This window comes from Xenopus laevis, chromosome 5S, assembly GCF_017654675.1.
Source record: "Xenopus laevis strain J_2021 chromosome 5S, Xenopus_laevis_v10.1, whole genome shotgun sequence".
In the NCBI taxonomy this organism is placed as follows: Eukaryota; Metazoa; Chordata; class Amphibia; order Anura; family Pipidae; genus Xenopus; species Xenopus laevis.
The window spans coordinates 125322692-125466870 of NC_054380.1; the positions used below are offsets into that span (position 1 = coordinate 125322692).

At 41.2% G+C, this 144179-nt stretch overlaps 2 protein-coding genes across 4 annotated transcripts; both read right to left on the reverse strand.

Moving 5' to 3' along the window:
* Positions 1 to 407: 407 nt before the first annotated feature.
* On the reverse strand, positions 408 to 47886 carry adam17.S (ADAM metallopeptidase domain 17 S homeolog). The gene is made up of 20 exons (XM_018265931.2): positions 47731 to 47886; positions 44531 to 44809; positions 38500 to 38629; positions 31712 to 31845; positions 29895 to 29983; positions 27065 to 27230; positions 24008 to 24150; positions 22594 to 22680; positions 14641 to 14754; positions 13693 to 13837; positions 12426 to 12514; positions 11736 to 11888; positions 11454 to 11653; positions 10213 to 10316; positions 7832 to 7966; positions 7144 to 7274; positions 5003 to 5081; positions 3831 to 3919; positions 2239 to 2295; positions 408 to 1289 (listed from the first exon to the last, which is right to left on the reverse strand). Exons 2-20 carry the CDS (start codon positions 44706 to 44708, stop codon positions 945 to 947), a joined length of 2568 nt encoding a protein of 855 aa, XP_018121420.1. The 5' UTR covers positions 44709 to 44809; positions 47731 to 47886; the 3' UTR covers positions 408 to 944.
* A 13560-nt stretch (positions 47887 to 61446) lies between these two features.
* On the reverse strand, positions 61447 to 79830 carry ywhaq.S (tyrosine 3-monooxygenase/tryptophan 5-monooxygenase activation protein theta S homeolog). Of its 3 annotated transcripts, none has more exons than XM_018264240.2 (6): positions 79674 to 79830; positions 76028 to 76428; positions 65896 to 66019; positions 64918 to 65081; positions 64204 to 64299; positions 61447 to 62311 (listed from the first exon to the last, which is right to left on the reverse strand). In XM_018264240.2, exons 2-6 carry the CDS (start codon positions 76319 to 76321, stop codon positions 62249 to 62251), a joined length of 741 nt encoding a protein of 246 aa, XP_018119729.1. In that variant the 5' UTR covers positions 76322 to 76428; positions 79674 to 79830; the 3' UTR covers positions 61447 to 62248.
* Between the last annotated feature and the right edge of the window lie 64349 nt (positions 79831 to 144179).

The window sequence follows — 144179 nt, forward strand, 5'->3', positions numbered from 1 at the left end:
ACGAACAAGCGACTTCGAAAAACGAATCGACTTTGGAAAACTAAGTAAAATCGCAGGTGGGGTGGCACTCGGAGCGACTTCGGTATACAAATCAACTTCAGAAAACGAAACAAAATCGCTGGTGGGATGGCACTTGGAGCGCTTCGTTTTCCGAAGACACCCGAAGGTCCCGGAAACTAACAAGCAACTTCGAAAAAACGAATCAACTTCGGAAAACGAAGTAAAATCGCCGGTGAGATGGCACTTGGAGCGACTTTGGAAAACAAATCAACTTCGGAAAACGAAGCGAAATCTCCGGTGGGATGGCACTCGGAGCGCTTCGTTTTCCGAAGTCACCCGAAGATGATTTAGATTCTAGCCGGCAGGAAGGCAGTTCGGGGAGATTAGTCGCCCGAAGAAGAGGTGATTTGTCTCTGCCCTTAGGAAAAAGCTGTAGTCTTCGGGCAACTAATCTCCCCGAACTGCCTTCCCACCGGCTAGAATCTAAATCACCGACGGGATGGCACTCGGAGCGCTTTGTTTTCAGAAGTTGCCCATAGGTTCGGAAAACGAACGGGCGACTTAGAAAAACTAATTGATTTCGGAAAACGAAGCGAAATCGCCGGTGGGATGGCACTCTGAGCGACTTCGGAAAACAAAGTGAAATCGCCGATGGGATGGCACTTGGAGCGCTTCGTTTTCTGAAGTCGCCCCAAAGTCGATTTATATTCAAGCCGGCTGGAAGGCAGTTCGGGGAGATTAGTCGCCCGAAGAAGAGGCTATTTGTCTCTGCCCTTAGAAAAATGCTGCTTCCTGGAGTGTTTAATCATAAAGAGGTTTTTGCTGCAGGTCTCAAAATAAACGGTTCTCCAGACCCGCTCCATTCTCTGTAGCCTATTTTTGCCTTCTTTAAGTTCAAGTGAAATGATTGTCGCTGTGAGTTTAGAGAACTGTCACTCAGTCTGTCAGCACTCTGTTTCCTTGCTGTCTACCCGGCCCTGCCGTTGAAGTCTAAAGGATGAGGCCTTCTCGCTCCTCACCACTGGCCGGTCTGTGAGATCTTCGAAAGACTTTGCTGGCGAGCCGCTGTTAGGGAAAGGGCCCTCTTCAAATTGGTCATCGAGGTGAGAGTCGACGCTGGGGTCTTCTTGAATTGTGTCCATTCTCTGGTGATCGGCTTTAGTGGTGGCAGAGGTTGGAACTACGGGAACGGTCTGCAGGGCCTGGAAACGGCAAGTTGCCTGGGCACAAGGGGACGGCTTAACAAAGCGCACCGGAGCAGAGTCCAGGCTACTCAGCATTTCCATATTCTGTTGAGAAGAAAACACACAGCGTATGTATTAAAGGAGAACTAAAACCTAAAAATGAATGTGGCTAAAAATACCATATTTTATATACTGAACTTATTGCACCAGCCTAAAGTTTCAGCTTGTCAATAGCAGCAATGATCCAGGACTTCAAACTTGTCACAGGGGGTCGCCATCTTGGAAAGTGTCTGTGACACTCACATGCTCAGTGGGCTCTGAGCAGCTGTTGAGAAGCTAAGCTTAGGGGTCGTCACTAATTATCCAGCAGAAAATGAGCTTCCCCTGTAATATAAGCTGCTGCTACAGGTTTGCTGATTATTAAACTCTGATGCTAATTGCACTGGTTTCTGTGCTGCCATGTAGTAATTATCTGTATTAATTACTAATCAGCCTTATATTGTGACATTTCTATTCTATGTGTACTGTATATTGTGAGTGGGTCCCTAAGCTCAGTAAGTGACAGCAGCACAGAGCATGTGCAGTGAATCAGCAGAAAAGAAGATGGGGAGCTACTGGGGCATCTTTGGAGACACAGATCTTTACTGCTAAAGGGTTGTGGTTACCTTGGGCTGGTACAGAAGCACAAATTATAATATAAAACATTTCTGCCCTATTCTTTAGTTAAGCTTTAATTCTCCTTAAAAAACCAATATGTACTTGACTATGAAAGAGAGAAAGAGAGAAATCAGCCATAACTAATGACGTGCCGGCCGAATACCCTCAGGTTTACCTTCCACACACATTGCGGAGCGAGTTCAAGTTGAGCTTTTCTTCCGCTCTCCCTGTTCCCTTACTCTACAGGCTCTAGTTTTTATTAGCATTACACACCTGTATCTTACCCACGGGGCCACTATATTTAGCCTTTATGCTCAGAGGAAGGAATGAATATATTTTGGGGGAATTTGGGAAAGATGCAAGAGGCAGGTGATCTCAATCTTCTTTCTGTACTTACACTGGGAGTGAATAAAGACTTTGTAGTCTCTTCGTAACGTTTGTCCAGTTTCTTGTCCTAAAAAAATGCAAAATATTTCAGTCAGCAATTAATGTACATGTCCCAAAGGCATTATACGTAACTGATCGACAGTAGCGCTACTGATTTATTAAAGGTGTTATAATCCACAATGCAGTCTCCACCAGGGCTGCCGTTAGAAATCACAGGGCCCCGCCCACCACAGCCCCAGATCCCGCCCACTTCACATCACAGTTAAAAGACCACACAGACATCAGTGCTAAAAAAGGTAACCCCCCCCCCACACACACACAAGTTATAAAAAGCTATTGGGGACCAGGGCCCCTGTATAAGTTAAAAAAAAAACATTGGTGACAGGGCCCCCCTTACAAGTTAAAAAAAAATTGGGGTCCCAAAGAATATTTTTCAAAAAAACATTGGTGGCAGGGGCCTAAAGAATATTAAAATAATACATTGGTGGCCAGGGGATTAAAAAAAACACACATTGGTGTTCAGTGGAATTGAACTTGTGGCTTCAGGACTTCAACTTCGCCTCCTTTGGGGACTTCAGGTCTTTTTGGTGCTTCAGGACTTCAAATTCGGCTGTTTCCATGACTTCAGGTCTTTTTTGTCGCTTCAGGACTTCAAATTCGGCTGTTTTCGTTGCTTCAGGTGTTTTCAGCGCTTCAGGACTTCAATTTCGGCTGTTTTCGTGGCTTCAGGTCTTTTCAGCGCTTCAGGACTTCAATTTCGGCTGTTTCCGTGACTTCAGGTCTTTTTTGTCGCTTCAGGACTTCAATTTCGGCTGTTTTCGTTGCTTCAGGTGTTTTCAGCGCTTCAGGACTTCAATTTCGGCTGTTTCCATGACTTCAGGTCTTTTCGACGCTTCAGGACTTCAATTTTGGCTGTTTTTGTGGCTTCAGGTCTTTTCAGCGCTTCAGGACTTCAATTTCGGCTGTTTCCGTGACTTCAGGTCTTTTTTGTCGCTTCAGGACTTCAAATTCGGCTGTTTCCGTGGCTTCAGGTCTTATCGCTGCTTCGGGACTTCAGCTGTTCCGCTTTTTCGGCACTTCCTCATTTCGGCTGTTCGGGACTTCAGAAGGAGGCGGCGTGGCTTCATTGCTGTCATGGGGGGCCTGGCTCTTTCGAAAAGTTCAGCCCCCCTTCAGGCCCCGGTACATTTATACCCCCTGTGCCCCCCTGATGGTGGCCCTGGTCTCCACCCCCAACAAGGCTGTCTGCTCTCACTGCTGTCTAATCCAAAATGGCAGCCAACACAAGAGAAAACAGTTCCTTACAACACAGCTGAAAAGGGAAAGGGGATGGAGCTGAGGGAACCAAAGGGTTGGAGGAGCTGCAAAGAAACGGAAGGGAATGGTGGGGAACCTAAAAGAACCTGACAGAAGACAGACACTTGATTATATTGAATAATGTGCCCCCTGCTGTAATGTATAGATCTGAGAAATGACAGAGGAGCTGTGTGTTGGCAATGTTCACACAAGCTGAGCTTTAGTATGCAGAGCTGAGTAAGATGCCCAAGCAAATATTACAAAGTTATGTTCTTACACCGATGCCAATAATAGTCTCCTACTTACCACACAGTGGACAAGAATACTCAGTGGGATCCAGAAGACTAAAGAAAACACAACAACAGATCCTACAATGTTATCTGCCAGGAACTTTCCTAAAAAAAAAACAAACACAAACCCATAGTGAACTTTTCACAAAATTGACTGCAGCCGACATTAAAGGGATACTGTCATGGAATTTTTTTTTTCTCAAAACGCATCAGTTAATAGTGGTATAGAGAGTAGAGGTATTCTGCACTGAAATCCGTGTCTCAAAAGAGCAAACAGATTTTTTTATATTTAATTTTGAAATCTGACATGGGGCTAGACATATTGTCAGTTTCCCAGCTGCCCCCAGTCATGTGACTTGTGCTCTGATAAACGTCAGTCACTCTTTACTGCTGTACTGCAAGTTGGAGTGATATCACTCCCTCCCTTTCCCCCCAGCAGCCGAACAACAGAACAATGGGAAGGTAACCAGATAGCAGCTCCCTAACACAAGATAACAGCTGCCTGGTAGATAGAAAAACAACACTCAATAGTAAAATCCAGGTCCCACTGAGACACATTCAGTTACATTGAGTAGGAGAAACAACAGCCTGCCAGAAAGCAGTTCCATCCTAAAGTGCTGGCTCTTTCTGAAAGCACATGACCAGGCAAAATGACCTGAGATGCACCTACACACCAATATTACAACTAAAAAATACACTTGCTGGTTCAGATATGAAATTTTATATTGTAGAGTGAATTATTTGCAGTTAGGGTTGCCACCAGCTAGCCGGTAAAACACCTGCCAAGGCCAGAGCTGGTATTACAAATTTACTGGCAATGTAGCTGCTGGTAAATTTGTAATACCCCTAACAAAAGCCCTTGGCCGCCCCCAATCCTCTCAAAACTTACCTTTTCTCCGCCTTCTGGCAATTGTGCACCGTGACTCCACCCCCTTTTACATCACAGCCTGTCCCCTTTGTTCCCGCCCCCACCACTGGAAATTTTATGAAAAGGTGGCAACCCTATTTGCAGTGTAAACAGTGTAATTTAGAAATAAAAACTACGTCATAAAAATCATGACAGAATCCCTTTAATTATATGCCACAAGTTTAGGGGAAGGAGCCTACAATGAAAGTCTTGATATATCGAGTATCTATAACCAGCATGAAAAATTCCTATGAAAACAGAGGCTCCAAGTAAATACCTACCGAACATGTTGATGCTGAGTTTGTCAATGAAATCCCATATGCGCTCAATCACATCTTGCACTTGTTTCTCACACTTTCCCTGGGTTTTGTGACACAAGAAAAGAAAATTAGGCAAAGGCTCATGGATAACCGACTGCACGTATTAATCTGGGGCTGTACTGTAATATAAACTGGAGGCATTGGGGAGATCTACTGCTCTTATTGGAACAGTTCAGTGTAAAAATAAAAACTGGGTAAATAGGCTGTGCAAAATAAAAAATGTTTCTAATATAGTTAGTTAGCCAAAAATGTAATGTATAAAGGCTGGAGTGACTGGATGTGTAACATAATAGCCAGAACACTATTTCCTGCTTTTCAGCTCTCTAACTCTGAGTTAGTCAGCGACTTGAAGGGGGGCCACATGGGACATAACTGTTCAGTGAGTTTACAATTGATCCTCAGCATTCAGCTCAGATTCAAAAGCAACAGTTATAACTCATATGGCCCCCCTCAAGCCTCTGATTGGTTACTGCCTGGTAACCAATCAGTGGAAACCAAGAGAGCTGAAAAGCAGGAAGTAGTGTTCTGTTCTGTTATGTTACACATCCAGTCACTCCAGCCTTTATACATTACATTTTTGGCTAACTAACTATATTAGAAAGTATTGCCACTGGAAAGACAAGAAACTGCATAACTGCAGTCAGTTGTAGCCCTGAGCCAACCCTAGAGAGGAGTTTAAAGGGAAAAAACGTTTTTTTTTTTTTTTTCAAAACGCATCAGTTAATAGTGCTGCTCCAGCAGAATTCTGCACTGAAATCCATTTCTCAAAAGAGCAAACAGATTTTTTTATATTTCATTTTTAAATCTGACATGGAGCTAGACATATTGTCAGTTTCCCAGCTGCCCCCAGTCATGTCACTTGTGCTCTGATAAACATCAGTCACTCTTTACTACTGTACTGCAAGTTGGAGTGATATCACCCCCTCCCTTTCCCCCCAGCAGCCGAACAACAGAACAATGGGAAGATAACAGCACTGAAATCCATTTCTCAAAAGAGCAAACAGATTTTTTTATATTTTATTTTGAAACCTGACATGGGGCTAAACATATTGTTGGTCGCCCAACGACAAATCTCCTCTTCTTCGGGCGACTAATCTGCCCAAAATGCCTTCCCACCAGTGATTCCCATTCTTGCCGGCAGGAAGACATTTTCAGATTAGTGGCACTCGGATTGCTTTGTTTTCCAAGGTTGCCTCACGGGGCAACTTTGAGCGACTTCGGAAAACTGAAGCGATCTGAGTGACATCCCGCCGTTGATTTACATTCTAGCTGGTGGGAATGCATTTCGGGGGGAGAGTAGTTGTCCGAAAGCACATTAGTCTTTCTGAAATGACCTGACATGCACCTACACACCAAAATTTCAACTAAAAAATACACTTGCTGTTTTCAGGAATTACATTTTATATTATAGAGTGAATTATTTGCAGTGTAAACAGTGTCATTTAAAAACTACATCATAAAAATCATGACACATAAATCCCTTTAACACAAAAATAAGAAGCGGGAACAAAGCAATGCATTCTAATTGTGTGAGCCCAAGGAAAGAGAAACCCTATTGGGGGAGCAGATAAGGGTTTTTTATTGCTTTAGATGCATCTTGTTGCTGCACCTCTTGGCAATGGACTAGAGCAGGGGGTTCCCAACCTTTTTTTACCCATGAGCCACATTCAAAAAAATGGAGAACAACATGAGCAAAAAGTTCCCGGGGTGAAAAATAAGGCCTGTAATTGATTATTGGTAGCCCCTATATACACTGGCAGCCTACAGGAGACTCTGTTTGGCCGCCAAGCCTGGAATTAAAAAATAAGCTCCTGCTTTGTGGCCTGTGAACAACAGCCAATGGGTTGGCGAGTAACATGTTGCTAGAGAGCCACTGGTTGGGGATCACTGAACTTGAGAATGATTTCTTTCTTTCCTTATAGAAGACTTGGCCTGTATTACTGTACTTGTAGCTCTGTATTTCTGGCTTTGATACAATATGATAGACATGAGAGCAAGGCAGGCAGCTCTACAACCTGTGCATTGACATGAACGTGCCACAAGATGGTGCAGAATCCACTGACTTTAGAAATAAATCAGCGTGGGTAAGGGTGGGCACTTACGTTCATATCACAGAAGCCAACGGTACAAGGTTTTCCTTTCCGTAAGTACAAGAACTGTTTGTTTTTATCAACGTAGGGGCTGCAGATCCCGTTTTCACCCCGACAACACACCTTGCAGGAATGTTCAGTGTCTATAAGAACAAGATAAGAGTAACACATGAAAGTCTGTCATTTCATGCCCCTTAAGGTCCAGCATTTTGTCAGGACCCCTCATAGACTTAGATATAACATTATCTGGCACAGCAAATAAGGTTCACCCTAAATTCCACCCTGACAGACCTTCAGACTGGGCTTTCACTACCATCTAAGGTTGCAAATAAGCTTTTCTCCCCAGATCTCAACCTAACTGCCTTCATAATGAGCCACCCAGGCACAGCCCCACAGTCGGGGGTCAAATGCAAGGGACATAATCGTAAAACCCTGAATTACAGTAAAACACCTAGAGGCACAACAGGATTTATCAAGAGGAAACACCAACCTCAATTTCCATTATCCATTCAGAGTGAAACACAGAAGTGCAACTGTCCTGGTATAAGACACCTTGCCCTTTAATAACTGTAAATATTATTACATGTGTGAGTCTTAAATGAATTTCTGCAATTATCATTTCTTTCCCCACAGGGAAGTATCTGTAGATCTGTAGAGTGTTTTCTTCAGTTTTCAATGACAGATCCCAGGAGATACTCACCATTGCAGGCGCAGGACTTGAGATTCTTCTCTATCTCACAGAATGGCCGACACTCTCCATTCACACATTTGCCCAAGTCTACGCAGACTGTTTCATCTTCTGCATTGCCAGGGGTTGGGCATTCACTGCTGCTCCCTGAGACACAAGAGATTTATTGTACACAGATAAACTATACACAGCAGAACCTGAGTTTTGTCTATTCATCCCCATATAATATAAATATGTGACACAGTAGACTCATGGAGGGCCGTTACCCTGAATGTATATTCAGTATTAGATTTGGAGAACCTTTGGCAAGTTCAAATATTATGTACTCCCAGATAGCCTCAAGCCATCCTGCTACCACTGCTACATCTTTTAAAGCAGAAGGAAAGCTACTGAAGCAGTTTATTGCCAATAGATTAGCCACAATAGTTCAAGCTATAACACTATATTTATTCTGCAGAATGCTTTACCATGCCTGAGTAAACAGCTCTAGACATGTTCTCGGTTTGTTTAGGATAGCAACTGCCATATTGCTTTGGTGTGACATCACTTCCTGCCTGAGTCCCTCCCTGCTCATTCATAGCTCTGGGCTCAGATTACAGCAGGGTGGGAGGAGGGAGGAGGGAGGGGGAGAGGAGCAAACTGAGCATGCTCAAGCCCTAGTTCTGGAGGTTTAAGCTGAAAACAGGAAGTCTGATACAGAAGCCCATGAGTACACAATAGAAGGAAAGAAATGTGGTGTTTCTTTTGACAGAGGACTCAGAGCAGCATTACTTTGAGGGATTACTGGTGTATTTATATAGACCTTTCTGATAAAGCTGTCTTAGTTTTAACCTTTCCTTCTCCTTTAAGCTTATTGGAAGAACCAGAATCTCTTCTACACGGTCAAAACAATAGTTTCAGCTTAATAGTCGGTGTACTGGTAATATGTTCCCACCCACCCCTTCTGCTCTCCTGTCTGACATAACTATCAGTGTCCAAAATATATTTATTCCCAGATCGGTCCTCTAATTTGTATCCAAACGCTCGCACAATCCTGCCACCTTCACCCCAGGAGCATTTCCATATTAAGCCCTTCTCCTCCACATGTGCTGCCCCTCTCTGCCAACCCCATACATCCCATAATCATATACTGAATTGAATTCTAGATTTTTGAACAAATCACTTAATAATGCTGCACCACAACACACTATCTAATTACCAAGTATAACCCCACTCATGACATTCCTCTCTCTTCCCCACTCATGTTTTTCACCCATCATCTGTAACTTAAAGGGATACTGTCATGGGAAAACATGTTTTTTTCAAAACGTATCAGTTAATAGTGCTGCTCCAGCAGAATTCTGCACTGAAATCTGTTTTTCAAAAGAGCAAACAGATTTTTTATATTTAATTTTGAAATCTGACGAGACTAGATATATTGTCAGTTTCCCAGGTGCCCCCAGTCATGTGACTTGCGCTCTGATAAACTTAAGTTACTCTTTACTGCTGTACTGCAAGTTGGAGTGATATCACCCCTACCAGCAGCCTAACAACAGAACAGTGGGAGGGTAACCATATAGCAGCTCCCTAACACAAGATAACAGCTGCCTGGTAGATCTAAGAACAGCACTCAATAGTAAAATCCAGGTCCCACTGCGACACATTCAGTTACATTGAGTAGGAGAAACAACAGCCTGCCAGAAAGTAGTTCTATCCTAAAGTGCTGGCTCTTTCTGAAAGCACATGACCAGGCAAAATGACCTGAGATGCACCTACACACCAATATTACAACTAAAAAAATACACTTGCTGGTTCAGGAATGAAATTTTATATTGTAGAGTGAATTATTTGCAGTGTAAACAGTGTCATTTAGAAATAAAAATTTGCTGTGCGGGGAAAAAACCCGAACAATTTGTGAAACATTCGGATCGTAGTAATTTTTCAGATTTTCTGCACAAAAACTTTTTTGGATGTTTGCCTGAAAACCACGAAATCCTCGGATTATTGTACAAAGCCCAGCACAGATCAAGATATCTTTAGGACTTCTCCCTTTGACTTACAGTATATGCAACCTCGGCAGTTCTGAGATGCCGGATTTTCGGATTCAGAATTTTTCCGTCGTCAATAATAAATCCTGAAAAATTTGAGGGTTTTTTTTCCACTAAAAATTTAGATTTTATAGTAAAATAAAACCACAAATTTTTCAGGTTTTGGCATTCGGACTTTAATAAATAACCCCTTACGGTGGCTGTAGACGGGGAGATTAGTTGGCCAGTGACAAATCTTCACTACTGCGGGCAGCTAATCTCCCCAAATGCCTTCCCACCGGCAAGAATAGGAATTGCAGACGGGAAGGCAACCAGCAAATGATTAAGCAAAGAGTGTGAGATAACAAGTCAATGTGAAACACATACCTGTACAGTAGGACTCTCCCTTGCAAGTGGCATTTATAGCTTCCTGGCACTTCTTCTGCGCTGTTTCAAACTGGCAGCCTTTGCAGCACGGACTGTTCCGATCACTAAATTACCAAAACAAAAATCATACATAGTTATTATTACACTGCAACATGGCTTGCTCCTTGCTGGGTTCTTTGTATGGCTATTTGAATTTCTATGGTTATAGAAGGCTTTTGTAAGATTAGCCACAATAGTGCAAGCTATAAAACTATATTTATTCTGGAGAATGCTTTACCATACCCGAGTAAACAGCCTTAGAAGTTCTCTCACTTTCTTTAGGATAGAAGCAGCCAAATTTGCTTGGTGTGACATCACTTCCTGCCTGAGTCTCTCCCTGCTCACTTATAGCTCTGGGCTCAGATTAGAGCAGGGAGGGGCGGAGTGAGGGGGAGAGGCACAAACTGATCATGCTCAAGCCCAAGCCCTGGAGGAAGTCTGGAAGTCTGATACAGAAGCCCATTTGTACACAATAGAAGGAAAAACATGCTGTCTTTCATTTGACAGAGGACTCAGAGCAGCATTACTTTGAGGTTTTACTGATGTATCCATATAGACCTTTCTGATAAAGCTTACTTAATTTTAACCTTTCCTTCTCCTTTAAGGCCAGTGATGAGCATCAAATTCTGAGTTCACGCCCAGTGGTATTTAGGTTAAAGATCCAGATCTAAATACAACGATATCACTGTGCAGCATGAACTCAGACTTTGATGTTTCATGTTGTTTCATGTTACTATTGATATAAAAAATATGCTCAAAATTTATATATTTATATCCTTATATCGTGTGCATTGTCTCGCTGTAATCATGTATATCTGTTTTTATGGAATATCTTTACAAATGTTTTGTATATTTTTACTTTGTTTATTTATGGGATAGTGTCCCTTTGAGCACTTTTTTTTCTTCCAATTGTTGCTGATTGGTTGTTTTTTGTATAAAAGCTCATTTCCTGTGGGTGAGATCTTAGCCCATGATTGAGAACCTTGCCGGAATGAAACGCGTAGGGCCTATGGAGATGCACATATACTTTTAACTTTGACCAATAAAGACCTATTTTTTAACTTATTCTTCTGGCCCTGTGGATTCCTCTTGTTCCTCCTGTTTTTCTTGCTGTATGTTTCGATTGCCTATGTAAACTGTCCTGCCATGTGGAAATTAGAAGGGAACATTTTGGCAACAGCGAATGATATCTTTGCACCCACCTGCAGCTCACTCCTGCTTTAAACTTGCAGTCTGAAGTACAGCAGGAATCACTGTGCTGGTGCAGCAATCCGGGGTCACACTCCTCACCCTCATCCACCCGCGAATTGCCGCATACTTTGTTGTTGCGCTCTTTGAAGCAGATGGGAGACTTGCTCATTAGTGTTCTCAAGATGGACTCTCTGCTGCAGCCCGAGAACATCTGAAATAACAAGAAGGCGGCCATAGAACACAAGAGTCTGGAAAGCCACATGCTGGGAATCAAGAAAATTGCCTGGTTGTACCTTATTGTTTTCATGGTCTCCGCTCACAGCTATAGGATACATGACAAATTTTCCGCCGTGATCTTCGCTGGGTGCACAGGACGCCATGCTGTCAGGATCGTGCTCTGATCCAAAGTTATGGCCAAGTTCATGAGTAGTGACAAGGTCTGCTTCCTGAAAGGACAAGGACATCTTTACTAGAAGCACAGAATGCCAAAAACCATAGCTTTCTTGATTCTTGAAATAATCAAGTTTATCTTCACTATTCCTCTCTCAGCATCTGTTTCTCATCATTCTCTCTTCATGCAGCAGTTGGGTGTCAGATATTCATTGAAAGTTAGATCCAATATATCTTATAGGTGGGCTTCCTTTCCTAGCACATGAATTAGAGCTTATTAAAGTAACAAAATCTAACAAAATAACTGCCTTTTGCACAAATTCTGCATGTAGAGAGACATGATGTCTGGTGATTTTAATAGAGTGAGCTACGGTACAGAATTTTTAATTGATTGTATTTAGAAAGTTTCTTATTTCAGTATGCTGAAGCTTATATAACATTTTCATTTTCATGATAGTTCCCCTTTGAGAAGTGCTGGTGAGAGAAGAGCACTAAGGACCACAAGCACTGGAGTTTGTGATTGGCCGGCAGGAGATGCAGAGAGCAGCAAGTACCCAATAGACTGGCACATGAACAGTTGCTTCGGGTCATACCTTTGTAAGAATGGTTTTGCCGTAGTTCTTTGTGCTGGTGAGGCCAGTATTTAAATAGATTGCTTTCTTGGATAAATCATTTTCATAGGCTGTTGAGTGAAATAAAAAGATTGTCATTACTCACAAGGTCCTTCTTCCCAACCTGTAAGTGAAATATATCACAAAGGGAACTAAAGGCATTGCACAATGGAGCAACTCAAACATTCACATGATATTTTAGGGGCAAATTTATCAAAACAATTAAAGGCAGTGCTTTGAATGACAGGAGATAGGTCACCATACGTCTGGTCCGACCCCCACCAGCCCAAATTTCTGAATGAACGAGGTGGAAATTATATCACAATCCTGGAAAGAATGAGCCCTTCTCTCAGCACTTTTTATATGTGCCAAGAAATTAATTGCCAATCATTCGAACATTTGGGCCCCTACAGAGAACAATAGGTTCAGGCACTTTAGGCCTAGTTGGCAGCTTATGTATTGGCTGCCCATGTATGGAGCCCTCCAATAGGATCACCCGACAGATATATATACCAGGCAGGTTTGATTTTCCCATCAGATCAAGGGCCGCATCGTAAAAGGGATTCTGTCATGGTTATTATGATGTAGTTTCTATATCTAAATAACACTGTTTACACTGCAAATAATTCACTCTACAATATAAAATTTCATTCCTGAACCAGCAAGTGTAATTTTTTAGTTGTAATATTGGTGTGTAGGTGCATCTCAGGTCATTTTGCCTGGTCATGTACTTTCAGAAAGAGCCAGCACTTTAGAATGGAACTGCTTTCTGGCAGGCTGCTGTTTCTCCTACTCAATGTAACTGAATGTGTCTCAGTGGGACCTGGATTTTACTATTGAGTGCTGTTCTTAGATCTACCAGGGACCTGTTATCTTGTGTTAGAGAGCTTCTGGTTACATTCCCATTGTTCTTCTGTTTGGCTGCTGGGGGGGGGGGTGATATCATGCCAACTTGCAGTCACATGAAAAACGGATTTCAGTGCAGAATTCTGCTGGAGCAGCACTATTAACTGATACATTTTGAAAAAAACATTTTTTTCCCATGACAGTATCCCTCTAAGTTGACCCTAGGGCCACAATCGGATTACGCCCGATATCACCCATTTTAGGTGAACATATTGGGGGAAAGCTTGTTTGGTGACCTCAGCAGATACAAATCAATGAGAAAACGTAATTTTAAGGTTAGCAGGAGTGGCTTTAGCTAGTGTGCAACGCTCCAACCACTCACACACATACTCACACATCTAACCTTTGGGACAAATGCCTCCGTGAGTGTTTGGCTTGTGAGATCCAACATATGCCAGCCCCAGGGTGCCCATGTCGAAGTCCTGATAGGTGAAGAGATGAGCTAAGCACACCTGGGCCGCTTTCTCAGAGATGTCAAAGCTGAATTGCTGCAAGAAAACAGGGGCCCATTATTAGCCTTTCTTATGATCTCGCTACATTTCTCTTTGATCAAATATACCACAACCTTATTTTATATAGACTGTTTGCTGGACTGGGTGATACATATCTAAGGGATATTCACCTTGACATTAACTTTCAGTAAGCCACAGCTATTCTAGGTGACTTTTCAGTTGGTCTTCATTATTTAGGGTAATTGTATTACCCTCTGGCCTTTACATTAAAGGGGTCATTTACCTTTAAGTGAACATCTAGTTAGTTATAGAATGGCAAATTCTAAGAAACTTTTCAATGTTTTTTTTATAGATTGTTAATTATTTGCCTTCTTCCTCTGACGCTTTCCAGCTTTCACTGACCCCATCTAAAAATGAATGCTCTGTAAGGCTACAAATGTATTGTTATTTTTTATTGCTCATCTTTCTATTCAAGCCTCTCCTATTCATATTCCAGTCCCTTGTTCAAATCAGTGCATGGTTGCTAGGGTTATTAGGAGCCTAGCAACCAGAATTCTGAAATTGCAAACCGGCGAGCTGATGCATAAAAAGCTAAATAACTCACAAATAATGAAAAATAAAAACTAATTTCAAATTAAACAACCCCTTTAAAGTAAGGAAAATAAAACAATGCTAATATTATATTTTGAAGTAAGTGTATAGTGTGTAGGTAACACAAATCAACCAAATCAGACCCCAAGTGAGTGGTTAAGCAGCTATGTCCTGAGCAAGCACTCGTTACTGCAACAGTAGAACCTACATGTCTGAACCAATGCAGAGACCCCAATGCGTCCAATTACCTCCAACAGCTGTTTCACATCCCAGGCATCTTTGTCAGGATTAGGAGAAGATTTTGCCATATTGTAATGCTTCTGTCCCTGTGTCACATTCTCTGGCTCCTTGTGTACAATAATCTGCAAACAACAAAATGTTGAAGAATGAATGTTACACCAAAAACTTTCCATATACAGTCATATGAAAAAGTTTGGGAACCCCTCTTAATTCTTTGGAGTTTTCTTTATCATTGGCTGAGCTTTCAAAGTAGCAAATTCCTTTTATTATATAACATGCCTTATGGAAACAGTAGTATTTCAGCAGTGACATAAAGTTTATTGGATTAACAGAAAAGATGCATCATAACAAAATTAGACAGGTGCATAAATTTGGGCACCCCAACAGAGATATTACATCAATACTTAGTTGAGCTCCTTTTGCAAATGTAACAGCCTCTAGACGCCTCCTATAGTCTTTGATGAGTGTCTGGATTCTGGATGTGGGTATTTTCGACCATTTGTCCATACAAAATCTCTCCAGTTCAGTTAAATTTGATGGCTGGCGAGCATGGACAGTCTGCTTCAAATCATCCCATAGATTTTCCATGATATTCAAGTCGGGGGACTGTGACGGCCATTCCAGAATTTTGTACTTCTCCCTCTGCATAAATGTCTTTGTAGATTTCCAAGTGTGTTTAGGGCCATTGTCTTGTTGGAATATCCAACCCCTGTGTAACTTCAACTTTGTGACTGATGCTTGAACATTATCATGAAGAATTTGTTGATATTGGGTTGAATTCATCCGAACCTCGACTTTAACAAGGGCCCCAGTCCCTGAATTAGCCCCACAGCCCCACAGCATGATGAAACCTCCACTCAATTAGACAGTAGGTAGCAGGTGTTTTTCTTGGAATGCGGTGTTCTTCTTCTGCCATGCAAAGCGCTTTTTGCATGGCAGAGCAATTTTTGTTTCATCAGTCCAAAGCACTTTGTTCCAAAATGACTGTGGCTTGTCTAAATGATCTTTTGCATACAACAAGCGACTCTGTTTGAGTGCAGAAAGGGCTTCTTTCTCATCACCCTGTCATACAGATGTTCTTTGTGCAAATCTGCAGCAAGATGTTCTTGCAGGTCTTTGGAGGAGATCTTTGGGTTGTCTGTAGCATTCTCACAATCCTCCGCATATGCCGCTCCTGTATTTTTCTTGGCCTGCCAGACCTGGGTTTTACAACAACTGTGCCTGTGGCCTTCCATTACATGATTACATTCCTTACAGTTGAAACTGACAGTTTAAACCTCTGAGATAGCATTTTGTAGCCTTCCCCTAAACCATGATACTGAACAATCTTTGTTTTCAGATCTTTTGAGAGTTGCTTTGAGGATCCCATTCTGTCACTCTTCAGAGGAGAGTCAAACAGAAGCACAATTTGCACCTTAAATACCTTTTCTCATGATTGGACACACCTGCCTATGAAGTTCATGAGCTAATGAGCCAATCCAACCAATTTGGTGTTGCCAGTATTGAGTATTGAGCAGTTACATGCATTCAAATTAACAAAATTACAAGGGTACCCAAATTTTAGCACAGCCAGTTTTTCACTTTTGATTTAATTTCATACAACTGAATACTGCTTCACTAAAAATTCAGAAAATGCCACAGTACATCTGGACTACAGTTCAGCGGTTCTACATAAAAATGGCCTTACTGGTATCCCCCAACTATAGGTCACGCTTAATACAACTGTAAATTCTCCACAGGCCTTATTATACCCCTGTCAGACTCCACCAGATTAGTGCCAACAACCCAGATGTCTGCACCAGATGCACCTTAGAGAAAGGAACCCTGCTACATATTATGTGGAGTTGCAATACATTTATCTCATACTGGGGGAAAATCTTGGGGGCAGTGTTACAGGTTACAATCCCTAGAACACCCAAGATATGTATCTTGGCTATAATACAAGACCTTAAAGGGGTACTGTCATGTGTTTTTTTTCCAAAACACATCAGTTAATAGTGCTGCTCCAGCAGAATTATGCACTGAAATCCATTTATCAAAAGAGCAAACAGATTTTTTTATATTTCATTTTGAAATCTGACATAGGGCTAGACATATTGTCAGTTTCCCAGCTGCCCCCAGTCATGTGACTTGTGCTCTGATAAACTTCAGTCACTCTTTACTGCAAGTTGGAGTGATATCAACCCCTCCCCCAGCAGCCTAACAACAGAACAATGGGAAGGTAACCAGATAGCAGCTCCCTAACAGAAGATAACAGCTGCCTGGTACATCTAAGAACAGCACTCAATAGTAAAATCCAGGTCCCACTGAGACACATTCAGTTACATTGAGTAGGAGAAACAACAGCCTGCCAGAAAGCACTTCCATCCTAAAGTGCTGGCTCTTTCTGAAAGCACATGACCAGGCAAAATGACCTGAGATGGACCTATACACCAATATTACAACTAAATAAAAAATACTCTTGCTGGTTCAGGAATTAAATTTTATATTGTAGAGTGAAATATTTGCAGTGTAAACAGTGTCATTTAGAAATAAAAACGACATCATACAAATCATGACAGAATCCCTTTAAGCCAAACCAGTCACTCTTTTTCTTTGAGGCACTGCTACTGGCTAAAAGGTTAATTACCCAAAACTGGCAAAACATTGCTCCCTGAAATCAGTCTGAATCACCCACTCAACATGGCCATATCTCAACCATTGCAACCTGTACAAACGAGCGGATCTGCCCAACTTAAGACTGTCTTTTAAAACACTGGGGTTTACTGACATGCATTTCAGAAATATTGTGGCAAATACCTGCATGGGTAAAGGGAGGAGCAGCTGGGAGCAGTACCAAACGCTGTTCTTTAACCAGGGACATACAAGAAACTTATAAGCAGAACTGATCAATATCCTCTATATAACTCTACCTACTCACTTGCTGCTCTGGTGTAGCTGGAAAACAGCAATATCATGTACAGGTATGAAACCCTTTATCCAGAAAGCTGTGAATTACGGCAAGGCCGTCTTCTATAGACTCTATTTTATCCAAATAATCCAAATTTTTACAAATCATTCCCTGTTTATCTGTAATAATAAAACAGTAACTTGCACTTGATCCAAATTAAAATATAATTACTCCTTATTGGAAGCAGAACCAGCCTATTGGGTTTATTTAATGTTTACATTATTTTATAGTAGACTTAAGGTATGAAGATCCAAATTACAGAAAGATCCATTATCTGGCACACCCCATGTCCCGGGCATTCTGGACAACCAGTCCCAAACCTGTACTAAAAGGTGAAGAGAAACACTGCAGGTTCACAAGTATGAGTCCTTGGCAAACACAAGCCTGTTGTCTGCAGAGTTCTCCAACAGATACCCATACATACATACATACATACATACATACATACATACATACATACATACATGTCCATGAGTTTTTCAGGCAGTTTAAACAATTCTGGCCAGTCTTATACTTTCGGGGCCATATTGCCTGCTGACTTGAGTTGGGAGCCTTTAAACAACCTCAACAACCAGTGGCCGGGGGTCAGCCACATATCAACTGAATTCTCTGGGCATGAAGCGCGTCAGGCTATGCATTTCTTGCATTCGGATTAGGAAGAGAAATGGGAATTACGGAAAAACAGAAGCCAATATACTGCATTATAAAATCCAAATAATGAACAAAGGAATCGTAACAAATATCATCAGACAGTGGGGAGAATATGCCAGGGCTTGAATCCAAGTTACTAATGCTGATAATTGGCAACAAGCCCAGACAGTGGCACTGATAATGGGTGATGTTTGTGAAAGGAGTGAAAGCCACACTTAGTGCAAATATCTTTTAATTATAATCTCAGCAGGTTCCTTGTCGGCCCCACCTATCCATTGGCTTAATTGCCCCTTCAGCTTCCTTGCTTGGCTTCTCTATTATCTATTACTGCTTCAGTTGCCCCTCCTTCCCCCCTTGCAGCAGTGTCTCTGGCTTCTCAGACTCGCAGCTTTCTGTTCTGCACATGACTGCTTGTGCCAAGGACTCCCTCCCCTTATCTCTGATGTACCATCTGTACCCATCCTCTTGCTTTATATATATTATACCCCACTGTGTTTGCTCAGAGTCTGCAGACACATTAAAGGGATACTGTTATGGGAAATATTTTTCAAAATGAATCAGTTAATAGTGCTGCTCCAGCAGAATTTTGCACTGAAATCCATTTCTCAAAAGAGCAAACAGATTTTTTTATATTCAATTTTGAAATCTGACATGGGGCTAGACATATTGTCAATTTCCCAGCTGCCCCAAGTCATGTGACTTGTGCTCTGATAAACTTCAATCACTTTTTACTGCTGTACTGCAAGTTGGAGTGATATCACCCCCTCACTCCTCCCCCCCCCAGCAGCAATGGGAAGGTAACCAGATAGCAGCTCCCGAACACAAGATAACAGCTGCCTGGTAGATCTAAGAACAACACTCAATAGTAAAAACCCATGTCTCACTGAGACACATTCAGTTACATTGAGAAGGAAAAACAGCAGCCTGCCAGAAAGCATTTCTCTCCTAAAGTGCAGGCACAAGTCACATGACCAGGGGAAGCTGGGAAATTGACAAAATGTCTAGCCCCATGTGAGATTTCAAAATTGAATATAAAAAAATCTGTTTGCTCTGTTGAGAAATGGATTTCAGTGCAGAAGTCTGCTGGAGTAGCACTATTAACTGGTGCATTTTGAAAAATATTTTTTTTTGTTTTCTGATGACAGGATCCCTTTAAACACAAGCATTTGGAATCACCCAGGGGTAGAAAAAAGGGCAGTAATACATTGCCTTGTGTCTCACACTGTTACACCCCTGAAGTCTGCAGTTGTACATACTGGAGAGGGGCGAGTCTTGCCACCCCCTGCTTTGCAGAACCTAGAGTCTGAGGGGTATATTTATCAAAGAGTGAATTTAGAGATCACCACAGTCCTCTAGAGGGAAATTCCGCCACTCTCCATTCATTTCTATGGGATTTTTAAAATAGTATTTGTCAATGGGTAAAAGTGAAAGTTCGTCCTTTGATAAATACACCTTTCAAAATCCCATAGAATGAACTGAGAGAGGCGGAATTTCACTCTAGAAGACTGTGGCGACCTCTAACTTCACTCTTTGATAAATATACCCCTGAGTCTTTAGTTTGGCATTCAGAAGTAATGGGGAATAAGCAGTGAGAAAAGAAAGCTTACTGCTACCACCCCACCCCTTCATGCAATGTCTACACCCCCCCCCCACCCACCCACAGATGGGAGCTTTAGGAGATTCAATTAACATATTAAATGATCCCTATTGGTGAATAGATACTATAAGGATTTGGGGTGTCCAATTATATAAACTTATAGAAGCTGTAGGAGACGCGTCAATGACCAGGGGGTTCTATTTCAACCTATAAATCAGAGTAATGTTCCTTTAAGTAAGCCGCCTGCTGCCTCTGTAAGTTATCTGGTGTAATCTCTCTTTAATAAATATTATAGTCTTGATAACAAAACAATGACCGAATGTGATGGCACTGTAGAAATGAGTGTAAATGCCAAATGGTACTGCGAGTAAATTCCACTCTGAAGACAACAGGATAGAACAGTCCAGTGGATTTGTGATGAGAGGGGAGCAAGTAGCAAGTATGAGCCATTTGTGCTTTGATTCATTCACTCCTCCACATCAGATGCCTGGCCAGCTCGTTTACTGCCTATATACAGATATTATAGTCCTCCCCTTGCGTGACAACAAACACAGACATGTCACATTCATCACACTGAGACAATACGCACTGTGAGAGGCCTCAAACCCGCCCAGTGTCTTAGAAATACATTTATACTTCCACTGAGCATTTATTTCACTTGGTTACAATACAGTCATTTCCAGAACTGATCCAGTGCAAAGTAAAGAGAATAGGAAAAAACACTTAGAGGCCCATTTATCAAACGTCGAATTTCGAATTTATGTGAGTTTTTTTTAAAATTCAAATATACTCACAAATCGACTGGGAGGATATTTAAGATAATGGATAATATTCAATTAAATGGTTCAGACCTGAAAATTTGATTCATTTCGATTGGTATTTCGATTGGTATTTCGATTTGTATACAATTCGTACAAATCAAATTTTTCACTATTTATTCTTTGATGAAAAATCAGATCTTCAACATTTTTTTCAGATTTTTTATCAAATTTTCAAAATTTTCCGGGTTTTTCTACTACTCTCATTGAATTATATGCAACCTCGACAGGTCTGAGATGCCGGATTTTCAGGTTCGGATTTCTCCGTCCTCGGGTTTTAATAAATTCTGAAAAATTTGTGATTTTTTTTTTAAAAAGTCCACTTTTATTAAAAAAAAAACCACAAATTTTTCGTGATTTTTGCATTCGTTGTTTAGTAAATAACCCCCTTAGTTAATGATTTGCCCAAACCACATCCAAACCATTTATGTCTTTTGGTTATGGATGCACCGAATCCACTCTTTGGGATTAGTTTTAGATCAAATTTTTCACTATTAACATCTCCAAATGGCTCAACGGACCTCTGCCACTGACTTGTAAAAATAAACTCGGTGGGTTTTAGGTGGCATATATTCCAATTAGGACTGCTTCTATGGTCAAGGTGTGATAAATCTCTAAATGTACATTCGATTAGGGGGATGAAAATTCGAATGTGTGAATTTTTAAACTTGAGGATTCGAATTTCAATTGATTATTCGACCCTTGATAAATATGCCCCTTAGATTCTCTTATTTAGTGATGGTTACCATGGTAATGGGTCAGATTGCACCAATTTGATTATTTGAGCTTTGGCCGGCCATGTGATCACATTAGGAGCTTGTCAGGAGAAGCCCGTCTTTCAGGAGTGGGCCATGTGACACCTGGAATCTACTTTGCCAGTATATATATATATATATATATATATATATATATATATATATATATACTTTGCTTCTATCTGCCCCAAAATGACTGCATTGGCATCAGATGGAGTGGACGTTGCTGCAAAAATCCTCCATATATATCTGTGCAAGGATTTTTTCAGATTTTTCACCTTTTTTTCGGAATTTTCACCCAAAAACTTCAGAGTATTGCACGACAGCCTGCACACATCAAAATATAATTGGGACTTCTCCCATTGACTTATATGCAACCTCGACAGGTCTGAGATTTTCAGATTCAGACTTTTCCATCCTTGGGGTTTAATAAATTCCGAAAAATTCATGATTTTTTAAAAGTATGACTTTATAAAAGAAAATCACAAATTTTTCGTGATTTTTGCAATTCGGAGTTTAGTAAATAACCTCCTTAGTTTATGATTTACCAAAACCACATCCAAACCCTTTATGCCTTTTGTTCACGGATGCACGAATCAACTCTTTGAGATTTGGCCGAATCTCCGAATCCTTCCTGAAAGATTCGGGCAAATACTGTACTGAATCCAAATCCTAATTAGCATATGAAAATTAGGGACAGCAAGCGAAAAGTGGAAAAACATTTTTTACTTCCTTGTTTTGTGACAAAAAATATGTACTTTCCCTTCCCATCACTAATTTGCATATGCTAATTAGGACTTGATTTGGCCAGGCACAAGTATTCGGCCGAAACCTGAACTGAATCCTGGATTGGATGCTTCCCTACTTTTGGTGTATAATTAGCGGTGCCCAAGCCCAGACTGGCAATCTGTGGGTTCTGGCAAATGCCAGAGGGGCTGCCGTAAGATGCCATACAAAGTCACTATTAAGTGGGCTGGTGGGGGGCTGATTGGGCCTCTCTGTACTTGTAATGCCAGGGCCTGTCCCAGTCCAGACCTGGCAGTTCCTATTGTGTTGTACCCGGCAGAGGCTGTTTCGGCTAATGTTTATAATAGAAACGGGCGTGTAAAATCGATCATACAAATCAGACAGTCAATAGGAAATATGAACATCATTTACACATACAATTTCAGCATCACAGAGACGGGTACCTGTTCTATCTGTACGCCATAACCTTTCCACTGGGAATCCCAGGAGGTGTTTCTGTAGATGTCATCCACTCTGTCAATCAGCTCTATCTGCAGCCATAGGAGAAAAGTTACACATTCTATTAGCCACTTCCACTAAACATCTTATCATTATAATGGGAGCATGAATGGGATACTGCAGCTGTAAGTATAAGGGCTGGGACACACTGGGCAATTTGGGGAGATTTAGTCGCCTGGCGACTAATCGCAGTGACTTTTCTCCCCGAATGCCTCCCCTCGCTCTGTGCCTAGATAAAATGAAAAGTCGCGGCGCTAATCACACACGGCGATTCGTTTTCTGAAGTCGCCCGAAGTTGCCTCACGAGGAAACTTCGGGCGACTTCGGAAAACGAATCGCCGCGTGTGATTACGCAGGCGATTTTTCATTTTAGCCAGGCGCAGAGCGAGGTGAGGCATTCGGGGAAGATTGGTTGTGGAAAGTCGCCAGGCGACTAAATCTCCCCAAATCGCCCAGTGTGTCCCAGCCCTAAAGAGGTGTTGTAATCCCCTGTACTTTCCATTGGTCAAGCATAGAGTCAGTGCCTTTTCCCTGATTAAAGAAACAGTAACATCAAAAAATTAAAGTGTTTTAAAGTAATAAAAATATAATGCACTGTTGCCCTGCACTGGTAAAACTGCTGTGTTTGCTTCAGAAACACTACAATAGTTTATATAAATAAGCTGCTGTGTAGCAATGAGGGCAGCCATTCAAATGAGAAAAGGCTCAGGTTACACAGCAGATAAGCTCTGTAGAACATAATGGTGTTATCCGTTATCCACTATTTAACCTGTGCCATATAGACTTTTTTCAATGTCCACCATGACTACACAGCAGCTTGTTTATATGAACTATAGTAGTGTTTCTGAAGCAAACACACCAGGGCAACAGTACATGATATTTTCACTTTTAAACACTTTCATGCTTTGGTGTTACTGTCCCTTTAACAAAAAAAAAAAGCAAAGCTATACAGGTATCAGATCCGTTATCTGGAAACCCATTATCCTGAAAGCTATGAATTATGGAATGGCCATCTCCCATAGACTCCATTGTAATGAAATATTCCTAGTTTTTGAAAAATGATTTGCTTTTTCTCTGTAATAATAAAACAGCATCTTGTACTTTATTCAAATTAAAATATAATGAATCCTTATTGGAAGCAAAACCAGCCTATTGGGTTTATTTAATGTCTCCATGATTTTCTAATAGACTTAAGGGATGAAGATCCAAATTACGGAAAAATCCGTTATCCGGAAAACCCCAGATCCTGAGCATTCTTGATAATATACCGGTATAACAAGATGCAGTTATATCCCAATATCTCAAGGGCTGATCCCATACTGATCCAAGTGCAGGGCCTCATATACGTGTGATACTTGCCAAATAGTTGATGGTGGTACTCTCCTCTCCACGACCCATATACTTGAAGAACCGATGGTCGGCTACAACTACCATTTTGCAAGTATTCTTCATGGGGTCTGGCGCAGCTCTCTGCCTTTTCTCTCGGTGCAAGTAGCCATCACCTTTGCAACAACAACAACAAAAAAGCAATTGAACATCACGAGCATCACAAAGGGAATTACAGTGAGCTGTGACTATAGTGATAAAGAGCACAGAGTTACTGTACAAGCCTGGGGATATAGCAGCTCTATGAGAGTGAGAGAATGAGTCTGACACTACACCCCTCTAATCATGGCCGTCCCCTTGCACATTATGCTTTATTTAACAGCATCAAGATACACAAGGATTTTACATCACCCCCAGTCAAGCTCACAGTCTAGTGCCTGTATCATATTCACACAAACTGTGGTCAAATTTAACGGGGTCGTTCATAGGGATGGGCGAATTTTTTCGCCTTGTTTTGCCGTGGAAATGACGACCATAGACTTGTATGGCGGCGTGCGTCCCAAAAAAAAGGCGCGATAATTAGACGGCGGTGAATTTTTGGCGAAACGGGTCACATTCGTCCATCCCTAGTCGTTCACCTTCCAAACACTTTTTCCAGCTTCGTTGTTTTCAGATATTTCACCACAAATAAACACTTTTTTGCAATTGCTTTGTATTTTCCATTTTTTTATCATTTTTCCGAAATTGAAGTTTAATAACAATTTAATGTCCGTGTCTCGGTGGTCTCAGTCTGGCAGCTCAGTGATCCAGGAGCAGATTCTGAACTGTTACAATTTGCTCCATTTAGTTGATACAATTAGTCTCAGCAGTATCTGTGGGAATATTAGCAACTATTGTATCAAGTCTATCAGCTGCCTGTAATGAAACTCAGGGATTCTGCTCAGCAGGGACAAAGATAACAAATGTATCAACTAAATTTATCCATTTAGAACAGTTAAACACATTTAAAGGAGAAGTAAACAGTAAGAATTAATTTGGGTAAAAATGCCATATTTATATAGTGAACTTATTGGACCAGCCTAAAGTTTCAGCTTGTCAATAGCAGCAATGATCCAGGACTTCAAACTTGTCACAGGGGGTCACCATCTTGGAAAGTGTCTGTGACACTCACATGCTCAGTGGGCTCTGAGCAGCTGTTGAGAAGCTAAGCTTAGGGCTCGTCACTAATTATCCAGCAGAAAATGAGGTTGGTCTGTAATATAAGCTGATGCTACAGGGCTGATTATTAAATTCTGATGCTAATTGCACTGGTTTCTGTGCTGCCATGTAGTAATTATCTGTATTAATTACTAATCAGCCTTATATTGTGACATTTCTATTCTATGTGTACTGTATATTGTGAGTGGGTCCCTAAGCTCAGTAAGTGACAGCAGCACAGAGCATGTGCAGTGAATCAGCAGAAAAGAAGATGGGGAGCTACTGGGGCATCTTTGGAGACACAGTTCTTTACTGCTAAAGGGCTGTGGTTGCCTTGGGCTGGTACAGAAGCCCAAAACATAATGTACAAAATTTCTAGCTACTTCTTTAGTTTAACTTACCTTGTCCTTTAAGGGGGTTTTTTATTACTGGGGGTGCCTGGCTCATTACTGTTAAAGGGCATCAGAACCTCGGGCCTGGTACAGTTTTGTATATCAAATACAGAATTTCTAGCCATATTCTTTTCTTTCATTTTTTTTTTATTCCTCTGTTAATAATAGCAGTTTCCACTGTCTGAAGACACAGTAAATGTATGCTAAACAGTACTAATTTAATAATTGTCATTTACTCTTCCGATAAAAAGGCATCCAATAAACAAGTACACTAAGATTGCTTCAATGCTTTTCCTTTGGCACATTGGCTGCTGGATAGAAAAAACCCCTTTGCACTAGTATTATCCCATTCTCCCACACTCTACCCCAACCTCCCTGCAGCTCACAAGCTACAAGATGCCACCCACTCACTAGCTGTTCTTTATTAGTAGGGCGAGGGAGTGGGCAGCAGCTGAAGCAATGGAAAAAAAGCAGTGCTTAAACTCTTATGTGACACAAGGATTATCTCTCTACTCCCAATGCAGAAGGAAAACAGCGGAAAGGTTGTGAATGTACCATTATCTCATCATTAAAGCAATGCAAAGTGGAAAGGAACATGCACATAGTAATATGGTTTATATTCAGTTGAAGTAACCCCTAGCCAGTTATCAGACCTTTTATATCATAATGTAAACTACACTAGTTCCAAAAAAAGTGGTGGTATTGGGACTCTTTAGCTGCATTTTGGGGGAAGTTTGCTGGAAATGGAAGTTTTATTGGGATTCAGAGTGCTACAGTAAAATCGATTAATTGGGAGCTCGATCAATATTGGAATCCCATATCTAATTGCTTTTTAATTGCTATGGATTTAAATATGTGCCTTGTTACTTTTTTAACGAAATACGGTAGAACCCCCTTTTTACGTTTTTCAGGGGACCAGAAAAAAATGGTGGAAAATCCAGTAAAATTAGGGAAATGTATTATGCATAATATATAGGTGGGAACACAAAACAACAATTTAAAATGAGGGAAAACTGAAAATCAGTGGATGTAAAACTGAGGTTACACTGTAGTTCATCTTTAAATTAACTTGATGGAGACAATGATATTCTGGGAAAATATTTTTTGTTTAGCAGCAAGCCAGTTTGGACTTTCAGTAGATATCTGGTTGCTAGGGTCCAATATATCCTAGCAGCCAGGCAGTGGTGTGACTGACAGGCTGGGATATGAACGGATGAAGGGCTAAATAGAATGATAAGTAATAAAAAGGAACAATAACAATGGAATTGTAGCCTCGCAGAGCAATAGTTTTTGGCTGCTGGGGTCAGTGACCCCCATTGGAAAGATGGAAAAAAGGCAGCAAACAATTCAACAACTATAAAAAATAAAAATGAAGACCACTTTAAAAGTTGCTCAGAAAAGGACATCCTATAACATTGTAAACTTTTATGGTAAACGACTCCTCTAGCTGTGTTACATGGCAAGATTATTTCTTTGTAATACAAAGTAACAACATCCAAACCTTCAGGCGCTTCTGCTGTGTCCTGCTCGTTTTTAAAGAGGTCTTCCTTAGGCTGAATGTACCCGCAGACCTTTGAGGACTTCAAGCGAGAAAAGTCTTTTATATCTTCAGAGCGGTAAACCAACATGTTATCTCTTGACGTGTTCTCCACAAACCGCCATAGGGGCTGGGAAAAGCAACCAACAAAGAGTATTTGTCAATAGAAAACAGAAAGAAAATAATATAAAAGCCTGGAAAGAATACTTGTGACACATCCCCAAGTTTTTTTTTTTTTTAAAAAGTACTGAAAATATAATATCCTGTTGCCCTGCACTGGTAAAATTCAGATGTTTGCTTTAGGAACATTACTATAGTTTATACAAACAAGCTGCTGTGTAGCCATGGGGGCAGCCATTCAAGCACAGGATACACAGTAGATAACAGATAAGTACTACTATAGTTTATATAAACAAGCTGCTGTGTAGCCATGGGGGCAGCCATTCAAGCACAGGATGCACAGTAGATAACAGATAAGTACTACTATAGTTTATATAAACAAGCTGCTGTGTAGCCATGGGGGCAGCCATTCAAGCACAGGATACACAGTAGATAACAGATAAGTACTACTATAGTTTATATAAACAAGCTGCTGTGTAGCCATGGGGGCAGCCATTCAAGCAAAGGATACACAGTAGATAACAGATAAGTACTACTATAGTTTATATAAACAAGCTGCTGTGTAGCCATGGGGGCAGCCATTCAAGCACAGGATGCACAGTAGATAACAGATAAGTACTACTATAGTTTATATAAACAAGCTGCTGTGTAGCCATGGGGGCAGCCATTCAAGCACAGGATACACAGTAGATAACAGATAAGTACTACTATAGTTTATATAAACAAGCTGCTGTGTAGCCATGGGGGCAGCCATTCAAGCAAAGGATACACAGTAGATAACAGATAAGTACTACTATAGTTTATATAAACAAGCTGCTGTGTAGCCATGGGGGCAGCCATTCAAAGCTGAAAAAGGAGAAAAGGCACAGGATACACAGCAGATAACAGATAAGCTCTGTAGTATACAATGGGATTCATCAAAACGTATCTGTTATCTACTGTGTATCCTGTGCTTGAATGGCTGCCCCCATGGCTACACAGCAGCGTGCTCATATAAACTATAAATAGACTTGAGAAACAGGTCTGGACATTAAATCGGAGCTCACCCTCTTAGATGAAACGTCTCTTCCTTCGATCGCAGCTCTCGCGGGATCTCCCTCACTTCGCCGAGGAAGTAACAATCACTGCACAGTCTTACCCCGCTCCACGGCGCAGATCGAAGGGAACACAAGAGACGGTATTTTTCAATTTTCTTTCGGCTTTATTTGGCACATCTTAGTGAGTTTCTAGCAGTGGGTTGGTGAGAAAAACCTACGCGTTTCGTGCCCTCCCTCCAGGCACTTCGTCAGGGAAGTGCCTGGAGGGAGGGCACGAAACGCGTAGGTTTTTCTCACCAACCCACTGCTAGAAACTCACTAAGATGTGCCAAATAAAGCCGAAAGAAAATTGAAAAATACCGTCTCTTGTGTTCCCTTCGATCTGCGCCGTGGAGCGGGGTAAGACTGTGCAGTCATATAAACTATAGTTGTGTTTCTGAAGCAAACACACAGCTTTGACCAGTGCAGGGCAACATTACATTATATTGTCATTCCTTTAAAACTGGCAGCACCGGTTTTGAGGCCATTGGGTGCAACATGTTGCTTGTGAGCCAGTGGTTGGGGATCACTGCACTAAAGTGTCAGCTAAGACACATGTACCTGCAACTGGCTGCAAGAACAATCCCTGAACTCAATGTGAACGGCCTCTCAGTTGTCAAAACATTACATGGCAGCAAAGCAAGGCGTCTCTTGAAGAGAGCTGCTGAGCCGAAAATCCGGTATTAATATTCAAAGACTGCTGATATTAGGGATGCACCGAATCCAGGATTCGGTTCGGGATTCGGCCAGGATTCGGCCTTTTTCAGCAGGATTCGGATTCGGCAGAATCCTTCTGCCTGGCCGAACCGAATCCGAACCCTAATTTGCATATGCAAATTAGGGGCGGGAGGGAAATCACGTGACTTTTTGTCAGAAAATGAGGAAGTAAAAAATGTTTTCCCCTTCCCACCCCTAATTTGCATATGCAAATTAGGGTTCGGTTCGGTATTCGCCCGAATCTTTCACAAAGGATTCGGGGCATCCCTAGTGGATTCGGTGCATCCCTAGCTGATATGAAATTAATAATGAGTTAAAGGAAAGGTGTTTTTACTTGGGGGTGCCAAAAGTTAGGCACCCCAAGTGATTGTATTTACTTACCTGAAACCCTGGGCTGGTGCTCCTATCACAAGAAAACTGCACCGACCTCTTCCAGTGAGCACCACTGAGCAATCGTCTTCTGGCTTCTTCTATCTTCAAATTTCCCGGGGCAGACGCATGCGCAGTAGAGCGAAACAGCCGACTTCTTTGTAAAAGTTTGGCTTTTCACTCTATTGTTCATGCTCAGCCGCGAGAAGAAAGAAGAAGCAGGATGAGGATCGTTTCGTGGTGTTCGCGGAATAACTCAGGGCTGGTGCAGTTTGCTGCAGTTTTTCCCAGAGCATCGGCCTGGGGTGTCAGGTAAGTAAATACAATCCTAACTTTTGGCACCCCCAAGAACAAAATGCCTTTCCTCCTCCATTAATGTAAATCACTAAAACTTACAGCTGGGATGTGTACCCATGTAATGAATAGAAATTCATGGTGCGACACTAGCTTGGAAACATGAGATGAATTTCATCACTGTTTATATGACGAGATATAGCTATAAGCGTGCCTACCTCAATATTATATTCCTCTCCGTCTGTTGTTATTCGCGCTGTAAAATCTCCATCGCCAATGTGTGCCAAAACTTTGGAATTATGCTCACCTGTAAATGGAGTATCACAGAAATGCTCACAAAACTTAACCAGAAAAAAATATGCCCTAAGAGACATTGATGGGGGGGGGGTCGATCATCAAGTTCAACCTTTTGTCCTAAACAATGTCGGATTGGCCCGGTGGGACACCGGAAAAAAATGGTGGGCCCCGACCCTCATGGGCCCCTCTCCTGATGCTCGTTTTTTGTTCTAAAAAAAAGGATTTTCGTGCAGCACAGTGTGCGCATGTGCGTTGAGTAGGTGGCGCACAGCACCGCACAGTAGGGGGATGGGGGCCTGTAGGGGGCCCTGGACTGCAGTCCCGGTGGGCCCCGGGCCCCCCAGTCCGACCCTGGTCCTAAAAGACCCCTACCTACTTGTTAGATGATCTTTCAGAAAGCACAAACACATATAACACATCTCCTGAAAATACCTTTATGTTGTAATCAGTGGAAATTAGTGATGGGCGAATTTATTCGCGGCCGTTTTTTTTGGACGCCGGTGCATTTTCGCCAGCGAATCAAAAAAACGGCACAGTTTCGAGAATATTTAGTGGGAAATTTTTCAGCAAGGCGAAATGCGGCAAATTCGCCCATCATTAGTGGAAATCTCCAGGACAAAAACATCAAAAATATGCGAATCGAGTAGGAAAAAAATACACCAAAATAATGACAGAATCCCTTTAATTTACTGTCCCTAAAAGCCCAGATAGTCAGATAGGTTGTGATCTGAACACTTTTTCCTTATACAGATGTTCTTCTGCTACTTAATAGCTGACTTAATATTCAGAAAGCTCTGAATTATGGAATGCCTTTCTCCCACAGACTCCATTATGATAAAAAAAAAATCCACATTTAAAAAAAAAAAAAAATGATTTCCCTTTTCTCTGTAATAATAAAACAGTATCTTGTACTTGATCCCAACTAAGATATAATTAATCCTTATTGGAAGGAAAACCAGCCAATTGGGTTTATTTCATGTTTACATGATTTTCTAGGACTTAATAGATCTTTCCATAATTTGGATTTTCATACCTTATCTGGAAAACGAGAGAATTCCCGTTTTCCTAGTCAAGATGCAAGCTGGGTTTCATAAACACAAAATATTTGCATGTATGTATATCAGTTGGATAAGCTACACTGATTCACTTGGCAGAGAGGTGCTTGGAAATTCAGGAAAGTGTGGCCATATGATAAGAAACATGGCAGCCCACAATGCCATAAACTCATACACTTTGGGGTTTATTTACTAAACTCTGAATGCAAAAATCATGAAAAATTTGTGATTTTTAAAAAATCATGAATTTTTCAAAATTTATAAAACCCAGAGGATGGAAAAGTCAGAATCTGAAAATCCGGCATCTCATACCTGTCGAGGTTACATATAAGTCAATGGGAGAAGTCCCAATGATTTTTTGATGGGTGTTGGGTTTCATGCAATACCCCGAAGTTTTCGAAAATCAGAGTTTTCGGGTGAAAAGTCAGATTTTTTTTCCCGCTAAACTAATTTTCAGGTAACTGTAACAATAAATATGCAGAAAAACCAGAACGGATTTGATCGGAGTTTGTAGCAGAAAATATTGAGATAAATTCGGACTTTGATAAATAACCCCCACAATGAGCTGGGCTGGGTAAAAAGGTGCATCTGCATCTCTCCCCCAATCTATTTTATACTATAAAAATATAGTGCCCCCTTGCAGTGATAATCATTATTTCCAGAAATGTTCCCCTTTAACTCACCCACAACATGTCCAGTAAAGAAATCCGACCGCTTCACTTGGTATTTCTTTTCCTTGCCGTTCCCATCCAGTACCAGCGCTTGAAGATTTTCTGAGAAGAGCTCTGTGCTTGATGCCAAATACAATTGAAAATGCCTTAAAAAGAAATATCAAACAAAACATTAAACAGTGACAACTTCCATTAGCTTGGGGCAAAATTTCCCCCCTAAAGGTCCAACATTAGGACAGGGCCCCCCTTAGTTCATGAAATGAGAACAGAAATGAAAATATCAGTGATAGCTTCTGGAATAACTAGGACAGTAAATACATATTCACTCCAAGGGGCAGATTTACTAAGGTTTGAATGGTAAATTCTAGGGATGCACCGAATCCACTATTTTGGATTCGGCCGAACTCATCGTGAAAGATTCGTCCGAATACTAATGTGCATATGCAAATTAGGGGTGGGAAGGGGAAAACATGTTTTGCTTCCTTGTTTTGTGACAAATAGTCACGCGGTGTCCGTCCCTGCCCCTAATTTGCATATGCAAATTAGGATTTGGATTCCGTTTGGCCGGGCAGAAGGATTTGGCTGAATCCTGCTGAAAAAGGCCGAATCCTGCCAGAATCCCAAACCGACTCCTGGATTCTTGCATCCCTAGTAAATTCGAATTTTTATTTTGATCAAAACTCACAAATTTTAATTTAAAACCACCAACTTGAATTTGAATGTGAGATTTATCACATCTCAACCCTGGAAACAGTTCTAATTCCATTATTCTCCACCTAAAACCTGCCAAGTTCACGTAGAAGTCAATGAACTATTTGAAGATGTTAATAGTAGCGATGAGCCAAATTATTGCCACGTTTCACTTTGAAAATGACGCCCATAGAATCAATTAAACTCAATTTGAATTTGATGCAAGTTTTCAGGTCAGGACTATTTGATCTAATTGGAGACGGTCAAATGTTTTCATAAATAACATGCCATTCGAATTGTGATTAAAATCGAATTTATTAGAGTTTTTTTTAATAGAGATGGACTATCCATGGGATTCCTAAAAGAGCAAATTGCTCATTCTCCCTAATTCCTCCCCTTAACTGGCCATTTAACTTTGCCCTCCAATGGGGGGGGCAGCCCCAGAGTCTGGGATCCACTGCTCCACTACAATTAATAAAGACACATAAGTGACTCTGAATTTTCTAGGGGCATATTTATCAAGGGTTTAAATTCGAATTGAAAAAACGTCAAAATTTTAATTCAAAAAGACCAACCGAAATTAAGTCAAAGTTTTCTTTTTGGTCGAATAGGTCAGTTTTCAATTGAATAGGTCCGTATTCGGCCGAATTCAAATCGTACGAATCCAAGTCCACCAATTGACGCCAAATAGGTTCTAGGAGGTCCCCCATAGGCTAAAACAGCAATTCGGCAGGTTTAAGATGGCAAATGGTTGAAATCGAACAGACAGTACATGATAAATTTTGAAATTCAAATTTTTTAATTTTTTGCAAATTCGAGTCGAATTTCGACTATTCCCTAGTCACCTTGATAAATCTGCCCCTTAGTATTGCTTGTTGTTTACTGCACTTCTTGGTGTTACTGGCCCTTTAAATGGGGGGTGGGCCAAGTTTGAGATGATTTTTTTAGTATGTTATAGACTGTCCAATTCCTAGTAACTTTCCAATTGGTCTACATAATTTATTACTCATAGTTTTCGAAGTATTTGCCTTTTTCTTCTAACGCTTTCCAGCTTCCAAATGGGGGTCACTGACCCCATCTAAAAACAAATGCTCTGTAAGACAACTGATGTATTCTTATTGCTATTTTTTATTGCTCGTCTTTCTATTCAGGCCTCTCCTATTCATATTCCAGTCTCTTATTCAAATGGTATAGGACCTGTTATCCAGAATGCTCGGGACCTGGGGGTTTCCAGATAAGGGGTCTTTCCGTAATTTAGAGCTCTATAAGTAAAGTCTACTAAAAAAGCATGTAAACATTATTTAAACCTAATAGGATTGTTTTGCCACTGATAAGCATCAATAATATCTTAGTTGGGATCAAGTACAATCTACTGTGTTATTATTACAGAGAAAAAGGAAATGATTGTAATTATTTGATTAAAATGGAACCTATTGTAGATGACCTTCCAGTAATTCAGATCTTTCTGGCTAATGGGTTTCCAGATAATAAATCCTATTGCTGTACTTGACTGAGAACTTGTAATTTTCAGGGCAGAAAGAAACAAACACAATAGTAAAGTCCTTGTTATCTCAATGTCTTGCTGCAGCATGGAAATTCCATGTGACATCATACAAGGCAGAGATTCTTAAAGGAGAAGTAAAGCCTAATATGAATATGGCTAGACATGACATTTTTTTTTTTTTTATAAGACATGACATATTTTATACATTGAACTTAATGAACCAGGTTTGGCATCTCTATAGTAATGATACAGGCCTTCAAATATGTGCACAGGAGTTTCTCCTCTTGTTAAGAGAGTCAATGGCACTGCACATGCTCAGTGGGCTCTGAGAAGCTGTTGAGAAGCTAAACTTAGGGGTCGTCACAAATTATCCAGCAGAAAATGAGGTTCCCCTGTAATATAAGCTGATGCTACAGGTTTGCTGATTATTAAATTCTGATGCTAATTGCACTGATTTCGGTGCTGCCATGTAGTAATTATCTGTATTAATTACTAATCAGCCTTATATTGTGACATTTCTATTCTATGTGTACTGTATATTGTGAGTGGGTCCCTAAGATCAGTAAGTGACAGCAGCACAGAGCATGTGCAGTGAATCAGCAGAAATGAAGATGGGGAGCTACTGGGGCATCTTTGGAGACACAGATCTTTACTGCTAAAGGGCTATGGTTGCCTTGGGCTGGTACAGAAGAACAAAACATAATGTACAACATTTCTAGCTACTTCTTTAGTTAGGCTTTAGTTCTCCTTTAATCTGCGGGTCACCTTTCAGTTTAGGGTGAATTTCCTTGATCCCCCTAAGTAATATAATATTATAGCTATTCAAACAAGGGTCAAACCAATATTTGGGTCATGACGCTAATGTTTCCCGAGGGAGATATAAAAAAGGTGACAACCACCGAAATAAAGGAAGACAGGAAAACTGCCACACACTTCTGCTCATTGACTTCTGTCAATGACAGTTAACTTAGGATCCAAAGATGGCCATTGACGCAAAGATCTGATCGCACAAATCTCAGTTTCGTTAGATTTTTGGGTCGTGTGTGGAGAATCCCGACATTTTCCGTGAGATGTCGATCGGTCGTTCAGACGATCGAACAGGTTAGAAAATTTCTGTCGGCTAACGATAATTTCTCTGCATGTATTGCTGACCAGTGGCGGAACTACCGGGGGAGCAGGGGGTGCGAGCGGGCCAGGGCCCGCACCCCCTCAGGGCCCCCCAGCAGTCCGCGCGCCGCTTTGCGTCGCATATTCCCGGCCAGTTCCGGGTGTACGGAGGGGGGCGGGGGGGCCCGGCTGCGCGTCCTGCGCCAGGGCCCGCCCCCCTCTAGTTCCGTTTCTGTTGCCGACGATATCAGTGGGAGACTGTCACCAGCTTTTGTTGGACATAACTTTCTTTCGATTGCTGTCAGGGGCAAAACATCGTCTGATCTGTTCTTTTACTACTTTATTTGATCTGAATGATTAGTGGCAGGTCGGGAGATGGCACTGCACGATCGCTCGTCCGATATGAAGGTAAATCTGCTCGTCTCTGGCTTAAGTGCATAAATATATTGGCACAACAATGGACTCGGTACCTTTAATAGTTCAAAATGTACGTGACAGTTTGTATATAGAATTATGTTTCTGGTCAGCTATGGTAAAGAGAACTAGGATCAGCAGGACAGATCGAGGGTTTACAATCCTATTAATAATTATTGTAGTTAGAAATTAGCATTATTAAATTATGAATAGTGACAATTCTGCAGTTTCCAACGGCTGTAGGTTGGTCTGTAATTCTTAATTGTAGCAGCCCGGTCCCTGTGCTAAAGCTAGAGCTCTGAATGGGTTAAAAGTAACCCCCACACATTATAAGGTTACTGCAATAATTACTCATTTTTCCATGCACTGCACCTAGAAATGGAAGAGGAAACAAACACAGTTACAACAGAGATGCTTTAGGGAAGTGACAACTGATTGTCTTCTGATACTGAGCGATACCAAACAGGAAGAGAGACAGAGAGATGACTGAGACCTTTGTTCCATTTCCTTACTGAGAACTAAAGTAAATTTAAGCTGCAATAGTATGGCTTTAAAGGAAAACTAAAGCCTAACTAAAGAAGTAGCTAGAAATGTTGTACATTATGTTTTTGGCTTCTGTACCAGCCCAAGGCAACCACAGCCCTTTAGCAGTAAAGATCTGTGTCTCCAAAGATGCCCCAGTAGCTCCCCATCTTCTTTTCTGCTGATTCACTGCACATGCTCTATGCTACTGTCACTTACTGAGCTTAGGGACCCACTCACAATATACAGTACACATAGAATAGAAATGTCACAATATAAGGCTGATTAGTAATTAATACAGATAATTACTACATGGCAGCACAGAAACCAGTGCAATTAGCATCAGAATTTAATAATCAGCAAACCTGTAGCATCATCTTATATTACAGGGGAAGCTCATTTTCTGCTGGATAATTAGTGACGAGCCCTAAGCTTAGCTTCTCAACAGCCAATCAGAGCCCACTGAGCATGTGAGTGTCACAGACACTTTCCAAGATGGTGACCCCCTGTGACAAGTTTGAAGTCCTGGATCATTGCTGCTATTGACAAGCTGAAACTTTAGGCTGGTGCAATAAGTTCAGTATATAAAACATGGCATTTTTAGCCACATTAATTTTTAGGGTTTAGTTGTCCTTTAAGTTTAAACACCCTCAACCAGGGATTTAATCCTCCCTATGCTGATGTCAAATTGCCACTGGCACCTTAATCAATACAGTTTAAAAAAAATTGTTAAATAGCGAGAATGGAAGGATGAAAAGAAAATGTTGTTAACAGAAAAACAAGCAAAAGAAAATCTGACTTGCAATAAACTGTAGCTTCATAGTCAACTGGGTTTGAGGCTGCTGGAGAGAACAAGGCTAACCCTGGGCTAGAGTCCTGCAGCGGGTCGGGTACCCGCGGGTTACCCGCAAAAACCTGCGGGTTGCGGGCAGAAGTTCCGGGTGCGAGTATAGACGCGGGTCGACGGTTCTGCGTATTTGCGGCTTGGGCCGCAGGTCTTCTCAGTATCAATATTTACTCCATTTTTCTGATCACGTCTACTTACGATGATTTCACGTCCGGTTTACAATGACAGCACTTCCTGTTTTACTCCTTTTTTTCCTGATCACGTCTACTTCCGATGATGTCACTTCCGGTTTACAAAGACAGCACTTCCTGATTCTTGATGGTCAGCGGGTCGCGGGTCCAGGTTGCGGATAAGGTACTTGCAGGTCGAGCCGGGTAGCGGGTGCAAGCAGGTAAGAATGCGGGTTGCGGGTCCGGGTTGCGGATCGCAGGTTACGGGTAGGGTACAGGTTCCAAAAAATGGACGCGCGCAGGACTCTACCCTGGGCTATTTTGTAACCAGGCACTTACCCAATGAGCAGTTAGATCTGATCAGACTAAAGCAGGTAGAACACGAAAGGAAATATTTGCTGTATGTAACTGCAGTGATTCAGATTTCACCAATGTTAGTAAGTGAATTCCAACAATTTGCAGGCTGGGAAGACAAAGCATTGGAAAACCCTAATAGCAAAACTAGGACAAAGTTAAATTTAGGGATGAACCGAATCCAGGATTCGTTTTGGGATTCGGCCTGTTTCAGCAGGATTCAAATTCGGGCGAATCCTTGTGCCTGGCCAAATCACATGGAAGTAAAAAAAATATTCAAATTAGGATTTGGTTCGGTATTCGGCCAAATCTTTCACAAAGGATTTGGGGATCAGCCGAATCCGAAATAGTGGATTCGGTGCATCCCTAGTGAACACGAACTTAGGAGTGGTCCATCAAACATACTAGGGTCTTCTAGTTATCAGCACCCAACACATACTCAGATGATCAAGACAAATAGAGTTGAACTCTCCAACCCTGCCATAATGGGACTGCTGGGTAAATTTGCACCTGGGCAGTAACCCATGGCAACCAATCAGATGTTTGCTTTCTCTGCTCAACCTGCAGCTGAAAGAAAAGAAAGTCAGTCACTGTGTGTTTATAAATGAGCTCTGGTGACTTTCTAAAATGTCACACAACACTGTGTTGAGAATTCTGAATTCCAGTATGCCTCATTAAAGGAAGAGTAACATCAAAAAATGTAAGTGTTTTAAAGTAATAAAAATATAATGCAGTATTGCCCTGCACTGGTAAAACTGGTGTGTTTGTTTCAGAAACACTACTATTGTTTATATAAATAAGCTGCTGTGTAGCCATGGGGGCAGCCATTCAAAGGAGAAAGGGCTCAGGTTACAGCAGATACACTCTGTAGAACATAATGGCGTTATCTGTTATCCACTATTTAACCCGTGTCATACAGTCTTTTTTTTTCAATTTCCGCCATTGCTACACAGCAGCTTGTTTATATGAACTATAGTAGTGTTTCTGAAGCAAACACATCAGTTTTACCAGTGCAGATGAACAGTACATGATATTTTCATTACTTTAAAACACTTTCATTTCTTGGTGTTACTGTTCCTTTAAGTGTGGGAGATGCTGTTTGTTACAGCTAAAGGGTTTCTATGTTTTCCACTTTGGTCTATAAGAATAAGAGGAAGGTGGCAGAGCCAATGGCAGGAGGAGATCCAGTTACCTCTGGAGTGCAGTGAAGCTCAGCATTCTTTCAATCTGTGACTGAGTCTGCAGGTCCCTCTTTCTCAGGGAATGTTGCTGAATGCTGGACAAAGACAGGACGTCGTACTCGGAGAGCATGGAGTCGAGACCTGCGGCAAAACCACAAAAGAGCTTGTTAATTAAAACACAACATCCAGCCATTAAGCACTGGAGGAGAACAATCACAAAACTGGTTTAACATGTAAAACTTACCTCTTCCTAAATGCCTATGAGTAGTACAAATGTGTGTCCATGCATATGCTTGGGAATATATTAGGGATGCACCGAATCCACTTTTTGGGATTCGGCCGAATCCCCGAATCCTTTGTGAAAGATTCGGGCGAATACCGAACCGAATCCTAATTAGCATATGCAAATTAGGAGCGGGGAAGGAAAAGGAGGGGAAAAATGTTTTTTACTTTATTTCCCTTCCCACGCCTAATTTACATATGCAAATTAGGATTCGGATTGGCCATGCAAAAGGATTCGGCCGAATCCAAATCCTATTGAAAAAGCCAGAATCCTGGATTCAGTGCATGCCTAGAATATATATTCCTAATAAGGGTGGGTGCAAAGCTTTAGAAATGAAAGGCTTCTGGGTCTATATACACAAGAGAAACATTACAGAAGAGCTGGGAATCCCTTTGAGCAATGTATGCTACCATATCCACTGTAATCCAATACAATGGTGGATGATCTGCAGCTCAATCACTTCTCCCAGTTTAAAGGAACAGTTCAGGTGTAAAAATAAAAACTGGGTAAATAGATAGGCTGTACAAAATAAAAAATGTTTCTAATATAGTTAGTTAGCCAAAAATGTAATGTATAAAGGCTGGAGGGACTGAATGTCTAACATAATAGCCAGAACACTACTTCATGCTTTGCAGGCCAACCTCATTTTCTGCTGGATAATTAGGGACGAGCCCTAAGCTTAGCTTCTCAACAGCTGCTCAGAGCCCACTGAGCATGTGAGTGTCACAGACACTTTCCAAGATGGTGACCCCCTGTGACAAGTTTGAAGTCCTGGATCATTTCTGCTATTGACAAGCTGAAACTTTAGGCTGGTGCAATAAGTTCACTATATAAAATATGATATTTTTAGCCATATTAATTTTTAGGGTTTAGTTCTCCTTTAAAAAAACTTTTAATATGATGTAGAGAGTGATATTCTGAGACACTTAACATTTGGTTATACTTTATTATTATTTGTTATAGTTATTTATTTTATTCAGCAGCTCTCCTGTTTTCAATTTCAGCAACCTGGTTGCTTGTGTCCAAATGACCCTAGCAACCATGAGAAGAAAGCAAATAATTCAAAAATTATAAAAAAAAAAAAAAAAAAAAAAAAAAAAAGGAATAAATGAAGGCCAATTGAAAATTTGCTTGGCATTAGCCATTCTATAACATATTAAAGATAACTTAAAGGTGAACGAACCCCAGATAAAAGAGAACATCTGGACGTCTGCCAAATCTACGCTCCAAAAATGTTTCATCAGAATTCTAGCCCTAACATTGGGACCACATATAAGTGCCCACCTCCCAACATTAAGGAAATAGAAAGAGGGACGAAAAGATTTGCTGTGATTGACCAGTTCCATTTTTGTGGCCACACCCCCTAATTACCATGTCCATTTTACAAAATTTGTCAGGTTACGAAATTTTGAAAACAGTTCTGTGTTTTATTACAGTTTTGCTAATGAAGGTGAATTGTCCTTTAAGCTGCAAATCAGTTTCCCCAAGAGACCTGCTTATCTTAAATTGTTACAATTGCTTCTTTGCTAATCTTAAAATGTTACAAATTTATCTAATTATCTATTCTGGGCTCTCTGCCAAAAGCCAATTAAGTTAGAATCTTTTTCTGGCTGTTCAGTGCAGGAGATCAAAGAGAAAGTCGGGACATTTCAGTAACAAACCCGGAACTGCAGGCTGAGCTGTCAGAATCGGGACTGTCCAGTGAAAAACAGGACCGGTGAACCACCTATAAATCATAAACACATGAATAAAAACGTTTATTATAAAAATGTATTCACGCGAGTAGCCAAAAAACATGGCGACAAAGTTCCCAAATCCACCCAAACAGACTTGGGCCGAAAACCTCTGAAAGCACTTGCAGATGATGTCAATACAAATTTATGGAGGTGGTTTCAGGGTGGACTCAAAACACCCAAAAGTACCCTTTGTACATGGGTTGATTTGCATAATCCTATTAAACTCACTCGTGCTTCCTGCTGTTCTAATGGGGAATTTAGTGCCAACTTTATTTTTCCTCTTATGTCTATCATTTGCATGTCCTCATATTCTAAAGCACTGTGGGAAATTATGGTGTCATATAAATAATAATAAAAATAATAACTAGAAATGTCTTTATATTTTAAGCTAAATCTACCCGTGTATGGCTACTAGTGATGAGCTAATCTGTCCCATTTTGCTTCCCTGGAAAATTCCTGAAACTGCAAAAAATTTGCGAAACACATTGAAATCAATGGCCATCAAAATCTTTTTTACTTGCAACAATTTTTTACGCTCGCAACAGTTTTTCTTCCTCCAAATGCATTAACGTCAATGGGTGTTTTTTCTTATGGCGACTTTTTTGTCCTAATGCATTAAAGTCAATGGGCGCTTTTTTGTCCTAATGCATTAAAGTCAAAGGGCGGAGTTTCAGGATTAAATTCGCACATGGCGAAATGAGGAATTTTTGCCACGAATCCATGGCTGGCAAAAAAATTCGCTCATCACTAATGGCCACTTTAAATTGTCTTTTCACTTCATCATGCACACCCAGACTGGAACAAAGAGAAGATAGAAGACGAATTTCAGAAACTGACAGCCAAAATCTGATGCAAATAAACTTGGCCATACACGGGCAGATTAATGCTGCCGATATTGGTCCTTCAGACTGATTCAGCATCTTATCTGCCCATGTGTGGGGGCTCCCAACGGGTCCTCCCAATCGATATCAGCCCAAAAATCGGTCATATATTGATCGGGCAAGTTTGATTTTTTTTCTGCAATCCAGGGTGCGGTCCTGCGACCCGTTGGCGCCCATTCGCAGAATTGTAATCCGATCATTTGGCCCCAGGGCCGAACGTTAGTATTCACCCAATATCGCCCAGCCGTTAGTGTGCATATCGGGTTAAGATCTACTCGTTTGACAACCTTGCCAAAGCGGATCGAATAGTGTATGGCCACCTTAAAGCTGAAAGATTTTAAAAAGATCTTTTCGTTACCGCGAGACCACGATTATCTCGAAACGATCGTTTAAATGTGCGATTTGTCCATCAACTAAAAAGACCATTTCAAGCGATATTGCCAGGAAAACAAAGGGGAGCTGCCTGCTTGGCCCTGCAAACATAGATAGATTGCACTGGGACCGATAAACATTTTTTAACCTGACCGATCAATTTTCTGACAGATGTCGGACGTTAAATCGTATGATGCACGATCGTTCGATTCCCACTAACCTCTCGATAATTTGACGGATTGGTCGGAGTGCACTGAAATCGATCGAGATATTTGCGTCTATGGGGACCTTAAGAGGTGGTCCTCCAGTTACACCTCTCCGACTGCAAACTGGTAGGGGAAACCTGAACATTCATTCAGTATTAACAGCAAATCAGGTGTCTGAAAGTACTATCAAGGTTCACTCTATCTAGCTGGGAATGCCTAAAAGTGGCTTGATCTTTTACTGTCTGCCCATTTGCCCATCACAGATTACAATAAGCCTAAATTCCGGGTAATTTAGAACACTATCCTATTGTTTAAAGGAAAACTATACCTCTGAACAATGCAGGTCTATATAGAATATATTGCATAAAAACAGCTCATATGTAATACCCTGCTTCCTGTAAAAAAATCATTTTCATACTTTTTTAGTAGTATGTGCCATTGGGTTGTCATAAATAGAAAATTGCCATTTTAAGAACTTAAGGCCGCCCCTGAAATCCTCTGTAACCCATAACAACCAATAATATGTTTGCTTTTAAAGGAGAAGGAAACCCCCTGGGCGCAAAACCCCTCCCGCGTGTTGCCCCCACTCCCTCCCTCCTCCCCCCTGGCCTACCTGTCCCCCTGGGCAAATGCCCCTAACTTGTTACTCACCGCAGGTCCTGTCCACGGAGTTCACAGTCGCCATCTTCTCCCACGCGCGTCTTGTGGCGCATGCGTAGTAGGTAAATTTACCGCTACGGCTCTACTGCGCATGCGCCGAATGTCACAAAGTTTCCTTCGTGACATTCGGAGCATGCGCAGTAGAGCCATACCGGTAAATATTCCTACTGCACATGCGGCAGAATACGCCAGTCAAAGCAGGAAGAAGACGCGCGTGGGAGAAGATGGCGACTGTGAACTCCGTGGACAGGACCTGCGCAGAGGGGTGAGTAACAAGTTAGGGGCATTTGCCCAGGGGGACAGGTAGGCCAGGGGGGAGGAGGGGCAACACAGGGGAGGCGGAGGGGTTTTGTGCCCAGGGGGTTTCCTTCGCCTTTAAACAGGTGACCAGTAAATGCTACCTGTTGATTGGTTGCTATGGGTTACTGCACCTGGGCAAACTTAGTGCCTTTTTTTGGTCAACTTCTTTTTATTTGTCCTTTGTACAATAAACCACATTTACAATTGCCACTTCCATTTTTTCAGTAATATCTTTTGGTTAGTAGTCGATGTCAGTCGGTGGGGGGGGAGTAGTCAGGTAACTGAATATCCATCATCAATTATTGGTTCATTACCCAAAATTGCACATTCTCTATTATATAGAATCCACCTGCCCTACCAACTTGCATATCATGTAGAAAGAAAAAAGTTCAGCTTGTTACTCGTTCTAGTTACCCAGGAAACTTTATTACATAACCCTCTATAGTTTTGTCTTTTGCTTCCACACTTCTTCCTGTTACAGTTAGAGCTGCAGTATTTCTGGTCAGGTGATCTCTGAGGCAGCACACAGACCATCACAAAATGGTGGCTCAAGGCAAGAGATGTAAAAGGGCAATATTTACTTATAAATATATTTATTCTTATTCCAGTTTGGTAACATGCCAATGAATATGATATCAATTTTGGGTATATAATTTTCATCTGCCAACTTCACTTAAAGGGGTGGTTCGCCTTCAAACAACTCGTTGTTTTCAGATAGATCACCAGAAATAACGACTTTTTTCAATTACTTTCTATTTACTATGTGTCGCCGTTTTTCTAATATTGAAGAGTACAGTGTAATTTTTCACCTTTTAAAGCAGCTCTGGGAGGGAGGGTCACCGACCCTGTAAACTGTTGATACATTTACTTGATACATTTCTTATCTTTGTCCCTGCTGAACAGAATCTCTGGGTTTCATTACAGGCAGCTGTTAGAATTGATACAATAGTTGCTAATACTCCACAGATGCTTCTGAGAAATGTATCAACTAAATGTTGCAGAAACTGGTTTAGAGTCTGCACCTGAATTACTGAGCTGCCAGACTCAAACACCAGAGACACGAACATTCAACTTTAAACTTAGATTTTGGAACAACTGTAAAAAATAAATAACGGAAAGTAATTGAAAGAAGTGTTTATTTCTGGGGAACAATCTGAAAACAACTGAAGTGTTTGGAAGGTGAACAACCCCTTTGAGTTTTGCGAAATAAACTGCCCCGTCATAGGATTCCCAATGTGTAATGGAAACACAGAATATTTTATTTTACTTGATTACTGTTATAAATAAAAGTCTTGCACCCCACGCCCACATTTAAGTTTAACCAAGACAGTAACTCCCTGTTATCCCAGCCATTGGCCAATGGAATCATGAGATTGAAAAATCTCTTACTATTCCCAATGTTAGCCTTTTAATGAGAATTTAGACTAAACAACACCCCCTGGCCGAGAAACCCAGCTAGCTGTGCCAAAAGAACAGCATAAGAAAAGCCATCAAGTATTCCAACACTAAAGGCATTCCACCAGCAGTAAAAGTGTAAAGCAGGACTTTATATTATATATATTTATATATTCTACCACTTCCAGTGACAGAAAGACTTTACGTACCTTGATGTTTGGCAGGAATCTCTTTCTGGTAACCAAATGGAATGTGCTCAGCTTCAGCCACCACCAGACAAAGAAGCAAAGCAATGAAGACTACAGTCACACTCAGTCCACCCAAAGGCCTCAAAGATTTCATGTTATTTGTAAAGTCCACTGGTAGCACACACATGGACCAGAACATTCTAGGATTAAAGAGCCACAGATCCCACACAATAATCGAAGATTGTAGCCGAGTGATAGGTTAAAATAATCCTTCTTCGTTCATTTCAATGGTGCTGTGACCTGAGTAAAGTGAAAAACCAATAACATTAGGCCCACAATCTCTCTCATTTAAATCACAATATGGCTATTTAATTATATATATATATATATATATATATATATATATATATATATATATATATATATATATATAATAAACAAAAGCCATGCATATCTTGTAAATTAAATCCTTATAAACGGTCAGTACTGATGTCATCTGTTATAAACGGTGAGTAGTTATGTCATTTCTGTCACATGACTCACTGAAACTTGTGTATTATAATAAATAAAGTACCCCTGTTGCAAAATATGAGGATATTAGAAGTTACCGTCTGCCTCGTTTTTCTATAGGGTCATGAAACTCCTCGGTAACTTATAATATCCTTATATTTTACAAGAGGGGGTCCTTTATTCACTATATATATATATATATATATATATATATATATATATATATATATATATATATATATATATATATATGACTCCAATATCCACACACGCTATCTGGTATTGAATAAGTAGCGGGTGCTGTGCTGTAGTTGATTGAACATTGTACAGGACCTGAGAGTAGCACGCACACCGTATCTTCTTTGCTCCAAAGGATTTATTAGAATACAAAAAGCATTTACATCGGATTTACATCAGATGTAAATCCGATGTAAATGCTTTTTGTATTCTAATAAATCCTTTGGAGCAAAGAAGATACGGTGTGCGTGCTACTCTCTGGTCCTATATATATATATATATATATATATATATATATATATATATATATATATATATATATATATATATATATATATATATATATATATATATATATATATATATATATACAGTTCAGGTGTGTGTCCGCACTCAAATCCATTTCACATATAATGGGTGCTTGATCTAAATTGTATACATACTTGTCAAAGACACAGAGGAATAAATATTCACTAAAAAGAAAAATTGGTGTGTCGATCTCCTTGACAAGAATATATATATATATATATATATATATATATATATATATATATATATATATATATATATATATATATATATACATATATACATATATACACACACATACACACACACACACAAACACAGAGCATGTAGGTATGAAATTATTACAAAATGGTACAAACTTTGTCACTTTTATTACCCTAGATGTTGAAGTACAAGGTACTGTTTAATTAATACAGAGAAAGAAAAACATAAAAATATGAATGATTTGATTAAAATTGAGTTTATGGGAGATAGCTTTCCTGTAATTCAGAGCTTTCTGGGTAACGGGTTTCCAGATAAGGGATCCCACACATGTACAGATAACCTTTCAAGACTATTAATGGACCCATAGACTGTCTGATAACGTCAACTTGCTAAAGGGCACATAATAGGCTGAAACATCCTTTGCACTGGCCTTTCAACAGACAGAGGTACAGAACGTAAGCTTACTGGTCTATTACATAGAGCACACGGTGTCGTTATTCAGAGGGAGACAGCAGGGCTCATTTATTAATAATGGGCAAGTTTGCACAAGGGCAGTAACCCAAAGCAACCGATCAGTGATTGGATTTTTTCAGCCAGTTGAATTTTGAACGATGAAAACAAAAATTTGGTTGGTTGCCATAGATTTTTCACCAGCTGCAAATCTATTCCATCTTTATAAAATAGACCACTCTAAAAGATGGGACAATAATTAGTCAGGTGAAAGAGAGAGAGCGGGAGAGAGACAGTGTCAATAGGAGATGAGAGTAGACAGTGGGTGACAGTCAGTAGACGATGAGAGAGGAGACAGAGGGTGACAGTCAGTAGAAGATGAGAGAGGAGACAGAGGGTGACAGTCAGTAGAAGATGAGAGAGGAGACAGTGGGTGACAGTCAGTAGAAGATGAGAGAGGAGACAGAGGGTGACAGTTAGTAGAAGATGAGAGAGGAGACAGAGGGTGACAGTCAGTAGAAGATGAGAGAGGAGACCAAGGGTGACAGTCAGTAGAAGATGAGAGAGGAGACAGTGGGTGACAGTCAGTAGAATATGAGAGAGGAGACAGTGGGTGACAGTCAGTAGAAGATGAGAGAGGAGACCGAGGGTGACAGTCAGTAGAAGATGAGAGAGGAGACAGTGGGTGACAGTCAGTAGAAGATGAGAGAGGAGACCGAGGGTGACAGTCAGTAGAAGATGAGAGAGGAGACAGTGGGTGACAGTCAGTAGAAGATGAGAGAGGAGACCGAGGGTGACTACAGTCAGTAGGAGATGAGAGAGGAGACAGAGGGTGACAGTCAGTAGAAGATGAGAGAGGAGACCGAGGGTGACAGCCAGTAGATGAGAGAGGAGACCGAGGGTGACAGTCAGTAGAAGATGAGAGAGGAGACAGAGGGTGACAGTCAGTAGAAGATGAGAGAGGAGACAGTGGGTGACAGTCAGTAGAAGATGAGAGAGATGACAGTCAGTAGAAGATGAGAGAGGAGACAGTGGGTGACAGTCAGTAGAAGATAAGAGAGGAGACAGAGGGTGACAGTCAGTAGAAGATGAGAGAGGAGACAGAGGGTGACAGTCAGTAGAAGATGAGAGAGGAGACAGAGGGTGACAGTCAGTAGAAGATGAGAGAGGAGACAGAGGGTGACAGTCAGTAGAAGATGAGAGAGGTGACAGTCAGTAGAAGATGAGAGAGGTGACAGTCAGTAGAAGATGAGAGAGGAGACAGTGGGTGACAGTCAGTAGAAGATGAGAGAGGAGACAGTGGGTGACAGTCAGTAGAAGATGAGAGAGGAGACAGTGGGTGACAGTCAGTAGAAGATGAGAGAGGAGACCGAGGGTGACAGTCAGTAGAAGATGAGAGAGGAGACCGAGGGTGACAGTCAGTAGAAGATGAGAGAGGAGACAGTGGGTGACTACAGTCAGTAGGAGATGAGAGAGAAGAGACAGAAGTAGACTATGGAAGAGCCACATACCGCCAGGACAGTCCCGATGTTCCTCACACAGGCTACAATCCCGGATCACTGTTTAAAAGTCCCGCAGCGCCGTTAACATCCAGCTTCTGGATTCCTGTCGGACGGCTAATCCTGACGTCACTAGTCTCATCTCGCGATGCCGTGACGTCACACCACACGTATATAAACGCTGGGACACTACAAGTAGCGCCGCCCTGGGGCGGATTGGTTATGGCGGTGGCGCGCACGGATACAGAGCTGATGACATGGAGGAGTTTGTGCTGAGCACAAGGGTCTATGTCGCCCGCAATTGTTATTTTTACTTCTCGCCTGGGTGTCGCTGTATCTGTCGCCTTCACACTCACATCCCCATTTAACCCAGAAGGAAAGAATGTTGTACAAAGTAGTGCTGGGGAGATTGGCGTCGTGGGGTTTTATTGTAGTCTCAGGGGCTCAGTGTTTTATATGGGAACGCAAGAGCGTGAGTTAGCGCAGTTTAGCGGAGGGATCATTGAGGAGAAGACCAGGGTTATAAAGACCAGAAGGGAAATCTTATAAGAAAACTATACCCCCAAACAATGTAGGTCTCTAAAAATATATTGTATGAAACAGCTCATGTGGAAAAAAATAAGGGCCGCCCCCTGGGATCCTACAATTCACGGTGCACACAAACAAACCATACATGTAAGGTCACATAAGCCAATTAATAGACAGAGTTGTGTCTTTTGCTTCCTCACTTCTTCCTGTTACAGTTAGAGCTGCAGTATTTCTGGTCAGGTGATCTCTGAGGCAGCACACAGACCATCACAAAATGGTGGTTCAAGGCAAGAGATGTAAAAAGGCAATATTTACTTCAATAAATACAAGTTTGGTTAGATTATTTTAATATGTCACTTAATATGATATACATCTGTTGCTTAAGTATTCATTTTGGGGAATAGTTTTGGCCATACACGGGCCGATAAAAGCTTCCGACAGACCGAGTTGGCAGCTTATTGATTATCTGACGGGCTTCACCGATCGATTTCTGTCTGAAATTAAAATCCAGTCGGATTGCAGCCGCATCTGTTCATTGATGCGGCCGCAATTGAAGACTGATGTTGTTGGGCCTCACCAACGGTCACTACTGGTACCTTGTCTGGGAAAAATATAGGACTTGTTACTTCTATTCTCTTTTATTCCTCCTATTAATAACTTTAGCACCATTATTACAGGGCAGACCATGTTGATCCTCTAACTGTTGGAATAAATTCTCCTTTAATTTTATCCGGACTGCCGCCTTTCTGCTTTTATTATTACAGGTCAGATTGATGAAATAGCAGCCAAGTGGCAAGGGCAAAATTACAAAGTCTTGAGCTGTATTAAAAGGGGGATAGATTCATGAGAGGAGGGGGGGTAATTCTTCCATTGTACAGAGCGCTGGTAAAGTCAACACTATATCATGGTCTGCTGAATCTCTTAAAGTGGACCTGTCACCCATTCACAAAAATCTGTAAAATAAAAGTCCTTTTCAGATTTAACATGAAATCCAATTTCTATTTTTTATTAAAACATTAGCTGTTGTAAGCTCATTTAAAGATCTCAGCTGTCAATCAAATATTGTCTGCCCCTCCTCTATGCCTGAGGCGGGGCAGACAATTACTTTCACTTTCCATTCAGCACTTCCTAGATGTCACTGCTCTCCCCACATTCCCCCAGTTCTCTTCCCCATTTAATTGTGTAGCCAGGGCATGGGGATGGACATTGGGTCCCCCATTCTGGTGCACAATCAAGATTCTGAGATGATACAAGTCTTGTCTCAATAACAGTGTCCACAAAATGGCTGCTGCCTGCTTGTTATAATTATGAATTCCCAGACCGAAGGAAACAAGATTCAAATAATTTATATAGTGTAATTAAAGTTCATTTTGCTTGACTAACGTGATAAAATAGGATTTTAAATAATTTATCACACATGTTTTTTTTACAACTCGTGTCCTCCAGTTGTGACCCAATGCTCCATCCCCATCTGGTTTGTTTTAGATTTCCTGGATAAAAACAACTAACACTCCTTCAGTCTTACGTCCTTTACTTGGAGTCCCGAGCTTTTAAATGGTGGGACCAGCTCCTCTATCCTTAGTGCCCCCCCCCAAAAGAAAGCCATTATGAATTCTGTCCAAAATATTTTTTCTTCACTCTTTGAATTAGCCGTGGGTTCCCTTTTATCTACCTTTGACCCTATTCCACCCCTTTATGATCTGATTAATCAGGAAATTGTTACATGAATTAATCTCTCCTTTCATTTTATGGAAAAAAATACCTGCTAGCCAAATGTTCATTTATGTCCTCGAGAACCTCTCTCATCTTTATCTTCACAAGCTCATCTAGCTGTTGAGACTACTGCATCCCTTAAGCTGGCCATAGACGCAAAGATCCGATCGTACGAATCAACGTACGATCGGACTTTCCCATCTCCCGACCCTCCACTAACCATTCAGATCAAAGTCTTTACCATTCCGATCAAATAAGAACAGATCACCCAATGTTCTGCCCCTGACAGCAATCGTACGATACTTATGTCTGACAACACTAGTGACAGTCTCCCTCTGAAAATCGTACGATCGGCAATACACGCAGAGATATTATCGGCAGGCGACAGAAATTTTCTAACCTGTCCGATCGACCAAACGACCGATCTCCGACGGACGAAAAATGTCGGGACTCTCCACACACGGTCCGAAAATCGTACGAATCCACGATTCGTACGATCGGATCTTTGCGTCTATGGCCAGCTTTAAAGGAAAACTATACCCCCTAAACAATGTAGGTCTCTATAAAAAGATATTGCATAAAACAGCTCATATGTAAAATCCTGATTCATCTAAATAAACCATTTTCATAATAATATACTTTTCTAGTAGTATGTGCCATTGGGTAATCATAAATAGAAAATTGCTATTTTAAAAAATAAGGGCCGCTCCCTGGGATCGTAGGATTCACTGTACTCACAAACATACCAACAAACCATACCTGTTAGGTCACATGAGCCAATTAACAGACAGAGTTGTGTCTTTTGCTTCCACACTTCTTCCTGTTACAGTTAGAGCTGCAGTATTTCTGGTCAGGTGATCTCTGAGGCAGCACACAGACCATCACGAAATGGTGGCTCAAGGCAAGAGATGTAAAAGGGCAATATTTACTTAAATATATATTCCAGTTTGGTAAGATTCTTTAATATGCCACTTAATATGATATGAACTATCTGTTGCTTAAGTGTTAATTTTGGGGGTATAGTTTTCCTTTAATATGATGCCAATTACACAAGTCCTACTGGGTTTATCATATGCTTGACATGTTTTAGGTGCGACTGACTTCGGGATCAGTTGCAAAACCCCTATAGAATGCCATGGAATTAATGGGAAAAAAAGCATTGAATTTGAACAGAGAGACACAAAAGCTCAAATTTCTTACCTATAAATTGTGTTTAAATAGGGTCCCCTCAGGCAGCACACCTAAGAGCCCTTACTCGGGGGCATTTGAAGCTGTGCTCCCCTGCGTTCCGGTTTTATGCATTCAGCCACAGGGGAGCGCAGGAGTAGACGTGATTAATTCTTTTCCATTTGTCTGTACTCACACAGACGCATGTAAGCACCGAACGCAGGTTGGGACGCAGCATGTTGCATTTTTCCTGCGTTCTGCGTTTACATGCGTCTGTGTGAGTACAAATGGAAAAGCATTCATCGTGTCTACTAAACCGGAACGCAGGGAGCACAGCTTCAAACGCCCGTGAGTAAGGGCCCTCAGCCCTGCGCATGCTGATTAATCATTTGACTGTTTGCAGAAAGTGTTTCAAGTACATTAACCTGTTCACTACTAGAGTGCATGGTTTCTCTCATCAGCAGAGTGTTAGAAGGATGAGTGGTGGTAGCATGCTTTCTGTGAGTTTCATGGGTGATCGGTCTTTGGGGTGCCTAACCTGTGTGCAGGTATGTAAGAGACTGAGCTAGTGACCCCTGATAGCCTAAAAAAGACTAATTTAGGGTAAGGCCTCAACTACAAGAGCGTTTTCCACGGGATCGACGCCAGGCGACAAAACACATGCGACAAATTGGACGGAGACACGCGTCAAAAATCGAATTGGTCTGAATGAAAAGTCACAGGTAAGAACTACATTACATTCGACACGACTGTCGGATGTGGACGCAGTAAGCAGCTTCTTCATCCAACAGTCGGCCCGTGTAGTTCTTACCTGTGACTTTTCATTCAGTCCAATTAAATTTTGTCTCCGGGCATCGATCTGATGGAAAACGCTTGTGTAATTTGAGGCCTAAGGGTAGGACTCCACGAGCGATTTTGTCGCGATCCGACAAGTCGCATGCGACAAAAATAAGGTAAGAGATAGAATTGTAGGTACAAAATGTCAATTTTTTCTTCCGCTAAACTTTTATCCTTCTTATGTGTAGATCAAGATAAAGAGGTGCTCAAATGTTAGCTCTGCTGCACTTAAAGAGCTTTCATCACATATCCACAAAAATAGTAACAAATGGCACACTCACTTCAATGCTTCTGCTTCAATTCAAATCGTGTTCTTTCTTATTGATCTCACCGAAATAAAAAGAACACGATTTGAATTGAAGCAGAAGCATTGAAGTGAGTGTGCCATTTGTTACTATTTTTGTGGATAAGAGATAGAATTGTCGCATGGTGTTGCAGCGTTGATCTGACGCGACTGTTGGATGCGACAAAATAGCTTGTGGAGTCCTACCCTAAAACTCCACTGGCACTTTTCATCAGATTTTGTGGGTCAGATTTTATCTGATCCTCCATGCAACAGCACATGATTTTGTAGGATGCTACAAAATCTAACCCCCCCCTGGCTAGAATGTAAAGTTGGATCATATAAAAGTAAGGGAGGAACTCCACGGACGATTTTGGAGCGATACAATGCACTGAGCAAAAACGCAGGCGTCACATCGAATGCGACTGAAATAAGGTAAGTGAATTTATTGCCGGATGGTGGCGCAGCGTTGATCCAAAGCGGCACGACTGTTGGATGCAGATGCTGCGCGCTACGTCTGCATCCGACAGTCGTGCTGCGTCAGATCAACGCTGCGACACAATCCGACAATGCCATTACTTACATTATTTCTGTTGCATCTGACGTGATGCCTGCGTTTTGGCTCAGCGTGGAAATCGTCCGTGTAGTCCTACCCTAAGATGGACTCTTTTCTTCATGCATTTACACTCAATACAGGTATGGGACCTGTTATCCAGAATGCTTGGGGCCTGGGCCTTTCCGGATAACGTATCTTTCAGTAATTTGGATCTTCATACCTTAAGGGTAGAACTCCAAGTGCGATTTTACCTGCGATGCCTTCCGTTCCGACGTGTTGAGACTAATCGCAGGCGTCACGTCGGATGCGCCGAATCTAATGTCAGTAAAACAAATGTGGCACATAGAAGTTGATTGCATCCGACACGACTGTCGGATGCGAACGCTGCATGTTGCGTCTTCATCAACTTTTGGGTAGTTCCACGAGCAATGTATGTTCGTTTTATGACAGGTACCATCTTATTCACTAAAGGATGATTTTATACTTACCATAAAATCCTTTTCTAGTCGGCCCTCCTGTCAGTGCAAACGTATGGGTTATGTCCAGGTTCACCTCTGGAGGCAGGACAGAAGAATTGGTCTCTTGGCCCCTCCCTCAGGATATATAGGCTGGCTCCACCTCTATTCTCCAGTTCTGTTATAAAGCTTTGTTGAGGTGATTAGGAGACAGTTAGTAGGAAGGAAGGTCAAGAGACATCAGTATAGAGTAAAGTATAGAGAAGAAAGATAACAAGTCTTTTCACCCATACTAAAATCAGCGTGGGTGGGACTTATTGCATTGACAGTTCGGGCCTACTAGAAAAGGATTTTACGGTAAGTATAAAATCAATCTTTCTCTAGTCGGCCCTCCTGTCAGTGCAAAAGTATGTGGATGTCCAAAAGCTGTCCTGTAAAAAAAATGAAACAGGGTGGGTATGCTGCTGATTATGTTATAGAGAACAAGAAAGAACTGACCCATGTATTTGCACCCTCCCATCAAAGTATGTCCACAAGCTCGTATTTATACACCATTAAAACTTAACTTTTATTACTGATAAATAAAATAAAAAAAATCCAGTGATAATTAAAACATGGTTAGGACCGGGGAGACGGATTAACTTGGGGTAGTGGGTTGGTGTTATGGATAAGTGGTAAATGTATGCTAGTGGAGGATTATGTTATAGTCCTGGCAAGTTATGCAACTGCAGCCTGTACGGTGTGTAAGGTGTGTGTGTGTTGTACACTGCTCCCCACCCGAATGTGCTTGCGTCTGTTGTCAAAATCTCCCAATTTCTTGGTGCCCAGCTTCTGCCCGAGGTTAGGTGTGCTCGGACTGTCCACCATGAGAGACTGGCTCTGGTCTGTAGTGTTATTGGAATGTTCTGTTAAAGGTCCTTGTGATCTTTTTTCCAAGTGTATAGGAAATTGTGTTGTAGTGGTCGTAGATGGAATCTGGCATAAGGAATTGCGTCTATTGCCGACCACCATGAATGCCAGGAGTTGAAGACATTCTCCTGCTGTTACTGTGGTTTTGCTCAGGAAGTGTTGTGTATTGGAGATAATGGTCTCAACCTTGTTCCCTGTCCGTTGTGCTACCTGTCGCCTGGAGTCGAATAGGATCCCCAGAAAACATATCTGTTGAGTAGGTAGTAGAGAACTTTTTCAGTGGTTTATTAGCCACCTGTGCTGTGTTAGTACCTGTAAGGTTATCACCGTGTCCGCATTTGCTTGAACTTGTGACGAAGGAGGTCGTCGAGGTATGGAAGTATGTGAATTCCCATAGTTCTCAAATGGGCTGTTATAGGAGAAGGAAAGGTTAAAACTAAGAAAGCCTTATCAGAAAGGTCCATCTAAATATACCAGTAAACCCCCAAAGTAATGTTGCTCTGAGTCCCCTGTCAAAAGAAATACTGCATTTCTTTCCTTCTATTGTGTACACATGGGCTTCTGTATCAGACTTACTGCCTTCAGCTTAAACCTCATTGCCCTGGGCAAGAGCATGCTCAGTTTGCTCCTCTCCCCCCACCCCTCCCTTCTCTACTGTAATCTGAGCCCAGAGCAGGGAGAGACTCAGGCAGGAAGTGATGTCACACCACATTAATACTGCAGCTCCTATTCTAAACAAATAGAAAGTTTCTAGAGCTGTTTACTCAGGTATGGTAAAACATTCTACAGAATAATTATTGCATTCTATCTTGCACTATTGCAGCTAATCTATTGGCAATAAAATGCCTCCGTAGCTTTCCTTCTCCTTTAAGGGTGTTAGGACTTTTGTAAACACTCTTGGTGGCAGTGCAGAGTCCGAATGGGAGAGATACAAATTGAAAATGTTGGTCTCTTATTGCAAATCGGAGGAAAGCTTGTGAGCTCGGATGTACTGGAACATGGAGGTAAGCATCTTGTAAGTCGATTGATGTCATAAAGCAATTGGGTTCCATAAAGGCTATTGCTGACCTGATTGATTCCATTTTGAACTTTTGGTTGCGAATGAACAAATTTAGTTGTTTTAAGTTGAGTACAGGTCGGAATGTGCCCTCTTTGTTTGTCACCAGAAAAAGGTTTGAGTAAAAGCCTTTGAACTTGTGTTGTTCTGGTACTGGTTTAATGCCACAGGGATGTTACTGCTTGCTGTAGAGCATGCTGTTTGTGTGGTGGGATGATCGATGGTACAAATCGTCATGGTGGGAGTGTTGTGAAATTGATCTTGTAACCCTGTTGAATGATTTGTAATACCCAATTGTCTGCGACAGTGGTTTCCAAAGACGGGAGGAACTGGGAGAGACGACCCCTTACTTTGGGAATGGAGTGGTGGCGAAGGTAGTCATGCTGAATTGGGTTTTGTAGCAGCCGGTTTCCTGTGTTTATTTGACTGCTGCCATGGTTGTCTATTGCGTCTGGTACTCTGGTTGGTACCTGCACTCCGAAAGTTTGGAGTACAAAAGGAACGGTTGTTATGGTTAGTTGTGGACCATGTCTGTCTAGAATTAAATCTGCTTGGTTGTTCCGTGCATGCTCTCTTACCAGGTGGGATGAAGGTGCTCTTACCACCTGTTACTTCTGTGATAATTTGCTTGAGGTTGGGCCCAAAGAGACATTCTCCAATATATTGTAGTCCTAATAGCTTGTTTTTGGAAGCAGTACCCCCTGACCATTGGCGTAGCCAGTGTGCCCGCCTAGCTACCACTGAATTGGCCGTTGACTTAGTTGTAAGGCAAACAATTTCCAAGGCAGAGTCCGCCACAAAGGAAAGAGTGGTATTTAATCTATTGACGTCTGCTGCAAGTTCCTGAGCTGACTCAGGACAATATCTTGTGCCCATTGTTTAGCAGTTCTGGCTAATCCTGCCATTGCTGCTGCTGGTCGCAAGATTGCAGTTGATTGGTTGCTCTTTTAGGGTAAGGCCAGACGAGGAGATTCGGGGAGATTTTGTCGCCTGGCAACTTTGGGCAACTATTGAAAATGTATCGCCGCGTGTGCATTAGCGCAGGTGATTTTGCGATGAAGCCTATGGGGAAAAAACACTGAGGCAGTTCGGGGAGATAGTCGCGCAAAAGACGTGGCGATAAGTCGCCAGGCGACAAAATCTCCCCGAATCTCCTGGTCTGGTCTTACCTTTAAGTGCAGATTCTAACTTTTTGTCCATAGGGTCTTTAAAAGACTCCTCTTCGGTCGATAATGTGGTATGTCTGGAAAATCTAGCAATAGCAGAGTCCACTTTAGGTGGTTTGTCCCATAATTGTCTAATGTTTCCATCATGTCTTTTAATAGCTTTTTAGAAATGTCAGGTTTTGCAAAAGTGGCTTTCTCTGTATCAGAGTCACTATGTTCATCTGAGTCAGCCTGTGGAGACTGATGCTCTGAGTCATGTAGTGAAAATAGATCCACATTTGATGATGGGTCTTCCTCATTATCTGAGAGGTCTGGAGGAGACTGATGTGCTTTACGTTCGGTAGCCTGTGGCTGAATAGCTGGTTGAAAGGTCGTTTTTAGCCAATCCAAAAAGTCCCCTAACTGGGGTGGCATTTGTGGTACTTGATCTGAAGTAGTTGCCCTAGGAGGAGTATGTGCCTGGAGTTCGAGGCTCATCCACACTCTGAGATTCTAGTGCCCTTGGACTAGTTTCTATGGTAATCTGTGGGTTTAACAGTGGTGGTTCACTAAATTTGCAATCTGAGCAGTAAGAGGACTCGGACCACCTTAATGTATGCTTTAATTTTTTGCACTTTTGAGTTTTATCCAGTTTTTTTACAGATTTTTTTGTGTCACACTGTCTGCCTGTTCCGTGGATAACACAGGCAAGGTGGTGGCGCTAGATGCGTTGTGCGCTTGGACGCCTACACGCTATGCGTGATGACGTCATATGCGGTACTATGTTTCGCGCCACACGAGTTTGCGCCAAACGGGAATGGCGTCTAATACTTGCCTTTTGTTCCATCAGGCTGCATAAGGCCTATTATGCACAAAACTGTTAGTGTACCCACACCTACTTGTAGGTATCGCTCTATAGTACCACTATAATTGTCCAGTATATTGACATGTCAACCGGAACAATTTATGAGGGAATATTAGTAGTACCGCATATTTTTTCCCCCAGAGCATGAATGTGCTTGTTGTATTTTGTGGGCATTCAGGTAGTACCGCATACCTCAGCCCATTCAGACAGTACTCTACTGCCAGTACAAGTTGTTCTGTGCTGTCCCACTTAATGCTAAAAGCCAGTAAGGAGGGGACATTGAAGAAAATTGGGAGACAGGACCGCATGTCCCCATTTATCCTGTAAATAAAAATGATTAATGTCTAAAATCAATAAAAGAGAAAGATAGAAAAGAAAAAAATAGTTAAAAAGAAGAGGTTTCCATCCTTCAACTCCAAGGCAGGACAAAAGAACTGGAGAATAGAGGTGGAGCCAGCCTAAATATCCTGAGGGAGGGGCCAAGAGACCAATTCTTCTGTCCTGCCTCCAGAGGTGAACCTGGACATAACCCACACGTTTGCACTGACAGGAGGGCCGACTAGAGAAAGCTGTCCACTCCGCCAGTCTTGGGGCCTCAGGACTCATCTATTCGTTTTTTTTCCCCTTGAACAACACTTCTCATTAATTTCCTCTGGTGAGTTTGCAAGATCAGCTCATCTACGAAACCCAGAAGACATAGTTCTGGTGTCCTTGCTCTCCTACATAACCCAAAGTTTCTGACCAGTACCTTTCAATGTTTATACACTCCCACACCATATGAGCAAAACCCGCATTTGCCTTTTGGCACTTCGGCATTCAGCATTGGGTGATTTCCCCATATTTTTAAGCTTAATTGGAGTGATGTATACTTGGTGACAGTATTTAAAGGGCATGTAAATAGAAACCTATCTCCAATATACTTTAATTAAAAAATGTGTACCGTTTTCATAAGAAACCTGACTGTATGCAGTGAAATTCTCCCTTCATTTACTGCTGTGGATAGGAATTGTCAGACGGTCCCTAACTGCTGAGCAGGGAAACAATCACTTACTTATGAACAGCAGGGGGAGCCCTCACCTTACTTCCCAGCCATGCAGAACTCAAGAAGCTTTTTTTAAGACGATCCCTAAGCAGCCCAGACCATACTGAGCATGTGCACAGTCTTAGTCTTGCAAAGATGTTTAGCAAAGTTACAAGATGGTGACCCCCTGTAGCCAACTTTGAAAGCATAAATTATTTGTTTGATTAGGCTTGTGGTGCAGTAAGTTCATGTTTATATTTAGTATACAAAATACAGCATTTCTAGCCATACACTTTACATGCCCTTTAAATTGTACAAAACAATCCCTTGTGGCAATAAGAAAATCAAAGAGATGATCAGTTGCTTCCTCCCACTGTTCATCATTTAATGCTGGGAGCATATTGCTCCACTTACTTTTTGCTCTAACATATAATTGGGATAGGAGTTTTCCCATGTTTGGATTCCAAGGAGGCATGCCTGTCTCAATTTTGAGTGAGCCAAACTGTGCCTGGAAGGCATGACGTTATTGTAAATACCTATAAAACTGCACATTAGGGTTCCCTATTTTCACTTTAAGTGTATTGAAATGGGGGAAACTACCATCGACAACTAGGTCTGAGATTTTTACTCCTATTTGTGGCAAATATTGCAAATTTGGAAGTCCCAGAAAGTGCTGGAAATTTGAGTTCTTCCAGAGGGGCGTATGTGGCAAGGGATTCAGATTGGTGCCTGCCCTATTTCCGCACCATATCCCATGCTCTAATAGGGGAGCTGAGCACCTCTGGTATAGATGAAATCTCTCTCTTGGTCCTGTAGGGGGCATTTCACAGTCCCTCAAGTGATCCCATTATATTCCCATGTAGTGCTGCGAGAGGGTTGTCAATGTCCGGATTACACCAGTTATGCAGAAAGGTTAGTTGACCGGCCAGATTGTATAATCGCATATTGGGCAATGTTAACCCTCCGCTATGGTATGGGTGTAGCCCATCCTACCCTGGGGGCTTTGTTAACCCATATCAAAGATCTCATTTCACTATTTAGCTTACTGACCACCTTGAAGAGTTTAAATCGCCACTTTTCTGGCTTTTATTTTCAAATAAACACAATTCTTCAGCCCATTTGCTTCACAAGGAGGAAATCACATAAACATTCCAACTCACACCCTCAATGGTGTTCTCTTTACTCATGTTAGTTTAGCACTCACTGGCTTTCAGCAGACCACAAATCCCAGAATCCTCTCTGGGCACACTTGAGACACACTTGTTTCCTGGGAGCGGTTTCTCTTGTCCTCTCTCCATTTTGGAGCTCGCTCCAACTCTGGGGAATCACTCTTTTTCCCTGGTGCTCACAAGCACATGTAGCCCCTCACCCTCCTTCACTCCAGGAGGTCTCTATCAGGAAGTAGCAGCAGCCCTGAGGTGTTGCTCCACACCTCCTTTTAACTACAGCTCACCTGTAGCTTAATTACTAACTGCCTCTAGCTTGGCAGCTGAAAAACATTACAGGGACAAGGAATGGAAGCCCCCCCTGCTCTCTTCCATTCACTCCAGGGACCCACTATCCAGCTTTTCCTAAGCTGGAATAGAATTAAACAGCATTACTTGCTGCAGCCACACAGACTTTACCCTGGAGTTTACACTTCACCAGCCTAATGCTGGTGAAATACACACAATATTGCCATTTTGACACATATCCTACACTGCATATATTGCTATTTTGACCTCTACCCTATTTACCTTTAATCTCTGGATCGACCAGTAAGGCCACGGCCAGAGGTTTTATTGCTAGAGCGAATAGTAGAGGGGACAGCCTTGTCTGGTTCCCCACCCAGCTTAAATTTTTCAGATAGTATAGTGTTTACTTGAATGCACGCTAAAGGCTTTTTTTACAACAGTTGGATCTTTGTAATAAACCTGGGGCCAAACCCGTACAGTCTTAATACTGCCCACAGAAAGTTCCTGACTGAATCGAATGCTTTAGATATGTCTAAAGACAAGAACAGTCCCTCTGTCTGAATCAGTATGGAGTATTGTATGTGAGTGAACACCCTTCTAAGATTTAAACATGTGGTTTTGTTGGGAAAAACCAGATTGATCACTGTGTATGAGCTCAGTTATTACTTTCATTAGTCTACTGGCGAGTAATTTTGCCAATATCTTTGCGTGTGTGTTAAAGAGATTGGTCTGCATGAGTCGCATTGAGTTGGTTCTTTACCACTTTTGTGAATTAGGGTAATAAATGCCTCATAGAAGGTCTATGGAAAAGTGTGCGTTTCTAAAGATTCATTAAGACTTTGGAAAGTGGGGGGTGCTACTTGTTTACAAGAACGTTTGTACCATTTTGCTGGTAGTCCATCAGGCCCTGGGGTTGTTAGTAGGAAGGCTATTTAGTTTATTCAATTTCTTGGGGAAGGATAAGATTATCTATAAATTTTACTCTGCTCTGCCGACATTGTTGAAAGTGGTATGTTATCAAGGTATTGCTCAAGGTCTGGTTTCTCTAGTATCTTTTATTGTATATATCTGAATTATGCTGCAAAGACACCCACTATGTCCTGTGGGTCTGTGAGTAGGCTCCCTGTCCCATCTCTAATGGCTGCTTTCACTGTTACAGCCTCTGTGGTTTTAGCCAGGTAAGCCAATATCTTACAGTTCTTGTCACCTGATTCAAAGGTTTTTTGGCTTTGATATAATAATTTTTTCATTAATAGGTTCACTAGTTGCAAGTCTAGTTGTCTTTGAGCATTTAATAATTTAGTGTATGTTTCCTCTGTTTCCTCATCTTTTGCAGATTGTAATGCAATTTCTTTTTTGTTGTGTGTCCTCCCTGCTGGTTTACCTAGCTCCTTTTATTGCGCTTATAAAAGAGTTCCCCTTGGAAGTGTACTAGTGGCTGCTGAGGTGTCTCCAATATTGGGTATATTTCGAAGTAAAGCGGTTTGCTACTATGTCATTTGTCAACCATAGTGGTGACAGCCGCCGTAATGCGTTTATGAGGCACCCCTAGAGAAAATCTAATCTCAATTGGGGAGTGGTCGGAGTGAACCCTTGGCATATAATGCGGGTTGCAGGTACTGGTTCCAAAAAAATGGACCCGCGCAGGACTCTAACACAGGCAGTTTTATTTTAGAATTCCACAACTTGCTTTCTGAGAGCTTTAAGAAACTTGTGAGTGAACACTGAGACAAGGCAATGAGTGTAATGACAATTTATTGATTTACTGAAGGAGGCAAATGTTGTCAACTGAAGCAGCAAAACATTGGAAAAAAAATAGTCAAGTTGTCCACAAACAGTCATGAGCCGCTGATGGATGATGACATTTAACACTTGCCAACTGCAAAACTGGTTAAACAAACAAAACAAAAAAAAAAAAAAAAAGCAGCCAAATTTCTAATAAGGGTCCTAACCATTTGGACATACACCAGAAGTCTGACATTTGTAGTTCTTAAAATTGGAAGGTAACCACCGGCATTAAACCACCATTATTGTTTTTGTTCTCCCCCCACAGGGCAATAAGGTCTTTTAAAAGCTACAAGAAAAAAAAAAAAAAAAATGACAGACAGTTGGATTGAACAGTTAACTACATTTCCCTCACACTTTATTTTACCATATAATATATATATCTATAAAAGGAATTTTTCTGAAAAGCATAGTTCCAATTCTCTTTTTATTTAAATACCACACAGGCTTTCAGTCCTCGACATAAGTGTTCCAAGTTACTTATGTTTTATTCTCATTTGTTGTTTTTTAATGAGGTTAAACTGTTAATACTTCTCTACAGCAGTAACCACACACCAGAAGGATGGACACATTAAAAGGGAGAAACAAAAAAAAAAAAAAGAATGGAATTTCCCCAAAGCTGCAGTGTGATAAGACTATAAACTTGATTTCCATCACACATGGATGGGCTCTTTTGCTCTAAGAAATCCCTGTGGAGCGTAGGAATGGAGACGTGTAAAAAGGGTTCAGGAATAAAGATGTGACAGTTGCTCGGTTTAGTTGTTCTCTCCTGGCTCTACAGCGTCGTTGTCATCGCATGCGGTGTCTGATGTCCATAACTAGAACGGCAAACACAGCAAAAGGTTTTAGGATGAGAAGACGAGACAGCAAGGCTATGAAACGGTAACTTCCCCCCCTCCCCAATACTGGAGACAAGATTTACACTTGTGGGTTGTGTAGTGCAGACTCAGACAGATCACAAGTATCAAATATTGTTGGGGTGATTCCCTGGTCATTGGAAGGCAGAATTTCACTTTAGGCAATTGGGCGTTTGTTGTGAAATGTCGTATAGTGAAACTACCATTGAGGAAATATCAAGGAATTGGTGGAACTGCAGGCTGAGACACATTTAAAGAGATCCCGTCATGGGAAAACACGTTTTTTTCAAAACACATCAGTTAATAGTGCTGCTCCAGCAGAATTCTGCACTGAAATCCATTTCTCAAAAGAGCAAACAGATTTTTTTATATTTCATTTTGAAATCTGACATGGGGCTAGACCTATTGTCAGTTTCCCAGCTGCCCCCAGTCACATGACAGTCACTCTTAACTGCAAGTTGGAGTGCTATCACCCCCATCAGACTAACAGAACAATGGGAAGGTAACCAGATAGTAGTTCCATAACACAAGATAACAGCTGCCTGGTAGATCTAAGAACAACACTCAATAGTAAAATCCAGGTCCCCTGCGGCACATTCAGTTACATTGAGTAAGGGCTCTTACAGATTAGCGTTTTTAGCTGCGCTCCCCTACGTTCTGGTTTCATTCGTTCACCCGCAGGGGTAGACGCACTAAATTCTTTTCAATGTGGCTGTACTCACACAGATGCATGTAAGCGACGAACGTAGCAAGTTGCACTTTACCTGCGTTTGGCGCTTACACGAGTCTGTGCGAGTACAGCCACATTGAAAAGAATTCAGTGTGTCTACTCCTGCACTCCCCTGTGGCTGAACGCATGGGAGCGCAGGTAAAAACGCTCGCCCGTAAGAGCCCTAAGAGAAACAGCCTGCCAGAAAGCAGTTCCATTCTAAAGTGCTGGCTCTTTCTGAAAGCACATGACCAGGCAAAATGATCTAAGATGGCTGCCTACACACCAATATTACAAGTTAAAAAAAAAAAATCAGGAATAAAATTTTATATTGTAGAGCGAATTTGAAGTGTAAAGGTGGCCATACACGGGCCGATAAAAGCTGCCGACAGACCGTGTCGGCAGCTTATTGGCCCGTGTATGGGGGCCCCCGACGGGCTTCCCCGATCGAGATCTGGCCGAAAGTCGGCCAGATCTCGATCGGATGGGATTAAAAATCCCGTCGGATCGCGGCCGCATCTGTTCGTTGATGCGGTCCCGCGATCCGACCGCCCGTTTGGCGAACGCTAGGATCCGATCGTTGGGCCCTAGGGCCCACGATCGGATCAGCCCGATATTGCCCACCTCAAGGTGGGCATATCGGAGGGAGATCCGCTCGTTTGGCGACATCGCCAAACGAGCGGATCTATCCGTGTATGGCCACCTTAAGTTACAAATAAAAACGACACCATTAAAATCATGACAGAATCCCTTTAAAGGACTATTAACCAGCTGTCTAATATGTATACACTCAGCGCATAGATAACAGCGAATAGCTACCCATACGCTTTTTTGGGGGTGTTTAAGAGTGGCAGGTTTCCTAGAGAACAGTTTAGCTGCATGCTGTGATACTGAAGTAGATACTGGGCAGAGGTCAGTTACTGTTTTGCCCAAAAAACATATTTGTTCAGTGAGAGGGGCAGACAGACATATCCTCCTTCCCACTGCAGCAAGTTGTACAGGACACGCCCTTAGCCAGAGTCACAGCACATAATGGACTGGCAAAGAAATAATTAATGATGAAACAAGAAACTGCACAAATTTAGACGTAATGTTCAATAAAGAAAAACTGAAGTAAAATGGGCAAACATAGAAGTATACTCACTGTTAGGTTGTCTCTAAGCAGCTGCATGATAAGGGTACTGTCTTTGTAAGACTCTTCATTTAGGGTATCGAGTTCTGCAATGGCTTCATCAAACGCCTGTACAAAGCATACCACAATTAAAATCCAAAATTCACAAGATTTTTTTGGGCAGCTTGTTTTGCTGTAAAATTTTTCCCTCATTTCCCTCCCAAATAGAGCAGCACATTTTTACTTCCTTGTTTTGTGATGAAAAGTCACATGATTTTAAGGATTCGGATTGGCCAGGCACAAGGATTCGGCCAAATCCTGCTGAAAATGGCGAATACCGAACTGAATCCTGGATTCGGTGAATCTCTAATTAGGGGTTACAGCTATTAGAATGTAAACAGCCTGAAATACTTTTTTTTTAAAATAGCAGTGGTGATCTGCCTTTAATTAAAATGTATTCTGTTCTATCATATAACTGTGCGTATACATAACAATTAAAGTATGTCTCTGCTGACTACCCCCACCAAAGTGGATATGGATTTGGAGTCCCCAGAAAATCTTTTAGCTCAAGACATTTCATGGGGAAAGGAAGAAAGGCAGCAATCAATGGGACCCTATAAAACAGTTGAACCACCTACAAAGCTGCTTATTTCAGTTCAATTATCTAAAACCCATTACAAGCATTTTTAATTTTGCATACTCAAAACGGTTACAACATACATTTAAGTCGTTCACACAGCCACTTACAGTTTTAGCGAGTGCGCAGGCCTTTTCTGGACTATTGAGAATTTCATAATAAAACACAGAGAAATTCAAGGCTAAACCCAAACGAATGGGGTGCGTCGGCTGCATGTCCTTTTTGCTGATGTCAAATGCCTGTTGATAGGCAGCTTGTGAATCTGCAATTGTTTCTGTGGGTGAAAGAAGAAACACTTAAGTACATGAAAATTAAAACAATTAAACCTAAAAAGTACAGTTAAGGGACGGCTTTATCAAGATAACCTTAAAGGAGAAGAAAAGGCTAAAATTAAGTAAGCGTTACCTGAAGGGTCTATATAAATACACCAATAAACCCTCAAAGTAATTCTGATCCGAGTCCTCTGTCAAAAGAAACCACATTTATTTCCTTCTATTTTGTACACGTGGGCTTCTGTATCAGACTTCCTGTTTTCAGCATAAAGCTCCAGAGCTAGGGCTTGAGCATGCTCAGTTTGCTCCTCTCCCCCTGCTGTAATCTGAACCCAGAACTACGAGTGAGCAAGGAGAGACTCAGGCAGGAAGTGATGTCACAGCAAGCTAACATGGCAGCTGCTATCCTAAACAAACAAACAAGAGCTTCTAGAGGCATTAACTCAGGTATGGTAAAGCTGCAGAATAAATATAGTCTTATAGCTTGTACTATTGTGGCTAATCTATTGGCAATAAATTGCTTCGGTAGCTTTCCTTCATCTTTAACCTCAGAAAGGCCAATGCAATGGGGCTCATTTACGAAAAAGTGGGCAAATTTTATCCAGTGCAGTATTCCATGACAACGAATCAAATTACTGTTTCATCTGCCTACAAAGCTCATCGTTGATTGGATGCCATGGGTCACCCAGGTGCAACACAAGACCGGTGACTGATATAGACGCGATAGGTTGAAAAATTTAATTGTATTTAATCAATTTAGAATATACAAGACATTTCCTCCAAATCAAACATGACTAGATTAGGAAAAACACTTACTAGTTCGGTTTTCTCCAGTTGCCACCTCTGCTAGGTACCGATAGTAATCGCCCTTCATTTTAAGGTAAAAGACCTGGCTTTCCGTTGCAGTTGAAGCGCTGATTAAGTGCTTGTCGAGCAGGTTCTAGAATTAAAAAAAAAAAAAAAAAGTCAAATTAAAGCTCAGTTTGTTTGTGGGTCCCAACAATACACTGCCATCATGTGGCTGTAAACTAAAATATTTCTTTACTTTTACCAGCACCATACACTGCTAGGTTTTTTTTTCAACTAGTGAATGCAGTAACCACTACAGCTCCTGCTGTGCAAAATAACCTATCCCTGTGTTTTTTGTGATTTATGGGGACCAACTGAATAGCTTCCCCATCTGCTTTGAGCAAATTAAAGGAATTGTTCAGTGTAAAAATAAAAACTGGGTAAATAGGCTGTGCAAAATTTCGAATATAGTTAGTTAGGCAAAAATGTAATGTATAAAGGCTGGAGTGACTGGATGTGTAACATAATAGCCAGAACACTACTTCCTGCTTTTCAGCTCTCTTGGTTTCCACTGATTGGAAACCCTGGTTACCAGACAGTAATCATTTTAGTAATCAGAGACTTGAGGGGGGCCACATGGGTCATATTTGTTGCTTTTGAATCAGAGCTGAATGCTGAGGATCAATTACAAACTCACTGAACAGTTATGTCCCATGTGGCCCCCCTTATAGTCACTGACTAACTCAGAGTTAGAGAGCTGAATAGCAGGAAGTAGTGTTCTGGCTATTATGTTACACATCCAGTCAAAGCTGTTCAACGCAATCTTCTTTAAAAGGTGTCCCCCTCAATCCCTGTTACCAACTTGTGTTGAGTCACAACAAAAGCTTGAAGCATAGCAAGAGGCATGCTATTACTCACAATTTTGCTCCCCTTAAGCAGTGTTTTGGCTCATCACAGGCTCCTAACAGGGGGAATCTTTCTAAGAAGTGATTACTGCTGAGCAGCTTTATTTAGGCACAGTGACAGCCCCTCCTGGAATGTGTCACTACGCCTTTAAGTATGCAACCAACACATACTTGTGACCATAAACTGTCAGACAAGTGGTGTCTCTAGTTTTACTGCTGAAAAGATATTAACACATACAGTAACAGAGGTAGAACATGCTCCATACTTGCTGTTAAACCTCTCCAGCACAATACTATAGCTTTGCACTAATTAATTAAAAGAGAACTAAAAGAAGTAGTTAGAAATATTGTACATTATGTTTTGTGCTTCTGTACCAGCCCAAGGCAACCACAGCCCTTTAGCAGTAAAGATCTGTGTCTCCAAAGATGCCCCAGTAGCTCCCCATCTTCTTTTCTGCTGATTCACTGCACATGCTCTGTGCTGCTGTCACTTAATGAGCTTAGGGAGCCACTCACAATATACAGTACACATAGAATAGAAATGTCACAATATAAGGCTGATTAGTAATTAATACAGATAATTACTACATGGCAGCACAGAAACCAGTGCAATTAGCATCAGAATTTAATAATCAGCCCTGAAGCATCAGCTTATATTACAGGGGAAGCTCATTTTCTGCTGGATAATTAGTGACGAGCCCTAAGCTTAGCTTCTCAACAGCTGCTCAGAACCCACTGAGCATGTGAGTGTCACAGACACTTTCCAAGATGGTGACCCCCTGTGACAAGTTTGAAGTCCTGGATCATTGCTGCTATTGACAAGCTGAAACTTTAGGCTGGTGCAATAAGTTCACTATATAAAACATTTCATTTTTAGCCATATTCATTTTTACAGTTTTGTACTACTTTAAGTGAATTTCCCCATGCCTGCCAATGGGAGTTATGGAGTTTGGTCACAGGTCCCTTTAAAATTGACCATGGGAGACATTAATTAGATTAGTCACTATAGTTAAATTTTCTAAAGTGGTCATTCTTGTTCAAGCAGGACAAACACAGAATTACTTAAAATCGTTGCCTTCAGTGGACAGCTGTGGGCACATCTAAAATCCCTAAAAAAAATGCCTATATGCACAAAATTAACATGAAAGAATAACGTTCCTATGACTATTAAAAGGCAAATTTGTTTGGCTAGCCTCAAACAGCTATTCAGGTCTCTCCTATTCATATTCCAGTTTTTTATTCAAATAAAGGTGGCCATACACTGAGAGTTCCGCTCGTTTGGCAATGTCGCCAAACGAGCGGATCTCTCCCCGATATGCCCAACTTGAGGTGGGCAATATCGGGCTGATCCGATCGTGGGCCCTAGGGCCCAATGATCGGATCCTAACAATGGCCAACGGGCGGTCGGATCGCGGGACTGCATCAACGAACAGATGTGGCCGGGATCAGATGGGATTTTTAGTCCCAACCAACTTTCGGCCATATATCGATCGGGGAAGCCCGTCGGAGGGCCCCATAACCGGGCCAATAATCTGCCGACTCGGTCTGTCAGCAGCTTTTATCGGCCCATGTATGGCCACCTTAAAGTGCCTGGCTGCTAGAGTAATTTGCACCTTAACAACCACATTGCTGAAATAGCAAACTGGAGAGCTGCTGAATAAAAAGCTTAATAATAATAACAATAAAAACCAAATGCAAATGGTCTTAGAATATCACTCTCAGTATCATACTAAAAGTTAATTCAAAGGTAAACTACCCCCTTTAACGTTCCACCCAAGTGTTTTTCAGTCAGATCATGAGCACTCTGGACTAGGGATGCACCGAATCCAGGATTCGGTTCGGATTCAGCCGAATCCTTCTGCCCGGCTGAACAGAGGGGAGGGAAATCTCGTGACTTTTTGTCACAAAACAAGGAAGCAAAAAATGTTTTCGCCTTTCCCCACCTAATTCGCATATGCAAATAAGGATTCAGAATCAATTCGGTATTCGGCCGCATCTTTCGTGAAGGATTTGGCCGAATCCAAAATAGTGGATTTTGTGTATCCCTACTCTGGACAAATGTAGACATTTAAACAGAAGCAGTCCACTAATAATACAGGGGTCCTTAACTGCCGGGCTGCGGCCCAGAACCAGGCAGCGCACACTCCCAAACTGAGCCGCCAAATTGAACGTGACCAGAATTGGACGCCAACCCCTCCGGCCTTGCCGCTACACTGGTCCCCGGGCCAAAAAAGGTTGGGGACGAACAGGCCTTGTCACTGGTTTAAAAAGGAAGCAGGAAGGACTTGGCCATTAAACATGTGCGTGAATTCATGTTTAAGAGGAAATGGCCAACAAGTCTTTCAGTGTAAACCATTAGATTGCGCACGTCACTCACTGACCAGCAGAGGGCACAGTATATGGAGAAAACAATGTTACCTGTAGCTGGTTACAAACAATATAGAAGCTCAGAGACAGAGAACTCCGCTTACAGGGTGAGCAAAATAGTGATAATATAATCGATGAGCCATGAGGAACATGTCACAGTTTTTTCTTCTATGCCCCAGTATAGTCAATCAGCACAAGTTCTTGCACTCAGTGATTTTATTCCCCATTTCCAAAACATGTGCTCTATATATTGTCCCTGCATTCACCATCAATATTGTATAAGGGAAAGGGTCACATTCCAGTTGTAAAAGGATTGTTCACCTTCCAAACACTTTCCAGTTCAGCTGTTTTCAGATTGTTCCCCAGAAATAGACTTTTTTCAATTACTTTCCATTGTTTATTTTTACTGTTTTTCCAAAATCTCAGTTTAAAATTGAATGTTCGTGTCTCTGGTGTTTCGCGTCTGCACCTGAATCACTGAGCTGCCAGATTCAAACGGTTATAATTTTGCAACATTTATTTGATACAATAAGTTGATACCTTTCTCAGCAGCATCTGTGGGAATATTAACAACTATTGAATCAATTCTAATGGCTGCCTGTAATGAAACTCAAGAGATTCTGCTCAGCAGGGGTAAAGATAAGAAATGTATCAACTAAATGTATCAATTTAGAACAGTTTACAGGGTCGACGACCCCCCTCCCCCAGAGCAGCTGGTGAAAAATTACACTTTAATATTAGAAAAACAGTGACACATAGAAAATAATTGGACAAAAGTCGTTATTTCTGGTGATCTATCTGAAAACAACTAGTTGTTTGAAGGTGAACAACCCCTTTTAAAGGAGAATTCAACCCGTAATAAAAAACCCTCCCCCCTACCCTGGGTAGACCCCCTCCCTCCTCCCCCCCAGCCTACCTGCCCCACGCAAATGCCCCTCATTTTTTTTTTTACTCACCCCTCCGTGCAGATTGTGGCCTCGGAGTTCACGGCAGCCATCTTTTCCGGTAATCTTCCTGTATTGACTGCATTTTTGGCGCATGCGCAGTTGGAGTAAATTTCTGGTCCCGAACAACTGCGCATGTTCCGAAAGTCATGAAAATTTGTGACTTTCGGCACATGCGCATTGGTTCGGGACCAGTAATTTACTCCAACTGCGCCGAAACTTCAGAAAAATAAAGATGGCTGCTGTGAACTCCGAGGCCAGAATGTGCACGGAGGGGTGAGTAAAAAATTAGGGGCATTTGCCCGGGGGAGGGGGGGGGGCAGGAGGTTTTTTTTTATTACAGGTTGAATTCTCCTTTAAAGGGGGTTGTTTACCTTCAAACAACTAGTTGTTTTCAAATAGAACACAAGAATGACTTTTTTTTTTTTTTTTTAAACCATGGGTTGAATTCTCCTTTAAGAGAATTGGTGTCACTATGCTGAACACCCTACAGGTTGGTGAAGGGAGGGGGGGGGGCTGGAGGGCTACAAGGAGCATCTTTAATAGAAGCAATTCGAGTTGAGCAGTATTATATAGGCATAGAATGGTCCGACTGCTCAGGGTGAAATACAGTGCCTTGCAAAAGTATTCAGTAAAGAGATGTAATTGGAAGGGTCTAAACAGAAATATACTGAATGCCGTTTACAGCAATGCAGTATAGACACCCAATGTGCTCAGTTACCACTGCTCAAAACAGAGCAGACTTATATGAGAAGCCAAAGACAGGCCAATAATCACAGCGAGGTGACTAGAGCGGAGAATAAAGCTCTTCTACATCAATAGATTTACTACTTAGGTGCCAAACAGGGAGATCTTTGCCATATTTGGACACTCATGTGTAGGGCCCAATCAGGATGACGGTTGGCAGAGGAGCTCACACAAGTGCCAATTCATTACTCATCCAACAGGATTTTTAAACCTGCCCAAAATATATCCTATTGGTCAGGCCATCAGAAGGGGCCCACACATGTGCTTCCCATATTCTGACTTCCTCCAAACTGCTCTATCAAAGATCTCCTAAATCATATTTCTTCAGAGGCTTCCCCTCATCTATCTCAGCACTGCTTTTGCATTCACTATTACGGAAAGGCTGTCTCCATTATAATCAAATAATCTAAATTTGTAAAAATGATCTCTCTTTTCTAATACAACAGTACTTTGTAATTTAATCCAATTAAGATATAATTAAAGGAAAACTATACCCTCAAACAATGTAGGTCTCTATATAAAGATATTGCATAAAACAACTCATATGTAAAACCCTGCTTCATGTATTCATAATTATACTTTTCTAGTAGTTTGTGCCATTGGATAATCCTAAATAGTAAATTGGCATTTAAAAAAAATAAGGGCCTTCCCCTGGGATCGTACAATTCACGGTGCACACATACCATACTTGCTAGGTCACATGAGCCAATTAACAGTTGTCTTTTGCTTCCACACTTCTTCCTGTTACAGTTAGAGCTGCAGTATTTCTGGTCAGGTGATCTCTGAGGCAGCACAGATAGAGTCACGAAATGGTGGTTCAAGGCAAGAGATGTAAAAGGGCAATATTTACTTAAATATATATTCTAGTTAATATGGCACTTTTGTTAATTGGCTCATGTGACCTAACATGTATGGTTTGTTGGTAGGTTTGTGAGTACAGTGAATCCTACGATCCCAGGGGGCGGCCCTTATTTTTTAAAATGGAAATTTTTATGATTACCCAATGGCACATACTACTAGAAAAGTATATTATGAAAATGGTTTATTTACATGAAGCAGGATTTTACATATGAGCTGTTTTATGCAATATCTATTTATAGAGACCTACATTGTTTGGGGGGTATAGTTTTACTTTAATCCTTATTGGAAACAAAATCAGCTTATTGGGTTTATTTAATGTTTAAATGATTTTCTAGTAGATTTACAGTGAAGACCCAAGTTATAGAAACATCTGTTATCCGGAAAACCCCAGGTCCTGAGCATTCTGGATAACAGGTCCCATACCTGTACTGCTAAATGTAACTCAATTTCTAGGGATGCACCAAATCCAGGTTTCGGTTCGGGATTCAGACAGGATTCGGACGAATCCTTCTGCCTAGCCGAACTCTAATTTGCATATGCAAATTAGGGGCGGGGAGGGAAATCATGTGACTGTCACAAAACAAGGAAGTAAACGTTTTTGGATATGCAAATTTGGCCTAATCCAAAATAGTGGATTCGGTGCATCCCTATCAATTTCACATCTTTCCTTGCTGGCTTATGATTTTACTAAACCCCACAACATATGTCCATCTCTTCTCCTTTTAGATTGTAAGCTCTTTTGATCAGGGACCTCTCTACCTCGTGCTGGTTATTGGTGGCTTTTCCTATGTTTAAAGCATACACCCATGTATTGTACATCACTGCAGAAAATTTTGGCATTTTATAAAGATATGTAAATAAGCTGCAGATTCGATCAGGAGAGAACAAGTTTTATCAACCTGTGTATGACCAGCGTAAAGCTGCACCATCACTTATATGAGAAACTGTGCGACACACTGGTGTGTATGGAAGGTTGACATATATAAAGCCATTACTCCAAATAAAACATTTACTGGTGGAAATCAATAAGGTGCTGGTAAGTGTAACAGTGTGTGCTTCCTTTTCATTGGCTGGGGCTATGAGCGTTATTACAGAAAACTATTTCACGGTCAAAAGCCTAAAGCTTGAGTAAATGTTCACTGTTTAATAGACAATGATCCCAAGGCTAAGGCCAAAATAAAAGTGGGCTGACTAAGATGAGGGTCCTGAAATCCATAACTTTCAAATTGAGGTGAACTAGCACCTGCCAACTACCCTGAACACACTAGAGCAGTGATCCCCCCCAACCTCTTGGATGATGTTCCCAGTGACCCCAGAGCAGGAGCTTATTTTTGAATACCAGGTTTGGAGACAATTTTTGGTTGCATAAAAACAAAGTGTAATGCCAAACGAGACTCCTATATGCTGTCAGCCCGCATAAGGGCTAGCAAATACCCAATCACAGCCCTTATTTGCAATCCCAGGAACATTTTTAAGCTTGTGTTACTCCCCAAATCTTTTTACATTTGAATGTGGCTCATGGGTGAAAAAAAATTTGGGGATTCCTGTCCTAGACTAAACCTGCCTGGAAGAATAGGCCTCAAATCACTTTCAAACACTGTAGTACATAATTAGGGATGGAATTTAAATTTCGCCAACAGGGAAAATTTGCCAAAATGCATTTAAGTCTATGGGCGACATTATTTTTGACGAGTGGCTTTTTTTTACGCTGCAAATATTTTTTTTTTTCCCATTGAAGTCTATGGGCATCATTTCCGCTGCGAAACAGGGTGAAAAAAAAAATCATTTTAGATCTATAGCTATGAGTTGCAACACTGCTTGCAGCTGCAGACAATAAAACAGCAGCCAAAGTAGAACTGTAAAAACCATTTGAGATACTTGATGTTTTAGTCAAGAGGAAAAACCTTGCCAACATCAGCAGGAATGCTGGGTGCTCATCTTTTCTGGAAAGTGGTCTGCACACAACTATTCACTTAAAGGATAACTAAACCCTAAAAATGAATATAGCTAAAACGGCAATGTTTTATATACTGAGCTTATTGCACCAGCCTAAAGTGTCAGCTCGTCAATAGCAGCAATGATCCAGGACTTCAAACTTGTCACAGGGGGTCACCATCTTGGAAAGTGTCTGTGACACTCACATGCTCAGTGGGCTCTGATTGGCTGTTGAGAAGCTAAGCTTAGGGCTCGTCACTAATTATCATTCCAACTTGCAGTACAGCAGTGACTAAAGTTTATCAGAGCACAAGTCACATGACTGGGGCAGCTGGGAAACTGACAATAGGTCTAGCCCCATGTCATATTTCAAAACTGTATATAAAAAATGTGTTTGCTCTTTTGAAAAATGGTTTACAGTGCAGAATTCTGCTGGAACAGCACTATTAACTGTTGTGTTTTGAAAAAAAAAAAATCATGTCTTCCCATGACAGTATCCCTTTAACTTTCCTTGTCCTTTAAAGCATCCCTGTTTAAAGAGAACAGAAGACTATCTTTAGAAGTGCTACTAACAGCTATTTTATGATCTCAGGAAAAGTATAACTGAAAAACATAATAGAAAGAAATAGAAAGTGGCAATAACAATAAGTGTGTAGCCTTACAGAGCATGCTTTTTTTAAATGGGGTCAGTGACCCCCATTTGAAGTTTGGAAAGGATCAGAAAAGAGGGTAAATAGTTTAAATACTGTAATAACAAAATGAAGAAAAATTGCTTAGAATTAGCCATTCTAGAACATAAAAGAAGTGAACAGAGGTGAACAACCCCTTTAGGAAGTATATATATTTCCTCAGGTGAGGAAATGAGCCATCATCTTTAAAGTCAGAAACTTGTAGTTTATAGGAACTTAAGGAAAATACTACTACAGTTTTGGATGACTTAGTATGACATGGGAGTGCTGCAGTTTTGATCACTAAGCTCAAGTTAAACTGGTTTCAGAAACTTTCTACTCAGTTTGATACGGATTTAAACTTGAAGAAAACCTACTTGAGCACTATTCAGGTGAAATATACTTCAGACAGCAATCTGTACATGGACAGAAGGAAATCTATGAATGATGGTCCCCTACACATTCACTGAATACATTCATAAACATTTTACTGGACTCCAATGTGTTGAGTAAAAATAGCAGAGCACAGATGGTTTGGGATTATGATTTATGAAATAAACAGAAGCAATCGCTCTATATAAATAACTGAAGTGCCAGGAGGCACAATCAAGATTACTCCTACTTCTAATATATAATTGTATATACAGGTATGGGACTTATTACCCAGAATGCTTGGGACCTGGGGTTTTCCAGATTATGGATCGTTCCGTAATTTCAGATCTTAAGTCTACTAGAAAATCAGATAAACTTTAAATAAACCCAATAGGTGGGTTCTGCTTCCAATAAGTATTTATTATATCTTAGTTTGGTCAAGTGCAAGGTACTGTTTTATCAGTACAGGGAAAAAAAGGGAATAATATTTAAAAATTTGGATTATTTGATTATAATGGAGTCTATGGGAGACGGCCTTTGCGTAATTTGTAACTTTCTTGATAACGGGTTTCCGGATAACGGATCCCATACCTGTACTGTGATATTCTCTATGTAAAAAAAAAAAAAAACAATTAGGCCCTATAAAATACCAGTGGTTTGGCAGACACCTGTACGTTGTTGAGGTCACCAATAGCAGGACTGGTGTAGGGGAATAAAATTTAAAGGGGAGATAAAAATGTTATATAAGCTTCATCATGCTGAAATAAGAAACTTTCTAAATACAAATAATCAAGTTTATATTCACTATTCCTCTCTCAGCATCTGTTTCTCTTCATTTTTCTCTGCATGCAGCAGTTGGGTGTCAGATAGTCATTGACAGTTCGATCCAATAGATCTTATAGGGGGGCTTCCTTTCCTAGCAGATGAATTAAAGCTCATTCAAATAACGGATTCCAGTACAAACATAATCAAACAAAATAACTGCCTTTTGCACGAATTCTGCATGTAGAGAGACATGATGTCTGGTGATTTTAATAGTGAGCTCTAATACATCAAGGTAAAAGGAACACCCTATAAAATATATTGGATCTGTCAATGAATATATGACACCCAAAGAGAGAATGAAGAGAAACAGATGCGGGGAAAGGGATAGCAAAGATGAACTTGATTTGAGAAACAGTACAGGATTTTTAATTGATTATATTTAGAAAACTTCTTATTTATACTTATTTCAGTGTGCTGAAGCTTATATTACATTTTTGCGATAGTTTCCCTTTAATTGAACAGCTGTTTGGTTAGCAAGAGTCTGGACAGCTTTTTCATGACTGATACAGTCCTAGTGCTCATTAAACTCACTCACCAGAACAGTTTCACAAATACTTTGAAGCTCACTCTCCACTTTTTCTTTGTACTCTTTGGCAATCTTCAGCTTGGTTTCTTCACTGTCCGACTTCTGCTCAATGCTGGAGATGACCCGCCAGGCAGATCTTCTTGCTCCCACCACGTTCTTGTAGGCAACAGAAAGGAGATTTCTCTCTTCGCTGGACAGCTCCCCGCCACACTCTGTCACGTCTTTCATGCTGGCTGCCATGTCGTCGTAACGTTCAGCCTGCTCGGCTAGCTTGGCCTTCTGGATCTGTGCGGTCCTGTCCATGGCTGTGCTGAGGGAGGAGATCAGATAGGTGGAAAGGAAGGAAAAGGCGAAGTCTGCCAACCAACAAGAGCCGTTCTCAATTAATCTGATGCGCAGTCAGCTGTAACCTGAAAAAGAAGTAACCGTGTTAAAAACTTAGAGGGATACTGTCATGGGAAAGAATGTTTTTTTTTTCCTTTCAAAACGCATCAGTTAATAGTGCTGCTCCAGCAGACTTCTGCACTGAAATCTGTTTCTCAAAAGAGCAAACAGATTTTTTTTAGATTTAATTTAGAAATTTGACACAGGACTAGACATATTGTCAGTTTCCCAACTCCCCCCAGTCATGTGACTTGTGCTCTGACAAACTTTCACTCTTTACTGCAAGGTGGATTGATATCCCCCCCAGCAACCTAACAACAGAACAATGGGAAGGTAACCAGATAGCAGCTCCTTGACACAAGATAACAGCTGCCTGGTAGATAGAAGAACAGCACTTAATAGTAAAATCACTGTCCCACTGCAAAACATTCAGTTACATTGAGTAGAAGAAACAACAGCCTGCCAGAAAGCAGTTCCATCCTAAATTGCTGGCTCTTTCTGAAATCACATGACCAGGCAAACCACCTACACACCAATATTACAACTAAAAAAAAAATACACTTGCTGGTTTAAAGGACATGTAAACTTCCCACGCAAAAATCGAATCATTGAACAGCCCTTTTGAAATCTCTAAATACCTGCCACTCTGGTATTTCAAAGTTTAATAGTAAGGCTGCAGCATCCCCCTTAATTACTTAGAATTCCTACAGCCCCTCTCGCCTACTCAGCCCCTCTCGCCTACTCAGCCCCTCTCGCCTACTCAGCCCCTCTCGCCTACTCAGCCCCTCTCGCCTACTCAGCCCCTCTCCTCAGGAATTTCCTTTGGCTGAAGGCTACTGAGCATGCTCCGTTCTTCCAAGCTCAGATTTCTAAACACCCTCCAGTTTAGCAGCCAATGAAGAGATAGCATTGCTGATTCCCATAGAAACTATGCTCTAGCTGTCTGCTCCTATTTTTAAACCCTAACCCCTCTCCTGAGCTCAGAGTGACCATTACAGTTCTCAATTCAAGCAGGACTTTTCATCATAGTAAATTCTGCATTCTTTAAATGCAAGAACTTTACATCTCATATGTGCTGTTTGCAGATATAAATGCACTGATGATGTGTCAGAGGGAAAATGGCCCTGGGTGAAATCTGCTATTTCTTTTAGGGAAATGTAATGATGCTGGCAAACTGAGGGGATATATGCAGTACCAATAATGCCATTTGGTTGGGGGAAGGTATGCCCAACTTATTTACATGGTAGGAAAATGTAGGCTTTACATGTCCTTTAAGAACGAGATTTTATATTGTAGAGTGAATTATTTGCAGTGTAATTTAAAAATAAAAAACGACATCACAAAAATAAAAATCCCTTTAAATATAGAACTCTCATCAAAAGATCAAATCAGCAGTGTCTACTGACCTGCACCCACAGCCACTCTAATCCTTATTCTCTGCATCACGCCAAGGGAGCTTCAGGGGACTGCTGTAAACCAGGGGTGTCCAACAGGTAAATCGGGATCTACCAGTAGACTTTTAGTTGGTGATCAGTAGAGCTCAAGACACTGTCAACAGACAGCTTGTCTAAATCACCCTTCTGTTTTATTCTTTTCATTCAGATATTTATTCTGTTAAGGCTACATAAGAAATAGTTTTTTAAATATAGGAATATAAATGATCTTATAAATCAATATAATATTTAATTAATATTTTCCATGGAACAGAATGCTAACAGTGATATTATGGATGTAGATCATAATTGGACAACATGACTAAAAGTAGACCCCACATTAGTAGAGTATGGGCACTCCGGCTGTAAACAAAGCAAGATTTACAAAGCAGAGATGTGTAAAATTTAAGAAAACCCGGCCGGACATAGCCGAGAGGACTGCTCCTTGCAGCTAGAGAGAGCATTGTAGAGGGAGGAGTCCTGCATTGAACATTATCCCATAGAAAGGAGGAGGAAGGGATCAGGATGCCCTTCCTTTTGTCTGGAGGCTTCCTAGTTTTCCACGCCCTGACGGCCTCTCCCTCTTTTCCGCCCTCCCTTCAAGGGAACTAGGCTTTCCAGCACTGCAACATACAACTCGATTTTTTTTTGTAAAGGAAATATATACTCTAGGGTGGGTGCTTTCTAGATCGAAGCTTCTTTTCAACCTCTCTGGCAGGAAAAGGCCAGCACCCAACACCACAGCAGAAGACGGCGGCCGTTTCTTAAAAGGTCTTTAAGCCCATAACTAGAGTCATAAAGCAAATAAAAAGCCTTATACCTGCAACCAAAAAAAGCAATCATCCAGCAGAATCCGTCACAGGGAGAGGTCGCATCCCAATGTCAAGAAGACGCAGGATAGTGTCACGGAACAGACACAGCTCCACGCTAAATAAGCATTGTCTCATCACTGCCCCCAGCCAGCCAATAGCAACGCAAGCCTCCCAGCAATACTGTAATAGGGCTACAATTGTATCAATCACTTTCAAAAGGTATTATCAGATACAAATATATAAAATTAAGTCTCCATAGGAATATAGTATCAATGAAAGCACACTGGTCTCTCAAGGAAGTATCATGAGCCTTTAATAATGGCTACAAACTCCCATGAGTGTTAAAAGCCATAAAATGAATAATAACTATACCTTTTATTGAGCAAACCCCACAGCAGTTCCCATAGGCTTCCTAACACTATTAAAGGCTAAAGAAACACTGTTTTCCTGCACAATATCAGCCAGTCTTGTGTTTCTCTACCCACATACAGGAAAGCCAGAACTACAACTCCCATAATCCTTTACTAGTTGGCACAAGCAGCATTGGAACGGCTGCCTGGCCTGAAAATATAACAGCAAGGACAGAGGCTAGTGAGAATCCCTGCCACACTGTTCCTAGGACTGGTATCACCCCTAGAGGCAATGGTATCACCCCTAGAGGCAATGGTATCACCCCTAGAGGCAATGGTATCACCCCTAGAGGCAATGGTATCACCCCTAGAGGCAATGGTATCACCCCTAGAGGCAATGGTATCACCCCTAGAGGCAATGGTATCACCCCTAGAGGCAATGGTATCACCCCTAGAGGCAATGGTATCACCCCTAGAGGCAATGGTATCGTCCTTAGAGGTAATGGTATCGCCCTTAGAGGTAATGTATCGCCCATACACCACAAGCACAATCCCCATAAAGACAGGCGAGCTGCAGGCACATAATATCCTGGAAATGTAACACAAAAACACTTCTCCCCGCCAAACAGCGTCCGTCCACGTCGAATACCCCAGTAGTTCCGAGAGACGAACTCACCTTGCGCTCCTCACCCGACGCGGCCGGCAGACCGAGGACAAGAAATATCAGGCGGCGGCTTCAAGCACAGCGCACAAGAAACCCTGACCTGCGCAACCGAACTTGCCTATCAGGCGTTGGCAAAGAGGGACGCGACTCTAATCAACACGGCCAATCAGAAGCCGCGGGGGCGCCTGTCAATTCCGCGTTTCCTCAGCTATCAGAGCCAATAGCGGTGTAGCGCGGGAGTGTTAGGCGGGGGAGTGGGGTGGGGAAAAAAGGGTTGGTTAGGTTGAACAGCAGGCTGCGGCTTGGGCCACGGGGTTTCCTCCAATAAGATGCAGGGTGGGATGACATCACTGTTTCTGTGGCAACCAGAGTTGCTGCTCACCCCCCTCCTTTTGCCTGTCCTCAGTCTCTCCACACCCTGAGCAGCCCCAGCAAGGGAGTGGCGCGGTTTTCCTATAGCAGAGGTGTTGTCTGCTGTTCGCCATGTGTGCTTTATGCTGTGTCATTTCAACATTATACTCAGTGATACACTCACACACACCACCTGATTTATAAGCCTTTTTTTGTCGGTTTAGTAAAGTATGAGAGCACCATGGCCTAGGGTTATTACATTTTGTAGAAGACAATACCAAATATCATTTTATCATTGTTTCTTTTTCAACAGCAATCATGCAATATAACAGTATATGGTCCTTCTCTTTGCAGTCAGTAATTAAACAGTCCATATAATAAATGGTACAAGAACAGGTTCTTAAACCTTTTGGGTCCTGGGCCTCCCCCTCAGAATCCAACATAATATATTAACTCTGTATATTTTCCCTTCAGGCCACTGATACACAGCGGGGCTAGGGTTGCCACCTGGCCAGTATTTTACCGGCCTGGCCAGTAAAAATAATGGCTTATCCCAATTTTATTAATAGGGAAAAAGATAAATATATAGGAAGGCCGGTATTTTTTTCCAGAAAAGGTGGCAAACCCTAAGTGGGGCTCATTTATCAACACTGGGCAAATTTGCCTATGGGCAGTTACCTATAGCAACCAGGCCCTGATTTGTCGAAAGGCCATCAAGGCCCGGGCCAAGATGGCAGGATTTTAGGGGGCGGCATGATGCCCAACCACACCCACATTGGTTCAAAAATATTGGGGATGCGCAGGAGATACAATTGTTTACAATTGCTTTAAATTTCCCCTGTGCCAGTCCCCATTGCTCAGGTCCCGATGATGAAAATTTGCACAAATAAAGGGGAGGGGACAAATCCAGCCCTGATAGCAACCTATCAGTGTTTAGCTTCTTAAAGCCAGCTGCAAGTAAAACAATGAATGCAGCAATTTGATTGGCTGCCATGGGTTACTGCCCATGGGAAAATTCACCCAGTGTTGATAAATGAGCCCCACTGTGTTGTGGTGCTGTCATCACCGCACTCCATGATGGGACGGCTGCAGCATTCATACAGGTTTGGCAACCAGCGTGTGCTCCCCATTCATTAAGTCTTGAATAGATTTCCGCAGGTAATGAATTGCCGTCTAAAGCAATGATAATAAATATTTCAGACACCTGACTAAGAAATAACTTATGATTCCATTGTTTGTAAAGCAAACACATAAGCAAAAGCTAATGGCACGCAGAGGTCAAAATGGCTTTCTGAGGGGTGGACACCACCAAGATTATCCCTGTGCATCTCAATGGTAGGTGGTAATTAGTGGATGGAACTGTTTTCTGCCTGAGGACAGAACTGAACCAAATGTCCCTTGGGCCAGAGGCCAAAGGTGCCCATATCCTCAAGAGTAATGAATAGAAACAATTAAAGTATATATATCTGCTTCACCTTACTATACCACCTATCTAACAAATACCCAGAGACTATTACCCCACTGCTACTATAGGAACCATCTCTCCCTACTATACCTGTTATCCCACAGCCACACTCCCTTCCCAGAGACTATTATCCACTGTTACTATAGACACCATCTCTCCCTACTATACCTGCTATCCCACAGCCACACTCCCTTCCCAGAGACTATTATCCCACTGTTACTATAGGCATCATCTCTCCCTACTATACCTGCTATCCCACAGTCACACTCCCTTCCCAGAGACTATTATCCACTGTTACTATAGGCACCATCTCTCCCTACTATACCTGCTATCCCACAGTCACAGTCCCTTCCCAGAGACTATTATCCCACTGTTACTATAGGCATCATCTCTCCCTACTATACCTGCTATCCCACAGTCACACTCCCTTCCCAGAGACTATTATCCACTGTTACTATAGGCACCATCTCTCCCTACTATACCTGCTATCCCACAGTCACAATCCCTTCCCAGAGACTATTATCCCACTGTTACTATAGGCATCATCTCTCCCTACTATACCTGCTATCCCACAGTCACACTCCCTTCCCAGAGACTATTATCCACTGTTACTATAGGCACCATCTCTCCCTACTATACCTGCTATCCCACAGTCACAGTCCCTTCCCAGAGACTATTATCCACTGTTACTATAGGCACCATCTCTCCCTACTATACCTGCTATCCCACAGTTACACTCCCTTCCCAGAGACTATTATCCCCATTGTTACTATAGGCAGTGGCACCATTTCTCCCTACTATACCTGCTATCCCACAGTCCCTTCCCAGAGATTATTATCCCCACTGTTACTATAGGCACCATCTCTCCCTACTATACCTGCTATCCCACAGTCACACTCCCTTCCCAGAGACTATTATCCCACTGTTATTATAGGCACCATCTCTCCCTACTATACCTGCTATCCCACAGTCACACTCCCTTCCCAGAGACTATTATCCCACTGTTACTATAGACACCATCTCTCCCTACTATACCTGCTATCCCACAGTCACACTCCCTTCCCAGAGACTATTATCCCACTGTTACTATAGACACCATCTCTCCCTACTATACCTGCTATCCCACAGTTATACTCCCTTCCCAGAGACTATTATCCCACTGTTACTATAGGCACCATCTCTCCCTACTATACCTGCTATCCCACAGTCACACTCCCTTCCCAGAGACTATTATCCCACTGTTTCTATAGGCACCATCTCTCCCTACTATACCTGCTATCCCACAGTCACACTCCCTTCCCAGAGACTATTATCCCACTGTTACTATAGGCACCATCTCTCCCTTCTATACCTGCTATGCCACAGCCACAGTCCCTTCCCAGAGACTATTATCCCACTGCTACTATATGCACCATCTCTCCCTATTATACCTTGTATCTCACAATTACAATACCTTCCCAAAGGGTATTATACCTACTGTTATTTTAGAAAGTCAAAAAGACTGGGGGATATTCATAAACACTAACCTTAGACTTATAAGCAGCCTATCAAAGTTAAAAATACAGATGGCAGTACACAGCTAGTCTCACTAATATCATCATGGAGAGCTGATACTGTATTGTAAATAGTAAAGGATGCTGTGCTGTTCAGCACATTGTTGAAACCATGGCGCAAAAACCCAGATTTAGCCTTGGGCAATCATAAGATAGATACTGTATCTTCAAACACATTTATTTCAGTGGCAGAGTTACAGCGGCATTATGGCCAGATACAGGGCTGGGCTAACTAATGACTCTGGTCTAAATACTGTATGTGTGGGGGTATTTTTATCCACCTTGCAGCTATCCAGCCTTTACTGAACTACAACTTCCTGAATCTCTTGAGCATTCTGGTGGCATGGTGGACATCTCTTAGATAACATGTTATAACAACATCTTGCATTATTATACACATTATGCCACAGTTCCAGCTCCTATATCGTACCACCTTGCCTTACTAGACACAGTCTGACAGTTACAATCTATTCCATGACATTATCTTGCTGTACTGTATACCAGCGATGCCCAACAGCTGCAGCTTGTAGGCTGCATAATGTTGTGCTGTGTACTGTTTATTAATACAATACATTTGTACTGTATTGAGTTATCACCAACATGAAATCGAACATGCAACCACACAACTGCAGCTGCTTGAAGCAAATTGCAGTTGCTGCAAAGATTCTAGCATTATGGGGTAAACGTTTATAATGTGGGGGGAAAACCATGTACAATTGTTTTGCTCTACGCACTTAGGCCTTTTTAGTAAAAAGGTCCATTATTTATAATACAATATTCCTCATTTTCTACACACATACCTGTTCCATTCTGTACTCATGCACTGTGTTACACTTGATATGCAGTGGCCCGACTTGGTAACTTAAGATGGAGAAAGGCATGTAAATTATTGATTATTTATAAAGTACGAACCTTCTCTGTACATTATCTGCCTCACAATAAACCTGGCAACACTTCAGTTATAAAACTGGGCTGAAGATAGAGGTTATATACAGGCAAAGATGCTAGACTGCAACTCCCCTAAGCAACAAGCCAATTCATTGCTTTCATTTTCTAACTTCTTATTAGCCATTTGGAAGTGGATTGCAATTTGGAACCTATGTTTGTAAATCTGAAACCCTCCTATCAGTGCAGATCTTGTGAGGAGGATAGAATGCCTGCATTATGGATGTCAAAACACTTGAATCTTCAAGGTAATTTACAACCCTGATGTAGGCCTTTCATCTTAGTAAAAACACACGTCACATTACTAGAAACACACCACATGTCACAGGAGAACCCAGACGACTGGTGCCATAGAATGTACAATCCCAGGCAGGTAAGCAGTTTAAAGTGTTCAGGTGTGGCATAAGTTCAGCTGGGGTGCTTTGCAAACCATCTCAAAACCATCTCAAAATGCCCGTCATCTCCTCCTGGGGATCCCAATCACTTGTATGGGAAATGTCCTCTTTTTAGAGCAATTCAAATAAAGGATATTGAATCCCAGTGTTGCCACCTGTCCAGTTTTGGATAAGAAGATACCCTAGGTATGGTGTACAGCTAATTTGCAATCCATTTAGGGGTATTCTGGGGCTGTTTCACTCTACCTGACCTCACATACCTGTATATGCCACACAGCATGAATAATTTATACATGCCAAATTTAAAAGTAGACATTCACCTTAAAATACATTTTTAGTTTGTTACAGATGGGACTATTATAAACAAGTATTCTTGGTCCTAATTTTCTGGTGGTTAGAGTCACCCCGACCAACCTCAGACTGGGCCAGTGGGACACTGGGAAAAAACCCGGTGTGGCCTGGCAACCCAGATCCGCTTCCTGCCAAAAACAAATGTTACTTTCGCGTGACCTCCCCTGATCGCGGCTGCAGCAGAGAAATGTAAATTATGTGCGGGGGGGGGGTGCAAGCAGGTGGCAGTCCTGTTGGGCCCACGGCACCCCAGTCTTATGCTGTCCATCATCAAAAATATGTTATCAGGCCTTATTAGAATCATCCCTGCAGACAAAACCCACCAGGGCTTTCTCCACAGGGACCCCACCTCCCATCTGGGCCTTCTCCCTCCTAAAGGCCCCTGCCTCAGTTGCTACCCCCCTTAGGCCACCGCACCTACCTGTCCTGTAGTTGTAGCCATAATCAGGGACGAGTGGGGGAAGCGCAGGCCATAGACAGGTGCTGATCTGGGTCGGTGGTGCTGACAAAGGCTAAGGCCCACCAGGTTTTTATCCGGTGTCTCACCAGCCCAGTCCAACCCCGGGGTTGTACCTGGGTACTCTAAAGTAGGACCAGGTTGCAGTCAAGACATGACCATATCTTAAACGACCAAGAAAAGGGGGGCACAGGACACAAAATATGTTGATCACTCACCACGTGGAACAGGTGCACCAGTCCCAGACTCTCAGCTTCAGGAGCGGATAACCAGCAAAGTACAAAAAGAGTGGTATGTAATGTAGTATTTATTGTAGATTCATTAAAAATGGAACAGTATCTCCATTGACCGTATCTTGCCAATCTTGAAATCAATCATTAGAATGTAGTTAAAGGAACAGGAACACCAAAAAAATTAAAGCCTATTAAAGTAATTAAAATATAATGTTCTGTTTCCCTGCACTACTAAAATTGGTGTGTTTGTTTCATAAACACAATTATAGTTTATATAAACAAGCTACTGTGCAGCCATGGGGGCAGTCATTCAAGGCTCAGGTTACAAATATGCACTCTGCCGAATATTACTGTATTACTTTACAGAGCTTATCTGTTATCTGATAAGTAGCCTGTGCCTTTTCTCCTTTTTCATCAAATGGCTGCCCCCATGGCTACAAAGCAGCTATAAACTATAGTAGTCTTTCTAAAGCACACACATAACTTTTACCAATGTGGGGCAACAGTACATTACATTTTAGTTGCTTTAAAACACTTTTTTGGTGTTCCTTTAAGACCACAAAAAAAAAAAACGACCCGTATTATACTTAATAAACAAGATAAATTTCAACAAATATGGAAACCTCTCTGCGTCACAATGTTGTAAGTGTTATGTAGGATGCTTATTTATCTGGCAAACTTGGCTTGATGTTACATTGAAGGCTGTTGTGTTTTCCCTGGCTACTAGTGAAAGGTAAGATGACTATTGAGCAATCTAGTAGCAAATCACATCATTCCCATAATAACTTGGCCTAGTGAGAGAGGTTATAAACTTATATAAGCAGCTCATTACAGCACATATTCAGCTGATAATTGTCACCTTCTCCTTAATGCTCCTTTCTTCCCTTTCTGCATTGTCATCCTTATCCCTTTATCCTCTACCTAGCCCAGTTTCTCTTCTCTAATAATAAAATTCGATATATACTTTAGATTACACGCCCCTGCACATGCAGGTATTACTATGTTTAAAAATCAAGTGCATTTTTTTTTAAAGAAAAGTACTTTTTCAAAATTTAATTAGGCAATCATACATTTTAGAATATTGTTTGTTTTTTTTTAAAAAGAATTCAGCGTATAGTGGATTTACTTACTGTTTTTTTAAAGTATAATATTCCTGTCTCTGTTGTTTGGCAGCTCAGTGAGCCAGAAGCAGATTCTAAACTGTTAAAATTTGCTACATTAGTTGATACATTTCTCAGCAGCATCTGTGGAATATTAAAAACTATTGTATCAAATCTAATGAGGCACACGGATTCTGCTCAGCAGGGACAAAGATAAAGAATGTATCAATTAATCTGTAATTTAGAACAGTTACAGAGTCAGTGACCTCCCCAACAAGCTGCTTTAGAAAGACACAGGGGTATATTTATTAAAGAGTGAAGTTAGAGATCACCACAATCTGCTAGAGTGAAATACCGCCTTTTTCCATTCATTTCTAACGGAGTTTTAAAGGTGTATTTATCAAAGGGTGAACTTTTGCCTTTACGCCTTTAAAAATCCCATAGCAATTAATGGAGAGAGGCAGTATTTCACTCTAGCAGACTGTGGTGATCTCTAACTTCACTCTTTATATACCCCATAGAAGGCGAGAAATGTAACTTTAAACTTCAATATTGGAAAAACAGTTACAAATATAATTGCATTAAGTCTTTATTTCTGGTGAATAATGAAAACCACTAAGCTGAAAAAAGGGTTGGAAGGTAAGTAACCCCTTTAAAAGTATTTTCTGTTTACATTTGCTTAGTTCAGTTTAACTGCCTTTTTAATGAATGTTGACTTTTCAAGGTTGTAAATTGCTCAGTGTATTGTGTTAACCTACAGCACCATAGTGAATAATGCACAACCTCCTCAGTTCCTATGAAGACTTACACTTTTGTTGGAATGTGGCTACAAATTATATAGTTACAAAGAGACATTTTAAACAGAAAAGCATTTTAACACTATGCTACCCTATACCATATTGCATGGTCCATCACAGAAGGGATCAACAAGGGATGACAAGCATGGTAAAAAGGACAATGATGGAGAAAGAGCAACAGCAAGGTCAAAGGGAGTAACAATCAAGTATAAAGTGTAATAGTGGGGAAAGCTGATATTGTGAACAACATACAGTGTCGTAACTACAGGACACTGCCTCCCCCCACAAAAAACCCAAACCTATTTTCCTTCTGTCCGACCACCCACCAATGGTTGGGGTCTTGCTTCCTTTATAGTTACACCACTGATAAAATATAAGAATGTTGACTATATGTTGAAATATAGAAAGAGGTTAACATACCGCTACCAAATACCTGGAAAACCTGGTCATGGGAGTAGCCTGCCTCTAGTAAGCTAACTGCAAGTTCATGAAAGGGGGAGTAAAAGATAAAGATCAACCCCCAAAGAGTGCGGTGCCATGGGCAAAAAGTAAAATTTGGGAAAAACTTAAGTATTTCAAAATCTGCAAAAATGTCTTTGTTGCAACATTTATCCTAGGTCTTTGGAGAAACTCTCAACCAATGAGCTAACTGCTAGGCCATAGTTATACAAGAATTTCAAAGATACCATGGATTTGATACAAAATAAAGCCTGGGTTAGACAAACAGGACCAGCCTGGAGAGAAAAAAAGGACCAGACAGAATCAACGTGCCAGAGTGACAAATGCCAGAGGGGCTGCTGTGAGATGCCATTGTCAGTCACTATTTTGTGGGCTGGTGGCTGGTGTTTGGACCTCTGTGTACTTGAAATGACTGGGCCTAATTTGAACCCCAGTCCAGACCTGCACACAGGACTGGGGAAAATTAGTAACCAATTCCCCTGCCTCCCCCCCCCATTGCTACCTCGTAGATACCCAGGTACATGGCTAAGACCAATGGCTTGTAGTTACAAGCAAAGCCGGAAGATCAGAAAAGTAAAATACTGAAACTCAGTGGCGGAACTACTGGGGGTGCAGATGGTGCGATTGCACCAGGGGCCGCATACCCTCAAGGCCCACCAGATGCTTGCGCAGAGGGGAATCTGGCACCAAAATTTCGTTCAGAGGGGGGGTCTGCTGCCCAACCTTCACCCGGGCCCCGGGTGCTCTAATTACATTACTGCTGACACTCTACAGACTTGCCCTAGACTTGTAATCAGTAACAGCCAATTTGATCTATTATTCAAGTAAAAGTTCAGTGCTGATGGTTGTCATGGGTAACAAAGATCCCTTTGACATGTGCAAACTTATTTTTCTTTATTTTAGCGTATATGTTTTTAGCTACTGTTTCGGTCCCCTCGCCTTTATACACTGTCCAATGCCAGCAAATCCAGTAAAATAGGGGTAGCCTACTTTAGGAGGTTATGTCTGTTTGAAAATAACACACACACAGATTTGCTTTTTTTAACCAATACTTTAATCTTGATCACTACGGTAGCTCACTTCTGTCAGTGCATTTTTCATCAATTGTAAGCACCTCAGGTAGTACAGTCAGTTCTGCTCTGTCCTTCGTTTGCCAAGTACAGTAATTATGATCTCATCCTGACTCAACCTGATAAAGCTTCTGGCTGTCTCGCACAAGCCCAGTGCTGCCAACGAGAAGCACATGTACCTTTCTTGTGTTATAAATCAAAGACAATTGAGCTTTTCCGTGACATTTAGTAATGATGATATACTGCTTTAGGCAGGGCAACCATCAACTATCCCAAGGTCCCTATACAACTAAATGGTCAGGCCCACTGAAGAGGGCCTTTCAGAAATGCCAGATATTACCTTGTCTGCCCAAATCTTTCAGCCATTCATATCTTACATGTCGGGGTCATGTCTGAGCTTGTTTGTTAGAAATCCTAGCAGAGACAGGGAGTGTCATATTGTGTGAGTGGTTTTAGTTTGTTTGTGGGGAAGAGGTGTTCTGTGTAAACATGTCCATTTGGAAGAGTGTCCAAAACCGAACCAGAATCTGTGGGGAACATTAGCGTTTTTGCTTTTGTAAGCAGATTTCCAGTGTTTTGGTTCCACCCTACTCCATCAAGCCCAAGCCTTGATGGAGTTTGTAGGTAGTTTGTTTAAATGTGTCATTATGGTTTATATTCTGTAATGGCTGCTGGTTCAGGGTGACACACCTGCAGATCAGTAAGCACATGGTATTTCTTTATTGCCTGCCTTATTATTTAGAAGTTCATCTGCCATCATAAGTTTTTTGGGACCCAATGCCCTGGGCCCTATGGTACATTAATGCAGCCCTGCTGCAATACCCCTAATTGTCACAGGTGAACATAGAAGTCCAAAGCATGGGCAAAAGTATCCCTGTACCTTTAAATGTCTCTATCTCCCTTTAGTTCCCTAGTTACCTACAGGCAGTCATTCACATTGGGCTTACCTGGAACATCAGTACTGATGTACAGGAGCACCTCCAACTTTTGCTTCCTGCAAAATGTGTAGCCTTCCACATTCTCTTCTTTCTCTTTGCCACTTTCTTCTGTCTTCTGCTTCTCCCAATGTCTCAGAGCGGGTCATTTCAACCTTGTAAAACGTTCACTTTACAAGAGACTTGGTTTGGAGCTAATAGTAGGTACTATACGTCCAAGTAGGCTGTAGTTGCTGGCAACCCTTATAGATACTGTAGTGCAATCCCTAGATCCTATATTCATGAATGTCTCATGTGATCCTAGTTCTCTGGTCTTGCTGCATATGGGGTGGAAAACTCAATAGTGTAACCAAAACCAAGGCTGAAGGCACACACTACTCACAGTCTGAGTTTTTTTGGAGGCTGAGAGAAGCAGATCCGCTTCCTTGCCTACCTCCATTTTCCACAGCTTCCACTTGCATGCAGGCACACATAGAGGAGGTTGGTCTGAAAACTCGGAAGCAGATATTTTTGGGCCAACCTGCATTTTTCAACCACTATCTCTCCTTAGCTACTAGATAAGATAATATATTCTCCCTTGTATCCAGTTGCTGCAGCCATGTACCTATGTGCACTGAGGCTCAAATTCATGAATGTACTTAAAAAAAAGTACAGACCCAAAACACCCAGAGAACAGAAAGGGAAAATCAAAAACATTACGGTTTTCAACTGCAATAGATTTATGATTAGTAACCTGAAAGGTTACTGCGAATTGTTTTCTTTATTTATGCAAAAAAACAGTTTTTGGGCAGACATCCCTTTTCACAGATACCTTTGATAATAAAATTTGACTTAACAAAACAAAATACAGGTATAACCAATTTTACAGAAAGCTAAGAATTACCCGAAGGCCATCTCAAATCAAATAATGCAATAATGCAAATGTTTAAAAATGATTTCCTTTTTATCTGTGTTAATAAAACAGTACCTTGTACTTGATCCCAGGTGTGATATAATTTAATCCTTATTGGAGGCAAACAATCCTGTTGGGTTTAATTAATGTTTAAATTATTTTTTAAGTATGTTTTAGTTGTTTTTTAGGTGCTCTAGTGACAGGTCTTTTTTGATAACAGGTCCCATACCTGTATGTCTAGAGAGGTTGAAAGCATGTAACACTTAGGGGGGTACTTAGCTCGAGTGAAGGATTAGAAGGAAAAATACTTCGAATTACGAAGTATTTTATACTTCGAATTCCGAAGTATTTTTTTGGCTACTTCGACCATCGAATTAGCTACTTCGACCTTCGACAACGACTTTGAATCAAACAATTCTAACTAAAAATCGTTCGACTATTCGACCATCGAAGTACTGTCTCTTTAAAAAAAACTTCGATCACCTACTTCGCCACCTAAAACCTACCGAGCACCAATGTTAGCCTATGGGGAAGGTCCACATAGGCTTTCCTAGCAATTTGTGTTTGATGGACAATCGTTCGATTGTTGGATTAAAATCCTTCTAATCGTTCGATTCGCAGGATTTAATCGTTCGATAGAACGGGTTTTCCTTCGATCGTTCAATTGAACGAATTGCGGTGAATCCTTCGATATTCGAAGTCGAAGGATTTAACTTCGATCGAATATCGAGGGTTAATTAACCCTCGATATTCGACACATAGTAAATGTGCCCCTTAAAATTTTATATATGCATTATGTAAACAATACACCTTTTTGTACTTATTCATTCATATTAATAGTTATAGCTGGGATGATATTAAATAAACCCATATATACCCTTAGCCTAATGCTCACAATAAGATATGGGTCACTCAAAAATAATTTATCAGGGTATTATCAGGGTATATAAGTGGCTCTTGACACAACCCACTTGTGGAAACCTCCACAATGAAATGGGATGCACCAGGCTCACCACAAAACCTTAGACGATATGCCCACTCTCTAAACTATACCAACTATCCTCACTTAACCTCTTTATTATCCAAGTCTTATTCTTTTATGTATTTAGTCTCTTTGTTCCCATACAGACTATGGAATGACCATGAAATAGGTCAATTGATTAGAAGCAGGAGGTACCACTAACACTTGGGTCCAGCAGGAATTTCCCGGTCCTCCAACACTGCTATTGTTAATGCTTAGGCAATTTTGTAGTTATATTTGTGAATTTGTGTGCCCGGGTACTCCCCACTTTTTCAGACCAGTCTGCATTAGACTGACCTATTCCTCTGTCAGTAGCATTGAAGCCAAGATCATTGTCTTCATTTCAGTAAGTGACTTACAATTATGCCTGGCGTATAATACACAGAGGCTGGCAGTTGCTGTTTGCAATGTTTCATATGCCTAGAACAAAGAAATGGGTATCACTTTGGCATTGGTAAAATTGCTCCAGAAGTGATAGAAAAAAGTATGTACGGGTATAAGCTGATGTACATAAAAATGTTTGCACTGATGTGTTTGGCAACTGCCATAGAGGTCAGTGGAGTTGATTTGGGGCAATTTCCCTCAGTCTGTTTGGACTACTAAAAATCAGAATGCTAATGTATCCACAAATTGCTGTCTGTGCCATTTTTCCTGGTTGCAAAAAAGTATTTTTTTTTTTTTTTTACAATACTTTCTCTGAAACAGCTGTGTTCATAAGGGGAATGATTATTACCTGTCTCAATGTCAATTACTAGACTTTGCGCTGCTGTTCCCTTTACTGCTATTTGCATTTATTTATTTATTTTATTTTAGTGATGGTGCTATTGTTCTTACTATTTGTTTATGGTGTCCTATTGAGTGATGGTGCTATTGATCTTACTATTTGTTTATGGTGTCCTATTGGGGTAAGGCTGCTACTATCGCAAAATTAAAGGAGAAGGAAGGAATAGAGCATTTTGCTTGGCAGTGGATATGGTGAGTGAGAGATATTTATACAAGGATAGATATATATATTCCTCTTTAACCTGTTCTACTTAATATTCTGTTGTCCTTGGTATTTCCTTTGCTCTTTTAATATCACCTTGTGCCCTATCTGCTAATTCCAGTTTCACCATACCTCTGGAAATGTCAGCTAGCTCAAGTATTTAATGAACACTTGCATTGTAAAAACCCAGGTTCCCATTTAGCACACCTCAAGGTCAGGCAGCCCACTTGACAACCTGTCCCTTACACCCTGCTCACAACCCACTCCTCCATAAGTGTGACTTGTATCATTAGTGTTAGAAATAGAGGAAGGAGCATGTTCCATCAAAGATGCTGCCCACAGAACAAGGATAGGGGTGTAGGAGTTGGAATGCCACCTATAAATGCTTGACTTACCACCAATTCAAGCTTGTAAATACCACATGCCATACAACCGTTTTGTGTAAAATGTAATATGACCTTTTAAGTTTTGGATTATTATCTCCCTGATGGAATTAGTTCACATATCTGATACCCTTACTTTTTAATGATCACGTTTGTTTAGCTGTCCTGCATCTTTATTCTCCATTCTGTGTAGATTTTTTTGCGCAGCTGTTATGTTTCCCCATTACCTTTTCTTTTATAGACTTTTCTTTAGATTTATTTTTGGGTATTCTCAATTCTTGCCTGTTTCATTTCTCTTTTTGGATGCTTTCCTCTCTGCTCTTTAATATACCTTTGCCTTTGACATATTTACTTTCTATTTTGGCCTCATCTTGTGTCATATGTTCAAATTCTGGTCTTGATGTGGGTAAGTGGTCTACTAGTCTGTTTGTGTTGCGGAAGGTTATTGTGTAAAGATATACATTTGGAGCAAGAGAGAGTCCGGTTTGGTTTAATAAATAGAATATCTTTATACAGAAGAGATCAGTGTCAGACTGGGACACTAGGGGCCCACCAAAAACCTTAGACCAGGGGCCCACTCTCAGTACTATTTTCTCTCCTCACTCAACCTCTGTTCTCCTAGTCCCTTTTCTTTACATACTGTAATCTATTATTCCATCTATTTAGCCTCTTTGTTAAGGAAATAAGGAATGGCCATGAAATACTGTCGGCCAAATGTTTATAAGCAGGAAGGCCCATTGACACCTGGGCCCGTGAGTTTTACTTGTATCCCGGTGGGCCAGTCCGACACTGGAAGAGATAGATGATACTTTATGGTTCTATCCAATTAAAGCGTTTACAAATGGTGGGCTGGGCATTCATTTAGAACTTTACCTGCTTTATTATTGACAGTTATACCATATCATATAATTATTGCATCAACTACAACATTATTGTAGGTCTTCTTACTCCCTTTAAAATGGCTCATTGAGTAACAACCCTCTGTAATGGAATATTTGAAAAGATGACAATCCTGGGAGATTTTATACAACATTACAGTTGGGTTATAAGGAAAAACAGCTGTACACTAATGAGTTAAGTGTGGAATTCTGTGAAGTTTCAGGTTTTTAATTAACAAGCTACTGTGTGGGAATTGAAAGCAAACAAAGAGGATATGTGTGTTCCGGCAGTAGGCCAAGCCATCCGTGTAGGATTTCATCTAATACTTACTGTATATATTTCCCAAGCATTGCAGCAGAGGGATGATGTAAACCATGGACCATGGACTGGAACTAATGACCCACCATGGCATGCAAAGGCTAATGTAGCAGCTTGAATCAATGCTGTAAAGGCAGAAAGGAGCATACTTAGTCTGGCTGAGCAACTCGGAGGCTGCACAACTGCTTGGCTTTTTTCCTGCCCCCTCTCTATTAAAACAATTACAGATGAAGGTTATGTACATGTTATTGACACTCAGCCTGGTAATGGTGTGGTGAAAGGTATTAAGGAAAGGAATGTGCCTTGTGGTTCCAAAATTGTCCAGCCCTTTGTATGCTCCAGCAGACACAGCACTTACACATACACTTACACTTACATGATACACATATAGACCCCAATCCCAGCATGACCAGTGTTTGTGGCATCCTATGGGGCTGAAAATATAGACCAGTATCAATATCTGCCTCTTTTTTACTTTAACCAAGGAGAGAGGAAGTGGCTTAATGATTGGCCGACACAGCTGCATACACATTGACAATAGAGGTTCACTTACCTGCACTATCATAGAAATTATAAATAAAGCTAGAAATGGAAAACAATATATAAACAAAACTAGAAATAATAAAGCCAGCCTATTAAAAACACAATAATCAATACATCCTCAGATCAAGAATGCTTCCAAAGGTATCTGGGCCCCAGTGACAATACAGTGAATGCATCTTTAGTCTAGACATTGTTCTTACACAATTTTTTTTGTTGTCTATCTATTTTTTCTACCCAATGCTTCCTTCTAGGCTCAAGAAGCATATTCCTGCATGAAAGCCAAAGAATTATGTACGGTATCCACAAATAAAGCCAAGGGTGAGTGATGTATTTGCCTGAGCCTACATTGTTCCAGTCATATACTTGCCACTCGAGAATTCTCCAGTAAATTCATTTTATTTCAAACAATGACTCAATAAGTGTCATACTTATTTTGAAAAGCTAGTTGACCGTCAATGATATTATACATGTGTAAAGCATTTTTTAAAATAATGCTGCATCAACAACTATACCTACGCTATTTCACTATACTATATTGTGTTATTACACTCTTTGTTCATGTTTCATGCTCTATTTACCATGAGTCACCATACTGTGCACACTGTAATACAGCGGTGCTTTAAAGTTTGTGAACGCTTTAACATTTACTATATTTTGTATCAATGTGACCTAAAACATCATCTGATTTTCAAACAAGACCTTAAAGTAGATGAAGAAAACTTAGTTAAACAAATGAAACAAAAAATATTATATTTGGTTGCGTATTTATTGAAAAAAAATTCTGCTTGTAGCAATAAGTATTCACTTAATTTCGCTCAGTATTTGACGTGACCCCCTTGTGCAACAATAACTGCGACTAAACGTTTGCAGCATCTGTTGATCAGTCCTGCACACTGAGGAATTTTAGCCCATTCCTCCATACAGAACAGATTCAGCTCTTGGTTGTTGCTTGGTTTCCTCATATGAACCGCTGGCTTTAGGTATTTCCACAACATCTCAATTAGATTAAGGTCAGGACTTTGACTTGGCCATTCCAGAACATTTATTTTATTCTTTTTTTAACCATTCATTGGTAGAACGACTTGTGTGTTTAGGATCGTCATCTTGCTGAATGACCCACTGTCTCTTGAGATTCAATTCACGGACAGATGTCTTGACATTTTCCTTTAGAATCTCTGGTATAGTTCGGAATTCATTGTTCCATCAATGATAGCAAACCGTCCAGGTCCAGATGCAGCATAACAGGGCCAAACCAGAAGACTCCCTCCACCATGTTTTACAAATGGAATAAGTTTCTTATGCTGAAATGCAGTGTGTAATGCTTCTCATTTTAGCTAAAAAGTTATATTTTGGCTTCATATGTCCACAAAATATTCTTACTGTATCCTTCTGGTTTGTCCACATGATCTTATTTTTTAGGGAAGAGCAGTGGCTTTCTCTTTGTTACACTGCCATACACACCATTGCTGTTTAGTGTTCTCATGAGCACTGGGCTCATAAACATCAACATTCACCAATGTGATACAGGCCTTCAGTTGTTTAGAAGTTACCTTTGCAACTTCTCCAACTACAGTATATGGTATTAAATCATTGTTTTCAAGAAATACATTAGCAAATATAACATTTTTTGTTTCATTGGTTTATAAAACAAATTGTTCACCCTGATATAGCTCCATACCACCATATATTACTTTGAACACCTCTACACGCAGCATTGGCAGATCATATGTCCAGCTGGTCGGGCAGTATGGTTGAAATTGGTCAACCAAACTGATGCTGCTGCCTCAAATTGTGCAAGCCACACTAATCTTTGTCTTCCTAATGCCTCCTTGTGTATTATAATTCTTTTCTAGGAAGCTAGCAGGAGACATAGCCATGACCAAACGATACACACTTTGACATCTGGGGGTAAAGCCGCAGTACAGGTACATACATGGAGTACTAGCTAGGATGGACCCACAGAAATAGAGGTGGCTCTGAATAATAGCATGACCATTGCCCTTTAGTACGGATATGATTCTGCCCAGTTTTTAATAATTTTTTGCACTCTAATCAGATCACCAGCACATCGGGTTGTCACATTGCTGGTATTTTACTGGCCTGGCCGATAAAAATTATGGTTGATCCCAATGTTATAAATAAGGAAAAAAAGGATAAATATATAGGAAGGCCGGTATTTTTTCCAGAAAAGGTGGCAACCCTACCAACACAGTGGGCCAAATGGGAATGATGCAAATGCTAGGGCCCCCAGACCAATAACCAGATCATAATGGAGGCCTACAGAGGACCATCAGGATACGACCATATCAATGCACCAATGCACTCCTCATCCAAGGGGATTTCCAACCAGTTAAAGATCCAGCAGGACCTCTCAAAAGTCCAGTACAGTGGCCAATAAGCTGCTGACTTATTCTTGAGTGGCCAGCATGGCAGCTTTATTGGACCATGTATTATAAGAGGTATCAAACCAATGATCTTTCAACATGCAGAAAAATCTGAAATCTCTAATGTGACTGGGAATAAGATCCCAAGTAAAGTTTATTTGACAAAAGGCATGTCAAAATAAAAAAAGTATAATTTACCTTTCCCCAGTACTACTTTAACAGAAGTTAGTATTGCTGCTTACTGGTATTACTGGTTAGATTTCTTTTTACACTCCCACTATGTCTAACAGCTACCAAAGTGCAGATGCCAGAAACCAGCTGTGCATCTCTTGCTTTGAAGTCTTTCAATTCTCACTTTGGCTAGTGCTAAAATCCCGTTGGGCCCCATCGATTTGTTACTGTCCAGAACATTTTCACTTGCATCTCACTTAACGTTGTGGGATTCTTTTGTAATGTCTGAGCAGTAAGCATAGATGCCTGATCCTAAACACTTTCCAACGCATTTGTAAATTAGTATTTCTGTTGATCTTGTAAAGAAAAGGAACTTGTGATATTCTGAAAACTCTGTATCTCATTATTTAGAGTCAGTGGGCCTCTTTTAACATATATGGGGAACAATTAGGTATCCAAAACAGGCACAACTTTGAATCTTTATGAACCCCACATAGCAGTCGCATTATGGAAGACATGGCAGAGAATGGTCACACCAAGCCAGTTTGATGCTCAGTTTTACAGAAGGGGAAACATTTTGTTGGAAACTGGAATTTTAGCTGATTTTTGAGTATCTGTGACTCTGCTCATGCATAAGATTCTCTGGGTTGGTGAGCCCAATCCTGTAGCTTCAGCTTTCACGACAAACATAACCTCATTTTCTCACAGTCTCAGCAGCAGCCCAGAGCACACTGAGCTTAAGTTCTGGTAGTTGAAGGCCAGAGAACCATTGAAAACCAAACGTGGCTACTTTTGAATAAAACTTTTCCAGATCTAGAAAACCATTAAAAATGACTTGTTTCAACTGAGTATAGGTGCAGCTCTAATGCACAAGTGAATGTAGAGCAAACCAATAATGAGAACTCTTGCCTGACTCCCATCCAATGTAAAATGAGTTTTATTGAACATACCGCTGAGCACAGCCTGGGGTGAAATGTATATTTACACACATAGAGGCTCAAATGATATTGAGTTGGTGTAGCTTCATTGTTTGCTAGCCCTCCAGTTTTGGAAAGTGCTCTTCCAGCATCAGATAGTAATATATATATATACAGTATATATGTAATCCCTTTCTTGTTAATGCGGTCAGATATAAAAACAGTTAAAACCCCATTGCCACACTGGCAAGTATCGTTTATTTTTGGCCCTCAATATACAATGATTTTGTCCTACTTTTCTGAAAGGTCACTTTTGCCCATATATGCAAACTGAACACTGTCAAGGCATGTTTGGCAGTAGTTTCAGGGTTCCCTAGTGTCTAAGTGCACAGTTGCATGCAATAGACGCATTGGTGCTAGCTGCAAATTGCTAGTGGCATAAATGCAAACATAGTTTTTTGTAAATAGCATCAACTTTTGCCTAATTTTCCATCCATTTCAGAATTTTGCATGTACAATTGTATTTTAAGGGAGCCTACCTAAGCAAGGCAAGCCTGCCAACACACCACCGTTTTCTCCCCAAGACATGCAAAGCATGCACCTCTTTATCAGAGCAAGCAACCACAGATATGGCCACCTAGGAAGACAATAGCCAACCTACAGGAATCTTTTACATTTCCAAGAAATGCTAGGGGCATGGATGGCAGCAAGGACTACTCTGGCTCTTGCAGTATCTCAAAAAGCACCTGCTGCACTGCTTATATGGGCAGCTCTGGTGGCAATTTATATTTCCTAGGAGCCCAGTGCTAGAAAACCCAGGGTCATTCATAGACAGAACTCAACTGAAGCAGAGCACAACATTTGTGCCAACGCATTTTGTGTAGTGTTATATATGAAGTCACTCACATGTGCATCAGTCGACTTGTTGGCACATGAGAGGTGGCTCCAAACATGGATGACCAAATTGCACCCCATATGAACCAGTGAACTTCAACACATGCCATTAACATGCATTGACATACTAGATTTTTAGCTCCATCAGCTCAGCAGCTCATGCAGTGTTCACAGTGTATCTCTTTGTTTGGGTCAGCAGAAACTATCTAATAGCCGGACCATAGCAATTAGTGTAATCCCTTGTGACTTGTGAGCAACCCCCATTTATATTTTGTAACCCTTGTTGTTGGGTTTAAAGCACCCAATAAATAAATAAATGAATGACTATGAAAGGCAGCCTTGTGGGTAAAGTAGTTGAGAGGCTCAACCACAATTCAATAAGATTTAAAAAAATAAAAAAATGATTGGCTGTAATTATTGCCTGTGCTAAATGGAGATATCCACATGAACTAGTTTTGCTGGTGAGTCCGGGGACAATTTGTGGAGGGGCCCTGGACCCAGCCTGACTCATTACATAGAAAAATGACAGACTATTATAACATTAATTAGAAATGATTTTTTTCCTGTGAATGTACATATTTGTACTGGGGGGGGGCTGCATTCTTGCATTGCCCATTACCTCTTGGTGTCAGTTTTCAGGCTCATGAGAAAAGAGCTAAAAATTCCACACACGTTACTGACTGAGAGACACTCCTGGCCTCAGTAGTTGTATTTTTAGCTCTGTAAAACAAAGCAGACGGGAGACTTCCATCACGACAACATTTCAATCAGCTGTTGTAGTGTAAGTCTCTGGAAATAACTCACGGCTGATGTCACAGGAATGTCTGAAATCTCATATACTGGAAAGGCAGCTTATCTACAAATGCCTAGTGAATACTTGCTGGGAATGCTGGGGGAGGGTTGCTGTGGGCATGGGGAGATTCGGCAGGAATCCTAGAAATAGCCATAGAGGCTAGCCATTAAATCTCCCATGATTCCTAGGCCCAGAGAGCACAGGGGATGGGATACTAGTACACGGCATCAGAGTGTCAAATGTGTTTCTCTTGATGACCCCTGACAATGACAATGGTATCCTGCTACCCCATTTATAATCTCAGAAAGCTCAGAATCTTTTACACCAATTTTCTTAGCTAAAATTGTCACAGCCATCTGTCAGATGTAATTCAGTTAAACCATGCTGACATTCTTAATGTATGAATTACAAACAGCATGCATGTATGTCCAAAGGCTATTTCTCATGCACGTTTTAGGTATGCCTTCAAGAGAAGCTTTCCTGCAGGAATAGAATCCATTATCCACAATGCTTGGAACCTGTTTTTTTCTGGATAACAACAACAATAAAAAAATCTATCTATCTATCTATCTATCTATCTATCTATCTATCTATCTATCTATCTATCTATCTATCATCATCTATCATCTATCTATCTATCTATCTATCTATCTATCTATCTATCTATCTACCTATCATCTATCTATCTATCTATCTATCTATCTATCTATCTATCTATCTACCTATCATCTATCTATCTATCTATCTATCTATCTACCTATCATCTATCTATCTATCTATCTATCTATCTATCTATCTATCTATCTATCTATCTATCTATCTATCATCTATCTATCTACCTATCATCTATCTATCTATCTATCTATCTATCTATCATCTATCTATCTATCTATCTATCTATCTATCTATCATCATTCTATTTCATCTATCTATCTATCTATCTATCTATCTATCTATCTATCTATCTATCTATCTATCTATCTATCTATCTACCTATCATCTATCTATCTATCTATCCATCTATCTATCTATCTATTATCTATCTATCTATCTATCTATCTATCTATCTATCTATCTATCTATCTATCTATCTATCTACCTATCATCTATCTATCTATCTATCTATCTATCTATCTATCTATCTATCTATCTATCTATCTACTATCTATCTATCTATCAATCTATCATCTATCTATCTATCTATCTATCTATCTATCTATCTATCTATCTATCTATCTATCTATCTATCTATCTATCTATCTATCATCTATCTATCTATCTATCTATCTATCTATCTATCTATCTATCTATCTATCTATCTATCTATCTATCTATCTATCTTATCTATCTACCTATTATCTATCTATCTATCTATCTATCTATCTATCTATCTATCTATCTATCTATCTATCTATCTATCTATCTATCTATCTACATCTATCTATCTATCTATCTATCTATCTATCTATCTATCTATCTATCTATCTATCTATCTATCTATCTATCTATCTATCTATCTATCTATCTATCTATCATCTATCTATCTATCTATCTATCTATCTATCTATCTATCTATCTACCTATCATCTATCTATCTATCCATCTATCTATCTATCTATCTATCTATCTATCTATTATCTATCCATCTATCTATCTATCTATCTATCTATCTATCTATCTATCTATCTATCTATCTATTATCTATCTATCTATCTATCTATCTATCTATCTATCTATCTATCTATCTATCTATCTATCTATCAATCTATCTCTGTCTCTCTCTGTCTCTATCTCTGTCTCTTTCTATTTTTTCCTCCCCAGATAAATAAAAAACATAAAGGGGATGTAAAGTCAAAAAAATTAAATACCATTTTTACTTTAATGAAAAAGAAATCTATCTCCATTATACTTTTATTAAAAAAATGTTTACTGTTTTTATAAGAAACCTGGCTGTATGCAGTGAAATTCCCCCCTTCGTTTTACTTGCTCTGACTGCTGTAGATAGGATAGTCCCTAACTGCTCTGCAGGGAAAGGATCATACTTTCAAATGGCAGGGGGAAGGCCCCCTTACCTTACTTCCCTGACCTTGAGCTGCTTTGTTTGTCTCCCTGTAAAGCAGCTGGCGACCGATTTATATTCACAGACCCAGTGCAGTCTGTATATTCTGATTATAAATCAGTCTTGCTGTATCGGCTTCTGGTAGATATTATTTGACTTGTGCTGTCTTGATAATTTATGACGATCCCTATGCTTAGCCTCCCAACTGAAGCCCAGACCACACTGAACATGTGCGTGGTCTTGGTCTTGCAAAGATGTTTAACAACGTCGAACGCATAAATGATTTGTTTTATTAGGCTTCTGATGAAATAAGTTCATGTTTATGTTTAGAATACAAAATACAGCATTTCTAGCATTATTCTATGCTAGACTTTCATTTCCCTTTAAGCCCCAAGAACTAATTAAAAGGGTTGTTCACCTTTAAATAAACTTTTAGAATGATGTAGAGAGTTATATTCTGAGACAATTTGCAACTGTTTTTCATTTTTGATTATTTGCGGTATTTGCGTTATTTAGCTTTTCATTCAAAAGCTCTCCAGTTTGCAATTTCAGCATTCTGGTTGCAGGGTCCAAGTGAATTTGAATAGTAGAGGGACTGAATAGACTGTAATATGAGAGAGACTGGAATATGAATAGGAGAGGAGCTGAATAGAAAGATGAGTAATACAACGTAGCAATAACAATAAATGTGCAGCCTTACACAGTGTTTAAGAAGAAGAAACAGGAAAATAATTAAAAAACTGTAAAAATGATGGCCAATTGAAAAGTTGCTTAGAATTGGCCATTCTATAACATAGATGAGGAGGAGGAGGAGTTCATAATACATAGCTCATTAACCCTTTTTAAATTAAGTCTAGTAATTTCATAGGACCAGCAAAAGGGAAAAGTCACCCAGACTTGTTACCTGTCTGGTTTTGAACTGGACGGACTGGTGTAAGTGCACTGAATCCAGGATTCGGCCAAATCCCAGCACTTTTATAGGCTTCTGATTTCAAGTGAGATAAACGATATTTAGGCCAGTGAGTGTTCTACAGGGAAGTTCCAGACAGACAATAGTCAGTTTTGGCTAAAGACACATGTAGATACATGTAGATAGAGAGCAGAAATGATAGGAGTGTAGGAAGTGGAGAGATGTGATATCCCCCATAGAAATGACATGTAACAAGAATAATAACATTAGTGTTGCTGTGAATTTTGGAAAGTAGTTGTTGCATCAGGATACCCAGTAGCAGAAATAACAATAATAATGTAAAGTAGTCACTGTTAACCTAGCTTAGATGATAACTCAAGTGCGCTCTTTTTTCTTATATTTTGTTTTTAAAGAAATGTTCTCAGTAGTGACCTGTCAAATCTTGAAAAACTGGGTCAGGACTTGAAATTTGATCTCAGATTCACCAGATTTCCAGCAGCAGATAACGTGGCAGGATTACAGTAATTTAATGCTATATACATACACCCTGCAAGAATTGTCTCTGTTGCTCAAATCTGACACCTTTCAGAGTCATGTGGGTTTTTTTTCCTTTCACACACCGGCCTTCGGACACCCCCTTTAAAGGAGAACTAAACCCTAAAAAGGAACTTGATTAAAAATGGCATATTTTATATACTGAACTTATTGTACCAGTTTCAGCTTTTCAATAGCAGCAATGATCCAGGACTTCAAACTTGTCACAGGGGGTCACCATCTTGGAAAGTGTTTCTGACACTCACATGCTCAGTGGGCTCTGAGCAGCTGTTGAGAAGCTAAGCTTAGGGGTCGTCACCAATTATCCAGCAGAAAATGAGCTTCCCCTGTAATATAAGCTGATGCTACAGGGCTGATTATTAAATTCTGATGCTAATTGCACTGGTTTCTGTGCTGCCATGTAGTAATTATGTGTATTAATTACTAATCAGCCTTATAGTGTGACATTTCTATTCTATGTGTACTGTATATTGTGAGTGGGTCCCTAAGCTCAGTAACTGACAGCAGCACAGAGCATGTGCAGTGAATCAGCAGAAAAGAAGATGGGGAGCTACTGGGGCATCTTTGGAGACACAGATCTTTACTGCTAAAGGGCTGTGGTTGCCTTGGGCTGGTACTAGGGTTGCCACCTGGCCCGGTATTTTACCGGCCTGGCCGGTAAAAATGATAGTTGATGCCAATGTTATTAATATGGAAAAAAGATAAATATATAGGAAGGCCGGTATTTTTTTTACAGAAAAGGTGGCAACCCGAGCTGGTACATAAGCATGACACATGCAATACAACATTTTAGCCTGCTTCTTTCGTTAGGCTTTAGCTCTCCTTTAATTTCCTAAAGGTGGCCATATACAGGCAGATTTCATCATATAGTTGTTAAATGATGATATCCGTTAAATTAACGTTCACTGGGCATGGCTTTATTTTAGGAACAGATAGCCATTGGTTAATATATGTCTGATTTTGCAGCCAAGTCCAGGAGAATACAAAGTGCAGAAAAGAGGAATGAGCTAACATGTTTTTTAACTCTTTGCTCCCTGCCCCGTGGGTAACAGAAATGCTGCACATCACAACTCTCTGCAGAGACATTCAGTATGTTTGTTTGCCCCGTGAACATTGCTGCCTGTGTTCAACAGAGCTGTATTTATAAGGGGAAGGGGAGGCACATAGGTGTCCCTTCTTAAAGCCCCTGACATTCCCTAACATCTGTGTAATTCAAATTTGCCAGTTAGGCACAGGTCAACATACACCCCGGGAAGCAGGACAAGGGCTGCCTTGCAGATGCCAACACTATATTTGCAGAAATTAATTTATCAAATAAGAGAAATCACATGGTACATGCATAGTTCCCTTCAAAAAATCCTGAAAAAGAATGTGTCTAGAAATGCTATATTTTATGTACAGAACTTACTGTACCATCTCAGAGGCTCAGCAGCCCTATAACAGTAATGATCCTGTCCTTCAAATTTGTTTACAGCAGCTCCCCATATTGGATCATTTATGTCAGTGACACTGCACATGCTCAGTTTGCTCTGGAGTGTACCTGTTTTCACATTTAAACAGGATGCACTGTGAATAAGAATTAATTGCAGATCAGCCTTGCATTGTGATACTATATTGCATATTGTGAGTGGGTCCCTAAGCTCAGGTAATTGGCAGCAGCCAGAGCTTGTACTTTCAGCGAAAACATAGTGGGGAGTTTATGGGGGAATCTTCGTAGGCACAGATCAACCCTGTTAAAGGGGCTGTAGTGGACTCGGCTGTTACAGAAGGCAAAATAAAAGGTTTAGCATTTTCAGTCTCATTCATATCACCTTCACGTTTTAAGAATAATAGAACATTGTGCTCTTCCAGAATTAAAATCTGAACCTGTACAGAGAGTCATTTTTTTTGTCATAATGTAAACCTTGTTTGGTGGGTACAAACCAAAAGAGCTAAATGTGTTTGTATACTTGCTCATGCTGAATAGTTAATTATTAAAGCCTAGATAAGATTATACATGGTGCTATTATAGCCACAGTTTCATTCCATTTTTCCTTTTTTGTCACGACACTTGAGCAAGCAAGTCCTTATATAAGGGAAACCGCACTATGTATCAGGTTCAGCAATAGGGGCAAATTCACTAACCTTTGAAAATTCGCCAGCGACGGCTTCGCTCACAGCGCAACACATCGCCAGGAGTTTATTCACCAGGACAACGCTAACTGACTAAAATCCGAAGTTGCGTCCAGGGCGCGGAACACTAGCAAAGTTGCGCTAGCGTTACTGCGCCAAGTGAAGCCAAGTTGCGCTAACATCGCCTAATTTGCATACGGTGGGTTAAAGTTCAATGGACGTATATGTTGCAGCAAATACATTACACTACACAAGCCTGGGAAACCTTAATAAAATAAAATAGAGTTGTTATATTGCCCTACACATGAGCCCAGTGTATAGTTTATGTGCTATATGTTAGGAAATGTAGGGGGGAAGCCGGTTACCCCCCAAAAAAATTACGATCTTTTGCAGCCTATCACCCTAAAAAAAGAAAAAGACTCTGGCATTTTTTGGGACTTAGAAAAATTTTCAGCTATTTTTTTAGGAAATCCTATCTAATCTATTGTCACTTCGCCCTTTAGTAAATCTGCCCCATATTGCTCAGTGCTGTCTTTTTATTTATTCAGTATGTGCTTTATCAGTATGTAGTAATCAAAAACTGCACTAAGATGCACATCATGCCTTGGCATTCAGTTCCCCCTGGCTACATTCCTGCATCATTTTAAAATAATGTTTTATAATCTCATGTATGTTTGATTGAGTCTTAAATAATATATTAGTATACTGAAGTTTGGCTGTGTTGCCAGATTATACAGGGGATTAACATTTGGTCAGAAGAAAAAAAAAAGATACTTCCCCCAATTAAATACTGGATTTCTAGTGCTGAGGAACTTTGGGGCTTCCTATTAAAGGAGAACTAAACCCTAAAAATGTATATGGCTAAAAATACCATATTTTACATACTAAATTTATTGTACCAGATTAAAGTTTCAGCATCTCAATAGCAGTAATGATCCAGGACTTCAAACTTGTCACAGGGAATCACCATCTTAGAACGTGTCTGTGACACTCACATGCTCAGTGGGCTCTGAGCAGCTGTTGAGAAGCTAAGCTTAGGGGTCGTCACTGATTATCCAGCAGAAAATAAGGTTGGTCTGTAATATAAGCTGATGCTACAGGGCTGATTATTAAATTCTGATGCTAATTTCTGAGCTGACACGTAGCAATTAAATATGCTGGCGCTATATAAATTATCTGTATTTAGTACTAATCATCTTTATATTGTGACATTTATATTCTATGTGTACTGTATATTGTGAGTGGGTCCCTAAGCTCAGTAAGTGACAGCAGCACAGAGTATGTGCAGTGAATCAGCAGAAAAGAAGATCGGGAGCTACTGGGGCATCTTTGGAGACACAGATCTTCCCTGCTAAAGGGCTGTGTTTGCCTTGGGCTGGTACAGAAACCCAAACATAAAGTAAAACATTTCTAGCTACTTCTTTAGTTAAGCTTAGTTCTCCTTTAAGATTCCATCCTTCAAGAGTAATTCTGGAGGACTTTAGTAGAAAACTATTTCAAGCATTTTTACATATATTGAAGATCTACAAAGATGTGATATAATCTTTAATTAATATGCTAAAACATATCTTAATGGGAGTTGGATTGGTTCTACAGGAGAAATTCCAAGCCTAAAATGCATTTTACAGCACGTTTAATATTTAATCTATGTAATATTTTTGTCAGTTGGAGAATAAGGAATGGAAACTACAACTGTGTTATAATTCCATAATGACAAGGCAGAAGAGGGTATGGTCTGGCAGTTTAAGGGGTTGTTGTTTGATAGGACTGGCTGCATGAACTAGCCAAACAAGAATGTCCCATAACATTGAGAGATACAAATCTATCCCAGGGGAGGTATTGTTCTGTACTAAGCACAAAATTGTAGGAAAACATCTAAGGGGTAACCTTTACCAGAAGAACCAGTTATTGGAAAAAAAACAATTCTCTTTTTCTGCAGCCTGTGGTTATTTGTCCCAGAAAGGGACTTTTATTAATCAGATGAGCAGCCCTGACACATTAGATCAAGGCTGTCTAACCAAAGTCCTACAGTGTATAGCCCCCTTTACAGTATCCATCCATTGACCCAATCTGACAGATACCATACAGGATCGGCCTGTGTATGGCCACCTAAAAAGGACCAAAATGGTCTTACCCACTCTGGTGTCAGAATCTGCTGGACCAATTTAGAATCACTCCTAAAGGTGACCATGGAACCCGTTGGAGGGTTCCATACATTGGCCAAGAAGCTACTTATATAGGCCCATATATGGCCAATTTAACACTTAAACGGGTGGTTCACCTTTAAGTTAAATTTTAGTATGTTCTAGAATGGCCAATTCTAAGCAACTCTTCAGTGGCATAACTAGATGTTACTGGGCCCCACAGCAAATTAATTTTAGGGCTCCAAACATGTCCAAAGGTTGTCCTGTTCTACCAATATTAAAATTGCTTATTATTTGGGCCTCATGGGCCCCTATACCTCCTAGGCCACCCCCCTGCAACTGCAGGGTCTCCTTCCTATGTAGTTATGCCCCTGCAACTCTTCATTTGGTCTACATTATTTATTTTTGAATTATTTGCCTTTTCATTATTTATTTAGTTTTTGAATTATCTGCCTTTCTCTTTTGACTTTTTTTTACTTGTTAATTAGGGCCCCCTGTACCCCTAGCCCCCCCCTGCAGCCACAGGGTCTGCTTCCTCTGTATTTACAAATCTGGACAATTCTAAGTAATTTTTCAATTGGTCTTCATTTTTTAAATAGTGTTTAAATAATTTGCTTTCTTATTATGACCCTTTCCAGCTTTTAAGAGGACTCCCATCTAAAAAACAAATGCTTTGTAAGGCTACACATTTATTGTTTTTGCTACTTTTTAGTTCTCATTTTTCTATTCAGGATCTCTCCTATTCATATTCCAGTCTCTTATTGCTAGGATAATTTGGATCATAGCAACCAGATTGCTGAAATTGCATAATGGAGAGCTGCTGGATAAAAAGCTAAATAACTCAAAAACCACCAATAATAAAAAACTAAAACTGCAAATTGTTTCAGAATATCAATCGCTTCATCATATTAATAGTGAACAACCCCTCTAAGGCAAGAGTCCGTTCCCTGGTTGAGTGGCACGTGTAATGTATTGAGAGCCTGTAACATGGGAGAATGATTTTAAGTGTAAATCATAAACAATGATAGACCTAAATCCAAGGGGGACGGAAATGTGCAACACTACTAAGATATTCCTAGTGGATATGTCTGGCACAGTAGGAAGGTTAAACCAGGTTTCCGGGATTATATCATATAAGCAATATCAAATTGATACTTTCCATATATACCCAGCAACACGGTACTGTAGCTTGGGACATTCCTTTAATAAACCATCATAATTAAAAAACATTACCATATACCACAGTTGTAAAGTATATCGTCCCAAATGCCAGAGGGATTTTTTGGTTTCATTAGCACTTTGGGTGTGGGTTATAAGAAAAAGGGTGGAGATGCCTTATTTGTCTGCCTTGTTTAATGATATTATCTGTTTAACCCAGTGCTTTAGCTCTTATGAAATCATATATAAGTATAAAACATCTATAAACATCATCACCTTATGATAATACTGGTCATGCTTTCAGCTGTTTAGGAGAAGCAAATTACATTGTACCTTGGGCCCATGGCCGTGCCTTCATTGGGAGGTGCAGAAAAGTCTTTTTTTTACCTTGTAAACACAGAGACACACACAAATTATACTTGAGATCATACATTTTACAATAGCTTTGGATTTTCTGGATTTTTTAAGCTTTCTTGTTGCAAGTAATCATGTTGAGGCTCATGGCACATGTAGAGGCATCTTGACAGTGGTATTTCTGTCTCAAAATGTGCCACATTCATTGTTAATGATTTGCTTTTCTACTCATGTGAATGGGACCCCAATCCTTTCTGCATTCACCTTGCAGCAATCCCAGTGATGCTTTTCAGACCAGACCAAAATCATTTCACAAAGTGGTTACCTTGTTGCACACACTGTATATCAGGGTGTCGTTTGGGACGAGGAAACGCCTTCCAGTCGTGCCCTGTAGAGTGTGTGCAGGCAGCTACAGATCCAGACACAGCTGCGGATATAGGTGTGTCCTGTCACGCCCCATTTTTGAAATTCTTCCTGGCATTGTAGGACGGTGTAAAGTTAAGTGTAATGGTTTCTCGGGTGTTGTATGCCTCTGGGCATGGGGGGGGGATGCAAGAGAGTTTTGGAAGAACAAAACAAGCATACCAACACATACATTCAAATTCAGGCACAGCCAACTGCCTCCCTCCAGCTGTTTCTGAACTACAACTCCCTACAGTGGCCAAACACAAATATAGGAGCAAATGGATTACATAGTTACATAGTAAGTTAGGTTGAAAAAAGACACATGTCCATCACATTCAACCTTTTAACTCTATTTTAACTTGCCTAACTGCCAGTTGATCCAGAGGAAGGCAAAACATCCCATTTGAAGCCTCTCCAATTCGCCTCAGAGGTGGAAAATTTCCTTCCTGACTCCAAAATGGCAATCGGACCAGTTCCTGGATCAACTTGTACTATGAGCTATCTCCCATAACCCTGTATTCCCTCACTTGCTAAACACCATCCAACCCCTTCTTAAAGCTATCTAATGTATCAGCCTGTACCACTGATTCAGGGAGAGTAAAAGCACATCTATTCTTGAGGGTCTTGGAACCAATAGTATGAGTAGCTAACCATATTTGCTTTCAAACAACAAACCAATAAATACTACTTGATTATTGGCTGTTGAGGTTTACTAGGAAAATAGCAAACCATTCTCATGTTATTACATCCCCAAAGATAGTCTTTGGAGAAGGTGCCTTCTTTAAGTTTGAGGCATCGTGCAAAATTCTTCCTTGTTCTGCCTAGGTTAGGCTTACACCTAAGTTGTAAAAAGATAGGAACAGCATTCAGCCCCCCAAAATGTTGAATAAGTATATTCCTATCTTTTTACATGTTGGTATTAGGGATGCACCAAATCCACTATTTTGGATTCGGCCGAACCCCCGAATCTTTTGCAAAAGTTTTGGCCGAATACCGAACCAAAGCCTAATTTGCACATGCAAATTATAGGTGGGAAGGGGAAAAATTTTTTAGTTCCTTGTTTTGTGACAAAAAGTCATGCGATTTCCCTCCCTGCCCCTAATTTGCATATACAAATTAGGATTCGGTTCGGCCGGGCAGAAGAATTCCGAATCTGAATCCTGCTGAAAAAGGCTGAATCCTGGCCGAATCCCGAACCGAATCCTGGATTCTGTGCATCCCTAGTTGGTATATGGTGATGTCCAGCCAGGCGCCAGGGGAACCAAGGCACCACAAAATAAAATAGTATGCTAGGGAGCACCGGAGAGAATTCCAAATACATCTTACAATTTAAGGTCACCATAGGTGCTGGAACTGGAGGGCCAGGGATCGGCTAGTTCAGATTTTAGCTGTGGTCGGATGCAGCATGTGTTCTTTTGTGACACTGTTTGACACTGGTGTGATGGTTGCTCCCCCCCGGCAATGGCGTAACTACATGTGACTTTGCCCCACAGCAAATTCAATTTGGGGCCGCAAAACATTGGTCATTTGACCTACAGTTTTTTACCAAGATATATAAAAATTCTTCATTGAAGGAAAACCATACCCCTCAAACAATGTATATTTTATTAAACAGCTCATATGTAAAACCCTGCTTCATGTCAATAAACCATTCATCATAATAATATTTTTTTTTGGTAGTATGTGCCATTGGGTAATCATAAATAGAAAACTGCCATTTTAAAAAATAAAGGCCACCCCCTGGGATCGTAGGATTCACTGTGCACACAAACAAATGAAACAAACCATACATGTTAGGTCACATGAGCCAATTAACAGTTCTGTGTTTTGCTTCCACACTTCTTCCTGTTACAGTTAGAGCTGCAGTATTTCTGGTCAGGTGATCTCTGAGGCAGCACACAGTTCATCATGAAATGGTGGCTCAAGGCAAGAGATGTAAAAGGGCAAGATTTACTTAAATATATATTCCAGTTTGGTAAGATTCTTTAATATGCCACTTAATTTGAAATAAACTGTCTGTTGCTCAAGTATTCATTTTGGGAGTATAGTTTTCCTTTAATTAGGATCTTAATGGGCCCTCTACACTCCTGGGCCCCCCTGCAACCATCTGCAACCCCCTGTTACATCCCTGCCATCACCCCCCCATGGGGGTAAACATAGAACTACAGCATTGCTAGGCAGCAGTGCTGACCAAATTCCATCTTGCTATTTGGTATAACATGAAATAATACATTATAATGGGCAGGATCAAGTCTCTAGAATGATATTGCCAACTGAGCACATTGATGTCCGAGTGTCAGTATAATGGAGTTACTGGTGCAACATCTACTCAGGTGTAGCATCTTATAGGAACTAATCAGCAGTCAGGCGTATCTGTTCAGTTGCAGCTTTCTACTGGGAGACAATTGCCAGCTGTCAAAAAGCTATTAATGCCATAGCCCTAACTGGGAAAGTAGGTTTGTCCCAGACTGATGAACAGTATCTGTAGGGACTACAAGGGTTAATATTTTTCCACACAATCGGCTTAGGCTAAGGGCACACTAGGCGATAGCGCCGCGATTTGACTCGCGGCGACTTTTCGCCGCGACTTTTAATCCGCAATCGCTGTGGAAACTTTGGCGCTGGCGTCTATGGGGAATCGCGTCAAATCGCCAGCGTAAAAACACACGCGGCGATCTTTTTTCTATTGTCGCTCGAAATCGCCTAGCGAGGCGATTTCGAGCGACAATAGAAAAAAGATCGCCGCGTGTGTTTTTACGCTCGCGATTCCCCATAGACGCCAGCGCCAAAGTTTCCACAGCGATTGCGGATTAAAAGTCGCGGCGAAAAGTCGCCGCGAGTCAAATCGCGGCGCTATCGCCTAGTGTGCCCTTAGCCTTAATGAAGTCCATCTGTCTAATCTCCTAATTAAAGTCAGCAAGTTCACTTTCTCCAAGGCAGCGCATAGTGGAAGCTATTGAAAACTGCTGCATTGTACTAAATGCTTGTTGTGTTTCTTAATAGCAGGATGTGTCAGGGTGTCCAGTAAGTGGTCTGGCAGCACAGCTACTATTTGATTTTATTTTCTTACTGTTCTTTATTTTAAAATGTCCTTTTTGCCTGGGAAAATAATAAATCAATCCAATCAGCAAAGTCTTACCTTATAATGCATGTTTGTTGCCACCTGGCCAGTATTTTACCAGCCTGGCCGGTAAAAATGATGGTTGATCCAAATGTTATTAATAGGGAAAAATTATAAATATATAGGAAGGCCAGTATTTTTTTCTGGAAAAGGAGGCAACTCTATATTTAAACATCATGGATGCCCAACCCCCCAGCTATGAGTGGGTTTTTGGAGTTATAGTTAAACAGTAGCTGCAGAGGGCCAAAAGCCTTTAGGGAGCTCTGACAATTGTAGTTAGACAGCAACAAAAGGATTTTCACAGGTTGGACAACCTTTATTTCAATCACTTTGTTGTGCTTCAGATCATGGCTCCAGGCTTCTTGTGTTGCTCCAGCCATGTTGATCTATTATACAAATTATACCTTGGAAACTAATCCCAGTACCACTCCCCAAAAGAAGGTTTAGATAACCCTAATGCAACATTCCCCATCAGCCATTCCCACATATAATATCACCCTAACAAGACTTACCTAATAGATACTAGTGGTCTCAAGGGGTTTCCCAAAATATCACTCTCCCCTCCACCAACCCCATATATTATACCATTATTTATAATTTTTTAACCCAGTTAAAAGAACAGCACCATTACAAGATGAAATAGTACCTACTTGCTTGTCCACTCCTATTATCTGCTTGTCCAGACCTACTAGTGGAAATAAAAATAAGGCATTTACCTGGGGCATATTCAAAAGATGGTGGTCAAAGAGGAGTCTGTTTACTGCTTCCCTACACTCTCCCTCCACTAAAAAGTGTATATGCACTCCATACAAGGAACTATTGGCAATATTTACAAAGTATATGGCATATCTAGCAGTTTTTCAAGAGGACTGCCTTTAGGCAGTGGTATTTACATCAAAACTATGTCTGCACTGCAGTTCTTTGGAATTTCAGAGCTCGTATAATGGCTGATGCAATGAGAAACACTTGCAAGTTATAACCTCCCAGAGTTTTCTTACAGTGAACATTTTAATGTGATCCATGGACAGGTTGGACAGGCCATACTACTACACTACTCAGCAAGAGCAAGTATTTGATTCTTCTGCCAAACCATAGTGCTATGGCTTCTTAATTTCTCTTTCTAAATAAGTTGATCTCTTCTTTCACAAAAGCGAACAGACTTCTTAAAATTGTTTCCATAGTATCTCCAAAAATTCCATTTACAATTTACAGTATCTCTCACATGCAGTACAAATGGTCCTCAGAGAGGTTCTACGCTACCTTCACGGTGGGCACAGGAACCTTAGTCTAATAATAATCAGGGCCAAACCAATGCTAGAACTGCCAGTTGAGCCAGTTGCACTTTAAAACAGGGGTCCTCAAACTTTTTTTACCCTTACCCATGAACCACATGTAAAAAGAGTTGGGGAGAAACAAAAGCATTAGAAAAAGTCCCTTGGGGTGCCAAATAAGGGCTGTAATTGGCTATTGGTAGCTCCTATGTTGACTGCCATCCTAAAGGAGACTCTGTTTGCATGTACACCTGGTTTTTATGCAATCAAAACTAAAACAAAACCAAAACAAAAAAATTCCAAGCTTGGAATGAAAAATAAGCACCTACTTTGAGACCACTGAGAGCAACATCCAAGGAATTGTTGAGCAACATGTTGCTCGGGAGCCACTGGTTGGGGATCACTGCCTTAAAGGAACTTAGCGACGAACAAAACATGTGGGAAATAATAATATTAGGCATTGATAGTCCAGTTACACAAATAAACTAAAGTAAGTAAAATATTATAGTATAACTGCCCTTTAAGCCATTCAGAATATGACTGATCTGGAGAACTTATTATGTTTATAGGAACAGAGTTGCTGTGTGATTCATACATGTCGGCACACCCATAGGATGAAAATAATTGTGATACAATGTAGTACTTTGCCTCTAAAGATTACTTGTTTAACTCAAGTTTGCCAGAGCAGATGTGTTGCTACTCATTTAGTTGATGAGATGTCCACCTGAGGATTAGGGATCTTTGAGCTTTTCTCCAATGGTTTGGAAACCTTTTGAAACATTTTATTACTTCAGTTTGCAGGTTCTTATCAGAATACACTGAGCCAAATAAATCAAATTTGATGTCTATCATAGTGTACGCTGGAGCAAAAGTACAAGTAGTTATGTCTTGATTTTTTTTTTCGTAGCCTTTTGGGGTGGCAAAACTTGTATGCCAAAAATGGGGTTTTTAATTTAAAGAAATGGGTTACACATGGCAAATTGAACTGTACATAAAATGTGTAAGTTTACTTTTGCATTTACTCTTATCCTGTACTAAAAGGCAGAGCCAGGCTTAGTTGTATTGGAGTCCAAGGTAATATTACTTGGCCTGGCTCTTATAATGCCAACTCCCCCCCCCCATTGACAACCCTTCTGCTTTCATTCTCTCCCCTACTCAAACAACCCCACTGCAGCTCATTTTGCAGTCCACCATCACACTGCCGCCCTAGTCCACACACCAACACCTGGTTGTATTCTAGAATTTTTCCTTCCAGTAGATTTTTCTCCACCTTAATTGTGTCTGATGGCTTTTCTCTTGGAGCCCATTCATAGAGCACTTGTGCTTGAGACAATTAAAAATATGATGCAAAGTGAAGGGTGGAACAGGGGTGTTTCGGGGGTCGTTGCCGCTCTGAGGTGGCCTCACTGATGCACCCCCTCGCACCCCGTGCATACTATTTTGAGTGCCGGAGCAGGAGTTTTGGTGGCAGCATTGCTAGTCTGGAGAATACAATTACCCTCTTCTCACTAGCAAAGTAAAAGTTCCAATTTCAAAATCAGAATTTCAGCTCTTAAAGTTACCAGCAGCATCTTTTTGCCACCCCTGGTAACTTGCGGACTGCTGCAATATAATCTCCATTATAATCAAATAATCCAATTTTTAAGCAATTATTTCCTTTTTCTCCATAATATTTAAACAGTAGCTTGTACTTGATCCAAACTGAGATATAATTAATCCTTATTGGAAGCAAAACCAGCCTATTGGGTTTATTTAATGTTTACATGATTTTCTAGTAGACCTATGGTATGAAGCTCCAACTTATTGAAAGATCTGTTATCCGGAAAACCCCAGGTCCCGAGCATTTTGGATAACAGGTCCCATAACTGTATTCCCACCTCTCTAAAGACAGCTTTGCACAGTAACGGTACTAGGTGGGGCCGGGCCCTGGTGTGGGCCGTGCAGCCGGGCCCCCCCACCCTCGTCTGTGCAAATTTACTTTGCGGCTGCAGCCGACTCCAGCCAATCTGCCGGGGGGCCCTGCCGGGGTGCGGGCCCTGGCCCAGCTGCACCCCCTACTCCCCCGGTAGTTATGCCCCTGGCTTTACAAATACTCATAATAGCATTGTGATTTGAAAGGATCCCACATTGGTTGATATTGGTCTATTCAGGAATTGGGCAGCTATGAACATTTCATACATGTTGACAAACTCCTGGTGCAACTGCAGATGAGCTTTTATTTCATGCTGTTCCATCCTTCCTGCCATTTCAATTAGAACAATAGAAAGGAATCCATACTGTGTGTGTGGCCCAATGGTGTATTTAGGTACAGTGCCCCCCTGGGAGCCCGCCTTATATGTGCCCCTAATTTGTGGAAGTGATGTCACGTGCATGCCTGTACTCTGAACTTTCAGCCCATGGGTCGTTCTGTCAGTGATTGGCCCTTGTATGACTGCCTTAATTCTGTTCTTTCCTGTTAGAGGAAAACTATATCCCCAGAATGAATTCTTGAACAACAGATTATATCATAGCTCTAAGTGCAACAGGAAGAAGTGTGGGAGTAAAAGACAGAACTTTGTCCATTCATTGGCTCATGTGACCCAACATGAATAGATTGTTTGTGTACAATGGGAATCGTAGAATCCCAGGGGCCGCCCTTAGTTCTTAAAATTGCAATTTTTATTTATGATTACCCAATGTCACATACATACACTATTTTCGCTCAGGCGAACGATCGTTAATCCGCTTATTTATCAAAATGTGAAAAGTTTCTATTCATTACCCTTTTCGCCAAGGTCTATTAAGATGAACCTTTGTCTTCAACATTATTATGTCAGTGACATCATATCCTGTTTTCCAAAAAGTTCATTAAAAAAGTCAAAACACTGGCGTTTTTCAAGTGTGATTATGGATCTCATTTGTCTTGAATTTGCTTCCTTGGACATTTTTAATAAGTGGCCACTTCCAGCCATTTCACCATCACTAATAAATACATAAATATGACCTTTATATACCCACTGAGTTAGGTAACAAAGTTTTTCTAGGAAGAAAGTAACGCTAATGGAAAAATCTTTGACGAATGAATGTTCTCTGAAGAAAGTACATGAAAACAGAACAGAAGTTGCGGAGCATCTCGGCAGCTGAATCATAAAATCGTAATTTATTGGAAATGGTTAAAAACATAAATATCATAGCAGTGACATGTACCCCTACGCTTGACGCGTTTCGTGGCGTCTCGCCACTTCCTCAGAAGCATTATATAAGAATGCTTCTGAGGAAGTGGCGAGACGCCACAAAACGCGTCAAGCGTAGGGGTACATGTCTATGATATTTATGTTTTTAACCATTTCCAATAAATGAAGATTTTATGATTCAGCTGCCGAGATGCTCCGCAACTTCTGTTCTGTTTTCATGTGATATTGGCCTGGACGGGGGGATGAATCACATGTGCAGGTGAGAGAGGGGGAGTGCTCCCATTTGTCTCCCTACTCTGACGAAAGTACGCCAGCTTTCTCTTGCTGAGAGGAAATTTCGTATTTTGATGAATATGCACATTCGTCACTAAATTTCTGAAGTGACAATTCGCATGTAAGTAAATGTGTTACATTGCAGTTGTGCAAGTGCTACAAAGCAATGCCACCCCCTTCTTATAGTCACAGTAGGTAACACACATAAGGCGTGCCTGTCACTGCACATAATCTGTTTTGTGTTTTTTTGTCAGACTGGTTATTTCTCCAGCCCCTTGCACTAGCATTGGAATGTAAAGGTGCTAACTGTCTCTGCCTTTTCACAGTTCAGTTAACCTATTTCAAAGAGGATAATCCTCCAATGACAAGCTCAAAATACACACGTCCTTTGTGCTGTGTGACACACAGCTTCCCTAACAAAATGATTTTACTGTTTCTCATATCCCTTGGGTGATAGATAAGTGACAAGGCATCTCTTGAAGGTCAAAATGTACAGTTGTAAATATAGTCACCCTAAGGGCAGTGACTGAAAGGGAGATTTGTCACCCGCGACTGTAGGCAACAAAGGTTTGGAGTTTGCACACCCACTGTAACTATGTTGCTACACTGTGTGATCGAATAAAGCCAAATTTGCTACTAAATACAACGTCTCCTGTGTGGATTGGTCAGCGCTGACAGTGAGTACTGATTTTTGCTAACAAATCTCCTTAACATGCCTCTCCATTTGAAATAATTGAAATCTCTAGTGCTATGGCCAACATATCGCTAGGAGAATACTTTGAGTGAGTATATGTTGGTCATAGCACCAGAGATTTCAGTTATTTCAAATGGAGAGGCATTTTCAGGAGATGTGTCGCCCGCAGTCACTCATAAATAGTGGCGGGCGATAGATCTCCCCTGCCACTGCCCTAAGTCCCTTGCTTATAGCAATATCTGTGTAATGAGTTCATTATTCATTATACTGCATGTTTGTAATCATTGGCATGCTAGGCCTCATAAAATCTATACTTTATACAGTTTAAGGTTGGGTTCTAAACCCTAGGAAAGTCTGTTCAGCGCCGATCCGCCCCTTTATGCCGCCTGAGGCGGCCTTCCGTTGCCGCCCCGACCCCTCCTCACGGCGCTCACATTTTCTGCGCAGGAGGGGGTCGGCGCAATTGCGCTCTCTGCACTAGAAGAGCCGAATTTCCGGGTTGAAAACCGGAAATTCGGCTCTTAGTTACCAGGAGCTGCATTTTTGCCGCCCCTGGTAACCAGCTCGCCCCTGGTAACAAACTCGCCTCATTGGTGGAGCGCCCGTGAGTCTGTTTTACACCAGGCACCACCCAGGGGCAATTCTCTTTAAGAAGCTGCCTTAGGTGGCTCCTCCTCCTGCGTCTAGCTTTCCTGACCCGGATGGGGTCTGGGAAGGGGCTGCTTTGCTAGTGCAGAGAGTGTAATTGCAAAAATCGGAAATTCAGCTCTTTAAAGGAGAAGGAAAGGTTAAAACCAGAAAGGAGAAGTAAATGTTAAAAACAAGTAAGCTTTGTCAGAAAGGTCTATATAAATACACCAGTAAACCAGGAGTTACCAGGAGCTGCATTTTGCCACTTATTATCAATAAACAATAATTACTATGAAATCATGCCATGCTTGTGTTTTGTTTATGTGTGCTATAGGGTTATAGGCCATATTTGTTGCTTTGACCTAAAGCTGGCCAAACATGCCCAGATTTGATCAGGAACCATACTGCTCCACCATATGTACATATATGGCTAATTGGGTAATCTTCCAGAAAAATAATCTGACAGGTAAGGGATGGGAGGGACACCTACCTCCCACCCCTATTCCTTAGAGCACTGTCTGAAGCTGGCAGCTCTCTAGGGGCAAAGCAGCAAGAAAATGCAGAATGCAGCGTGCAAATAAATGACAGATTGTGGACTTTTTTTTTGCACTTTGCACATGCATTCTGCATTGTAAATGACCTCTAAGAAATAAGTGCATATCAGCTAAGACATAAACCAGCAGCTCTCAACCTCTTTTTATCTAGGCCTCACTTGCAAATCAAAAGCAACATGCAGGTATTCATCTACTTGAAGCAAAGCTACCAAAATGACTGAATTGGTCAAATATTGCCCAGGTGGTATCCCAGTGTAGCTATAGTAACAGCTGGTGCCGCATATGGGGAGCAATGAGCCCAGTTTAGCCTCACCAGATTTGCAGGAATCCCTAACAACTGAGGCTGCTCTTATTGCTTGTGAAACAGTATCATTAACAGATGGTGTTATTCTAATGATCTCTGTGGAAATGGCTTTTATGGAGGCAAGAAATATGGCAGCTCTTCTGAAGTGAAATGTTATATTCTCAGAGTAATCTATGATCTCGAAATTTGCGCACATGCATGCTTAATAAATTCGGGGGATTTTTCCAGGTTTTCTCTGCCTTTTTAAGTAAGGGCAACTACACACGGATGACTCCAAGCATGTTGTCTTACACCTGGGCAGGGCTGTATTCTGGTTCCGTGCCACCTCTTTGTGCCCATGAGCACATGCACAATTGATGTAAGTGGAAGTGACGTCACAATGTACGTCACATGATCGTGAGGACTCCCGCCATGACCCGCACCCTATACCCCACTACCTCGCACCTCTGCCGCCAGATTTAGGGGGAATATATTTTATATTAGATAAAAATGTATTTAACATATAGGCATCCAAGGGCCACCCCCATAAAGCTGCTGCCCCAGGTATAGGCCCTCAAGTGCCTATATGGTAAATATGGCATACCTCCCAACCTTTTGGAAATATAAAGAGGGAAATTACCATGTTCATTTTACAAAATTTGGCAGTTTGAACACATTTCTGTGATTTCGATGTGTTATTACAGTTTTGCTCGCCCAGCGTCAAATCTCCTCTTCTTCGGGGGGCGACTAATCTCTCCAAACTACCTCCCCTGCCTTCCCGCCGGCTAAAATGTAAACCTCCAGCGGGATGGCACTCAGTGCGATTCGTTTTCCGAAGTTGCACGAAAACAAGTGTCATCCCGCCGGCGATTTAGATTTTAGCAGACGGGAAGGCAGGGGAGGCAGTTTGGGGAGATTAGTCACCCCGAAAAAGAGATTTGTCGCTGGGTTACTAATCTCCCTTGATCTGCCTATGTGCCCTGACCCTTAAACTGCAAGTCACACCTTCCACAAGAGACTGCTTATCTTAAATTGTTACAATTGTTTTGGCTTATCTTAAATTGTTACAATGTATCTTAAGTGCACCTGCCACATATTCTGGGCTTTCTGCCAAAAGCAAATTAAGTTGGAAGCATTGTATCTTTTTTCTGGCTGTTCAGTGCAGGAGATCAAATAGAAAGTCGAGACATTTCAGTAACAATCTGGGCCTGTGGGTTGAACTGTCAAAATCGGGACTGTCCCGCGAAAAATGGGACAGTTAGGAGGTGTGATATGGCACTGGCTGTTGGGACAAAGCTACGGGTTCTAAATCCTGTAGTGATATAAGCAATGAGGATCTGTGTCCTGGTTTATAATGCTGGATAGTCATAAAGCATTGCAGAACTGCTGTTTTTGTAGAGAAAGGAAGAAGATGTTAACATTTTCATTAAACTTTCCTGTGCAAGCACAAAAGTGACTTATACGATCAGAATTGCATTAATCCATTATTGTTTCCCTGACAGTGCTCAGCTTTACGAAGTATCACACTTACCTTCAGACAGGAACACTAACTTTATTTTTTTGTTCATAGTGTCCCTTTAACAGGAAACAAACGGAATCAATATAAGCTTCTAGTAAACAGGGTCAATTTTCCCTTTAATAGGGTAAAACTTCTAAATAATGCAATGCAAAAGTCCGGACATATACCCAAAGGACCAAAGCATTGCCACGGCAAACCGTTATAAAATGTTTTATTCTCCTTATTTTCTACAGACAAGTCATTTTCTGTTATTAGATCTGGGAACAAGCCGTACCATTCTCTCTAAAGCCTATATATAAACCCAGAATATTCTACTGAACTGCTTCAGCCTTTAGAAAAGTCCACAGGCTCTGGGGGTTTAGGGAAAGTGAAGCTTTTCGAATGAGTGTCTCTTGAAGTCAATACACTGAATCAATAACTGCCTTTTTTCTCACCCCGGTATAAAAACACATACTGATTTTGGACAGCTAATCCCAGGTGGCCTGTGAGCAAGCAATTTTCTATCAGACTTCTGCATCCCTACACTGCATTTCATCAGTTGTACCCAGTAGAAAACTGTCAGCTCACTGCTTGTGTAGGTTTGTGTCTTTAATATGGGGGCCACATCGCATTCAAGATTCATTTTACTACATCAGATAAGAAAATCACTTAATAAACACTGTAGGTTAAATAAACTTAATATTTGTAAAGGTTTATCTGTAAAGGTTTATGTAGGATTGGGGTCGTTATCTGGGTTCATTATTATAGCAACCGGGAGGCAGTTTTGGGATCACAATGGAAGATAGATGCCTTAAAAAGCAATACAAAATATGAAAAGCAATAAAACTGAACTAAATAAAACTTCACTCTGTCTATTTGGTTGCTGGGGTCAGTGACCCTTGGCAACCGGACAGCATTTTCAGCTGCGTGCCGGTAAGTGCCAGAATTGGAAGGCAAATATTCAAAAATATAATAATAATAAAGACCATCCTAAAAGCTGCTTAGAATTAATTTTATTTTTTTTAATTATTGTAAAGCGCTGACTATGTCATTTGCTGGCACTATACAGACGATGATGATGTCCATGAACATAACATTTGCATATGGGTTGTTTCCACACCCAATGACATAATGAAGGGGGCATGAACACAAAACAGGCATGAACAATCCCCATGGAGCAATAAAATTGGCAAATTGACGAATAAAAGACATGTACATCCCTGTGACGGCATAGAAAGTTTAATAACAGGTCACAGGGCAGATTGTTGTGGGTATCTCTGATTTTATACACTTCAGAATGATTTTTGGGAAGCAAAAATTGTGACACTTAATACCTGCATCTGCTGCATCAAACACATCAATTAAACAGCCCAGGATGGTGGGCAAGTGATTATAAACAATCAGGAGGGCACGAAACCTGTAAGGCTTTCTTTTTTGACACAATGTCTAAATAAAGACTTTTTTATTCTTTTTATTTGATCTGTTTGTAGAGTATACATTTCAATTTTTGGCCTCAAAGCAGGTGCTTATTATTGGATTCCTGGCTCAGTGGCAAGTTTTGGTGCTACCAAGCCTCCTTTAGCCGGCCTGTCCACATAGGGGCTACCAAAATCCTACAGTGCAAATAACCAACTAACACTTCTATCAGTCTACACTTCGGACTGAGAGGTGTTGTTGAAATGTAATGCTTTCCACCAAGAGGGTGGTCGTCCATTAGTCATTTTCACTATCACTAGGTTTCCCTACTTTCTGCTCTCAATGAGACCATCATTCTGAATCTTTTTCATATAGGGTTCCCTATTGGTCATGCAATGCTTCTAAATCAGTATATTATTCAGAATATGGATTTCTAAATAGAAATGTGATGGTGCAGGAGCACATTCCTTACAGAGATAGTCTGCAAAGCGACCAGGATAATTCTTAGGAAACTGCAAGGCTCATTATACTGAAGCAATGGGTTCTCAGTCAACCTTATGAATCTTTCCCTCATGGTTTCAGATTTTCCATCTCCATCTCCTTGAGAACATCACACTAATTTTCACCTCGGGACGCAGCTTAGTTGCTGTCACTGTCTGGTTACCGAAGGCTACTTGTAATCTTTGCGTGTAAATGTGGGCCATAACCTTCAGTTCTGCTATAAAAAGCTGTAACATTGGAAAATATTAAATCCCACCATTATATGTAGTGTACAGAGCTGAATTCACCAACAACTTAGCCATGCATTTTAAATTGATTCACAAAAATTCTTTCAAAAATGTTATATATAATGTGAAAGTAATGCAAACTGTATATACCAAGAACTGTTATAGGCACCATCTCTCCCTACTATACCTTCTATCCCACAGTCACACTCCCTTCCCAGAGACTATTATCCACTGTTACTATAGGCACCATCTCTCCCTACTATACCTTCTATCCCACAGTCACACTCCCTTCCCAGAGACTATTATCCACTGTTACTATAGGCACTATCTCTCCCTACTATACCTGATATCCCACAGTCACACTCCCTTCCCAGAGACTATTATCCCACTGTTACTATAGGCACCATCTCTCCCTACTATACCTGCTATCCCACAGTCCCACTCCCTTGCCAGAGACTATTATCCACTGTTACTATAGGCACCATCTCTCCCTTCTATACCTGATATCCCACAGTCACACTCCCTTCCCAGAGACTATTATCCCACTGTTACTATAGGCACCATCTCTCCCTACTATACCTGCTATCCCACAGTCACACTCCCTTCCCAGAGACTATTATCCACTGTTACTATAGGCACCATCTCTCCCTACTATACCTGCTATCCCACAGTCACACTCCCTTCCCAGAGACTATTATCCCACTGTTACTATAGGCACCATCTCTCCCTTCTATACCTGATATCCCACAGTCACACTCCCTTCCCAGAGACTATTATCCCACTGTTACTATAGGCACCATCTCTCCCTACTATACCTGCTATCCCACAGTCACACTCCCTTCCCAGAGACTATTATCCACTGTTACTATAGACACCATCTCTCCCTACTATACCTGCTATCCCACAGTCACACTCCCTTCCCAGAGACTATTATCCACTGTTACTATAGGCACCATCTCTCCCTACTATACCTGCTATCCCACAGTCCCACTCCCTTCCCAGAGACTATTATCCCACTGTTACTATAGGCACCATCTCTCCCTACTATATCTGCTATCCCACAGTCACACTCCCTTCCCAGAGACTATTATCCCACTGTTACTATAGGCACCATCTCTCCCTACTATATCTGCTATCCCACAGTCACACTCCCTTCCCAGAGACTATTATCCCACTGTTATTATAGGCACAATCTCCCCGAACTGCCTCCCCTGCCTTCCAGTCGGCTAAAATGTAAATCGCTGGCGGGATGATTCGTTTTCCGAAGTCGCCTGACATTTGCCTTGTTTTATGATTTACATTTTAGCTGGCGTGAAGGCAGGGGAGGCAGTTCGGGGAGATTAGTCACCCTGAAGAAGAGAAGATTTGTCACCGGGCGACTCATCTCCCCAAATCTGCCTGTGTGTCCTGACCCTAATACAGTGCTCTGTACCTATCAGAATGCATTGCCTGCTGCACAAGGCGTCCAATTTAGCAAAGTATATGCAACTTCACATGTGCTTTGTCGCAAATCGGCCACAATTGTGCCAAATATTTTAAAAGACTACCTGGTGTCATTTCTAGTGTTTGGCATGTGAGTGACATATGCAACCTATTCTTTTGGCTCAACTGAATTGTGCCAAAATGACCAGGGCGGGATTTTCATCTCAGACGCCCCTAGGCCTGCTGTTGATCGTCGCCCCGTCCTCTCCCCTGTATTTAATTTTTGGAGCAATGGGGATTGGTGCACGGGATGTTTAAAAAATTATTGTATCTCCTGTGCATTCCCAGTGTTTCTGAACCAATGTGGGTGTGGTTGGGCAGCATGCTGCCCCCTAAATTCCTGCCGCCCTAGGCCCGGGCCTTGCCACAAATCCGGGCCTGAAAATGATGCAAGGTGCTGAGGGAACCCTGGAGCAATTGCCTGCTTGAGAAGAGGTTGGCAGTAGCTCAAGGATTCCCTAGGCGCAGCAGTACCGACACAGAAGTGCAAGGAGTGTGTATATATGCAAGTACTAGTGATGTGCGGGTCGGGTTTTCTCTGACCCACACCTGACCCAAACCCGACCTCCCTCCTTCCGGGCCTGCCCGCGCCCGATTTCCCCTTTCCTTTTATAGACCCGCGCTGAACCGGCGGGGCGTGCAGGCGCTTCAATAAAACTGGAAGCCGGCAGTGTAAGGTCGCGGGTGGGGAGAGCAGTCAGAAGAGCTTAACCTGGACCCACTTGCGACCCCCAAATGGGGAAGCGAGGTTGGCCCGAACCCGCCCAACCCACAAGTCCCGTGGCACATCACTAGCAAGTACCTTCAATGAAAGTGATCTTTATGAGCAATTTACTGCAGGTAAATTACGGAGACTGCAACTGCACTTGTGGATGTACATGAGCCCTAATGTTAATAGTATGCCTTTGCTTTAAATAGAAAGGGACATTTGGGGGATGATAGTATCTGTACAAAAGTGATATACTGTACAGCCTACATAGGTTAACTCATGGAATAACTGAAATGCGCTGGGTGCTAGGGGAGCTTCAGACCCTTTTTTGTTGCGTTAGGCTGCATCTCTATCAATCATCCCTATTGATCCAGGAATCCAGATTCAGCAGCAACATCCCGAACTGTACCCCGGTGCTGTTTTATACAGTAACTGCACAGTGGGACTCGGGATTCAGAGCAGTTCAGCATACAAACTAGAAATATTGGTTTCTGACTTTAAGATTGGATTGGTGCAGTGTGACTCAACAGGCAAGCAGGTGATTACACCAGTCTATTTCCATGTCTCTCAGCCATTTTGTTCTGCACGGTAGAAGGCTTTTATTACTGCTGAGATGTGGTCAGCAAGCCAGATGCTTGAAGGTGAGCTTCTTTAGTCGACACGCTGGGATAAAATAGTGCAAGCCAGCAGCTAAAGTAAATCCCAGTAGGAGGCTGTGAATTAACTGGAGCTGATCTCTCCATCTATTTAAAGGCAGAGAGATATAGAGATATTCCTTGGTTTTTAAAAGAAATATACAGTATCCATTACAGATACCAGTGCAAGCAGAATTTAACAATCAGTACTTTAGCAGTATTAACAGACAAACCTCACTTTCTTCTTACAGGGGGGTCCAGGGGGGCAAAATTGCACTGTCTTGCACTAGAAGTGCCACATTTGCTGTTTAAGAAATGCAAATTTGGCAGTTTTTTTTGCTGCCCCTGGTAACTTGTTCGGTGCTGCCACCTGAGGAGAGTTTTTCAATTTGCATCATTGCCACAGCGCCCCTGAAGCTGAAGACGTAGATCATAATGTTATAGGGCTGCCCAACGTCTTTATCTCGTTTCCCAAAGAAGACACTTTTATTGATGAATACTGACAAAATCTAAACATTTTGGGTTTGATTTTAAAGCCCCTTGAAGGGCAACCATAAACTCATCCAACCAACGGGCCTGTAAACTTGATGGCACGGAAGACTTGTTTCAGGACTTTTTAGTCTATGGTCTGGTTTCTATACAGTCTGTACTAGGAAATCCAGAGGAGGGTCAGGGCAAGACTAGGGCAGATACATTATAAATAAAACTGGAGCCGCAGGAGCAGGTGGGTTGATCTGCAAAGAGGCAAAGAAAGATCTGAGGAAAACAGGTGTGAAACTGAAGGAACTCACAGGTATAACAGATATAAATAAAGAGAACACTTTCCACAGCATTAATCACTATTTCTAGGGTGCAAACAGGAGTCACGGCCTAGAACCCACATCTTTGGGAACCACTCAGCTGTATGCAAAGAGTCAAAAAGGGGCTGAAACTGTGGCATAAATGCATCTTGTAGGACAAGGTGGTATCAAGAGAAGGGGCTGTACCTGTAGATTAGGGTGTGTAGTAAAGAAAGGTAGTGTCTCGAAAAGGGGCAGCTACAGTGGGATGGTATGTAAAGTAAAGCAAAACATTGATAGGCCTAGGAGTCTCAGCTTTGGAAGATGGTGTAAAGAGGAAGGAGCTATTACTGTGCCACATTTCTGGTGAGATGAGGATTGCTGGTCATGGGAAGTAGCACATTGACCCTACCCAGGTGCATATTGTTGGTCAATGTGGCTGATTTTGCCCTTAGTGGAAGAAAGAAAGAGAAAAAGACTTGTCTCTAGGGCACTGAGATAAGCAGGTGGTGCCATACCGTATTGCTCTTTGAATCGGAAGAGAGGAAGCTTGGCATTCCACAAAGTCAACAACAGGAAATGCTTGTGGTAAATATGTATTTCCTATGTGGGTAATGTCAACTCATGCAACACCTCCATGTCTGGGTACAGGACAGAAAGGCAAGCTAGATATAAAATACTCCGACTGTTCCTACTGTACATGGATGAGGAGCCAGCTTAATAGAATCTATTAGGGAAGGATCTGTTCCCCAGAATGAGCAATTGCCCCATTACATTTCTTGGGCAAGGAGGCATGAGTCACATGGTATGCCTTGGAATGTTCTTGAGCAGTCGCTCTGGGGTTGTTCGTGTACTTGGATATTTTGTATGATTGGGGATGAGATTTAACAGATGATATAGTGTTTATAGTTGTCATTTCAATAATGAACAAACCTGCCTTTAATCTTGATCCTCAGCCAAGTAATGTAATGCTAGGAATATTACTCACAATCACTGCTGTGTCAGTTTGACTGTACAGCCTTAGGTGAAGAGGAGAAACAGCAATATTTTACTCATCCAATTCAATCCATGGATTCCACTGAAATCCATAATACTGTTTTGTGGAGGAGGATAAGGGCTATTTATTGGCTGTAGCCTCAAATGAAACCTGATAAAGCTATGATATTAATACATGACTGGCATAGATATTGTTCTAAAGAAGCTTAAGTACATTTGGTCAGATTTAGTTTCATAAGAAAAAACTATTTTAGGTTATCTCTAGATTCTCCTTAAAGGTTTTGCGCAATTCAAATATAACATCTAAAAAAGTACATCTTCATTTTATGTTTAGGCCTAAGCTCTAAATGGAGGTTTGCACAAAACTTGTTTGGATGCAGGTAAACATATCTTGAGTCACACACACATGGAGATATGTAGACAGATGTGTAGGAAGCTGTAGGTACATTGATGAAGAAGACTGGAGGTGTAGGAAAGGAAAGGGACACACATGGAGGTGGTTGATGTATAATAAGATAGGTGAATACAATGTGATGTAAAAGGCTGGAGGTGTAGGGACGGAGAGGGTCACAGAAGGAGGTGGTAGATGCATAATAAAGTAAACAGGACAGGTTGTTGAAGAGGGAGAGAATATGTTATAGAGGTGGTAGATGCATAACAACTGTAAACAATTTGATGAAGAATACTGGAGGTGTAGGAAAGGAAAGGGACACACATGGAGGTGGTGGATGTATAATAAGATAGGTAAAGACAATGTGATGTAAAATACGTGAGGTGTAGGGAAGGAGAGAGTCACAGAATGAGGTGGTAGATGACTAATAAAGTAGACAGGACAGGTTGTTGAAGAGGTTGTTATAGAGGTGGTAGATGCATAACAACTGTAAACAAGTTTATGAAGAAGACTGGAGGTGTAGGGAAGGAGAGCAAGTTAGCAGGTACCAAGAGCAGCATCAAGAGAGTGTTTATTCAATAAATGCATATGTTCTTGTGTGCATATGTTTCTTCATATTTTTCTAAATTGTTTCTGTGAGACAACACCAACCTGTTTATTTTTTTCCTCCATATTCAAATAATCTAACACAGGGTTTCCAACAGGTCAATGAAGTCTGTCCATCCAATAAGCTATGGCACAATAACATGTTACTTTTGTATTGTGTAATAACATCACACACTATCTAGACCCCCACCATGGGACCTTCTATACTCCTGGGACCCCCACCCCAATAACATCCTAGGTCTGCTGACTCATTGTTCTTCATCTGGCTTAGCCATCTAAAATGGTCAACTAATGGGCTCCACAACTGGGGTAAATGAAATCTTTATCAACTACTGTGTTGTATGGTAGGAAAGATTCTCTTGTTGTAATATACATATATTCATTAGTAGTCCATTTTCATAGTTAAGAAACTGACTGGAGCATTAGGGCACAGCAGCAGAAGAGCTTTTGCTCAGGGAAGTGGTGTAACTAGGGAATTATGGCCCAAGGGGAAACACTTGCACCCCCACCAAGGACAAGTACTGCAAACACAATCCTACCTTTGGTCCTCCATAGGGATGCACCGAATCCAGGATTTGGTTTGGGATTCGGCCTTTTTCAGCAGGATTCAGATTCGACTGAATCCTTTTGCTCGGCCGAACCTGAATCCTAATTTGCATATGCAAATTATTGACGGGGAGGGAAATCATGTGACTTTTTGTAACAAAACAAGGAACTAAAAAATGTTTTCCCCTTCCCACCCTAATTTGCATATACAAATTAGGATTAGTTATTCGCCCTAATTTTTTACAAAGGATTATGGGGTTCAGCCAAATCGAAAATAGTGGATTCAGTGCATCTCTAGTCCTCCATGTAGCGTGTGCAATGTAATTGTAAGCTCTGTGGGGGTAGGAAAGATGTATAATCTCCGTAAAGTATATGGCTTATGTCTGTGCTATTTGAACAAAGAATAATTCACTATATTTTACCCCTGGCAATCTCTTTTGACAGCACATAGCGTTATGAAACTTATACAACGGGCAGCATGAACAATGTTGTAATAAGGGCTGTCAAACATTGGGTGTTATATGGACACGCAATTGTAACAATGCTGCAACACAGCTCAGTCATCATAAGAGCCAGGGATTTCTCTTATCACAATGATTATTAAAGAGAAATGGTAATACTCTGAAATACAAGGGACTGGCGTGCACTGAAGGTGCAAAGTCCACATTACACAGCAGCTGTGAGTAAAGCATGGCTAGGGTTCCCTGTGTTATGTTGCTAAGAGACTTCCCATAGTAGAACCTCTGTCCAGGTCATTGTGCACATTCCCAGGAGACAACACTATCACATGTGAATCATCGTCTGCAGGCCGCACCCACCAGTTACGTGGGTAGGAATGATGCCAATGCCCCATCAGATCTGCCAGGGAAAATTGACATAGTGCACAGACTGTAGTTTAACAAACTGATACATGTATCAAAGCAGATCAATGAGTCACTTGGACAGAATGTCCTAGGTTTGATTCTGCAAGGAGTGTGTATACTCTCTACTCGTCTGCGAGGGTTTCCTCTGGGTACTCCTGTTATCTTCCACACTCCAAAAACATATAAAGCAGGTTAACTTGCTCCTGATAACATTGACCCTACTGTGCATGAATGTGATAGGCACCTTAGATTGATAGGTGAATGATTTACAATACTATCTGTAAACACTGCAAATATATGTTGGTGCTATAGAAAGAAAGAATAATGATAATGTGCTCGACTGCTTTTAGCACTATTCCTTTGATTGGGTTGATAGAGCTCAGTGGCAACGCTGAACTCTAACTCCCACCTGAATTGATAATAATCCCCCAAAATTAAGTTAATACAGAGTAATAGAATAATACTGTTCTATCAAAGGAGGATTGATGTACGTGTATGTATTACAGCTGGTGTGCCCATACTTTACTAATGTGAGGTCTACTTTTAGTGATGTTGTCCCATTATGTTCTACATCCATAAAAGCATTGTTAGCATTCTGTTCCATGGAAGATATTCCTTAAATATTGATTTATGAGAAAATGTATATTGTTTTATTTAACAACTTTTTCTTATGTAACCATAGCGTAATAAATATCTTGAATGAAAAGCATGAAACAGGAGGGTGATATATGTTGCACATATGAAAATGAATTCAGAGTGCGAGGGTAGGGTAAGAGAGCGGTAATTCCATTTATTGCAGGGATCTGAAAGACAACAGGAACATTTTCTTAATCCTGCACATGGGAACTGGTGCATCAGGTAAAAGTTTCTAAACGAAATAAACATATATACTTCTATACAAGTAATTCAGTGTACAGGTAATATAACAATACTGTTCTAGCAATACAAATAAATAGCAATCCTATAAATATACTAGTGTGGCTTTTATAAAACAGTACACTTTATATTAGGCAACATAAAGGATCTGTAATCAGCATAAACTACTGTGCAACATGTGCACTGATTCTACAGGTGTAACTGTCTGTCTGCTTTAGTTCACTGCAGGCTGTGTATGCTGTAGACAGTATTAAACTACTTTGCAATGACATATAATCAGTTTTTAATCATGCTGAGGATTACTACCTGAAAGACAACAGGAACATTTTCGTAATCCTGTACATGGGAACTGGTGCATCATGTAAAAGTTTCTACCTCAGCTGTGCACATTAGTTCCCTCTGCAGTAGCAGAGCAGGAAGTGTTCCTGGCAAATATGGTCTTACAGGAAACAAATGTAAGTAAGTGCTGAACTTGTTCTCTTGCGCAAATTTTATTAGGGGGGTGCTTAACTTTATACCTCTTACATATAGACAAGCTGTTTGTTGACAGTGTCTTGAGATCACATAAGAAAAGGAAACGGCTGGCTCCAATCTAGCTCAATTAAGTCTCTTCTAATTATCTAAAGCACCAAACTATAGTTGTGCTTAAAATTAATAGTGACGGAAACAACTACTGGGTAATAGCTCACCGAGTAGGAAGATTGACCTGGGTGTACAAACCCCAGGTCCGACACTTGAACAACCAATTAGACTTTTAAATTATGTAACAGTCAGCAGAGCTTGCACTCACCAAGTTGACCGGGTGCCGTGCCCCGAACCCGTAGCTTAGGCAATGTGAATCATAGAAAATAATTGTGCACGCACACCTGCAGCCAAGGCGGTATCACCAGCTAAAGGTCTACTGGTAGATCCTGATCTACCTTTTGGACACCCCTGTATTACAGCCAGTGGTCTTTTTCAAGGGAGGGAAGCTATGATACCAAAAAGGACTCATCTACAATGACCAGAAGAGAGAGCTGCATAGCTGTTCCAGTTGCTATGCTCAGTAGGCCAACTCTCTATTGCTGTCCTAGGGCAGTTTTGACATTCTGTGATTGTGAAATCAGCAGGCACATCCTATCCCGAGCCCTTCAGCTATATGATAAATGGCCCTAACTGACAGATTTTGGCTATAAGAAAGATTTATAATTGTTAAATACTGTATAGATACTGGTTTCTGCTTGTATAAGGTTTTGTGAAAATATTTGAATGTGAGGATAAAGTGACCATACCCCATTGGTAATACGCAGTTTATTTAGATATATCAGACACCACTGGTGCCATTTTGCACAATTCATGTAAATTAATTACTAATGACATTTGCAGTGTATGGTTTGTCACCTTGTCCAGTTTTAATGGCAATGCCTATTTTGAAACCCTGCCCTTGCAGGGGTGTAACTTCATGACGCCAGGACCCCCCAGCAAAACAGTTTATCCATTCCTTACATGGGTTTCTCCATTCCTTACTTGGGTTTCTCCATTCCTTACATGGGTTTCTCCATTCCTTAATTGGGTTTCTCCATTCCTTACATGGGTTTCCCCATTCCTTACTTGGGCTTCTCCATTCCTTACATGGGTTTCTCTATTCCTTACATGGGATTCTCTATTCCTTACATGGGTTTCTCCATTCCTTAATTGGGTTTCTCCATTCCTTACATGGGTTTCTCCATTCCTTATATGGGTTTCTCCATTCCTTACTTGGGTTTCTCCATTCCTTACATGGGTTTCTCCATTCCTTACTTGGGCTTCTCCATTCCTTACATGGGTTTCTCTATTCCTTACATGGGATTCTCTATTCCTTACATGGGTTTCTCCATTCCTTACATGGGTTTCTTCATTCCTTACATGGGTTCCCCATTCCTTACATGGGTTTCTCTATTCCTTACATTGGTTTCTCCATTCCTTACAAGGGTTTCTCCATTCCTTACATGGGTTTCTCTATTCCTTATACGGGGTTCTCCGTTCCTTAAATGGGTTTCTCCATTCCTTACATGGGTTTCTCCATTCCTTCAATGGGTTTCTACATTCCTTACATGGGCTCGGGAGTGAAAATTGCAATGTTTCTGCATTCATGTACTAATTAGCATCTTAAAACCCCCCACTTGCCCTTACTAACCCCCGGTCAATCAATCTGGTCCGCCTATAGTAACACTATGGCGCCAGTGCTATTTTATCAATAGAGGCCATGAGTATTTACATTATTTACATGAAGCAATGAATTCCAGCAGGTGAGAGAAAAGAACATTTTGACCCAGATTTAGTGAATGGCGCACAGTGAATAAGGGAGCAGGAGTCAATTAATTATGCTTTGTGTGCTTATCTGACTGTAACGGGAACACAGAATGCATTTTAGTAAACTAAATGAAAATGTGAAATTTTCATTTAATATCCATTATTTCAGTTCAGGCAAAAGACAGATATTTTGCTAAGGGTGTGTATTCCATTCTCCATGCTCCCCACACCTCTGACTGAACTGGTTTTAATATAAATGCTTTGTACACATTTTTAGTAAAGCAGGCACTTTAACACAATAAAGGTGAATATCACATTTATTTTATTATTTGTTTTATTTGAATATTTTTCATTTCATGTTTTTGTTCATCTTGAACTAACACGCGCATTTGTTACCTGTAACATGTTTTTGAAACTGCAGGATTGTAGCAGTCATTATTTTCTTTTTGCATTTTGAAAAACCCATAAAGTATTTAGAACATGAATAGGCGACATAGGGGTGGGGCTATAGAGGAAGTAGACCCAGCAACTGCCAGGGCCAAGTGGTTTTTAAACCACAATTCTCTAAAACCTTTCTCCCCCCAGTTTTAAAGTTAAAAGGGCTGTCCCACCCCAGTATCATATGAAGGTTGAACTTGACTTTCCATGGAGACTATAGCAGAAAAATTAAACATTCTGAAAAGAGACCAAGACTCAGTGGATCTGGCAGTCTGTTGGGATGCCCCCCAAGCTTTGTAACCATGTCACATATTACAGTGTCAATATAGAATATATATAAGCCTGCTATTAATTAATAATGAAGAGAACGGCTCATTGGTTGTTATAGGTTACTAGACCTGGAGCTTACTGTAATTACTTTGTGTCCGGTACTTATGTCATGGGAGCCGCAATAGAATGAAGGCCCAAAGGTTGGTGAGTTTTACTTTAAATCGGGATGATCCTTCATTACACTTAAATGCAATGTGGTGTCTCTGTGGTACGTTAAGGTTTATCAGCTTTATTAAAATACCATGTTCACTTTGGTTTTAAAGCAACTACCGTTCTTTGGTTAGCAAAGGAAATATCACACCAGCACAGCGCATGGAGCAATACAAAGGCACAGTACTATGGGGAACGGTAATGCTGCAAGAGGCTGCACTTCTGGCTCTCTAGACGCCACTGTGCTTTAATAAGGTTGCTTTTTATCAATTTTATCCTCTTGCTTTGACATTAGGAGCCACCCATAAATCATCTGACTGTCTGCCATGGCACAAGCACAGAAATATTGTCCTGACTATGTGATCTCACATACCACTGAGATTCAATTCCATTTCAGTTTGGTTGAATACAAAGAGAAAACTTGGGCATGCTGGAGGCCACAACAATTTAACAGAGGGCCAAACCAAACCTGCAACTCTCCAGCTGGACAGTCGTGATTTAGGCATAAATAAGGCATCCACTCAATGTCATGCGTCACTAACAAAATGTGTTGGGTGAGCATTAGTGTGGTATTATATTGGGACCTATAGGCAGTTGAGATATTGGAGGTAGCGCTGAAGCACAAAATATCTAATTCCAAGTTGTTTTGTCCTCACATTTTGCAAGTGCTATATTAAAGAATTAAAATATTCACTCTTTTTCACAATTCTTAGAGCAGCTTGGTCTCAATACTGCCCTGTCTACCATTGCCCTCCTGTTCTCCAGTGTATACAATCTTAGCCTGCCCAGCCTTCCTTCAAAAGAGAGATCTTTCTAAAGGTGACCATACGTTCACCAATATTATTGTACAATATTTGATGCATGTATGGTGGGAGACGAGACGACCGAGGCTTTTGCCGTTGATTGGACAGGATGGAAATTTTTTATTGGACGCCTTTGAAGACACCAGAACATTGGCAAAACTTTAATGTTTTTGTTTCTGACAATTTGGCTTTTAATATTTTCAGAATAAACAAAAACGAATTTCAAAGATCATAATTGTAACGTGCAACCTTTAGTTGCATTAGGTTTTTAGTTGCTCTTCTCCGGACTTGCTCTACTTCATTAATGGTTCATTAAAGTACTGGAGACCGAACTTGTACAGTGTATTCTAGATGTGGCCTTACCAGAACTTTGTAAATGAATGGATCTGCCTCTTAGCCACAGATGTAAATATGACTTGCAAGGATGACTCATCTTAGTTATAGTGTTGGAACTCTGCTGCCTTTCCCTAGCTCTGGACCTGAGGACAGACAGTATGTAGTTGTTGATGGCAAGTGTGTGGGGGTGGAGGGGAATTAAAAGTGGAAATATTACAAAATTTAGCATCTTGAATTTAAACCATGTACTAGTCCAATCAGACTACAGACTAGTACATTCTCCCAACAGAGAAAACCAACATGCATGTGGCATTGTCTCAAAAGCCTTGAAAACATCCAAGGAGACCACATCTACCTCAACCACACAATCCTACTTCCTACATAATTAAAAAAGCAGGTACATATGTTTGATATTGTTTATCCCTCACAAAGTCTTGCTGATTAATAGTAATATTGCTAATACCCAAAGCATTTTATTTATCATTCCCACATATGCTTTTATTGTATATGCAACACTATTTTGGTCATGGGCCCTCTTTGAACTCAATCTCACTTGGGTATTAGCAATTTTTAACAAAATAAATAACCACATACTCTTGGTGGTAGTATTCAATTTGTATAATAATACATCACTTCCTAGATACTTCAAACTATTTCATCCACTTGATGTTACAGGCATAGTGTTGGCAACAACCCAGAAGTAGCACTCACATATAGTTAAATTAGTCCCCAATGCCCACAGTGGTGCTTTACTTCAGGAACCTCTTATTCCTGAGCCTGAACAACTTAGTCCCTATACCGGTAGTTGAAACACAGAATACTAACTCTTCTGCTCCCCTTGATGGAGCCTCTGGCTGCTTTACTAGCTATCCTGATCTCTCTCTCTCAATCATACAGTGAGAGAGAGGATTGGGGTAGTTAGTAGGAGAAAGAGAGGATTGGGGTAGTTAGTAGGGATGTAGCGAACGTCGGAAAAAAAGTTCGCGAACATATTCGCGAACTTGCGCAAAAATGCGAGCGGTTCGCGAACGGTTCGCGAACCCCATAGACTTCAATGGGAAGGCGAACTTTAACATCATTTTTCTGGCCAGAAAAATGATTTTAAAGTTGTTTAAAGGGTGCAACGACCTGGACAGTGGCATGCCAGAGGGGGATCAAGGGCAAAAATGTATCTGAAAAATCTGCCTGTGTGTGCTTGGAAGAGATAGTGTAGGGGAGAGCTGTTAGTGATTTCAGGGACAGATGATAGTAAGTTTGCTGGCTAGTAATCTGCTTGATACTGCTCTGTATTGGAGGGACAGAAGTCTGCAGGGATTTGAGGGACATTTTAGCTTAGGTAGCTTTGCTGGCTAGTAATCTACTGTTCTCTTTAAACAACTGCCATACGTTGACCTTGTAGGCATTGTTTGCCCAGTTTTTTTGGACGCAGCCACTGAAGCACAGTTGCCAGAAAAAATATGCCATATAAATGCTGAAAATAGTCATTTTTCGCCATACGTTGACCTTGTAGACATTGTTTGCCCAGTTTTTTTGGACGCAGCCACTGAAGCACAGTTGCCAGAAAAAATATGCCATATAAATGCTGAAAATAGTAATTTTTCGCCATACGTTGACCTTGTAGACATTGTTTGCCCAGTTTTTTTGGTTGCAGCCACTGAAGCACAGTTGCCAGAAAAAATATGCCACATAAATGCTGAAAATAGTCATTTTTTGCCATATACGTTGAGTCAACGTATGGCAAAAAATGACTATTTTCAGCATTTATATGGCATATTTTTTCTGGCCTCTGTGCTTCAGTGGCTGTGGCCAAAAAACTGGGCAAACAATCCCTACAAGGTCAACGTCGTTGACCTTGTATGCATTGTTTGCCCAGTTTTTTTGGCCACAGCCACTGAAGCACAGAGGCCAGAAAAAATATGCCATATAAATGCTGAAAATAGTCATTTTTTGGTCGCAGCCACTGAAGCACAGTTGCCAGAAAAATTATGCCATATAAATGCTGAAAATATAAATTTTTTTGGTTGCAGCCACTGAAGCACAGAGGCCAGAAAAATTATGCCATATAAATGCAGAAAATATGCATTTTTTTGGTCGCAGCCACTGAAGCACAGTTGACAGAAAAATTATGCCATATAAATGCTGAAAATATAAATTTTTTTGGTTGCAGCCACTGAAGCACAGAGGCCAGAAAAATTATGCCATATAAATGCAGAAATATGCATTTTTTTGGTCGCAGCCACTGAAGCACAGTTGCCAGAAAAATTATGCCATATAAATGCTGAAAATAGTAATTTTTTTGGTTGCAGCCACTGAAGCACAGAGGCCAGAAAAATTATGCCATATAAATGCAGAAAATATGCATTTTTTTGGTCGCAGCCACTGAAGCACAGTTGACAGAAAAATTATGCCATATAAATGCTGAAAATATAAATTTTTTTGGTTGCAGCCACTGAAGCACAGAGGCCAGAAAAATTATGCCATATAAATGCAGAAAATATGCATTTTTTTGGTCGCAGCCACTGAAGCACAGTTGCCAGAAAAATTATGCCATATAAATGCTGAAAATAGTAATTTTTTTGGTTGCAGCCACTGAAGCACAGAGGCCAGAAAAATTATGCCATATAAATGCAGAAAATATGCATTTTTTTGGTCGCAGCCACTGAAGCACAGTTGACAGAAAAATTATGCCATATAAATGCTGAAAATATAAATTTTTTTGGTTGCAGCCACTGAAGCACAGAGGCCAGAAAAATTATGCCATATAAATGCAGAAAATATGCATTTTTTGGTCGCAGCCACTGAAGCACAGTTGCCAGAAAAATTATGCCATATAAATGCTGAAAATAGTCATTTTTTTGGTTGCAGCCACTGAAGCACAGAGGCCAGAAAAATTATGCCATATAAATGCAGAAAATATGCATTTTTTTGGTCGCAGCCACTGAAGCACAGTTGACAGAAAAATTATGCCATATAAATGCTGAAAATATAAATTTTTTTGGTTGCAGCCACTGAAGCACAGAGGCCAGAAAAATTATGTCATATAAATGCAGAAAATAGGCATTTTTTGGTCGCAGCCACTGAAGCACAGAGGCCAGAAAAAATTAAACCAGTAGGGTTTGCACCCTAGTTTGTAACGGTGGCGGAGGGAGGAGGAGGACGCTACAGGACAGCTGTGTGTGGAGTCATGAGGCTTGAAGAGAAGGACAGCTGCATAGAAGTCAGAACAAGTCTTCCGGCGTGCAGTAACCCTCCGAGATCCACCCCTCATTCATTTTAATAAAGGTCAGGTAATCGACACTTTTGTGACCTAGGCGAGTTCTCTTCTCAGTTACAATCCCTCCTGCTGCACTGAAGGTCCTTTCTGAGAGCACACTTGAGGCTGGGCAAGACAAGAGGTTCATGGCAAATTGTGACAGCTCTGGCCACAGATCAAGCCTGCGCACCCAGTAGTCCAGGGGTTCATCGCTCCTCAGAGTGTCGATATCTGCAGTTAATGCCAGGTAGTCCGCTACCTGCCGGTCGAGGCGTTCTTTGAGGGTGGATCCAGAAGGGTTGTGGCGCTGCCTTGGACAGAAAAACATTTGCATGTCTGACGTTACAGACTGGCCAAAGGGCTTTGTCCTTGCAGGTGTGCTCGTGGCAGGATTACTGGCACCTCTGCCCCTGGAATGTTGATGAGTTCCTGAAGTGACATCACCCTTAAAAGCATTGTACAACATGTTTTGCAGGCTGGTTTGTAAATGCCGCATCTTTTCGGACTTGTGGTATGTTGGTAACATTTCTGACACTTTATGCTTGTACCGAGGGTCTAGTAGCGTTGCGACCCAGTACAGGTCCTTCTCCTTAAGCCTCTTGATACGGGGGTCCTTCAACAGGCATGACAGCATGAAAGACCCCATTCTCACAAGGTTGGATGCAGAGCTATCCATCTCCGCTTCCTCATTATCAAGGACTGCATCATCCACGGTCTCCTCCCCCCAGCCACGTACAAGACCAGGGGTCCCCAAAAGGTCACCACTAGCCCCTGGGAAGCCTGCTCCTGTTGGTCCTCCTCCTCCTCCTCCACAAAGCCACCTTCCTCCTCTGACTCCACTTCTGGCACCTCTCCCTGCGTTGCAGCATGTGCCTGGGTTCGTTCTGGTGATTCCGACCAGAAATCGTGCGCTTCCAGCTCCTCGTCACGCTGGTCTACAGCCTCATCTGTCACTCGTCGCACGGCACGCTCCAGGAATAAAGCGAAGGGTATTAGGTCGCTGATGGTGCCTTCGGTGCGACTGACCATATTTGTCACCTCTTCAAAAGGTCGCATGAGCCTGCAGGCATCGCGCATAAGCACCCAGTAACGGGGGAAAAAAATCCCCAGCTGTGCAGATCCAGTCCTACCACCCAGTTCAAAAAGGTACTCGTTGACGGCCCTTTGTTGTTGCAGCAGACGTTCCAACATAAGGAGCGTTGAATTCCAGCGAGTCTGGCTGTCAGAAATCAAACGCCTGACTGGCATGTTGTAGCGCTGCTGAATGTCAGCAAGGCGTGCCATGGCTGTGTAGGAACGTCTGAAATGGGCCGACACCTTTCTGGACTGGGTGAGAACGTCCTGGAATCCTGGGTACTTGGAGACAAAACGTTGGACTATTAAATTTAACACATGTGCAGGGCACATGTGTTAAATTGCCTAGTCTCAACGCTGCCAACAGATTGCTTCCATTGTCACACACCACTTTTCCGATCTGCAGTTGGTGTGGGGTCAGCCACCGATCGGCCTGTGACTGCAGAGATGACAGGAGTACAGATCCGGTATGGTTTTTGCTTTCCAGGCACGTCATCCCCAAGACAGCGTGACAACGGCGTACCTGGCACGTCGAATAGCCTAGGGGGAGCTGGGGGTGCACAGGTGTGGAGGAGGAGAAGGAGGACCCAGCAGCAGAGTAAGAAGAAGAAGAAGACGAGGTAGAGAGCGATGGAGGAGTAGAGGTGGTGGCAGAACCGCGTGCAATCCGTGGCGGTGACACCAACTCCACTGTTGTTGTTGAGCTACCCATTCCCTGCTTCCCAGCCATTACCAAGTTCACCCAGTGGGCAGTGTAGGTGACATACCTGCCCTGACCATGCTTGGAGGACCATGCGTCAGTAGTCATATGGACCTTTGGCCCAACACTAAGTGACAGAGATGCGGTAACTTGGCTCTGCACATGTTGGTACAGGTGTGGTATTCCCTTTTTAGAAAAAAATTGCGGCTGGGTACCTTCCACTGCGGTGTCCCAATTGCTACAAATTTGCGGAAGGCCTCAGAGTCCACCAGCTGGTATGGTAAAAGCTGGCGGGCTAAGAGTGCAGACAAGCCAGCTGTCAGACGCCGGGCAAGGGGGTGACAGTCAGACATTGGCTTCTTACGCTCAAACATGGCCTTCACAGAAACTTGGCTGGTGGCAGATGACTGGGAATGGGAACAGGTGGTCAAGGTGGAAGGCGGAGTGGAGGGTGGTTCAGACGGGTCAAGGAGAGCAGAGGTAGAGCAGTAAGATGCTGGACCAGAAGGAGTGTGGCTTTTAGTTTGCCTGTTGCCTTTGAGGTGTTGCTCCCAAAGTGCTTTGTGCTTGCCGCTCATGTGCCTTCGCATAGAAGTTGTACCTATGTGGCTGTTGGGCTTACCAAGGCTCAGTTTCTGACTGCACTCATTGCAAATTACAATGCTTTTGTCAGAGGCACACACATTAAAAAAATCCCACACTGCTGACTTTTTGGAAGTGTGCGATCTGGCGGTAACAGTAGAAGTTGGCGGAGTTGGCGGTATTGGCGGCAATGGCGGGTGCGTTGGCCGGCTGAACACAGGTGCCGATACATGTTGTTGCCCTACTGATCCCTGCGGGCTGTCCTCCCTGCTTCTTCTAAGTCTTATTCTCCTACTGCCTCTCTGACTCTCCGTCTCTCCATCTGAACTACCCTCCTCTTGCTCTCTTCTACTAGGCACCCACAAAACATCAATCTCCTCATCATCATTCTCCTCAGATGCATCAATTTCTTCTGACACATCACAGAAGGAAGCAGCAGCGGGGACCTCCTCCTCATCACTCATTATGTCCATCTCTATCGTGTTCTCTGCCAGAATTAAATCTGGTGTAAGGTCCTCATCTCCTTCATCTTCTTCTGGCAATAATGGTTGCGCATTACTCAGTTCAAGAAACTCATGGGAAAATAACTCCTCTGACCCCAGTGAAGAAGGGGCACCGGTGGTGGAGGAAGTGTTACGTGGGGTGGCCATAGCAGTGGAGGATGAGGAGGATGTTGTGGTAAAGTTAGAAACGGTAGAGGATGGGGTGTGCTGTGTAAGCCAGTCAACTACCTCTTCAGCATTTTGGGAGTTCAGGGTCATTGGCTTTTTAAAACTGGGCAATTTGCTAGGGCCACAGGATTGCATAGCAGCACGGCCCCTAGCACGGCCTCTGCGTGGCGGCCTGCCTTTGCCTGGCATTATTTTTAAAAAAACAACAACAACAACAAAAACTCAGTTGGTTTTTCTGGAAACGATAATACACACAGCTAGATGGCGGGTTGAAGAAAACACTGTGCAAATAATGCCTACAAAGTCAACGTATACACTACTACAGCGGTGGATACGGATTACGTAAAATATATGAATGCTGCTTGAAAAAAAGTAACTCAAGTGGTTTTTCTAGAGACGATAATATTATCAATATTTAGACAAAATGTGAACAAGGTCACACAGCTCGATGGCGGGTTGAAGAAAACAGTGTGCAAATAATGCCTACAAGGTCAACGTATACACTACTACAGCGGTGGATACGGATTACGTAAAATATATGAATGCTGCTTGAAAAAAAGTAACTCAAGTGGTTTTTCTAGAGACGATAATATTATCAATATTTAGACAAAATGTGAACAAGCTCACACAGCTCGATGGCGGGTTGAAGAAAACAGTGTGCAAATAATGCCTACAAGGTCAACGTATACACTACTACAGCGGTGGATACGGATTACGTAAAATATATGAATGCTGCTTGAAAAAAAGTAACTCAAGTGGTTTTTCTAGAGACGATAATATTATCAATATTTAGACAAAATGTGAACAAGCTCACACAGCTCGATGGCGGGTTGAAGAAAACACTGTGCAAATAATGCCTACAAGGTCAACGTATACACTACTACAGCGGTGGATACGGATTACGTAAAATATATGAATGCTGCTTGAAAAAAAGTAACTCAAGTGGTTTTTCTAGAGACGATAATATTATCAATATTTAGACAAAATGTGAACAAGCTCACACAGCTCGATGGCGGGTTGAAGAAAACAGTGTGCAAATAATGCCTACAAGGTCAACGTATACACTACTACAGCGGTGGATACGGATTACGTAAAATATATGAATGCTGCTTGAAAAAAAAGTAACTCAAGTGGTTTTTCTAGAGACGATAATATTATCAATATTTAGACAAAATGTGAACAAGCTCACACAGCTCGATGGCGGGTTGAAGAAAACAGTGTGCAAATAATGCCTACAAGGTCAACGTATACACTACTACAGCGGTGGATACGGATTACGTAAAATATATGAATGCTGCTTGAAAAAAAGTAACTCAAGTGGTTTTTCTAGAGACGATAATATTATCAATATTTAGACAAAATGTGAACAAGCTCACACAGCTCGATGGCGGGTTGAAGAAAACAGTGTGCAAATAATGCCTACAAGGTCAACGTATACACTACTACAGCGGTGGATACGGATTACGTAAAATATATGAATGCTGCTTGAAAAAAAGTAACTCAAGTGGTTTTTCTAGAGACGATAATATTATCAATATTTAGACAAAATGTGAACAAGCTCACACAGCTCGATGGCGGGTTGAAGAAAACAGTGTGCAAATAATGCCTACAAGGTCAACGTATACACTACTACAGCGGTGGATACGGATTACGTAAAATATATGAATGCTGCTTGAAAAAAAGTAACTCAAGTGGTTTTTCTAGAGACGATAATATTATCAATATTTAGACAAAATGTGAACAAGCTCACACAGCTCGATGGCGGGTTGAAGAAAACACTGTGCAAATAATGCCTACAAGGCCAACGTATACACTACTACAGCGGTGGATACGGATTACGTAAAATATATGAATGCTGCTTGAAAAAAGTGACTCCGGTGTTTTTTCTGGAGACGGTAATATTATGGATATTTAGACAGAATGGGAACAAGGTCACACAGCTCGATGGCGGGTTGAAGAAAACAGTGTGCAAATAATGCCTACAAGGCCAACGTATACACTACTACAGCGGTGGATACGGATTACGTAAAATATATGAATGCTGCTTGAAAAAAGTGACTCCGGTGTTTTTTCTGGAGACGGTAATATTATGGATATTTAGACAGAATGGAACAAGGTCACACAGCTCGATGGCGGGTTGAAGAAAACAGTGTGCAAATAATGCCTACAAGGCCAACGTATACACTACTACAGCGGTGGATACGGATTACGTAAAATATATGAATGCTGCTTGAAAAAAGTGACTCCGGTGTTTTTTCTGGAGACGGTAATATTATGGATATTTAGACAGAATGTGAACAAGGTCACACAGCTCGATGGCGGGTTGAAGAAAACAGTGTGCAAATAATGCCTACAAGGCCAACGTATACACTACTACAGCGGTGGATACGGATTACGT

Excerpts from the sequence above, each read along its gene's own strand:
- ywhaq.S (XM_018264240.2), bottom strand. The coding sequence starts at position 76,321 with ATGGACAGGACCGCACAGATCCAGAAGGCCAAGCTAGCCGAGCAGGCT. Across the intron at positions 66,020-76,027 it reads GTATTTGTGAAACTGTTCTG|AACCTGCTCGACAAGCACTT; the intron begins GTGAGTGAGTTT and ends TTTTAATTCTAG. Across the intron at positions 62,312-64,203 it reads TGCTTAGAGACAACCTAACA|TTATGGACATCAGACACCGC; the intron begins GTGAGTATACTT and ends TTGCCGTTCTAG.
- adam17.S (XM_018265931.2), bottom strand. The coding sequence starts at position 44,708 with ATGTTCTGGTCCATGTGTGTGCTACCAGTGGACTTTACAAATAACATG. Across the intron at positions 22,681-24,007 it reads GTACCACCATCAACTATTTG|ATAGAGCTGATTGACAGAGT; the intron begins GCAAGTATCACA and ends CTATGGCTGCAG. Across the intron at positions 14,755-22,593 it reads ATGGCGTACAGATAGAACAG|ATTATTGTACACAAGGAGCC; the intron begins GTACCCGTCTCT and ends TGTTGTTTGCAG.